This window comes from Pelecanus crispus, chromosome Z (genome assembly GCF_030463565.1).
Source record: "Pelecanus crispus isolate bPelCri1 chromosome Z, bPelCri1.pri, whole genome shotgun sequence".
Classification (NCBI taxonomy): Eukaryota; Metazoa; Chordata; class Aves; order Pelecaniformes; family Pelecanidae; genus Pelecanus; species Pelecanus crispus.
In genome coordinates, this window is record NC_134676.1 from 35884207 (window position 1) to 36028385 (window position 144179).

General features: G+C 40.2%; 1 protein-coding gene across 1 annotated transcript; it reads right to left on the reverse strand.

Annotated features, from left to right (window-relative positions):
- Nucleotides 1–21050: 21050 nt before the first annotated feature.
- Nucleotides 21051–112619, reverse strand: MPDZ (multiple PDZ domain crumbs cell polarity complex component). The gene is made up of 45 exons (XM_075726462.1): nucleotides 112604–112619; nucleotides 111842–112008; nucleotides 101430–101651; nucleotides 100341–100480; nucleotides 98095–98308; nucleotides 96039–96167; nucleotides 94601–94804; nucleotides 91510–91624; nucleotides 88395–88483; nucleotides 86533–86728; nucleotides 85113–85202; nucleotides 83037–83116; nucleotides 81652–81798; nucleotides 80861–81028; nucleotides 79715–79900; nucleotides 76744–76953; nucleotides 75011–75127; nucleotides 72375–72533; nucleotides 69152–69439; nucleotides 68090–68213; nucleotides 63649–63847; nucleotides 56398–56502; nucleotides 55581–55673; nucleotides 54914–55091; nucleotides 52095–52205; nucleotides 44470–44632; nucleotides 43663–43859; nucleotides 40790–40881; nucleotides 40395–40485; nucleotides 39968–40048; nucleotides 37291–37383; nucleotides 37123–37197; nucleotides 35491–35668; nucleotides 32903–33048; nucleotides 32482–32565; nucleotides 32181–32374; nucleotides 31774–31921; nucleotides 28526–28612; nucleotides 27011–27107; nucleotides 26294–26337; nucleotides 25088–25210; nucleotides 23471–23575; nucleotides 23241–23353; nucleotides 22045–22168; nucleotides 21051–21197 (listed from the first exon to the last, which is right to left on the reverse strand). Exons 1-45 carry the CDS (start codon nucleotides 112617–112619, stop codon nucleotides 21051–21053), a joined length of 6129 nt encoding a protein of 2042 aa, XP_075582577.1.
- Between the last annotated feature and the right edge of the window lie 31560 nt (nucleotides 112620–144179).

Below are 144179 nucleotides of genomic sequence, written 5' to 3' on the forward strand. Positions count from 1 at the left end.
TCTCAGCTGAAGAGGTTTTATTTTCCTCTTGCTGAGATTCTGCAGTGTCTGACACTAGGGAATAGACTGCTCAGGTGAAATACTGCCTTTCTTAAAACCACTCAGACTGTTGTAATCAGGTTCAGTGTGGTCAGGATTTATTCTGCAGAGCTTGGGACTTCCTATTCAAGTGTGTGCAGAGCAATAGGCACTGTTGCATATCCCAGAGCTGAAGGACCTAGAATAAGGGGGTTTTTCAGCCTTTCAGAAGGCCCTTGCCAGGTTTGGGGCACCTGTGCAGGCTGCATGGATAATCCCGGCTTAAGCCTAGGTCTGTGAGCTGACAGAACAAAATGGTTGACTGACATGTTTTGGATGATGTCCTGACAGTCATTTCCTACCACCTCCTTCCTAACCTTGAAGTCCTGACAAACTGGAGCTACCCCTTGGGCTGACAGTTTGACCACACCGGTGAAGTGTAACACATGAAAAATTCCCAAATAAATAGAAAGATTAGAGCTCCTCCCACCACTCAAATTTGTGTGTTTACTTGAAGCAGAAGGCTATGGGATTCAAGCTCAAGAACAGTTGCAATGGAATTTTTAGTCTATATCTGTGATCCATTTTCTATGCCAGCCGTATCAAAACCAAATCCTATCTCAGTTTGTCATGCAGCTGTCCCAAAGTCTTTGAGGACCCCAGATATGACCATCAATTTTTAAATCGTGCTTCAAGTTTACTTGACTGTTTTGACATTTCTCTTGTGATGATATTTTCAAGACCAAATATAACTTCCCTGGTCAACTCTGTATCAGATCCAATAAGTTACAAATTTTTGTATAGTCCCACTTGAACACTTTTATTGAATCACATTGGCTCTGGTATTACAGCCCTTCCAGCCCTATTTACTATTAGTTTACTATTAATTTACCCCTAAGGGGGGAGAACTGCATCCCCTTCCTCCACTGAACATCTTACAATAGCTCATACAATTTAGATCCACTAAATATGTTATAGAGCTTCGTAATTCCCTCTTTTACATTAAGTGATGCACTTAGCGAGCAACACAGGCAGTCTCACACTCTACAAGGTGCCAGCCCAAAGAAAGTTTGTGCAGTACTTTGTGCAGAGCAGGACATAATTTCCTTTGTCATTAAGGCAGCTGTGAGCTGGTACCTCCCCTGGTAAGTATTCCAGTGGCACTGCTGGTAAATTGCTTAAGCTCAGCCCTTTTCCTTACTGTGCTGGGACGTAACGTGTTCTTGAATGAAAAGTATTACATGCCTACCCTGAGGAAAATATTCAAGATTTTGGATCCTGGAAGGACTGAGGTTCATAGTCTAAATGGGGTGAAGGGTGAGGTGAGGGGTAAGACCTAAGCAAGCAATTCAGTTAACTAGTGTAGGTGACTAATTAATCTGAGAACTGTTTGTAAGTGGTCTACTTGTGGGTGTTTGATTTTTCCTATATTTTTGTACAGAGACATTTGGTAATCTCAGTGGACGTACAGATAGCAAAATACTTAGACCCTTGTAAGCCAGAGCTCTTCCAAGTTAAGAAAGTGCCATTTTGAATAAATTTCCTCTTCTAAAACATTCTAAAAAATATATATATCTGTATCTCCAAGAAATCTCTCAGGGAACCTCTATACTATGATGGTTTCAGAGTTTCTTTGTTCACTTTGGCTGAACTAATTTTATCATCTGTATTCTCTAGTGGTCACTGCCGTGTGGAAAGGATCTGATTCTGTTGTCATCTTCCTGCACATCAAACACAACAAATGGCATGTTATCCCTTGTCCATGATATGTGTTTTGTTGTCACTGTTGTTCTGAGGGGGCAACAGGAGTAGGGCCTGGGGGCTAAGATCATCTGTAACCAAGTGCAGGTCATTCACAGGTCACTGGCCATTTCCAGAATGCCAGCAGTCACTGCATGGTGCTCTTCCAAGTCCGATGTCTCTGCTCAAAATTCCTCTCTGGATGAGCTGTCCCACAAGGTGGGAACCCCATAACACAGTGCAAGCTGCTTCTCATCTATCCTGGTGCACCTGATCCAGCCCTGCGTAGTCCAGCAGCCTGCTGGCATTTGACCTGCCTTTGCTCTGCTGCGCCATGTGATATGGAGCACCTCAGGATGGGATCACTGCTGACACCGAAAAACAATGCTGCTGATGGCAAGCGTGCACCAGCTTACTGGCTAGACCAGTCCTGTTTCTCCAATCCAAGCTGTAATGCCTTTTGAACAGAAGCAAGTGGCCCACACATTGTACCTGGCAAGCAGAGGTCTGGTCTTTTTCATTCCCCTAAAGCAAAAAGTAGATATAATATAGGTCCTAGATTTTACATTATCATTATAATTTTTGAGTTGTTACAGTATGTTAAAATGCAACATTTGTATGCAGTAGAGTAAATAATGATTATGTAATAAGACAAGATGGAGAATAGCTTTAATAACGTGCAAATATGGCAGTGAACGTACCCATGGCAGTGAAAAGGAACCTATTAAAATACCTCCTGAAAGCAAACACTTTGAAGGTAGCTGGAGTTAGGATAAATTATCGGGAGGTTTGTAACAAGTAAGTGTGTGAGGACCATTTGACTGTAGAGCATTGTGAGAGCTAACTCACTCATTTTGTGCTCAAGAGAGTTTATAATGAGACATTGCAATCTCCTTTATATGGCTCCAAGGTTCTAAATATTCACATCCAACAGCAACAGGTAAGGGTAAATACAATTAAAACAGTGTGTGTGTGTGTATATATATATACACACACGTTTATATAAAATAGTATATATATATAGCATATATATACTAGTATATATTCTATGTACACTACAGTATAGTGCACAGTATAGTATACTATATTGTACATACAGTATATATGTATACTACATGTATACTACATGCACACTAAATACACACTATATAGCACATATTTACCGTTCCTCCCTATTTGCTATATATTTAGTGTACATGTAGTATACATATACATATATATGTATACTGCATTGTCATGGTTTAGCCCCAGCCAGCAACTAAGCACTACGCAGCCGCTTGCTCACCTCCCCTACCCCGATGGGATGGGGGAGAGAATCGAAGAGTAGGAGTGAGAAACACTCCTGGGTTGAGATAAGAACAGTTTAATAATTGAAATAAAGTAAAATAGTAATGATAATAATAACAATATAATAATGATAATAATAATAATAACAACAATATACAAAGCAAGTGATGCGCAATGCAATTGCTCACCACCCACTGACTGATACCCAGACAGTCCCTGAGCAGCGATTGCTGCTCCCCGGCCAACACCCCCCAGTTTCTATACTGAGCATGATGTCATGTGGTATGGAATAGCCCTCTGGTCAGTTTGGATCAACTATTCTGGCTGTGCCCCCTCCCAGTTTCTTGTGTACCTGGAAGAGCATTGGAAGCTGAAAAGTCCTGGACTAGCATAAGCAGTACTCAGCAACAAATAAAACATCAGTGTCTTATCAACATTCTTCTCATCCTAAATCCAAAACACAGCACTATGCCAGCTACTAGGAAGAAAATTAACTCTATCCCAGCCGAAACCAGGACGTACATGTACACTAAATATACACTAAATACTATATAATAGCGTATACTTATACTATATATTTATATGTCTCATACCTCTCACTCAAAAACTTAATTCAGGATTTGTATCTTACTACCTTAGAAATACTGAAGTGAAAACACAAAGAGTAACCTGTGGATTTGTAACCACTCACAGAAACACAGCAGAGAGAAAAAATAAAATCTCTCCTCTTCCTACGATGTCTCCATTAAATAAATGAAGCATAAGATGCAACATCAGAAGCTACTGATCACAAAGGCCGCAATCTAGTGAAGACTGTTCCACTTCACTAGATCCTCCCTAAACTGATCCAGCAGTGTCTCAGTAGTATCTTCACAGCTAATCAGGGCGAAGTGAAACACAGAGCTAACAATGCTTGAAAAACTATTGCTGCCATTTTCAGCAGCTGTTGAAAAGCACAGAAAAGAAGGGAAGGGTAAGAAAGCCAAAATTTGCATTAACCTAACGGAGCCCACCGGCCCCCGTCCCATGTATCTGCAGTTCTGATCTGTGAAATGCTGCCCCGCATCAGGGTGCAAATCCCATAGTTTGAGCAGGACATGAAACCAGCGCATGGCAGGGACAAGCTGGAGCACAGTGCTTAGAAAGTGCTCTCACCTGAGAGCAGCACAGCAGCATTCCCTCCCAGAGAAATACACTGAGTTTCAGTCTTTGGCAGCATTGATAGCTGCACTACTTCTACCCACTGCGGGTGAAATGCCGCTGCTCACTTCATTTGCCTGAACCCTCTTGCTCATTCCTTCACCACCTTTGACTTTCTGGCTAGAGCAGATGGTATTGACTTCAACCCACAAAGCTGTAAATAAAAGTCAGGCTTTGCCAGTTTTCCAATTGCTCCTCCCTTTAGCACTGCAGCTTTCCTGGATACAGAAAACAAGCAAATGTGCCTTCTCAGAAGTTCTACATCAGAATCTTACAGGTAAACCTCAATCCCTGTATAGTCCTTAAATAAGCTAGAATTGTTGATGGACTCAGTGTTAACTAGTAATAAGTATAGGTCCTAGCTCCAATTCAAAGGGAAGGTGACTAATCTTTGGCAAAGAGCCAGAAATGTACTTCCCAGATGCTGTTTATGATTCATCATAGTGGCTTAATACATTAAGCTGAGGACTGATTTGTGAAACTGCAGTGGCCAAGTAGGAACTTGGAGAGACAGACTCTACGTGTTGTGGAGATGTATGTTTCAATGGTATTTCCTGAATGCCACTAATATTTCCTCCCTAAAACATGTGCAAAGACAAAGGATAAATTTGTTTTTTATGGCCGTAAAACATGGAAGCATCTATGTTGGGGACAAGACTAAAGCACATACATGAATCCCATCACTCAGATGCTGTTCTGTGTAAGAATGCACAAGCTGTATCTAAGCCACAGCCCAGTTCCTCCCTATTTGCACGCAGCCTCTTACATGCAAATGCATTCATTATGTCCTTCATGTGAAACAGGTTAGACTTGGACCTCAAGTGAACGCTACCTCTTTTCATCAAGGCACAGATATCATAATAACAAATCTGTTGGTTAAAATTGTTTCTAAAAATTATCAATAATTTTGATTGCTAAGAACACCTACCTTGTATATGTATTTTTGTCTGGATTTCCCTGCACTAGCACTTCAGTCTGGATCAGGAGCTTATTCCTAAACTACGTCTTTGATCATACTAATTTATCTCATGTAGTGGATCACCCAAACTGGACACCTTTTGGACAAGACTAAAGCTGAAGCTGTGCCACAAAAGCAGTCAGCTGAAGGAGCCACATGAGAATTAGTCCAAAGTAACTACACTAAAAAATAAGTAAAATTAATATCAGGTCTTCAGAAACAACAGTTACACCCTACAAATTAATTTATTTGAAAACATGCACCTTGTAAATGCAGTGTCCAGTTGTCGTGGTTTAGCCCCAGCCAGCAACTAAGCACCACGCAACCGCTCGCTCACTGGCCAGAAGGCAAAAACTTCAGAGTATCACCAGAGGAGGAGGTGACACGTGCTGAAGAGGCCCCACTGTATAACCAGAAAATGAGAAGCAATATGCCCTGTTCACTGATGGGTCCTGTCATCTTGTGGGAAAGCATCGGAGGTGGAAAGCTGCTGTATGGAGTCCTATACGACAAGTTGCAGAAACTGCTGAAGGAGAAGGGGAGTCAAGTCAGTTTGCAGAGGTGAAAGCCATCCAGCTGGCTTTATATACTGCTGAAAGAGAAAAGTGGCCAGTCCAGTTTACCTGCATCTTCTGTTGGAGTGCCTCTCCAAATCTCCTGGAATAATCAAGTCATAACTGAACAGTGTTACGGCAGGTAGATCTTAGCAAAGTCAAGCTATTGGAATAACCTGAACTGGTAGCTGTGCCTATATTTAACTGTATGACTTCCTCAGGATGATACCTGAAGCCTCTATTAAAAGTGAAATTAACTTGTGAATTCCATCATATAGTCTGGAACAGCAGACAGTCCTTAAGATATGGTAAGATTTTTCCAGCAATTTACATCCTATTTGTCCCAGATAAATAAAAGTATGTAGTAAGGATTTTCTTTATATTCTATTGGGGTATTTGAACAAGTTTCTTCATAAAGTTAATGAATTTATACTTTTAATGGGTGGAATCATGTAGCTGGATTTGCATCACAACTACACTTTGGCTTAAAAACGTATGTTTGGATGCAAAACGGGCACTTGCTCTGACCCCTTGAAGGCCAGGGAGTCCTGATGCCACCCACTGGACTGATCATCCCTTAAAGCATTTGGACCATTTGTCAGTTATTTGTCCATAACAGTAGTTCCAGATGATGTTTGCAGCATGACTGCTGGAAACTTTCATTGAGGAGATGTTGTTAACAGGTGTGTTACTTTTAGTTGATTTGGCTACAATTTATGCTTTACCAATCTGATTCAGATCTGCCCTGCTCGATTTAATCATTAATGCAAAGACAGTTGTTTACTATAGTTTCCTGAACTCCAGTTACAGGTTTTGTCTGCTAATGTAGTAATTACTGGTCTTTGGAAAAAGCAAGGAAGGAAACAATAATTATACAGATGGAGAGGGAAGACTTTCCACCTGAAATTCAGATTTATTTTCCCCCATCACCTAGCTTAGGAGCCTATCAATAAAGCATACAATACATACACTACTTGTCTCTAGAACTGAGCTTGGCTTTAAACATTAGCCATCTTTCAGACTGCCTGCTGCTTGCTTTCAGGTTGCCTCATCTCTCGTGTGAATGCCACAGCACAACCTGAAGACCGTTTCTGGAAGCAGTTGCACTTTGCAGAAGACACCTCCTTTTGTTTTATATCGGTGGTGCCCTTCCTTAATGTTAACTGGGCTTTAAGGGTCAAAATGCACAAATCTGAATCTCTGGTGTCTCTGTAAGATGCGTGGAAGACAAAGTTTGCTGTTCGAGGAAAACAGAAAGGAGATTGCGTAGCAGATCTCCCCACTGATTCTTAAGTGATAGAGCACAACTTTCCCAGACTACCTGTTGTCAGCAGAAATACCTGGGCAGGAAATTTCTCGACCTCTCTGAGCCATGCCTTACAGGTGCACTGTAAGCACTAGAAGAGAGATTATACAGCACCAGAAAGGCAATGCCAACTCTTCCTGCACCTCTCCAGAGACAGAACAGCACAGCATGTGGCTCCTAAGTTTTCAGTCAGATACCTTTGCTCATCCTTACTTTCTGGGTTGTCAGCAACCACACATACCACCACCTATGCAATGTTTTATCATCTGTCTTTCACACACCTTCACCCAGCTTTATTGGGAACCACAAGGGTTGTTGACAAGGATTCTGTCTTTTCCAGCTTCCATCTACCTCCTGCCAAGCACATTTTCCTAATTAAATAATGCTGGGCAGTGTACACAAGTGAACAATTACCCACACAATTTTGGTGCAGTTTAAGACCACATCCACAGCGGAGAGGAAGTCGGGTTTAATCATCACTACTATAATGTGTGAAGTGTGTGTTTGACAAATGTTTTTGGTCAACAAACCATACGATTTTATTATGTGGTTGGCTTTCCTGGGCCAGGGCTTGAGCCTAGCTCAAACTTTAATAAAAGGCACAGCTTTTGCGACAAAATGGAGGGCCGTCTCCCTGTTTCTGAGCCTTCTTCCCTGCTCTGATCCTTTCTCACAGATTAAGACTGCATTACCCGCAATTTTGAGACTTCACTGCATTGAAGACACAGCCTCAAAGACAGCCTTAGCTGTCTTTGGGGGCTGAATACAATTAACAAGGAGGATGTGTGACTTCCCAAAGACTCAGCAGCAAATAGGTTAAGGAAAGTAAGTTTGGCCCTCCAGCTCTTGAGGTTGTTTTGTATTCTGTTGCTTCTGATGCTTGCACATGTATCATTCTTACGTGGCCTTACCACTTCACCCAGCAGCTGGCCATTGCGACCTGCCTGACTAAACTTTTAGCTACAGCAGTGTTCCTGGGATTTTGATTAATACTTAATTCCCGTGGCAAAAAGAGAATCAAGGAAAAATTTCCCCATGGCTATTAAAGAAGCAGACCTGCATGTAAGTGAAGTCATACCCAATGCTAATGGAACAGCATTTTAAACCAAAGGGGGAATCAAATGCCTCAGGCCATTTTATCATCTGAGGTACACAGGTGTAAATATGAAAGGTCTCTGATGTAGATTAATAGGTACCACAGGTATGCAAATGACCTCTGAGTTTGGCACATTCTAGAACTTACTTGTTCTTAGATCTTAAAATATCCTATAGTGTGACTTTACAGCACAGAAAAAAACCTGTTCTTAATTCACTACAAAACCTCCATGTCCTTTTAAAATAAAGTTAATTAGAAGAGAAACCTTGTAAATATTTTAAAATGAATATTAAAGAGCAGAAGTTACTTACTTGTAAAAATTCTTCCTTCAAGTTTCACTACAGACAAGAAATACTATCAGAAATCCAAAAAATGAACTAAAGCACCAGACTGTCTTCTCATTTTTCTTAGGCTGCGCTGGTGCAATCCTCTTGCAGTAATTGCAGGTCCTTCACAAAGAATAGCATCCAACACCACATAGTTTTAGAAACAACTGGCTAGAATTGGACACGGACAACTCAACTAAATTTTACCACTTCTAATAAGCTAAATGTATTCTCTGTTTTGCCCACGTTTATGTGCTGTATCCCTTTGCCTTTACCAAGGAATCTTCCCAGCTCAGGCCACACGTGGGCTTCTGGGCACAACCTCAAGACTCCTCTAAACTTACATGAAAAAGATCCTCAGTGCATTGACAGCAGGTGCTCAAAACAAGGACTCTTCCCCCAAAAGAGCTATTGAATTACATAACTCCTAGTGTGCAAGGCATCATCCCCCTATCCCACCCCACAAGGAAAAAACAAAACACCAAACAGCCAAGATACTGCAGAAAGGTTTCTGTGATACTACCATAACCTATCTAAAAGTTGTTTAAACACACACGCACACACACAGAGGTTTTACATATCTCTTCACCTTTTCACTTTACAGCTGCAAGTTAATGGGTGTAAGAACAATGTCAATATGTGCCACTTTGAGAACAATCTTTTATGTAACCCAGATTAAAATTTAACTGGCCTGTTTCACTCTTCAGTATGTGCAGCCTTTTAAATGGGATCTGATAAAGATCAGTTTTGCTGGAACTTGTTTTCAAAGCACTTACAAAAACAGCTTCCCTGCCACCGGCACTTGGAGCAAAACAAATCACAGAACAAACTGTAAAATCTGCTGCATTTGAGATTGAAGTACAGTAATAGTCTGGACATGCTTACTATAGTTTTATATGTGCAATAAATAAGTAAGGCCAAAAAGCATCTGGAAGGATTTCTGGTACAGTATCAGTCACTAATCTTGCTTTAGCTGCATTATAATGCTGGTTCACCTTCCAGTCCTGTAAGTAACCGCTTCACGGGCCTGCCAACTGCAAATAGCTGTCCACTAGTAAAGGATGCCTGAAGCAGGCTGGAAGTGTGTTTGACAAATCTTACTCAGCTCTATGTTCACGTAACTGACTCTTAATCACCAAGAAACTTCAGCCCTCCAAGCTGCGGCTGAGGGACTGGTGTGGGAGGGAAAAGAAGTGCTGCAAAATCTTCATTTAAATTGTGGAGAAACAGATCAACCTTCAGTGCTGTTAAATCTCTTATCTTGTTTAAACATACACCTCTCACGTACTGATGGGAAAAGGTGAATTTCTACAGAAAGCTGGTAGGTAATGATATTCTGGATGTACTGTATATGTAAGCAAGCCTCAAAGATAGCCCATGCATCTCTTGATAACAGGCTGTCATTTCTGCAGAAAACAGCTTACCGGCTGAAAGAGTTCACACATGCATCAGCCCAGTCCGCTGGGAGTTTCTGCAAGCTTCTATCAGTGACAGCCAAGACTGCGGTCCTTGAAGTCCCCGCACGTAAGATGAAGCACGCCTACAGCAAACAGGCTGCAGTACAGTTGCATATTTTGATAGCAGTCTGTTTAATGTACTTTAGAAGCAAGCCACAAGATCCAGATGCCCTGAGCTGATTATGAATCTGTCCTTCAACGCAAGCATTTAGGAGACATTACCCTTGGAGATCAAGACCTTCAAACTTCAAATTTTAGATCCTTACCAAAAACTCTTGAGACATGTTATCAAAGTAGGATGTGGCATTTTGGTGTATACAAACCCTGTTAATTACAAGTAATAGAGAAATTTGTTATCACCTACACAGTATTTTGAAACCAAAGTCAGGAATGCAGTTTTCAGAGGAGATTATCAAGTTTATTACTTTGCACAGCACCATGCCATTCCTCAGGATTGCCAGAAAAGCTGTTTATGGATGTGCAGATCAGAAGTGCTTATGTGCATTAATTATATCGTTTGCAAGAGGAGTACAAAACCTATGGAAATGCACAGGACAAGCAGGCAGTACGCCATGCCTTTCTCTTATAACCTTTTTGTGTTTCCTAACCCCTTAGAAAAAACTTCACACGGGGCTTCTTGAAATGCTATCTGTAAGCAATCAGAAGTTGTACCTTTATTGCTTTTCATAGCACAGATTAAAAACATCCATTCTTGGCTTCCCATAGAAATGGTCAGTAATGATTTCTTCATTATCTTAAATTCTTCTTGGAAAGCTAAAAATGCCAAATAATTTTGCAAGAGATAGAAAAACTTTCAGAAAGTGACAGGCGCAAACAACTTTTTAACCCTCTCTGCAAATCAGTTCTGTTGAGGATATGTTTTTGGAGACATAATTTTGGAAAGCATATATCCCTATGGATATTTTTGGCGTATTTTTACTTCAATTTTAATGTGTTCATTTTGTGATGGCTAATATGAGCCATTTTGGATTTAATGCACATTTCGTTGAAGCTTGTGGCCTTCAATAAAGATCAAAAGTATTAAAAAGAGGGCTGGAGTGGGGTAACTGTTCATGCTACTTCTATGGTTTTTTTTGCTTGGGAATACATCAGTTTAGACATTTTAAATACAGCAAAAGATAAAATAACTTTCTCCTGATTGAACAATTTACATTAGGCTGCCGATCAGAGCTGAACACCAACCACAGACTCCACCAGCTGTTAGTTTTGGAGTGCTCGAGTTCATTTAAATCTTTGCATCCTACGCTGTTTGAGACTTAACTTGATTCTCTAGTGCTATCTAGTGGCTAGTACTGAAAATGATTAATGCATAGAAATGCAGCTAGACAAAAGTCAGCATCTACGGACAAATCTAGGTCCCTCTTCCATGGCTAGTCTGACTTAAAGGTGTACGTGTGGGGCTGGGTACTATAGACAAAGAGCCTCTCCCACAAAGCTTCAGCGCCCCCAAGTTCCCAGGCTAAGAGCCCAAGCTGAAACCAGCAGCTGACTGCATAAACACTTTTTTCAGTCTTGAAATACCAAAGAAACACTCATGCAGGCAGTGTTACTTTGATTGCTGCTGGCCACCTCCAGGCCTATTTGTGCCTAACTGGGTAAGCACTTCCCTTCTCCTGTTCCCATTCACTTTTGAACTGGAAGTTCAGACTAGGGAAGTTCTAGACATGTTTTGCTACCGATAAAAACAAACAGGCTGCCAGGCATCATCAAATACCTTTGTCTCCTTGCTGCTTGTTGCCCAGGATTTTTTCTTGGTTCATCTTCTCCTTGACATTGAGAAGGAAACCAATCTAATTAGGGTTGCCACTTTTGGGCTTGGTCAAAGAGGTGTGCTAGCGTGGCCAACAGATTTAAGATTTAAGCTCAAATCTGAGTGTCAATAATAGATACAAGTACACGATTTCAAACTATCAACTGAGTAAAATTAAGTACAGATCCTATATCTAAAAGGAACAGTCCCATGAACGTGAGATCTTCGACAAGGCCCTAAATAAAAAGCTTTTAGCAGTGAGGATGTCTGGAGTGTATCCATACTTCATGAGGTGCTCTCAGCCCCACAAACACTGCATCAGTATCCTAGACCCAAACATTTCTCAACTTCCAATAGGATTTCATTGCCTTGAAAGCACAAACTCCATTCTTAAACATACCAGGCTAATAGAAAGATGTACACTCACATTATAAAAAGGTTCATTGGGAATCACAATAATCACAATCTAATGGAGAAGGAACAGATAATCCCTCTGCTTTAGTTTCCTGACATTGGAATACATCAAATATTTACCCCCTTTTTTAAAATCCTTTGAGACCTAAAGGTAAAAAGGGTTAGAGTGCCTATTATAATTTCTTCCATGAAAAAAGCCTGGAAGGTAATATCTACAGGCTCGTAATTAACACTTATATAGCACTATTCCCCAAACTACACATATATACGCATATACACGTGTTCACACACACACACACAAAGACTCTGACATCCTCTCCTCACACATAACAGCCCTCCCCCCAACACACACACAATTCAAAAGAAATGTGAGCGGGGGAAGTGCAGACAGGAGTGGTTTGGGTGCTGGCAAAATAAATTGCTTTTAAGAGTCTCTTACTTCTTAGGGTGGAAAGAAGAGGATGCCACATGATAGCAAAGTGTTAATGAGTAATTTCTACTGAATGCTAATATTCCATAAATCTGCGCTTAAAGACAAAGGTCCAGTTATATTTTTTCTTCCAGATCTAGTGACTGCAATAGGAAAAGTAAAGACCTTTTTCCAGGGCACAAGAGACTATATACACAGAATTCTGACGGTCAGCTGCCATTTGACATGAACAAAAGTCAAGCTGTTCCTAGGGAGATAAGGCACAGACTGAAAACAGAGCATGCTTAGTCATAACAGGAAGCTCAGCTCAGTCCAGGAGGTTCTCACCTTGTCTCAAGCGATTCACTTTCCTGGCCAGGACAGATTTATACTTACTGCACAGGCTTTGTTAGCCATGCAATTTAACACAAAGGCAATCACTGCTGTTGCTCAGTGTTGTTAAAGGGGCTGTAAAAGCTTCACCAGGAGACTGTGCCCACAAACATTTTTGTGAAGTAATTGGCGCACATATTTGGTTAGAACAACCTCTGACTCTGCATTAACAATAAATTTGAGTGGATAACTTCTGCTTATGTATATACTTAGAAAGGGAAGTATATGACAGAACTGGAGACAAAGGTAGAACAAATGCAGGTCCTCCGCATAATCTTTAAATTAAAACGAAGACGTTCAAGGCTAGATCTTAAAAAACCCCACAAGCAACCAACCAAAAAACTCCTGACTTCTAGGAGTGCAAGTGAAGTTTGTCAGGTTTGTGGTATACACCTGTATGCTGACTGAGGAGAGCCAAATACGCATCTGTTCAATCAGGGAGCCCTGGTGCCTGCTGCACCCAGGTGCGGGTTTCTAACCACCACATCTCTCAGAGAGCAAGCCCATCAGGAACAGCATCAGACCTTTTGTATGCCTGGGACCTAAAACTCAGAATTTCTCACACAGACAGACACCTACACTTATTCTGCCAAAACACAGATGGACCTTATCTTTCATTAAAGCATGACGTGCAAGGGAAACACTGGAGCCTATGCCTTCTCTTTACAGGAACTTTTCCATGACATGGGCATTCAAGCAGTGAACCCCTTAGGTGTATGCAAAAAGAATCAGCTGCACATGCAGCTGGCATTATCTATGGTTTAAGATCACCATGTAACAACACTAATTTAATAGATTAAATGTGTCACTTGCCCTATTTAAATCCCCAACTACCAAAAATAAAGCCTCTGGCCCAGACACTAGGTTTGGAGTTGTCTGGATTCCCTAAGAGAATTCTAACATTAACAGCGACATTTTCCTTCACTACCTGTATTTGTATATATTCATCAAAACTAAGAAAAATGACATATCTGAAACAATGACTGAGTCGTCTTTTTCATTCCAAGCGTATCAGAAGAATAACACCTTATTAGCTCTTTGCAGGCACTTTACACTTGGGAAAAAGTATAAAATCTGGGAAAAAGAGTTGGTGTGGGAAAAAGTATAAAATCTGGGAAAAGGAGTTGGTGTAGACTTACTAAAAAAGCATGATAAAAATATGACCACTATCACTTCTAACCATCTTCTGGTCTTGATGACAGTAGCAAAGGTTAATGATTTCCCCATATGACAATCTTTATTATCATCTGTCCTCAGTGGTTCCTGTCACAAACAGGAGCATTTGCTGCTTTAACCATTAGGATTACATTGATATTTATATAACTCATCTGCAACACTGGTCTTTCTACTCCTATCAGGCATATTAACATTTAACACTGAGTAAAGACTATATTTTTTCAAGCCAAAACAAAGCGTGTACACGTTTGACAGTTTCAGCCAAAGATTCTCCCAAAACAGAGAGTAACTCATTTCCTATTAACTACCCAAGGTACTGCTCCCATTGCTTCTTGTCAAATCCCCAGTAATGTGAAACTCTGAAGTGTCGGACATGGTGGCTATGGCATCCCTGGGATGAGAAGGTACTTGGAAGTTACAACCTGCAAAGGCCTTTAACATGCCTCAGCCTAAGCGCTCGTGTGAGGTGCCCAACAGGAAACCCAGGCTCCCTTATCTTCCTCTTGTGTGCAGTAGTGGAAACCTCATAAAGCATCCTGAAAACGTACCCTGGGGTCTGAGTCCTCCCAAGTCCTGGTATTGTGCACTCTTCTATAACTATGAACAGTGAGGAGCATAAATAAATGCTACGAAAACACACTGAACCATGACACTCGGTTGTTGACCAGTGCTGAGACTCTCCAAAAGGTATCCCACAGAAATACTCATGAAGAACATTCACTCCCTTTCAGCTATAATGCCTACCTTGCTCAGTCAGAGTGTACTGTTAACTAAACTGAACTACACTTAACAAAGTGTAATCTTAACTAATTAACTGCCAAAAGCTGAAATACCAGAAAACATTAACAAGTGCTAACAACTTCGAAGCCTCCTATCTTCGACAAAAACCTTTCATTTATCTATCTATGGGTACACTGGACATCTAACTGCAAGTGCTTAAAATATCCAGCATAGCACTCCCAGCTGAGAACACAGACAAGATTTATGGTACATGATTCAAACACTCCCTTTATGTAATAATAAAAAAAAAGTTATGTATCTAAACTACCTATCTGTAGATCAAAAAAATGGACTGATCAGAAAGTAGTTTGATGAGAAAGACTAAGTGAAAGCCTGCTTAGTTCACTTTCTAAAAAGAATTTGCTGCTGCAACTTAACAAAAAACTCAGTTAAAAATTGAAAATCCAGTTTGGATAATTTAGTTATCTTCAACTGAGATAGTTCAACTGAGATGTTATCTTCAACTGAGATAGTAACAGCCAGACCGGTCATCCCCAGGGTACTCAAGCCCCTGAGCTAGAGGATAGGGATGGGGACCAGAATGGAGCCCTCATAGTCCAAGAGGAAGCAGTTAATGACCTGCTATGCCACCTGGATGCTCACAAGTCTATGGGACAGGATGGGATCCACCCGAGAGTACTGAGGGAGGTGGCAGAGGAGCTTGCCAAGCCACTTTCCATCATCTATCAGCAGTCCTGGTTAACAGGGGAGGTCGCTGATGACTGGAGGCTTGCCAATGTGACGCCCATCTACAAGAAGGGCTGGAAGGAGGACCCGGGGAACCACAGGCCTGTCAGCCTAACCTCGGTGCCGGGAAAGATTATGGAGAGGTTCATATTGAGTGAACTCAACAGGCAAGTGCAGGTCAACCAGGGGATCAGGCCCAGCCAGCATGGGTTCATGAAAGGCAGGTCCTGCTTGACCAACCTGATCTCCTTTTATGACCTGGTGACCTGCCTGGTAGATGAAGGAAAGGCTGTGGACGTTATTTATCTGGACTTTAGCAAAGCCTTTGACACCGTCTCCCACAATATTCTCCTTGGAAAGCTGGAAGCTCATGGCTTGGACGGGCATAGTCTTCGCTGGGTAAAAAACTGGTTGGGTGGCCGAGCCCAGAGAGTAGTGGTGAATGGAGTTAAGTCCAGTTGGCAGCCGGTCACGAGCGGTGTTCCCCAGGCCTCTGTTTTGGGGCCAGCCTTCTTTAATATCTTTATCAATGATCTGGATGAGGGGATTGAGTGTGCCCTCAGTAAGTTTGCAAACAACACCAAACTGGGTGGGAGTGTCGATCTGCTTGAGGGTAGGATGGCCCTGCAGAGGGACCTGGACAGGCTGGATTGATGGGCTGAGGCCAACTGGATGAGGTTCAACAAGGCCAAGTGCCGGGTCCTGCACTTCGGTCACAACAACCCCATACAACGCTACAGGCTTCGGGAAGAGCAGCCGGAAAGCTGGCTGGCTGAAAAGGACCTGGGGGTGTTGGTAGACAGCCGGCTGAACATGAGCCAGCAGTGTGCCCAGGTGGCCAAGAAGGCCAACAGCATCCTGGCTTGTATCAGGAATAGTGTGGCCAGCAGGAGCAGGGAGGTGATTGTCCCCCTGTACTCGGCACTGGTGAGGCCGCACCTGGAATACTGTGTCCAGTTTTGGGCCCCTCAGTACAAGAAAGACATTGAGGTGCTGGAGTGTGTTCAGAGAAGGGCAAAGAAGCTGGAGCACAGGCCTTATGAGGAGGGGCTGAGAGAACTGAGGTTGTTTAGTCTGGAGAAGAGGAGTCTGAGGGGAGACCTTCTTGCTCTCTACAACTACCTGAAAGGAGGTTGTAGTGAGGTGGGTGTTGGTCTCTTCTCCCAAGTAGTTAGCGATAAGACGAGAGGAAATGGGCTCAAGCTGCACCAGGGGAGGTTTATGTTGGAAATTAGGAAAAATTTCTTTACGGAAAGGGTGGTCAAGCATTGGAACAGGCTGCCCAGAGAGGTGGTGGAGTCCCCATCCCTGGAAGTGTTCAAAAAACGGGTAGATGTGGCACTTCGGGACATGGTTTAGTCTAGTCTACCCTTGATTGGTTTAGTGTGGACTTGGTAGTGTAGGCTAATGGTTGGAGTGGATGATCTTAAAGGTCTTTTCCAACCTAAACGATTCTATGATTCTATATATGCAGTTTTCAGGATTAATAGTTTCTCAGAAATTATTCTCCTTTCTACTGAAGTAAGACAAGCAATACCCATTTTTTTTCTGCCTGTCATAACAAACATGATCATTTTCACTTGGAGTAGAAAGTTCAATAATATTGTGCAAGACTTTACCACAAGAAAACGAAAACATATGGCAGAAAGTTAGGAACCTCGATCTACTTTAGGCATCATGTTCTATTAGTAGGTATACTGTTCTAAAGTGTTTGAAACGGGTAAGTCTAACCTGGCACTGTTAGCATTTTCCCAAATATCAGCAGTGCAACTTCACAGGCTAAACACATAACCCTGCAACAGTGGCTACGAACTAAAATGAATTAAAATCAAGATCTACACAGCTGTTGAGGAAGATGCACAATCTCCAATTCAGAAAGAAATAAAAGCAGCTTGTATGTACACTCCAGGTGTTGAATGTGCTAAGGACAACAGTGTTCACAGTTTTAATAGCATCTGTAAAGGAAGTAAAAATTTTTATCTATTCTTAGTAGTTTCAAGTGGTGCCTAAGACATAAGCGTTCCCTACATGAGTATTTCAGATGCTGCAAATAATCTGTTTTTAAAAAGCAAGAAAAAGGTGTATGTGGGAAACCACTACCAGCCTCTTTCCAATGTCACTCTCACTCTGAGATAAGGCTTTCTTTGCAAAACACTATTAAAAGTACCAAGTTCCCCCACATTATTTCTAAGTCTCTGTCAGTAAAACAAAACATCTTTTTGCCACTTAAGAACAAGACAACGTTTTTCTTCTCGTAGGTTTGGGGTTTTTTTTTTTAGGGAAGACCATGTCTACATCTACAGAATATACAGCTTCATTTTTTCATTTAAAAGGAGGCTGGATAGGGTGCAGGGAAGGGGATCCTCATTGGCTACTAAATTCCACCCTCTCTCTGAACTGAGAATTACCAGTACCATATGCTTCCATAAAGCTAACCTAGAAATAAAATCCAGCAGAGGAATGAACAGGAAAGCAGCCATGATACCTGCTTACTGCCAAGGAATGAAATATATGCATTCCCCATGAGCCAGCTGTCCTTTGCCCAGACCCATGCTTAAAAAAAGTGACAGCCTCTTTCATTAATACCACTCTAAGATTACTAGCATTGAATAGGTGAGAAGTAAGCAGAGTTAAAAAAAAGGACTGGGTATCTGAACAGACAATGGGCTAGAGCCTTTAAGATGCCAGGACCTTCAGCTCCAACCCTGTCAAGTCCCATAGTTACACAGTCACATGGAAAAAATGTAACCAAAAATGGATGATTTGGTAGAACTGAGGCCATAGTACCTAGCACCTTACAGGACTAACCCCTGTGATATGAAAGTTGTGTTGAATACCAAATGATAAAGAAAACCAAACATCCTAAGCCTGCAAAGTTTATTACACCTCATGGTCCAGTGCATGGCATTCACTAAGCAGTGGTCATGCAACAGCTTTTCCTGTGCTCTGAAGCAGCAACACGGGTCACAGGTAAAAGCAAAGTCCCAGGCTCCATGGTTCATTGTTTTGATCCCTCATTGCAAGTCCCAGGCTCCATGGCTCACTGTTTTGATCCCTCACGGCAAGTCCCATGTCTGAAGGAATGCTTTTTAAACAGACTGAACAATGATTAATACTGCCTGTTTCAAAAAACCAATGCAGCTTCATATTAATTCCTAGATAGTTTTGGTATTTGGTCTCATGGATTTGCTAAGAGTTTGCAAGTGAAGATAAAACTTAAAATCCAAACAAAGCAATTTTTAGCAGATGCTTTTAAGGTTCACGTAAAGAGTAATGCCATTTTGTTTGTTATTCAAGTTTTTTGAATTAATCGTTCACAACAGAATGAACAACGCAAGCATGCCATTGTAAAGCCACCAGAAACACACCTGCAACTTTATTTCTTCATCATGACAGTTTAGAATTTATTCACTTAAATCCTCCAGTTTAGACACAACAGCAGTAAACAACTGTACACTACTTCTGTTACAAATACAGATACTACTTAAAGTGACTTTACGTACTCTAATATAGGCATTTCTCACTCTAACCAAGGAATAAGTATAGAAGAGCAATTCAGTAACAACAGCATCCAGTGACAGTACCATCTGTTTTCTTTCATCTGAGGCTATCACAGTCTAGAACAGTTAAAGAGACAGAGAGGGAGGGTTTTTTAGTTAATTCAGTTAGACCTAGCTATCAATTTGTTAATAATACTTCACAGACATTCCTAATACTGGTTTTGTGTCCCACTAAAACTAAAAAATGATCGTCTTTTGTACTTCTCCTAATAATGGCCTGACCACTGCCTGCATTTTCAGTTCAGGTTTCTCTTAAATGACAACTGACATGGTGGCCTTCTTGCTACAATTTTTTTTTGTTACTTAATACAAAGGGTCTTGCTGCTAATTAGCATGCTAACTAGCTAGGCATCTTTCTCCCTCAAAAAACCTGGTGAAATTTTTCTGCCGGAAGGTAAATCATGGGCAAAGTGTGCTTATCTGCCAGATTCCTAAGATCCAGTTTGAAGGAGCAGAGGCAAAGGCAGGCTACAATCAGCTACGGGTGTCAGTGAGCATGGTTTCTGGATAAAGTTTTAGTGAGGATCCCAACTTAGGAAACTGAGGATGTTGATAAATTTATTGACCACACTGCTGCCCCAAGAACAGCTCCATGGTTGCATTGTACTTACTAGACACTGTCTTGTGTTTGTGCCTCTAAAATTAATAACCCCAGAAGAGTATTTGTGGCCCTCAAATCTCCTCTTCTGCTTAATGCTGATGCAGAAAGACCTTCACTGCTGTCTTACTACTGACTTCCACTGGGAGGGATTTTCAGCCTTTTACCCACCCTCTAGTCCTGGGTTTAGGCCTCCTCAGTCCAAGGAGGACTCTACCTTTGCTGCTACTGATAATGGCAGCAACACCATAGCATCAACTTCTTCCACCCTGGCTTAACCAATATCCACAAGTCTCTGTCTGCAGCTAAGTAAACCTACCCTAAGCGGTTTGTTCGCGGCTGATTCAAGCAGCTCGCGGAAACATCTGCACTGAACCTACAGTTAACCTCGCATGTCGGACAAGGACAACCTTCGCTTATACACATTTCATATTGGGAAGGTTGCTTTCACACCCATATATGCTAGAAAACACTACTATTATAAAAGAAAAGTCTAGTTCTTCTAATACTGCAGTTGTGGGGCACTCTCATTCACCAGGAGTAGTTCCCACTAGCAAATGGATTTTTCAGCCCTGGACACAAGTCCTCTCCTTTCGAAACAAACACATATGCTCCCCTGCCTCAAAAAAAAAAAAAAAAAAAATCCCCCCAAACCTAAGCCAAACTAAAACACAGGGTTGTGTTTTTTTTTTTTTCTGATACACCATGACTTAGGAAATTTAAACGCACAGACAAGCAAAAAAACCCACCCAAGTCACCCTCCCAGCTCCTTCTACTTGGGCATTGTGAAATAATACAAATAACCATCTAAGTCCATTAATCATCTGCCTCCAGGTTACATATTTTCTTCCTTTTCCCAAAATTCCATATTTTGTCAATATGTTCTTTACACAATAACCTTATTTCTGTTTTCTGACTACTGCTGCCCATGCCACGCCCTTGTTGACTTCATGACTTTATCATTTTTCCAACATATTTCAAATATCCAAAGCCTCTTAGCAAAACATTCCAGTTTTGTTGTGTGGTTATTAATGCAAACAATTCCTTGTTTTGATGGCTTACAAGCATTCATTATAATACTAATGGCAAAAATATCCATGTCTTTCCATGGTTGACGTAACTCCATCCCAGTCATCTGACAGTGAGAGAAACACTTCTATTGTATACAAAAATATGGTTAAATGTTATTTTTCTTCAGTGTTGTAACACAGCCCTGTGAAGCTGGAAGAGCAAGAAGGCTATATAAACATTTCCATTCTCTTTGCTATGCGGAATGTAAGTAATATAGTCTTAGTGACCCTACCCCTTTGGGCAGCCAGTTCATGACAAAACAGTCAAAGTGACTGTTCCTTTTGTTCTTTTCAGAATAGCAACCGCTTCCTCATGGGTCACCCCTTCTAAACTCTGCCCATTCACAGCAATGATTTGATCCCCCCTCTTCAGGCGTCCATCTTCTGCTGCTGCACCCTGAAATGATACAATATGTAACTGCAGACTCATGCATTTCTTTTTCTCCCTGCCACACTGTCTTTAAGGTCTGAATAAGATGGGTTTGGTGCACAAAACCGCTTAAAACTTTTTTGATTTTCAGTGATTCAACTACAGTCAATTGTAATGCAGTTTGCTACTCCTGCAGTATACCCTTCCCTGTCTAAGTTTCACAACATCTAGAAATCAGATCTACAGGATTTTTATATTCCCTTAACCCTGTTCATCCAGCTAGTATAACATTCTATTATCATACAAGTAAGATTTTCCAGGTCTGAAGAAGTTTTCAACAATAGATGTAAGAAATTCAGTAATCAAAACCCAGCTCTGTACACTGAGTTACCATAAAAGTTTGGGATTCTTGATTCCGTTTTTTCCTGACTCAGGGCTGTTTCCTAGGGTAATCCAAACCATCAAATCCAGGTCAGCACCTGAACTTCTCCGAAGGTCCAGACTGAGTTAAATTATTTTATCTTGGTCTACCTTTCAGACTTGCAGTCAAAATAAGTAAAACAGTCCCTTCTAGAAGAAAATACACTCTAAACATAAGGCAAGGGGCCTGTTCTTCTAAGCGTGCGCACAGTTCCAGTTTTGAGAGTTGAAGAAGACTCTGCCATATGCAGTCACATGCATTTGGAAATTCTTAATCTTCCCAATACTACAGCCTTCAAATGCTGCAAGCACATTTTGACCAGCACTTGCACTAAGGCAGAAAAGCTGTGAGAAACTGTAACAATCCTTTGGCATCAAACTCAGGCCATGATTTAAGATAGGAGCTGCTGCGAACTAACTAATAAATGGATTGGCTGAACAAATTTACACTTACCTTTGCAAACACTGTCTTCACATAAATGGGTAAGTCTCCATGGGGACTGCCATAACCACCCACAATACTGAAGCCTAGGCCATCTGGTCCTCTATCCAGAGTAATGGTCTTGTACTGAGGAGGTCTAAGAAAAGGCAAAAAGGAGTACTGTGATGTTGTCTGAACTTACGATTTAACATATAGAATATTCAACAAAAAACATTTCTCCTTTCAAGCTAAGCAATACATTTTCCTTTCCATTATAACTACAAATCCTTTTATTACAATGAATTGGCTATTTTAGTTCATGTAAAACACTGTAACTGCCTAATGCCCTTGTTACTACTTAAAGGTAGATATTTCAAATACCTCTTCCACCCAGCTCAGGTCACAGTTACAGCTGCAACGTGCTTACTAGCAAAGTAGTGATGCAATACTAGTACCTCAAATCTCTGTAACAAACATCTACTTTAAAAATCCCGTAATCCATTACACCTCCTAAAAAATGTCTAAAATTAGCCCCAATAGTTTATGTTGTAAGTTTTAATTGCTTCTCTCCTCCTCCAATATATGACTGTGTATTTGTATGTATGCATTTATACAGACCATTTATAGGTCTATTTCCCCACATATACTTGGACTATAAGAAATTTTGGAGTTCTATCTTTTGAAGTAGATCTGTGTGGCTAAAGAACCCCATTCTCTCTTTCCCTGTTCCTAGAAGAAAAATGCCTCAGATTTATGTCAGAGTTTGAGGCAAAATTTGTTTACATAGCTGTACCTTGTAGGATACCAGTATACCTTGCATACCAGAAAAGTTCCATGCTCCTGATAGCCCAGTGGTAGAAAGCACATTATGGAAACACAGGTATCACTGTGGAAAGGGCTGTGCTATTTAAGTCTGAGAAAAAATATTTTGGGTGTATCAATTAATCGCAGCTACCACAGCTCAGTGAAAAAAAGGAGACTGTATTTACAGAGAAGAAATCAAATCACATCATAACTCCACAGAGGGGCAAAATAAAGCAGCACAGCAAATTACATCATGAAAAATGCTGAAGAGGACCTATGGCCTACAGGCCCCATGTGTACCAAATGTGCAAGTCATGATTAAGTCAAACAATTCATCCATTATTTACTAGAATTTTTAAGTTTTTTAGGTTGAGTTCCACCTAAAGTAGCAGGCTACAGAGGTTGTATATTCTACAGTTACTGACCCTAAATCATCCTGAAAAATGCTGGTTGAAGTTAGTCCCGCAAACGAAAGATTGGATGTAGGTGGATCTTGCTGCTGACCAGTTATGACACTTACTTCTCCTCCAGCAACAACCTAGGAACAGAGTTCATAAACCAGTAAAATGATAATGCTGACACTAAAATAATGCATTGTAGCAGCTGGCAAAACAGCATTCAGAAAATACTCCAAATGTCACTGAACATTTTTTACCTGCAATTCAACAGTGCCTGAAGCATTTTTTAAGAGACTAACAGCTTGGGAGTGAGTCATGCCCTCAGTAGATGTTCCACAGATGCTAACAATCCTGTCCCCAACCTGCAGAAGGAAATGTAGAAAATCTAACAATAAGTTTAGTTACATAGATTTGCCACTTTCTTTCAACAATAGCAGATCTGTGTATTTGCATTTAGCTAGATTTTATCAGTGATACGGCGCAGGAAGAAAGAAATTAGCAACTGTTCACAGTACATTTTCTCTCAAAGGCAAATTGTCTTTGAACTACATGATGACCGATACAAAGGCAGAAAATTCAACATCACAATTACGAAATTACACTGGTTTAGTGTATTCAGTGTAAGAAAGTAATGAGGCTTTACAGAATTGATCCTAACACTCTAGAAATATGCAGCATGTAAAAAAAGAGACGCATTTTGCATGTCACCTGAAGATAGGCAGACTGAAGTAGTAAATTATCATCAGAGACTGTGTGTTTGAATTCATCCTGAAATCACACTGTCCATTTCCCAAGAGGTACGAGTCAAATTCAACCACCTCTGGTACCAACTGGATACAGTGGGCATGTAAGTGCTGTATCAGATAAGACCTCCCACTTTAACTCAGAACCTAAAAAGTACTATCTCTATCCTAAGACAGATAAGCATAGAAAACATGAGTGAGAAAACACATGGCATACATACAGTTGCAGGAATGACGACAATGCTCATCAGTGGAGCTCACTTACAGAATCCATCATTCTGAACCACTCTCTCTACTTTTATTTTTCACAATCTGACTACCTCTGTGATCCAAGATTGCTTTAGGACTTCCTTCTGAAAGTTAGTATCTTTCAGCAATTACCTTTTACCATGTGTCCTGGTTTTGGCTGGGATAGAGTTAATTTTCTTCCTAGTAGCAGGCATAGTGCTGTGGTTTGGATTTAGTATGAGAATAATGTTGATAGCACACTGATGTTTTTAGTTGTCACTAAGTACTGCTTATGCTAGTCGAGGACTTTTCAGCTTCCCGTGCTCTGCCAGGTACACAAGAAACTGGGAGGGGGCACAGCCAGAACAGTTGATCCAAACTGACCAAAGGGCTATTCCATACCATAGGACGTCATGCTCAGTATATAAACTGAGGGGGGTTGGCCAGGGAGCAGGGATCGCTGCTCGGGAGCTGTCCAGGTATCGGTCGGTGGGTGGTGAGCAATTGCATTGTGCATCACCTGCTTTGTATATTGTTATTATTATTATCATTATTATCTTGTTATTATTATCATTACTATTTTACTTTATTTCAATTATTAAACTGTTCTTATCCCAACCCAGGAGTATTTCTCACTCTTACTCCTCCAATTCTCTCCCCCATCCCATCGGGGTAGGGGAAGTGAGCGAGCAGCTATGTGGTGTTTAGTTGCTGGCTGGGGCTAAACCATGACACCATGCTACCAATGTGAGTTACCATTTCATCAATCCAAACAGCAAAAATTCTTGTCACAGCTAGAAGCACTGACCACTGTAACATTAAACTGCTAATTTATTCCCTGCCTAGAGTAATTACTGTGCATTACCCATGCAATCTTTACAACCTTCTTAACAATTAACTTACTCTGAGTTTCTGAGTCTGAGCTGCAACTCCATTCGGATGCATCATGGCAATAAATATAGGAACATCTCCAAGAGGACTTCCTACACCTCCAGCAATGCTCACTCCTAGTGAATCTGCAGGGCCCTGTTATTGTTATGAAAAAAGATTAGATTTTTCTGGAAAGAAAAACACATACAGAGAATTGCAGGCTTATTTCAAAAAACTGCTGAAGCCCCTATCTTATGAAAATCAGAATTCCTACATCTCAAGCCATTTTTTAAGCTAATACACTTTGCATCATTTTGAGAAAGCGCAAAGAGGACAGTACATGTTTCCTCCTATCAGTACTAAGTGACAATTTGCTGACTTAGTTGTATGTTTTATCTTAACCAAACTAAATACTTACAGAATTCAGCGTCAGACCCTTAACATCAGCACAGAAAGGAAAACTGGACAGATGGGATTGCTTGTTCTTAATATTGTCTATATCAGTCTCCTATTATCAACCTCCCATAGACTAGAATTAGTCTTTATGCTCCCCCTAGTGTCCTATAAGAACGGAACTAGCTGTTCACTACTGTACAACACCCTACTACCTAACTGCAAAAACTGCTATTGTAAACTGGTATTGTCAGATTCTACTGTAAAAAAAGAATGGCTAAATACAATCCATGTAATCAAGTGAACTAGATGTCAGGCAGAGTCAAATAAATATAAATATTTTGGGCAATCAAAAGCAGTCTGTGACTCAGATCTCATGCTCTTATAAAGGAAGTTGACTGAATTTCACAGTTGAGAACCTCGCAGCTGTCATCTAAAAGCCTACCCATTAAAAATATGTGTGAAGAAAAATATGAAATACAAAACAATGGGCTTGCAACTTTAGTACAGTTCCTTTCACTTCACTAAAACAGTGTCTGGATTTAACTCAGTCTGATAACAGTGAAACTAGGTCCCATTATCTCTTACTAATCCTTCCTCCTTTTGCTTTCAGAACAGGTCACAAAATATGATAGCATAAATCGCACTGATTTTACAAAAAAATATAGGCAGTGGAGATCATACAGTCTTGATTTGAAAAGATAGGCAAATTAACTAGCTATTGCCATATCAATTCCTTTCTCAAAATGATTAGCAGGGCCAGACTTCTTCCCTTCTGTAAACACACCTACTGACAACATCTACAAAACCTGTTCCTGATACATACCACTTCATGCTGTAACTTACCTTTTTTATTTCAACTGTTCTTAGTCCCTGTATTTCAGAAGCTGCTGTCAAATGAATTTAAAAAAAGAAAAGTTAAACTAGCATTTTTAGGTAACTTTTCCATTAAAGTTATCCAAACCACTATAATAATTCTAACTTCCTGCTGGTTTATTATAGACATATGTTTTAAGCAGATTTTGAAAGTGGCTGTCATTAAATTAATAGGATTGAAATACTTCTAGAATTGGGTGAAAAAGTAATTCATTCTCTCTATTTAAATAACTTTTGGAATAAGACTGCTAAGCATGCTCAAATAGAACAGAAAAAAATATTACTTGGTAGCAATACTGTGGTCAGAAGTAACTTTGTTCTACATTTGAGCATGAGACAGCTATTCCACATCTATTCTAATTTAATTACACAGTACCTGGATTTCCATGAATGAGACAGCTTTATTTAGATATATTTATATATTTAGACATATATAGATTAAATAGAAAATTATGGCTCAACTTAGATTCTCAACATCTAAACTGCTGGTATAACAAGCTGCTAGTTTCTTTTATAAAAAGCTATTCAAAGATCTATATGATGTACTGTACAATAACCAGCCCTGCAGCATTTTAATGACTAAAGAATCACTTTCAGGCCTACCGCACCTAATGACAACATTTTAGAGAAAGATCTCAGCTACCAGTTCACATGTATAAAATACTGAAAGCACCAAAAAAACCTTACTGGTATTCTTCTTGAGACCACTTTCAAAGACCTCAGGTACACTGGACCCAGAAATGGGGACACTGAACGATGAGAGACTGCCACTTCCTTCACTGACCTAAATACAGTGTTAGATGGGGATTAGAGATTAGAGAGCAGCTTCAGACACCAAATTGATAAAAGTAAAATTGTAACCCACTGTATTCAGTGGATTTTGCTGTATTTAACTTTTCCTGTGTGCAGTTAAAGCTGACACAGTGAACCACCACATATTTCTTAGTCACTCTAGCGGGGTCCTTGCACAACTTCCAGAAAGATTTTCACTATACCCGCATGGCAACGTAAAGGAAAAACATGGCTCCCAGTGAGACTAGTTTGCTGACTGTTACAGACTCTTGAAAACATTCAACATTGTGAGCTGCTTGTTACTTAGATTAAGTCTGCCCAGACCCTGAACGTTTTCATCTTGTTTGGCATTACCTGTTTTGAAGAGAGCCTAACATTTCAGTCTTATTTCTTATTCAGTCTTAACCGGCTCACCTGAAACTGTTTAATTATGATTTGTCTTAAAACTATTTATCTTCAGTACTTGATGATCTGCACTAAACAGAGAAAGTTCTAAAGTAACTTGTGAGCTCAGAAATATAGCTCCTACTGGAGAGAATCACAGAATCATAGAATCGTTTAGGTTGGAAAAGACCTTTACGATCATCCAGTCCAACCATTAACCTTACATTACCAAGTCCACACTAAACCAATTAAGGGTAGACTAGACTAAACCATGTCCCAAAGTGCCACGTCTACCCATTTTCTGAACGCTACCAGGGATGGGGACTCCACCACCTCTCTGGGCAGCCTGTTCCAAGGCTTGACTACCCTTTCCGTAAAGAAATTGTTCCTAATATCCAACCTAAACCTCCCCTGGCGCAGCTTGAGCCCATTTCCTTTTGTCCTAATCACGATGTGAACTGCTACCACATGAAGGATGCATTCAAATACAGAAACTGATCCGAGTTTGTAACGCTCCACCATTAGACCAACAATAAAATAAACTTCAGAGAAGCTTCATGGAAGGGTGCAGGTTTCCTGCTTCTGACGACCCAGATTAGGGTAAGAATATGCAAAGAGTGGAGAAATTCACTAAGTTTACTGAAACAATACTCCATTGCATGCCAAGCACTCCTAAAGTAACAAAGAGGTTTAAAGTCCACTCCGACTTCTTCTGGTATCAATGAGAATCAGAACTCTCTCTGCTTCCCAGGCTGAAGCCATAAAAAGCAGACTAGGAAACACAGCAAAGCTGTTACTGGAATACATTTTTGGCTGGGCCATCTCTTTAACAGATACAATATGCTAAAGTGAACATATAAAATGGTTACCAAAAGGCTGCAAAGTACATAAAACCTCCTACTTTTCTTCATCTTGGATCAGATACATGGAAAATCATTGTCATCATAAAACCAATTCTTTTTATTTGCTTTCATTATTTAACCACATTTTACTTCTTCCAAATTAAACAGTTTTACAGTTACACACCTGGCTGCTTTGGGATGTCCTCCTCTCGGAGTGGAATGGACCAGCTTTTATTCTTCCAACTTCTAGTCTTACCGTACCTAATGAACACTAAAGAACCAGGCATTTATAACACACCTCTTCTGTCTACAACATTAAAGCCTATGACAATATTTAAGTCATTTTTTAGACTTAAGGTCTAAGAAATGTAGAAGAAAAAAAAATATGGACAGAGGGGAAAATAATGGGCTAACAACACTGCAATGAGCACCGAGCAGACAGAGCTCATGACAGGATCAGAGTCACACAAACTAAGTACACCATGATACTCAATACTGAACAGGGTACTTTTTGGATTAACCAGTATTACAATACAGATGTGAAAATTACACAAGACGACTAATTCTTGTTACCTTTCACTTAACAGGGAGTAGTTCTGGCTTCTCAATTGTAATGTCAACATTTATTTTCAAGATGGCATTTTTCAAGGAATAGTGAAATTGACTCTTTTCACAATAAGCACTAAAAACAGTACAACACCTCAAAGTATTAATCATTATTTCTGTTCATATGACTGAGAACATGGTATTTAAACTGCTAGTTAGTCATCTCTCTCCCGCTCTTGAAATCATCTGTTGCTCTGGATCCATAACAACATAACTAAAGAAATTTTGGGCCGGAGGTTTTCCAAACTTCTATCTATGGTTTAAGTGACCTTTCTGCATCTGATTCCCAACAGGAAGCTGGGTGATATGGACTGTTTGCAGACTGGAAAATCCTTACACTACTGTTTAAGCTTTTAATTATACTATTAAGTATTTACAAGTCTGCATAAAATGCACATCTCAGAAGAAAATTCACCCTGCAATCAATTATTTAGAAACCAGGACATTACGCTGATTTTGGAAACAAATAGGTAAGTTATTATCACAAACAACATTTACAAAACTGGACTTCAAAAATAATACAAGTAGCATCAAAAGATGACCACCTATCTGCAACATAATCAAATACAGAAATTTCAAAGTTTTGTTGCTATTTTGCTTTTTCTTCTTTCTCCCACAGGTAGTTGTTAGTATGACCTCCTGTATCCAAAGAACTTAATATTCCTAAGTTTCCCTTTATTTATCATGCTTTAGCTGTATTACCCTAAGAAAGGTTCACGTATTTGTCAGAAAATTCACAGTAAGAAATAGACCAATATATCAAAACCAGTAAATGGGACATACCCATTCAAATAGGGTTTCCATACCTCATATCCTGTTGCTATTCTCTTAGGGGTGACACTGAAAGAGGTTTATTATTAAACTGCTTTTTATTTTTTAAATAATGTTGACTTCTCTGTGTCCTGGGAAAGATTTGATCAGGGCTCAGGCAAACCCGTTCTTTCCTGCTTGTATGAATTGACTCACATTAAACCACATGGACAACTCTTAACCAAAATGGAAAATGAGGAAGTAATCTATGTACCTAAAATTACCACATCCTCACATAAAATGCAACCCCACAAATGAGATTTAAAAGTCATAATGTGTCAAAGTGGGAGGTAATTCTTTTCAGCTGAATTTGTGAATAAATCAATTCACATTTAGTTTTATTACAGCTTTCTCTCTGTTCCTGAAATATCCCATTTGATAAATCCATAAGTCAAATGAGGGGAAAAAATTATCAGCTTTTCACACGTTTTACGGATACTTGAAATACTGCAAGAACAGGCAGAATTCTCAGCCTAACAACACATTCTAGTAATCTCATGCTACTTAAAATACATTGGGATTTTCCAAAGTTTATAAATAATTTTCTAGCAAAATACATTTCAGGGAATTCAAGCCAATTCGCTCCTAAATCTTACTCTCATGAATGAAAACAGAACTGATACCTGAACTAAAAATGGTGACTGCCTGCATGCGAGTGATTGTGCTTTATTCCATTTATACTGCATGAACAAACCAGAATCATTAACAATAATATATCTGAGGTATTTTAAAAGCCTCATTTCTCAGGGCTAAGACAATTAATTACAAGTACTAGTGAGTGGGATGAAGTATTTAAATCACGAATATACAAATGATAAGTAGGAACTAAGACTTCAATTAGATGCTCCAAAATGCTTGCCAAAATGAAAAGAAACTTTCCACATAAATTGGCATTTTAATTTAAAGGAAATGTAAAAGTGCAGCATATGAAGAAGAAACATGCTGTTCTTAGATAAAGTATCAGGTAAGAATGGAAATGTATTATTACCCCAGAAGAGTATATTAATGAGTTCACTGACAGACACAGACCCAGTTCTGGCATTCTGACTTATGGGCATATGCTGAAAATACAGAAAAAGTGCTCCTATGTCCCCTTTCTATGCCCCCCACCCCAAAAGAAAGGGGGCGGGGGGAAAAGCTCAAGGAACTGGTCAAGACCTGGAAAAACAGACCTTTGAATGTCAGTGCAAAGAAGCATGATCATGTGTCTAAGTATTCAGGAGGCAGCTATGAGTAGTGGCTGTTAAATTTTTTCCAGTGCAACAGTTTTCCATTGGAAAATGCTGACTCGATGGAATCCTTACCATAGCAGCAGGAATGTCTCAAAACCCTGGACGGAAAACAGAGAAGCTGGCTGACCAGCTGGACTTCCTGCCAGACCACAAGAAATGTTGTGTATCTGACTTCATTCTGATTTGGAAACAGGGGGAGGACATCAGCACAAAATTTATTGAGAACATAAAGTCTGGTTCCAAGAGCTGCAGATAGGAGTTTACTTCAGTTATCTTTGTGAGAAAGCAATTTCTTATACTAGATGCCTTGGTCACTGGAAAATGCATTATAGTATTTAATGGATGTATGGTGACACTAGATATACACAGGAAAAAAAAAAAAAAAAGATTAGTATTATCAACTGTGAAAGTAATCACTTTTTGGCACAACTACTCTGATGAATTCTCCATCGTTTCAAGTCAGATCTGCATATCTTTCTAAAAATGTGAGATAGTTAACCAGTTACCAGTTTGTTGCAGAAAAGACAATGATAAGTTTCAGGTTGTTCTAGGTAATGGTCTTCTACTGCCCTATAAACATATGGCACTCTGCACCACCACTACTCCCATTTTCAAAGGCAAAGCATCAAAATCTGAATGCTCTAGACTTCAGGAAGCTTACATTTGGATCCACAGCTCATTCTCTGAATGAGAGCAAGTCTGAACTCTGTCTGAATAAAACTAAAGCCTTCAAAAAATCTGGATCTCAATTCTTTGCTTTTATCCACCTTCTCTTTCCCAATACCTTTAGCAAAGCTGCAACAGCCTCCTGGTTAGCATTTCGAACATCTTCTCCATTCACTGTCAATATCTGGTCTCCTTGCATCAATCTCCCATCTGTATCGGCTATTCCTCCTTTGACGATGTCTGACACAAAAACCCCTGTATCATTTCTGCAAATACACACATGGATTTTGCATTACAGTATTGTTTGAGGGACATTTTTATGGCCTGCTGTGGGAACACAATGAACAATGTCTCATTTTTCTGTTGAGTAATGTTGGGCTAGTTCCTCTAGGAATGGCCAATTAGCTTAGGCACAAAAATGACATGTACAGCCTTCAAGCCCACAGGATCTAAGCACTAGACCCCAACAGAAATATGAGCATGCCCAGCAAGTCCCAGACATTGATTCTCCAGGTACATTCACACCTTTTCCCAACAATACTCAGCCCAAGGCCTTTGCCAGGCTTCTTTTGGAGCTCTATATTGAGTACATCATACATGTCTTCCTCCTTGTACTGCGCCTCATCTCTGTACACAGTCAGACGAACTTTTTGGGGAGTCTGTCGGAGGACATTTATCGCTTCATCGTGTGTAGCGTTCCTGAGGTCAATCCCATTCACCTGCAATGAAAGCACACAATGATAAAGTGTGCAGGACTTTCCAGCGGACAAACAGAAGATGCCTAGCTAGCAAATGACAATAAAAGTGACCAAAGAAACCACCACACCTCTAATATCTGATCCCCAGCCCACAGTCTCCCATCTTTAGATGCTGCTCCTTCTTCATATACTTCATGGATAATGATTGCTCCCTGTGGATACATAAAACAGAAATAAATTGCATGTTGAAAGAACATGCCCCTGCTTTGAACAAAGAGCAATTGGAAGTTCCTACTATAATTCATCAGTGATAAAACAGTCAGATGCATAATGGACAAATTACCAAAATATTTAAGAAGTTCATTTATACTTTCAATTTTAAAAGTGCTTCCTCACCACCCCCCTCCCTTTTTTTTTTCTGAACTGCTATCATCAGTGTTTCTATAAATGCTACAGGAACAAATGAAGAAAAAAAAATCTCTTCTATTAGACATTTTAATTACACTATTGTTATTTCATTTGAGTGACACACATATTTTTCCAACCAACCAGCAAAGTGTCTGCTCCTCCAACAATGCTCAGACCAAGACCAGTCCGCCCTTTGGAGATATCAATGGTTGTTTCACATCCAGGAATGATGGGACAAGTAGCTGGGTCAGAGGCTAATGTGGCTGGAGTTGAAGATCTGCTTGTATCTAAAACAACAATTAAACATCCTGGTTACAATAAGAGGGCTCTACAGCAACAGCTGAACAGCTGACCTACAGAGAATGATGCTGTCAAATCTCCCTTTCCCTCAGACAAGTACTGTCCCTGTAGTTTTAATGGCAGTTGTCCTGTTTTTACACCATCAAGTACCTGGATCACAGTTTTGAGTTTACTGATAAAATATTACACATAATGTGCTGTATTTGTACTATCAAAATCACTCCTACAGTCTGGATAGCCAAAGAAGCTATTGTACCCAACAGATTCTATTTAGGATAGAATTTAATTTAAACATCTGTACCAGCAACTATGCAATGTAGATCAGAGATAAATGAAGTACATAATATGTATTAAATACATGGATTCAAGGATAACAGCCCTGCACATTTGCAATGGGTCAAGTCAAGGTCCATCGAACTAAATATTCCATCCCAGACTCAGATCTGTACCATGAGAAAGAATGTTAAGTATGAATCAAATATAGTGGTATTTCACAATTCTAGCAATCCATGGTCAAGTCAAAGGTTTTATACACACCATTATATTAAGTGGCCCTCAAAAAGAACTTTTTTACACCAGTCCAACTTTTAACTAGTCACTGACACAGCTTTTGGAAGCAGTAAGTTTTGTGGTGTAAATTATATTCTCATAGTGCAAATGTACATGGCATCCTTATGCAGCAATTTATCTGTAAATTCAGTATCTCTGGTATGTCACAAACAGATCTTTGCTTCAGTATTTTAGTCAGTCCTGTATCCTTCAAAGGAAAAAAAAGCTAAAAATACTACGAGGGGGTATGGTGTAGCAACTAAAGGAAAGAATCGGCAACCAAAACGTCTGGGATGTTCAGATTATCCCTATCACTGATGTCCTCTGTGCTTTTAAGAAACACCAAAATTACATTTTTTCCAAAAAGTAAAAACAGGTATCTAAATCCTCTTAAGGCTCTTTAAAAGGGCACTGATTAAAAGAAGTTTCACTGAAACTAACAGAGGACTTGCCCATTCAGAAATATTTATGTTAGACAAATACTTAGGTATTGTGTGAGCAATAGGTCCTACAGGAGCAGTAAGCCTCAAAACTAAGAGGCTTCGCCTGTGAAGGGAGCCAGAAGGCCTATTAAGACTTTTTAAGGGTAAAGCTTCTGTGTGAGTACAGAACAGATCGCTCTACTGCTCTGTTATGCAAGTTCTTCATGTGTATGATCAGGAGCTGCTCATGCTTAGTTCAAGTTAAGTAGGGGAATCACGGCTTAAGTACAGTAATTCTGTCCAGAAGGCATGAAATGTACACAGAACACATGAACTAAAGAACTGGAAGAGAGTCTTGATATGTAAGGTTGACCTCATCTAAATAGCTGCATCAGTACTGGGACAAAAACTGCCTACATAGCACTGCTGGAAACACCAAAGTTGGGTAGAGACGTAGTAGAAATCAGACCAATAGGGAAAAAGTAATTAGGGATGGGTTGCTGAATTGGAAGGAGTCTGTGAAGAGAAAACAAAGTGCAAGGGCAGCAAAACGGTAGGCTTGGTAAAAGAAAGCTGGGGAATAAATGATAAAATCAGGTGGAGAACCAAGACAAGGGAGATCTCCCAGTTGGATTGTGGATGCCTGTAAATGGCAGTAAAGCCACACTGCAATCACAAATCCCCAGGATGCTGGAGGGAGAGCTGTTGAAATCTCCATCAGACTTTTATCCCTAAGACTTGGTGTGGCAAGGTGGAGAGGGAAGGGATAGACTTGGACAAAGTAATAGACTTTACCCTAAAACTTAATGCAGAAGGGAAGACAACAGACTTATTACCTAGTATGTCTCCCATGTCTTTCTTAAGATTTTGTTATGGTATAATTGTATATCAATACTACTGCTAGTAACAAGCAACAGAAAAGTGACTCAGTAATATTTGCAGTGATGTACATATAAATTAACTGTGATGTGCACATTACTCAATTAAGTTAATACTAGCTTCTTAGTAGTGTGTTGCTTAACCAATAACCATCATCAATCAGTCGCATCTCAACTCTCCACTCTGAACGGGGAGAGTCAAATGTAGCTAGTCATAAATGGCACACAGTCTCAACCATTTCCCTGTTATAGGAAAGATGGCATGACTTTTCTCCCTCATTTAAAGGAATGCCTCCCACTTAGTTCTAGACAACCATGACAGAAGCACCTGCTGCACAGCCTTTTTGGGGGAGGAGGGATTCCCTCCATCCTTGTGCCTCTACGACAGGCCAGTACGAAGGCAAAAATTAGGTCTTCAGTGTGGAGCCTCACTGCTTTATTTGCATGGATCTGTAATCCATAAGTACTAGAAAGTGCAACTCAGCTGAATGCATACAAAAAGAGAAAACTTGTTTACAAGCTGAGTCTTCATTTTTATGTCACAACCCCAGTGAAGATAGACAGACAAGGAGAACCTTACTTTTGACTGCTTCTGGTTCTGGTGAGCTGTTAGAGGGCACTGTGGCTGGCAGCTGCATATTCCTCCTCTCTGCTGGGGCAGTGCTGGAAGGGACTAGTGCTGCAGTCAGGCTATCCGTCTCTCCTGTGTTGATAGTAAGCCTCACCATAGTTTTGGATGTCTTCAGGAGACTAATAAACTGAATGATAAAGAGAAAAGCTGGTGAAGAGTGTAACTGGACTGTTCAGTTGTAAAACAAAAATAAAGCAGAAGAACTGTTCTGCAAACTGGAGCTACAAGTCACAATTCTGCAGGTTTTCTTGGTAATGAACACAGACAAATATTGATAATTTTTATAAGAAACAGTAACAGAGTTAACCGTGGGCCAGACCTGGCTGCTGTTAATCAAGTAGCTTCCACGAAACTTTGCCAAACTATACCAGACAAGAATGTGTCGGTCTTTTGATGGCTTCTCTGGACGAAATACTATGTTTATAGCAATTACTAGAAAAATCGGAAAACTAGTATTGTCTTTTAATGCTTGGGTGGAGCCCAATTCTGATCCCACAGAAGTCAATGCCAAAATGTCTACTGATTTAAATAAATGCGCTACTGCCATCCTAGCTCCTTAATCAGATGCACAGCTGGAAGGAAAACCTGAAACTATGAACCTGAACTATGGGAGGGAGGGAAGGACAGTAGGGTATAATGTAAAATCTAGTTTAAGGGGATACTGAAAAAACTTCAAAATTAATTGCCATCTCACAGAAAAGACACCAAATCCTCCTGGAACTTTACATTTCAGTAGAATCAGAAGTATTTTCAGAAATTACTTATTCAACCTCTCCATCTCTTCTTCCAAAGCCTACCTACTTCCCAGCAGACAGCTTTACTACCTCTTACTCATTTACTGCTTCAGAGATAGCAGTGCATCAAAGAGAAAGATGGATGCTCTCCTAATTGCCCTTTAACAAACAGAAAGTGATCTTCTCATGCCTAAAGAATCACTTTCCTTGGTAGCAAGGCAGGTGCTACAAAAAAGCCCTCCTTGATTCATTACAGAACCCAAATTGAGTTTGCAGAGCTAGAAGTTAGAAATAAATCTTGTTATTTAGGAATGGAGATAGTTTTCTCCAAAGGGCTGAAATATCAGGCTTGGAATATAACAAGGCTGTTATTTCAGACACTCCCCATGCATAAGCACAGTTCATGACTTGATTACCACTGATGTAACTCACCCATGTAAATTTACACATATTAATTTTACTGGTTCTAATACTTTTAAAGTGGAGTAGCTATGAAGAGTCATTACTGAGTGATAGTTCATGGCTTTTATCCCACAACTAAGTAGCCCTCAGTCATCAGATCTGAACCACAGGGGGGGAAAAAAAAAAAAATCACATCTGTAGCACAGAGATAGACGATACATGTAGTGCATTAATGTAAAATAGCAGCCAAGCTTTAAATTCAGGCTTTAGCTTTTTCTGCAATAGTTTCCTTATCCTGCAATGTCTGTGGATCTTTTGTTCTTTAGCTAGCTTTGAAAATGGAGTCAGAATATAGTCACAAAAATCTCACTGGTTTGTTTAAGACACAATCACCTCCTACATTAAGTGGTGCAATTTCTGCAATATTCCTGACATTTCAGAGCACCTTTTCTACTGGATATCCCACAACAATTTCATCATCCACTGCCAGGATCTGATCTCCGACTTTGATTCGTCCATCCTGGAAACAACATAGAATAAAAAAATATGAGCTCTGGATGCTACTCCAAAAATCATTTTTCATTCCCTATTTGGATTTTAATTGTTTTCAAACCTTTGCTGCTGCACCATGATCTGTTAAGCTCTTAATAACTACTCCATTAATTGTGTCGTCTTCACTAATGGCAATTCCCAAGCCTCCTTGATCCTGGGGCAAACAGAAAAACGCAAATAGTTAGGTACTGTGTTTATCAAAATGTTAGAATACATTCACTAAAGACTAGTGAAGCCTGCAGACATAACAAAAGTTTGGGTTTTCACAATGCATCAGTATTTTTGTTTTAAACTAATCTCTTTCTGGAATAGATTTTGCCAATCTACATACAGTATATACCAAGATAAATCTGAAACACTTCTAAATTCAAAACCACTGCTTTGAAACTTAAAAGGTCAACTGTGATTCAGTTGTTAAATTCATAAATAGGAGTAAGAAACACAAAATATTTGGAAACTACCAACTGAGGTAAATAAAACTTCATGATATAGCTTAAATTCATTATTTGAAACCACAGAAAAAATACACACAGGAGTGGAAAATACAGAGGATGGAAAAATGTATGCTCTTCCCATGAAATTAGTAAATGTTTGTGCCAAAGTTAAATTTCCCTAATGCTTTCACCTAGAATTAAATCATCTGGATACCATCATCTGTAAGATATTCTCCTGGTTAATAATGGAAGGCCAGATGCCTTCAAGGAGAAAAACTTACAAACAGTCCACAAGTCTCTATCCTTATGTCCACTGAATGCAACTGTCTCCTCCATGTCAATAAGCAGGAGCAGCAATTTTTCCACCCTCCTCTGGCAGCTTCATAGTGGCAGAACACCCAGCCTTTTTTTCCCAGCTACACAATTTCCGCTAAATATGCACGTTGTTTGGGGGATTTGGTGCTTATAATCTGCTCATTCATTTACTTTGAACAACTAAGGCAATGATTTTACCTGAAGCACCACCAGCAGCTGGTTACCAAAAGTTTTGCAAATAGGACAAGTGGTGACTTCTTCCAGAGACACAGAGCAATTAGCAAATTCATGTGAAGTTAAAAAGACTCATGAGTTTGTCTGTCCTGGTTTCAGCTGGGATAAAGTTTCTTCCTAGTAGTTGGCATAGTGCTGTGGTTTGGATTTAGTATGAGGATAATGCTGATAACACGCTGATGTTTTAGTTGTTGCTAAGTACTGCTTGGGCTAGTCAAGGACTTTTCAGCTTCCCGTGCTCTGCCAGGCGTACAAGAAACTGGGAGGGGGCACAGCCAGGGATATTCAACTGGCCAAAGGGATATTCCATACCATATGACGTCATGCTCAGTATATAAACTGGGGGGAGTTGGCCAGGGGGCAGAGATCACTGCTCCGGGACCAGCTGGGCATCGGTCAGCAGGTGTGATGTCAGCAACTGAAAGAGTTAATGCCTCAAACACTGTGGTGAGGCAAGTGAAGGTCTGCAAAAGACAAGTTAAGGTCTCCATAGTGATAAATTGGGGTCTGCACAGCACCACAGGTGAGAAGCCGATTGGTGCAGAGGTGGCATGAATTTGGCACGGAGCAGGGAGGCTGTCAGAGGACTCGCAGTTCTGCCCTCTTCATAGCCAAAGGTTATGCAGAGTTCATTTGAGGAAGGGGCTCATGACCACCAGACAGACCCCTTGCAATCCCACCCCTGCAGTGGCGCCTGCACAGAAGATGGAGAACATTCTGGAACAAACCTCCAGGGGGGGCAAGACTAGCAGCAGGGACTGGCCTATAAAAGACACAACTTCAAGGAGCCACGGGGTGCACCCCACCATTGGAGGACCCCACGCTGCTGCCGCCCCTGCTCCAAGCCGGCCTCCCCTGCCCGCTGCCAGCACAGCAGCGCGCCCGCCGCTGGAGCACTGCCGTGTTTGATAGCACGGGAGCCAAGGGTGGTGGTATCTCCCTCTCTCCTCTTTCTTCCTTTTCCTTCACTCTTATAAGTATTAGGATTAGAACCCACGTTGCTTATTGTGGTGCCTTCCTGGTTTGGGTTGCCTCCTTATTCACATAAACCATTGACCAAGTCTGAGACTAAGATTAGACCTAGGCGCACCTAGACTCCTCTCTGGAAAGGAGTTTAGAAAGCAAGGGGGTCTGTTCTGAACCTCATGACTCAACAGGAGGGTCCCCTTTATCCCCTGAATATTGTGGTGCTTTCCAAGTTCAGGTTGGTGTTTACTGTCAGTAAAGTGTTTAACTGATCATTTGGTGTCGTTTCGCCTTAATTTAGCCCAAGGATTCACAAAACCTCAACGATCCTCACTGGACAGTCCAGTTTGGGTCGTGACAGGTGAGCAGTTGCATTGTGCACCACTTGTTCTGTATATTCTTTTATCGTTGTTATTATTATTTATTACTTTCTCTTCCTCTGCTGTCCTATTAAACTGCCTTTATCTCAACCCATGGGTCCATGGGCTTTACTTTTTTTTTTAATGATTCTCTCCCCCATCCCCCAGCGGGGGGGAGGGGGTGAGCGAGCAGCTGTGTGGTGCTTAGTTGCCGACTGGGGTTAAACCACGACCCTGCCAAAAACAGTCATTATGTCAGGAAAACTTCGGAGTTCCTTCAAAAATATTAAGAGAAGACCCACAGAAATCTCTATTCTGACTTCCAGTGAGTAAGGGACAAAGTTTGTTTGCCGTAAGAGGGACTCCATTACAAAAAAGCAAGCTAGTAAATACAAATGTGGCTGATGAAAATTTAATTTTCAGCACCTACCTTAGGGAGTTCCACATACTGAATGTTTTTACATGAACTGAAGTCAGAACAAGCACTGGAGTTTGCAGCACTGATATCAATCTAATAGAAAATGAAAACATAACTATGAGCAACAATATTCAACATTTTGCATCAAAATAAAGTAGTAAACAAAATTTTAAAGTGGGTCTTTTCATTTTCTGGATTCATTTAAACTGCTATAACCCTCTTCACGGGCATGTTAGATTTACTTCATAGTTTAGATGAACATAAAGTAGAACAGAATTGAGCACAGCTGTACTAAATTTAGAAGCTTTATTAAAATCTCATTTGTTTTTTCCTTGGATGACTTTCTCTTTTGTATTATTTGCTAAGCAGATAGGACAATTCTCTATCCAGAACAATGTTAGTATCTCAGTCAAATGAGAAAAACAGAAATTTACTTTACCTCTTGATGTTGAAGTGTGCCTGAAGTGCACTGTGAAGCCTCTACTGACTTTGCAGGGCAAACAGCCATGTGATTTACTGCATCTTTATTTCTACAACAGATTCAGTTAAAGAATATAGTAAGAATGTAGTAATACAGGACCATATTTCTTAGAACAAGTTTAAGTCTAGCCCTTTCTTTTACTTTATTTCTGGCACTCACAATGCAAATATCAAACCAGAAAACTCAAGATATATTTAACAACTACTAAGAACTGGGTTCAAAAGCACATCTACCTTACCAAAATTAAAAACAGAAACACTCTGCAAAACTTGGGCATATTAAAAATAAACCTTTTTAGCCAAATCTTTTATTAAAAATAAACCTTTTTAGCCAAATCTTTAACCAGAACTTACCTGATAAAGATGATTTTTACTTTAGATGGTGCACATTTGATTATCGAGGAAGCATTCTGATGAGTCCTTCCATAGAGTATTTGCCCATTTATCTATACAAAGGAAGACAGCAATTACTTCTCAAAATATTTAAATTCCCTTATACTTAAACTAATTTTTAGGTCTTAAAAAAAATCCATTATCCAACATCACTGGCTAAAGCAGAAATTGTACTAAAGTAACAGAGTATGTAGTGTCCTGATTTCACTCCCTTCTTCCAGTAGGAAATTCCTTACAGTTTGATTTCAGACTAACACTGTCACAGTGCTAAAAATGTCATTCTCTGAGTTATACTAGGTTGACTTGGCACATCATCTATTTCCACTTGCCATTGATCACCTCATGACTGATGTGGTGTTAAAGCAGGGCCATGGGAAATTCTAACCATAACAAATAAATGAATTGCTTATACCCAGCAACAAGACTGCTATTATTTATCACATCTCAGCTCTGAGCCAGGCACTTTATACACCAGAGTCTGAACACTGGTGCATTTACAATCTGAAAATTTGACCTGACGTTATCTTTGTGTGGCAGAGTAGACTCACTGAAATCCCTTGAAGCTCCTATGGCTCAGGTATGATTGCAGGTATCAGCATGAATTTGCAGAATAAGGGCATTATTTGCTCACATTTTATTAGTTGCATTTGTTCTTGGAAATGGAAAACTGCAGTGCAGAAGTCAACTCTAAGAAAGGGGAAATGACTGGAAAAGGACATCTTGGACCTACACAAAGGGAAAATAATGCAACACACACCGAGGTAGTACTAATAGAAGCAGAGAAACAGCCAGCAGTGAGCAACAGATGCAAGACACTGAACTGGGGGTTGAGCATAACAGCAACCCCTCAGCTCCCACACAGGTTGTGTCCACCAGGCATGGTCACAGAGACACTGAGCCCTGCCATTTATACTGCGAGTGACAATCTAGATGCAGCGCTGCTTCAAGTGTTTGCCATGGCCTCTGAAGAACCATGGTCAGGCTGTCAGCTGGAGGATGTGGCATGACCACCACAGCTAATGGACAGCTACTTGGTAACATAAGGAGAAAGCTCAGATGTCTCCTCTCAGAAGGGGCTGAGACAATCTCTTAGCTTCAGTTTGCAGGTTTACAGCATGGATAGTAAGCAAGGAATCACATGAGAGCAGACTCAGCCAGATTTGTTTCAATGTGTTCTGAGGATACTCAGCATCCCTTTGGCCCAGGTGGCCAAGAAGGCCAACAGCATCCTGGCTTGTATCAGGAATAGTGTGGCCAGCAGGAGCAGGGAGGTGATTGTCCCCCTGTACTCGGCACTGGTGAGACCGCACCTGAAATACTGTGTCCAGTTTTGGGCCCTTCAATACAAGAAAGACATTGAGGTGCTGGAGCGTGTCCAGAGAAGGGCAACAAAGCTGGTGAAGGGTCTGGAGCACAGGCCTTATGAGGAGCAGCTGAGGGAACTGGGGTTGTTTAGCCTGGAGAAGAGGAGGCTGAGAGGAGACCTTCTTGCTCTCTACAGCTACCTGAAAGGAGGTTGTAGTGAGGTGGGTGTTGGTCTCTTCTCCCATGTAGTTAGCGATAGGACGAGAGGAAATGGGCTCAAGCTGCGCCAGGGGAGGTTTAGGTTGGAAATTAGGAACAATTTCTTCACGGAAAGGGTGGTCAAGCATTGGAACAGGGTGCCCAGAGAGGTGGTGGAGTCACCATCCCTGGAAGTGTTCAAAAATCGGGTAGATGTGGCACTTTGGGACATGGTTTAGTCTAGTCTATCCTTGATTGGTTTAGAGTAGACTTGGTAGTGTAGGCTAATGGTTGGACTGGATGATCTTAAAGGTCTTTTCCAAACTAAATGATTCTATGATTCTATGATTCTATCTGCAACATCGAGGTTTTAAAAGCAGACATTTTAAGTGATTCAAGAGAACCATCTAGCAGGTAACATTGGACTCTGCAACTAACAGGTCCCTCCACAAGACTAGCTCCACAGTGCCACAAATCTCTTAGTTTCTCTCCTAGCCTGCAACTGACAGCCGACATCATGTACTCTCTGTGTCTCCCTAAAGCTTAGTTCAGTCTCACCATTCCCTCCCTGTACCATCTCCCCAGTGTATCCTCAAACACCTCCACATACAGTTTTGAAGTTACACAAAGCATTTCTGTGAGGGTAATGTTACCTACTGCTATCAGAAAGAATGGGAAAAGCTATAGCAGAGAATATATCTGCAAGTATCGTCAACTGAACTGTGGAAATATAAAAATACACCTTATGCTCATATACATACTGGGAATGTTAGCTGCATATTCAGCAGTTGGGTCCCTCCACAAAGCCACTAGAAAACAGCCTGAATATGTCATGAAATAAAAGTCCATGTTACAAATGATCTGTTCCTGTTTCCCCAATTTAATTTCTATTTTATGTTACACAACATAAAAATTCTGAAATAATGGAATCATTCTGATATTATCACATTTCCAGTAGACAGAGAATTAATTAGAAAGTCTGGCACACTCCACAGATGGATGGACTAAAGGACTTCAATATTTTCCATGGCCTGCAATGCATTGCCCTTCCATATATCTCTATAATGCAGAAACCGCTGTCATCCTCCATTTTTAGCCGTTCTAAATATACACACATCTTTACTTAGTACTACTATAACAGGAAAAAAAATCCCAGCTGCAACTATCTGGCATACACCAGAATGAAAATCTGGTAGCATAGTGATATCAACTTGGATAACTTGGGGATTTCAAAGTCCACTGAAGAACGTCTATATTGCAGCAAGAATCTAATGTTTTAGCATGTTTTAAGTCAGTATGTTTGGGTTTCAGTATAAATTGCAAAAACTCACCTCTAGTAACTCATCTGCAATCTGTAGCCTGCCATCTTTGCCAGCTGCTCCATTTGGATCAATTCCCACTATAAAGACACTCATCCTGGATCGGTCTTTGTTACCAGCAAGACTAAGTCCCAGACCTGTCCTTCCTTTTTCCAGCTCAATCATGTGTAGTTCCCCTGGTAGATTTCCATAGCGCTGCACAATCTTTTCTAAATGTAAAAGTGTGGGCAGCAGAAGTTGGATTTACATTAGAAAGTTTCACAAGTCACCTACAGAGTGAAGATCAGTGTCCAGTGGGCAGTATCTGACAGAAAAATCCCAAACTGGATGAGAAAATTTTAAGTGTAGACCACGCTTTCTTTCAAGCTAAGCGTTAGGTGATTTATAATAATACTTCTAGTTCCTTGTTTTCCTTCTAACTTCGGAAAACATTAAAACTTCTCTTAAAAAAAGACTTTTCACACATAAAAGCAATAATCTTCCCTCCAGTAACACCTTCAGGTAACAGAAGCTATCACATCAATCACTGCCATCAGTTACCCAGAGTACACTGAAATTCTTCAAGTAGTCCTATGTGTGCAACAGTGAATATGGATGACAGAGGAAAACAGAGATGGGAATGCAATGAAGAATAACACATTAATTTTATATTTCACCATGTGCATCTGACCAAGCACAACTGAAAGCTGACAGAGACACTTAACACCCAAACCACGAAGCACACAAGAACAAAGTAGTTCAAACTGCCCCCCCCATCTTCTGCTACACTGCTATTTCAACACTGGGTATTTCAAACATTTTCACAAAGGATGAACTTACTCCAGCTGTAACCGAACTCATCCTCCTTCTCCACATCCTCTGGGCCTCTGCTAGAAGATGACTGTGCAACATCACAGCTCATTCCTGAAAATGCTGAAGGAGGGGGCAGAGGCAAGTTACAAAGCGAAGTCTTTTCTGGCTCTAAATCGAACTGACCAAATGCCTGTGGAGAATAAGAAAAATGCAGTGGCTAAGCAGATGCAGATTCTGTGTAGGGCAAACTAGTATACAAAAATGTCAAAACAGCAATGACTATGGCTTTGAAGTTTAAATACCAAGCAGCTGGAATTCTAAATGAATAACACGACACAGAAAGGCTGCAACAGATCAATGATACAAACAAACACCAGGCAAGGTAAGAGATAACATCACTCCAAGATGTATTCGGAAGCAAACAGAACTAACAATAAAAGCCCAATTCAGTAAAGTTTTATGTGCCACTTTACATTTCAGAAAAAGTCTCTTATGAAGACTCAAAAATGTTTTTTTTTTTTTTTAGTGCCATATCTGTAAAAGACTTCATTTTAGTTTTAAAAGCCACCACATACAATTTCCTCCTATGATATGCTTTGGAAGTCAAATAGGAGGAAAGGGAAAGGAAACAAAGAACTTGGTGCTTTCAAAAATGCCTCCACAAAAAAGAAAATAACTGGCGTATTAACTGAAAGGACAATTTAAAAACAAAACGAAAGAGATGATAACTAAAGGAATCCACAGTTACTAACTGTACTTTTTCAGTCTTATTTACTGGTTTCCTATAAGCTGCACAGGGGAGATCCGGTAAAGGAGGATACAGATTAAATCAAAAAGGAGAAAAACACTTTTCGTCTTGATGTATGTGGCCTATTCATATCTGCAAAAAGTTAAAAGTATAAACACACAACTACTGCAATATAATGGTTAAACGCCCAAATCCACAAACTGGCAAGCCTCCATTCAAGTTAGTTTCCCTGAGGAATATGGACTCTGATCAGGTATTTGGCTAAGTGTTTGTAATTTATATCATTTTGGCTTGCTCAGAGTAAACATGTAGGCAAGAAACTTGTGTCTGAATATCATCATTCTGAAACTTATGCATGCCCAAGAGACTTTGATACTTGGCAGATCAGCTGTTGGTGTAAACAACAAAAACTTTAGATGAAAACCAAGTAATTTTCCAACACTAGGATTTTCAGGTGTTGCCCTAGCTTCACAGCCCTGTTCTCATCATTTCAGCTTTCATTACCTCCATTAGCAAAAGTTTAAACACAGTAACTCAGATGGTGTCTCTGGGTGCCAAAAGCACTGAGACAATTTCATTGGAGGCAACAGTGAAATTCATAACAACATACACCTTCAAAGACTTCAATCTGCTTTAAATGGAACGTGTTGAAAAAACTAGAAAGTTACCAATTTAGTCACACTGAGATTTAAGGAAGGTCCCATCTCTCAGGGAAAATGAGTTACCTCCATTCTCCGTATACTCCAAAGAGAACACAAATGCCCTATTTCAGTTCCCTCATTCTGCTTCTGCTTGAAGAAGATCTTCCTTTCATTCAGGAACTTATTCTAGCAGCTTAACTAATAAGTCATTAAATGTCAAAAGTGTGGGAAGTTTTAATATGGCACCCACGCCAATCATTTATATAAAAAAGTCATATAAATTTTTTGTATCCGTCTATCACTCACACTGATCTGTGCTTAATCTAAGACAATGCCATCCTGCTGAGATGATACCTTGCATTGCTGAACTTCATGTGGGAATTATCTACAGTTTATGCAAACTATATTCTAAAACATGCTAATAGTTACAGAGCAGACACAAACCTTAACTGAAGCAGCAAAATTCTAGCGAAGATATTGTTACCCATCAGAATCACAGTAGGGTGGGTGGAAACACTACTTAAAAACATTCAAAGCAATTTCTCATAATCAAAAATTCATGTATCCACTATGGAGAAAAGTTGGTGACAGACCTCTACCTCAAGGAGGGGCGAAGGGGGGAGTAGTTCTAGAAACATTAATTTTTCAGAATGCTTCCTAGAATTTTAACTAGAAAGCTACATAACATACCGAAAAAATGAGGAAATACAGTGTGAGAGCAGACCAGATCAGCAAACCTTAAGTAGTCTCTGTGTTTTAAAACCAAAATTAACATACCACTTTAGTGGTACCCTTGGTAAATGACAGTGTCCAAGAACTTTGCAAAATTAAAGAAAACATGACAAACGCCCTCCTCCCCAAAACTGCTGTCAAGAACCTCTGGAAGATCTACAAGGTGTGGATGTATGGCTACATCCTGCCAGATTAGCACTTACGAACTGCAGCCACCATAATCTGATTGACAGAAAATGCTTCTTTCTGTACCTCTGTGCACGCATACATAAATCTGAACATATTTGATGTTTAAGGAAATGCTAAAACGGAAGTAACAGCAAGGCTCCTTTGTGAGAAGGGTAAAAAGGGTGTTACAATGCCCTCTGGGCATAGAGGATGACCTCCTGCCTCCAGAACGCAGCCTGCCACACATGCACCGCCAGCAGCAGAAGCCGGCCCCCACAGTTCACACACACATAAGACTTTTGCTCCCTGAATCGGGCCACACACAAAAAACCTAAAATGCTTTAACTCATGAAATACTTTGCGTGCCATGGCACAGTATTTCATTTAAAATGCAAAGCGTCGGACAGTGCATGAACCCATTTGGCTACTAGTCACTCTGATCACAGCCAAGCAAATATTAAAAATGGCAGCAAGTTTGGAGCAGTATCACTTAAAACAAAGGAGGCACACGCAGAGGAAGCAGCAGTACTCCCGAAGGTATCACAGGCCATGTACAAACGTACAGCACACATACAGTAGCACCCACTCACTGGAACCAAGACAAACCTTGAATGGTGTGGGAGCAAAAGGGTTAGTTGGGATACAACGGAAGGTAACCCTAATTGGATTCGATACCTCCTACAGTAACAGAAAACAGCAATCCACGTGTTACAGCACCTTTAGCAATACACAGCATTATTAATGAATAACTCATTTTCAATTACGGATTCATTTTACTAACTGCAGCAACTTGATTAACTCCATTTATAAACGGACAAAGTATTTAAGGGGTTATTAAGGACCCTGATTCAGTAAAGTTTCTTACTGTACATGAATCTTAGTTCAGCAGAAGCGGACAGAGATGACAAGAGGCCATTCTTATCTCAATGTTAAAAAAAAGGAATTATGCAGAAAATGCAAAAACATTAGCTTTTCTCTAAAAATATGTGCAATTTTTTTTCAGAAATACTTTTGAAAATACAGAAAATATAAGCCATCATTTATGTTACACTTCTACTCCCTTTCCTCAGAACAGATTTCAAAACCACACATTTAATTACACACCACATATCATATCATAAATGTTCATTGTACATTCAATTTATTTGACAACATGTGAAAATAGACAGAGGGCACAATCACTCCCAAGACATATAACCAGCTAGAAAATATTTTATTAAATCAGAAATGCATGCAGATAAGAATTAAGCCTTTATTTATTATTGTGTTAGAGGTAAACTCTGTCCCCAATATGAGTAACATGCAGTAAGCACTATCCACAAAAAAGAGAATCTAAGATTTTTCGTATTTCCAAATACGTCAACATCCTGTTCATAGTGCATTAAGAGAATTTTCAAGAAGCAGAGGGAAAATATTTTCAGCATCATAAAATGAAAGCTGCCAATGTTTTTTTCCATGCAAAAAGAAAAAAGAAATATCAAAGCTGGAAAGTCCTAACCACATAAAAAGAAAATAAAGCACATAGCAGCAAAACACCTCACGTTGATGAGAGAGTTACACTCAGATGGATATTTTAACATATACCACAGGGACGGATTTTGTAATTGAGAACCTATTCCTTTGGTAGCTCTGATTAGATCAGATTTAGTGGTTGTGATTAATGGAGCTGGCATTTTTTAACTTCTTCAAAACTTTTCTATGTGCACGTGTGTCTGTATCGTTTTAATTCACTACATAGAATTTCCACTCTCATCAGCACAATATTTTACCAAAATTGGTATAAAAGAATTTAAATGCAGAGAGACAGTAATGGCAAGGAAGCACAGATACAATGGCTGGTGAGTCAAAAGCAGACAGTGTGTCATCATCCAACCTTGTTAGTGTTGAACTGAGAAGGATCAACAAATGGGTTAGTGCTGCTGAAGACAGCTGGCCTACAGAAAAGACTGTTCTGCGGGAAATGCAGGGAAGGGTTCTAAAAGGAAAACATAATAGAAACTAAGCAAAAACATTTTTAAATTAATCCTTTGTGACTCATGAAACAAAACATTTATTTAGCAGTTTGTGCTAACCAAACAAGGTCCACTTCCTGCACTTCACTACAGACATGTGAAGGTAAGCAAAACTGTATTTGCCCTGTTTTGTATCACCTATGTTTAGCAGAGCATAGAGGAAAAGCACGGATCCTCATACCTGTTCTGGCCCACAAACTGCATAAAGTGCAGAATTCAGCAGCATGAACAAGAGAAAATTTACTTGCTGTGCTATTTGTACAATTTTGTCCAAGCACCTCAGCATATGGGATACTCACACATTAGTTAACTATAAAATTGTGGATCTCTGGATTAGAATAAACACAATTCTTTGTAATAATGCAGTAGGTTTAGTTTTATTTTGAAAACCACAGATTAATTCTCATAATTTTATTTACCTCTTGTGGTAACACACTCACTGTGTATTTTGCAAAAGAGAAGGTTTAGTAATATTAGGCATCTCTAAACAGCCTTCATATCTAATAATAACTTTTACAGATCACTTTGTATGTATGCCCATGCATCTATAATTTTCTGAATTTCTAGTTTAATGAAATTAAAATCTCTGGTCTTCTCCTTAAACAATACAAGGTGGTATTTTATTATTATTTAATACAAAAAGAATTTTCATACTTAGACAAAATTAAAGGATGTAATTTGACCATTTATATTCCTTACGCAGTTTTTGTACTGTACTGTATTTTGAGATCAGAACCTGTTTAATAAAGAGGGGACAGCTCTGATTTTGCTTAGTATGTTGGAAATACTGTGCAACGTATACTTAAAAGTAACTTCTACACTGGGTGTATCCATTTGGCAACTGCCTAAATGTCTTAGGGCTGTAAGTTTAACACTGCTGGAAAATAAGAAGCATAATAAGCGGAAAGGAATGTGAAAGGCTTGCAGCATCAACTGATACATTTATATCATGGTAATTTAATCCAGATATATGTTGCTGTTTAAAAATTTCCTTAAAGCTTTTTTGTTTTTTACAGGCTCCTGAAAATAGAAAATGCATCCCTAAACATTTATTCTCAAATATCATTTTGCAAAACAAAAAGTAATGTAATTTGGTAAGACAACATATGTCTTGGTTCTACAGTATCTTCAGCAATGAGAAAGTAAAACTCTGCATGAACAAGGTTTCTTCACTGGCAAGTCAATCAGAAGTCAACAGGCAGTTTCCCTATAGTACAAGATTTTCTGCTTACACCTGCGATTCACATTTGATTTTGTCTTTCATAAAGAGAAGTTTGGGAAAAGTAATTTGCCAGTGTAATAATCCTATTACTTTAACCATTACATTTGTCATCTGCATAAAATTTTAAATTGTATTCTTGATGAAATTTAAGGAACTAAAATAAGCATCACAAGCATTTTGTATATAAACAGTGAAATCCTAACAAAAGGGAAAACAAAAGATCAGCCACAGTAATTCAAAATCTTGCCTTTCATATTTTGTCATGATGTCATAGCACCTAAAATACTACTGCTAGCTCAAATTCTAATCCATGCAACAGCATTGCATTAATATGGACTGACTACCGTGATAAACTATGGAGCATTTGTGTTTGCCTAAACAGTTAGGTTTTAAAACTTTCTTGCACAGTCTAGGACAAGAAAAGCAAATGCTAAAATAAAGGCTAGTTTTCCTTTTACTGTTTTTTTGCAAAATAAAACCTAAAGTAACAGGATTTATTTTACCTTTTTTTTTTTCCTTTCTTTTTTCAACTAACTTGTGTTCAGTATTTTATTAATGTGTATGGGATGCTAAGGTATCAGACTAGCTAGCATTTCATATAGCATAATGCTGTAACCCTACAAATTACATGGGTTCATAACCATGGTGATAGATTAATTCTTACTCAGAAACATCCAGAGCAGTGTCAGTACCAAACAGATTTGATGGGTAAGCGCTTACTAGGAAGACTATCAACATCTTTTCACAGCCCATTTGCATTATTTGGGTTATTCTGGAGTTCATAACCATGGTGATAGATTAATTCTTACTCAGAAACATCCAGAGCAGTGTCAGTACCAAACAGATTTGATGGGTAAGCGCTTACTAGGAAGACTATCAACATCTTTTCACAGCCCATTTGCATTATTTGGGTTATTCTGGAGTCCACTTAGCATCTCGTTAACTACTACAGCAGCCCAAATCAAGAAAACAAAGGGGAAGAAACTGACTCATTAGCAACATCACTTGAAACTACCTTTGTACATACATAGCTACCATATTAAATATGGCTACTGCGTGCAGGCAGCTAGCTATCTGGGTGACTGCGTGTGAATGAAGGCAGGAAATTGCCTTATAAGATCTTATTATAAAGTACAGATATAAGTTTCAGAAGATGAAGACAATAAATATAATGCCATTTATAAAGACCACAACACAAAACATGGGTACAGTAAGAGCATTTGCAATGTTTCCGCTTACAGAGAAACAAGGGTTTGTTAATAAACAGTCAAGAAATAACCAACAAGCTTAATAACTGGAAAATAAAGAGAACAAAGAACTACAATTAAAAATAGCAAAGGATCTTTCACTAAATAGAAGTAAGTTGTGATGAAGTAATGGCATCATTCCTGTCACAAACTGGCCTAAACATTCAGCAGTGGCAATTGCGCTCACATCACAGCAAATGTAAAAGCTTTACTTCAGTAGCTTGAGTATCAACAACCAACATTCAATAAAGCTTTTTCATGCAACTTTACCTTAGATGACTGATGATAAAATGGGTTAGTAGTTTTCTGCCCACAGGGAGCAGAAGCTGAAGAAGGGCTATAAAGAGACTCTGGCTGGGGAACAAGAGTTATGAGACAACTAGTAAATAAACATGCAGCTTATACAGACTCTACAATGAGGAAGTTTAGTTTCTAGTGATGCAAGCAACTTATATTAAAGCTTAGTAGCTTCTGTCTGCAATGTCCATGCAGCTTAGTGACGGAAAACTTTCGTGTACTTCTAGGTCCTTTCATTAATGTCCAATGAATTTTTTAACAAGTGCTGTATTTCTGCATGCGCTCCTCAGACACGCTGTCAATCTCTAAGAGTTGGTTTTAGTTAAGACTCCTACTCTGCCCCCCAACAAATTATCTTTCTTGAGGCTTTTCAAAATAGTTTGAGGACGGCGTGCTGGAGGGCAATTCCAAATCCAAATCGCTTTCATTCTAAATGGAAATAATACTTAAATCAAATCTTTGTTCCTAAAATAGTTGAGATGGAACTTTCAGGATTAAATACCCCATTCCCAAACACCACCACCTTGAACATTTGTTTCATCTATTGCTACGTATTACATCTATTTTCATATTCTTTATGCTTACCCTTGGTCTGCTTATAATGCTCTGTACCATAAAGACTACAGGATTCCCTGCCTTCCGTATGGCTTCCACAGCTTGTTCGTGGCTGGCATCTCTGAGGTCAATTCCATCCACCTGTAATTGGAAGGCCTCATCTTAACATTGCAAGAAGCTACAAGAAATCATGAGTCAGCTTTGGGTTTTGGGGATGGGAACTTTGCCTAAAACCTAAGCTCAAACCTCTGTTACTGGTGGAAAGGTTTCTACTGACTTGGCCTGAGGTCCCTCACACACAGGTTTGAGATTTCCAAGAGCACTGAAAGGACATCAAATAAATATTCTCCATGGTTTTAAAAAGAGGTTTTTCAGAATTCTTGGTTCACACTCCATAGGTTTTCCCACAGGCAACATCATAGAAGATATATGATAATAAGAAGAGATAAAGTAATCCAAAGAGAGTGGTAGTGTTTGCCAAATACTGCTTCCTGTAAATCCTGTCTTGGAATAACCTGCCTCCGAGGACTTCATGAGATTTACAAACTGAAACTTGCTAGGTGCTGGAGGGTCTTTTATTATGGGGTATTATGTCAGTACAGTGTACTTTTTTCCCCTTTCCTTTTTTTTTTTTTTTTAAAGCAACGTAAGACCAATTTTAGCTACTAGACAATTTCCCCAAGAAGATAACTTTTTAGGTCAGAGCTGAAGAGCTTTCTCTCTTGTACAAGAAATCATTTACAAAGGATGGCTAAGGACAAATTTTTTCCTGGTTGCTTTTCTTCATGCCTTCGTAAGTATTGGTGGGTAAAACAGTTTGTCTTGCGATCCCGGTAAGAACCATGTTATGGTGAGGTTAGCAGCAGTAAAGCATTCTTACAATGACCACAATAAAAGCTAGAAGCTAACACAGAAAGGTTATTTGTTAGTGGCAATTCCTGCACACAAAGTTATAGAACAAGGATTACCCCTACCTTTTTGTCTAACTCTATCTTAAACTTAACCATCCAATGTAAATAAAGAGAGAATAAAAACAATCTGAGAGCGGAAATTCTAAACCTATGAGGAATTGAACAGTAACACTAAGGCTTTCTGACTCCCCATGTCTGAAATACTGTATGCACTAGTAGAGAGAAAAGCCTACATATGCCACAACTTGAGAAACTGAAATAATCCATTCAGAAACAGTCACATTAACACAGCATTAGTTACTTAATTTCACTCACCCACTTCAACTTCTGCAACCATCATTGCCAGAAACAATCGCTGCATTCATAAAAATCCAGGTATTGAGATATAATGAATGCTTTTTAACTTTGTGGCCATCAAGCAAAATTCCACCTCCCAACCTGTTGTTTAATGGAAACTCTTCCATCCTGTTGTAGAAAGGGCTACCTATATTAAGGTATTAATTTGGATCATGTAGCAGACTGCAAACTGCAGTATAGGTATCACCATGTAAAGCAAGCCCAGTCTGATCCAGGGGAAGCTTCACCTGTACTCGGCACTGGTGAGGCTGCACCTGGAATACTGTGTCCAGTTTTGGGCCCCTCAATACAAGAAAGACATTGAGGTGCTGGAGCGTGTCCAGAGAAGGGCAACAAAGCTGGTGAAGGGTCTAGAGCACAGGCCTTATGAGGAGCAGCTGAGGGAACTGGGATTATTTAGCCTAGAGAAGAGGAGGCTGAGGGGAGACCTTCTTGCTCTCTACAACTACCTGAAAGGACGTTGTAGTGAGGTGGGTGTTGGTCTCTTCTCCCATGTAGTTAGTGATAGGATGAGAGGAAATGGGCTCAAGCTGCGCCAGGGGAGGTTTAGGTTGGAAACTAGGAGAAATTTCTTCATGGAAAGGGTGGTCAAGCATTGGAACAGGGTGCCCAGAGAGGTGGTGGAGTCACCATCCCTGGAAGTGTTCAAAAAACGGGTAGATGTGGCACTTTGGGACATGGTTTAGTCTAGTCTACCCTTGATTGGTTTAGTGTGGACTTGGTAGTGTAGGTTAATGGTTGGACTGGATGATCGTAAAGGTCTTTTCCAACTTAAACGATTCTATGCTTCTATGACCATCTCCATCACCCTGCTTGTTATATTCTTCGTGACGGACAGTCAGCTAAAGACATCTAGCAGGGTGAAGAGGTGTGCAGTTTCTAATGACCTGACACTGGAGATGGGGTAATGCCTGACTTACTGATAACCATCACAGGAAAGACACATTACTTTCAGTGTGTTCAGTATCTTTAAGCAAGAAAGCAGAAGTAGCTGCATGAACACAGGATTGGCTAAGCAGAAGAGCAATCTACATTAAATTCCTCCCTGCAACACCACTGACTACCCTGTCCTCTGGCATGGACACAATGTTCTTAACTTTCTCTGTATCAAATCCAGCTTTCTTCATGTCAGCAAGAAAAAAATTGTGCCTCCCTTAATTCCTGCACAAGATGCATAATAATGATGTGATCTCACTAAGATTTAAGAGGGAAATAAGCTTGATATTTTTTTGCATGATATGCTATTCACTGGCCATTTCTGTTGCTATCCAATATACAAAGATAAAACCTTTTGTCTTCACCAATCTTAAGCTTTTTCCCACACATGCTGGCATTAAAACAGGCAGGTAGAACTGCTGGCTTTGTAGACGCTTGCTCACACAGTCAGTCATCTATACTTTAGGTTGTATATTCAACTTAAAGCTGTCAGCACACAAACATCAGCAGATGGTACTACACTCTGTATGGCTCAAGTGGTGCCAGCTGGAGCAATTACACAGCTGTCAGCCCAGGACCACATATCCATCTCAGCAGCTCCTGAAATGCTGGGAGTATTGCAAGCAAAAGGCACTTGGCTGGTACCTCCACGATCCGATCTCCAGTTTTCAATGTTCCATTTTTGCCAGCTGGGCTGTCTTCCAGGATGTGTTTGATAAAGATCCCTCTCATCACTTCTCCATTACTCAGGCGGCTCCCCATCCCTCGTCCTCCAACAATGCTGATCCCCAGTGACTTGCTAGGCTCTCTCCAGAGTTCAACCCTATTGAGGCAAAACAAGGACCAAAATAAATGAAAATCTGTTGTGATTATGACAATGCTGCACACTGAAGACACCTGCATTTGCACAATGGTTTAAAAACATTCAGAAATAACTCCTCCTTGGAAAGTTTTGTCTTTCAGTGGGAGGTACCTACTGAATTGTTCAGCAACTCTGTAATTGTGTCTGCTGTTGTTCACTTTATTTTGGATTCTAATCAAAACTTTGAATCCTTCTCTTCACCTCTTCTTACTGGCTCCCAGAGAGTCAGCCTATAAAGATAAATTACTAAAGCAATCAAGAAACTGCTAGATTGCAGGGATTTAGTCCAATGGCAGTAAAAATCAACAGCAAATTACTCCTGCAATGCACAATTATACATAAGTGCAGCAATTCTGTTGTTTTCTTATTCCTCTTAAAATATATTTAGAGGTTTCAAAATTTTTGGATTTCAGATGAGATTTTATACTGTGCAACTAGATCCACACTTACTTTCTGGGCTGGTTCCAGTTACTGAAAGCTGCATTTTGAAGTTCACTTTCTTCTCCCTCCCCCTCTTCACGTTCTGGAAGCTCTGGGAGTTCCCTGCTGATGAACAGGAAGATGCAATTCATTTTTAAAGAACCCACATAATCCCTAGGTTTCACTGCAAAATTTCATGTATTGATCACCCTGCCAGTATTAGGATTTGTACACAGGATTCGTGTAAGGAACTTCTTTTTCAGACGCCTGTTAGAATACATATTGTGTTTTGGGATTCCCTGTCCACTTGTCTCTGCAGTTAAGTTGCTATCAACTGACAACCACAGAATAGAAGACTCTGCATTTTGGAACTAGAACCAAATCAAAGTTGAAGGTAGTTACTTATTGTTTCCAAAATGGAAGAAATTACAACAGCAGCATTCAGACACAGTTACTACTTGTGGAGATCAATTTCAAGAAAACAAAAATTATTAGGCACTACATTTTGGTCTGTAACTGTAATAATTTTTTGAAACTCAAGGAAAAGGACAGCACAATTCATTCCTTCCAGTATAAGTTCTGGAAAGACCATCAATGCCAAAGTCTCCTGTTGGAAGCAGTGAGTATTTGTGGTGATACCTAAATCAAATTGCAAGGTATTTAAGAGGAGTTTAAGATGAGGCGGTATTCAATCTCCTTTTTGGGTAGATCAAAAGATTTTCTGAAGAAAATCATCCATCTTTCAGCTCTTCTGAAATAAAACTTACCTTCCTGAATCATGCAAAGTGTATGGAAAGAGTTACACCTGACAGCCCCATGGGAGAAAACAGTAAATCTTTTGACTCACCTGACAGTATGTGAAGGAAAAAGGTCAAGTGGCACAGTTCCCTCTGTCTGTTGTCCCAAACTGGCCCTGTACTCGTCTAAATTTTCTCCTGGCACATACGTAATACTGCAATAAAATGGGACATGATTAAAGTAGCATGAGGACTGATGGTCCTGCCTTTGGTGGGGGTGAGGAATGGATACAAGGAAGCCACTCAAGACTACTTCGTACAGTCATTGACTTCAAAGCCACAATGCTGGTATGTGGGGAATAAGGAGTTATATGAATCCTTTGACTTTGCCACAAATATGCATCTACGGTCAAATTAGGTAGCTGAACAGCACATAATTTCCTGAGGGCTAGCCACTCCATTTTAAGTAAATGGTGCTTGAACAGCAACAAGCGTGTAACAGAGGCAATCCAGCTTCAGTCAAAACAGAGATTCTTCGTGCAATGACAAACACTGAAGGATCTATGAGGTGTGAAGCACCATTACCATCCTAAATGCTCGCTGAAAATACTTCTGGAAGTTGGCTTGTGGGAGGCTTTGGGCTTTCCTGGGTGGTTTTGTATCTGGTTTAGGTATCTATGCTTTTGGTGAAAAATACTGCATGGGTTTGGACATACAAACATGTTACAGCACACCACCTACACCACAGGGACCAATCCCTTGCTCAACTCCTTCCTCCACCCCTTCATGCACTTCCAGCCAGCTTGGGACAGTCAGACAGTCATGTTTCACCAGCCAGATGACGTGCAGACTCCTGAAGCCCTGGTGTAATTCAATCATGTTTGAATGCCAGAAACAGAAATGGCCCAATAGACTGGGGAGGGGGAAATGAGAAGGAAAAAAGATGAAGGCATGAAGAACATTTCATAAAAAACTTCCCTCTACAGGGAAAAGGACACCATGATCTAAACAGGACTACTTAGATGGCCCTCCTCTAACGATGCTTTGTCTTCTTAAAAACCTTCAGTCATTCAATAAGCAGCTTAGCTATCAGATCCAAGTCTGCCAAGAAGTAAGGCTGATGGAAAAAGAACACACAAAAAAATGGCTGTCCTCCCATCCATCACATGGTTGAAAGAAATATTAACATATTTCCCCACAGAACAGACGGGGAGAATTAAAAAAAACCCTCTCGGCCACTTCACAAGGACATGTGAGCTGCTGAGGAGAGACACCTTCAGCTCTGAGTCTATCACTTACTTGGAGCCCTCTCCTGTCCATCACTCCCTGATTGGAGTCTTCTGTCTGTCACTCCCTGACTGCCACTGATTCCCCCTCTCGTTGGTTTTCTGCGGAATACAGCAAGCAGCAGAAGACAGAGCAAATAAACTTTTACCTGACTAATGCTGTCTGTCAAAACACTCTACCCAAATGATCTTTCTTTGTCTTCTTCATCTGTGCCCAAGCACGTTCCCTACCCCCTCTCACAATTGCCATATCTAGAGAAGTGCAGAAGATGGTCATTAAGGAGGTGCCGAGGGTGCTGAACAGGAGGAACTCTCCAGTCCTTTTAACAGAAATTTCTAAATCATCCATTTTATCACTAGCTGCTTCTCCTTAAATCTCCTCCCTCTTCTGCTTTGGCCTTTTTTCAAACACACAAGTGTTATGTGCTTGACACAAAGTGTTTTCATTCTGAAGCTCTAGGGAGTTAACATACACTAGGGAACAAACACTCAGCAGAAGGTCACTGACTCTTATCTGTCCTTCCTGAGGGCATTCCACCACTGGGAAACAAGCAAGACTCAGCAGTTATTCTGCAAAACCCTAGCAGTGAAACAGAGAGAAGCAAGAGGGAAAAGAGTTTTTGAAAATAATCACTACTACTTCTCAGCCACTTCCAGCTACAAATACGTTGAACTACAGCAAAGTGCTAGTATTGTGCTCACAAAACTCCCATGGGGCAAATGGTGCTGCAGAAGCACCACCCAGTAAGCCCACCTTGCCTCTACAAAAGCTACAAGATGTGCAAGGTGCATTTCAATGAAAGGAAATGTACCATTTATCCAGTTATATTCACCTGTTTTATCTCAATCAAATTCATCAATTTTCACCCTGTAAAAGTAAGTAGGAAATAATGTATTTTCCCTTGAAAGACAGCAGCAGTAAAGCAACCAGAAATGCAAGCAACATTTCTGCTGGCTAGAAGGCTTGGACAATCTCCTTTATGCTAAACTGCAGCTGGAAGATATTGTTCAAAGTATGGAAAGCAGAATGGCAGGCCCCTAAAAAGGAAACAGGTATGTCCAGATTCAGCCTGGATGTAGACAGTAGAATGTGATCACTGATAGTAGAGCATCCAGCATCTTTCAACTCTTGTCCAGTCCTTCTGGCCAAGGAGCACATGGCAAACAATTATGCAGGGTCCCAAGGCCCAAGGGTAGTAGTCCTTAGCTCATACTTCTGTGCAACATCAGTGTTAGAGATCAGCTAAGGGGGAGGCAAACCATATGCACTCCAACTTCTGGGATATCCTGTCATTTTTCATTATATGAATGAATAACTGACATGATGCTGTGACATTCAAAAGGTATGGCTCAATGGATGCTCTCACACAGCCTTATATGCTACCTACAAACATCTCTCAAAAGCTCTCTTAGGTAGGTAAGCTTCCCTTTCTGTGCACAGCACAGGAACTGAGAAGAAAAGAGGCTCACTCCACCATTTTAAAAAATGCATCTAAAATTGTGCAACTGAATTACCTAATTGATTTCCACAGATGGAGTCAAATTTAGATAGTATCACTGGGAGCTTTTACACTTCAGCTCTTTGGAAAATTACATTATTTCTATTCTAGTGCCTAACTACAGTTCTAATTGCCTAATTTTAAACACTCAAAGGAACATTCAATATGTTTTTAACTGTTCATTCTTATCTACAACTGAACTTCAATAATGCTTCAGCTACTTCATAAATATAAACCAGAACACTTACTTGCATTTTGCAAAAAAAGCATAGAAAAGAAAACTAAATTACATGGATCAAATGCATGAAAAGGTACATGCTGTGTAGGAGCTCACCTTTGTTTCTTGCTCACAATTTCCAAAATTCAGTTAACTGCAAAGATTTCCCTAGCTGCTCTTATTAGCTAAGCTGTATTACTGATGTGACTATCCTCCTCCCCTCTCTCCTTTGCATATTATTATTGAAATGAAGTTATACAAAAAACCTAGCTGGGCTAAAAATTAAGAGTTTTAAGAAATATGTATACCAGAAAGTTGTCTTTGCTAAGTGGCTGTCTGTCCTGCTCCTGCTTTCTGTGACACACAGAAAGGTCACAATGTACTAAAGACCTTGAATTTATATCTGCCAAGATTTTTTTCCCTGTTTAGTACTTCATGGACAGACACCCCACAGTTATCAAATCCATCAAGTGCTCAATCACTACTGTAGGTCACTTCTTGGAAGTCACAGTGACGTCTGAAGATGTCCAGCACCACCCTGAACAGCTCAGTGTGTGACTGGGGTGATGAGGGCCCCAGAACAAGAAGGGTGTTGAGCTCCTCTGGTCAACTCTGTTGATCCTTGTACTGTAAAGTGGAAATAAAAATCCAACCAGGCACCTGAATGGTTCATCTGCAAAAGGGACTGCTAATTGCCTTTATATGGTCACAGGGAAGAGAGTAAGAAAAACAAGTGCCAGGAAATAGGGATGAAGACACAGAAAACCATGAACAAGTACATGACTGCTCTACTATTGTGTTGCATTTCTTATCCGCAAGAGAAGTTGAAGTTCAATAATTTCAAGGGAAAGTATATGCAGGGTTTAGTCATTTCCTCTGTTTCATAGTTGTACAGCTAGAAGGAGAAAGGGTTCTGGTTTCCTTTCTTGAGAGCTACAACCACCCTCCTCCCCCTCAGAGATAGGCACTAGCAATGAAAGCAGTAACAATGGAAACACCAGAGGGTGTACATACGAAAATATCTTGCAAACACAACACCGCATGCAGTACAGAAGAACATTTATCACATGCTTGACTGAACAGCCACACAAAACCTTGAAACACCGACAGACCAAATAACAAAGTATGGAAAATGTTCAGGACAAATTACTGTCATTAACACTTACAGTCTAATTTGAACCTTTTTATACATGAAGGAAGTAAAATGTTAAGTGCCACAGAAAATATGACACTGAGATTAATCCAGATATCAGTACATCGTACTCATGCCAATTCTAGCAGTGAACCATGTACACACACACACACACACGTGCTCTGAGCACGTCTGGGGTGGCTATCATAGATGAAATTTAAAAATATTAGCAATAATTTTTTAGAATACAGGTGTTTTTCATTCCAGTCTTAAGAAGTATACTCCAATCTTCAAGTTTAAAGCCATATTTATACATATATATGTACACACACACTCATACCTTTTTTTAAAAATATATATATATACACATCCGCATGTGCATGCACACACACGCAAAAAGAGAGAGAGAGAGTATGTACCTGTATCTGGATACATCCCTGACATTACTATGGATGTCATAAAAGCATGGAATGATTTTACAGACAAGTTGCAACACAGAGCCATAATGAGTTTCTGAATCACCAATACTCACACATAAAAGAGGGCCTGATCATCAGCAGGTGCTGGAGAAGATCTAGAATGTGAAGCATACGATGCAGCATCTTTTTACAATGGTGTTAACAAATGTCAATGTCTCATGCTGAATGCGAGAGGCATACTTATGTAGTTAAAAGTATGAGCTGCTTTTTTTTTTCTTTCTCCTTTTTCTTTTCTTTTTTTGCCCCTTTCCACCTCTGCTTCATCTACACCTCCCCCAGAGAAAGCATCTGCTCTTTATTATTGTCTATAGCAGTGATTATTAACAAGTATGGAAAATAGAATTGCAATCTATCTTTTATTTCTTGATCAGGAATTCATCCCCACATTTTACGCAGGTGAATTCTGATTCAGCTCTGTAATTATCTGACAGATGTTACAAGCAGCTGCTGCTGAGCACAAAACCCTGGCTACAGAAATATAAGAGCTCCTGGCAAGGTGGAGTGAGAAGTGAAACAGAATGCATTCTGTTAAGGCTACACATCTGGTTTTCCACACACAATGGGGGAAAAAAATTAAATACAGAAGTCTGAAACTCAGATTGCTGGTTCTTGAACTATTCAAAATCAAATTTCCTTTAATAAAATAAAACAAAGCCTTTATGCGGCAAGGAACAACAACTTTATGTTTTCTCAGCAAATAAAGTTTGCCACTGAAACACAGCTTTGAAATGAAAATAATTCTGCTTAATCCCTTCTTGGGGGCACCCTGCTACCCAAAAAAAGCTCAGTCTGAAAGTTAAGGTGCCAACTTTGCAGCCCTGTATGGATAAAGAGGAATGACATCAAGACGGCCACACCTGAGTGCTTTTGCACCCTTGTTTCCTGAGGAAGACACCAAAGAGATTCAATTTGCTTATTTGAAATGCTGGTCCTTAAATCACAAATCCTGCATGGTGGTGCACTGCATTAACTCTGAAATGCCATCTATATAGCTGTCTATCCCTCTCAGCAAACAGGAAGAACTATCATGAACTAGCGTTCCATATCTCCAAATTTCTGATTTGGGACATTACCCACATGTTTGTATCATAATATTTTTCTGGGATCCTGTACTGCTCCTGAAAGTACAGATTACAGGAAAGTTTAATTATGTTGAATAGTTTTGTATCAAAACTATATAGGCCCAAAGTATTGTCCTTATTCTTTCAAGACTGTTAGAAGCTACCAAAGGATTTGGTCTTTCAGTTCTCTGAAGTGCAGAAGCCGGCTTCACTTTAAACCCTTATCATGGGAATGCACAGAAGGACTTAAATATAAAATGAAAGACAAAAATCTTAAGTAAGCATATGAACAGCAACTGCCCCTTTTCTGTGAGATCTTTCAGGAAGGGGATGCACTTTTCTCTGGAAAATCTGAATATTCACATCTAAGACAAGATTTTGATATTTCTGATGTATCTGCAAAAGACTAAGACTACAAAACAAAACTTACAGTCACATAGTGTAAAATGCAGCACCTATAAAAGGATAAGCACAAATAATGAATGCATCTATGTTTGATCACATAACTATGGCACTAATAAAAGACTCTTCACAGAAGAATGGTGCTGTAGCATTTGTGTATCTAAGCAGAGGTACACACACATGCATGCATGCACACATACCAACTGACTGCAGTCATGGTAGCTGGAATTATAATACAGTTTGAAAGCCTACAATAATAATCAATGCCACATTTTATCAATGCTGACTCGCACATTCACGACAGCACTGACAATATTTCAATTCATTATATGAGCATATCCCATTATTTAAACAAGCTTGCTTTAAATCATAATCCTAAACGCATGACAGCTATGGGGCAGACAATTAAACCTACCACCCACAGTGAAGACACTTTGCCTATCTGTTCCCAAAATGCCGGGTCTGTTCAAAGCTAGAATACTTCTGGGGAAGAACAGAATGCCCTGCAGTCCACTTTGAACTGACAGAAACCACACAGTTACCTGCAACCACACTGGGCCAGAACTGATCCCTTTCAAGGCGACCCTCTTAAATAAGTAGAGGCTTCTATTACCAATAGCTCCATTAATCCCATTTGTAGATCTGACCCAATCCATGTTACCATGGGTTTGAGAAAAACATCTACCAGATTTTTGGAGCTGTAAATCCAGCACTGGTGTCTCTAGAGCACCATCCACAAGCTTAGGAACAATCTCATTTCTAGATGGTGCATGTGGATAAAGTTAACTCCACAACCATGACAGCTAGAAAGAACTGTACTTTAAGGGAAAGGTAAAATTCTGTAAATTGAGTGAACTTGAGAAGAAGACAGTTCTTCATAGAGCAAGTGGATTTTTCAAAACTTGTATTAATTACTGCAAGTTTAAAGTAGTACTCCCCAAGAGCAGATATTTATGCACTAGAGCAACAGCTCCTTCGTACGTACTAATAAAAACGTGAAAGTGACTTCACAAAACAGACCATTTCTGCTGTTTGTCACAGATGTACTGAAAATGTTTTAAGTATTACTTTTCTAAGAACATCCAAAGCTTCTCACACAAGTGACTTTATCTTTCAAACCCATGACGCTGTAACCTGAAGGTGAATTATCCATCTGAAGCTGTAACTTAAAGGTAAATTCATGCTGTAAAAACAAACAAAATTTTAATTTAGAATACTTGCATAAATAATCAGATTTTGATTATTAGCCTCTTCCTACCACAATTCACCATCTAGCTTTACCTACTTTATATCTGGTCCAATGAGCGAATGCCTCCTCAGCATAGCCCGGGCTTGTGCATTGGTTAAGTTAGTGGTTGACTCTTCATTAATGGACAGGATGCAGTCCCCCACACCAATCCGTCCATCGCGACTTATTGAGCCTCCATGGATGACGCTGCGGACTATCATTCCTGAGCCATCTTTATTGGAACTTACTGTCATCCCTATAGTGAAAACCGCATGAAACAGTTAATAACACCTTTGAGCCCCAGCTCTGAGTGCCAAGAAAAAGAAATGTAACCTGAGGCAGGGAAGGTAAACCTGCCAATGTCAGCAAGCCTGTAAATACTGTTCTTATTCTCCCTTTCATTTCCTTCTTTCCAATAGGAGACAGTAGTTACAAACCACAATCACAGTATCTTCACTTTACCTTGTGTCATTTCACATACCAGGCTTTATATAAAAAAAAAACTAAGACAGTGGAAAATTTCAGCAGAAAATAAAAACAAAAGGTAATGTAATTGCTTCTAAAACAGTCAAATTTACCACTCTTCTGGATGCTTCACTGAGTTTATACACCACACTTCAGTTTAGTTTATGATGGTTCTCTTTGGAAAGGAGGTGAAACAATGAAACAGTTAATTAGGTGCACAGAGCAAATACAACCACACACTTGAAAATTTTCAACAGAAAGCCTGAATCAGATCCCACTGAGATAGTGGCTGGCATCCCACTCTCCTAGGTGGGCCATCGCTTAGGCCCAGAAGAGCATCCTGACTTCTGCGAGAGTCCGCACGCTACTGATGGATACAGTCCACTCACTACTTGAGTTACACCACAATCCCACCTGTGGCACAGCAGGATACTACTTCTCAATGTTTATACACACCATTTAACTCCGCTTTCTTTTCACCAATGGGAAATGAGACAGAGATGCTTCTCCCCCTCCTCCCCATGGGGACTTACTTGTGGTGCTGGGCTTCACATGATTTTGTGATTGTTCTCACATGCATGAGTTGTCACTGTTATTTTCAGGGCAGTTGGTGCTCATGAAATCAACCTTGATGACAGTTCCAGGAAAAACTGTTCTTCACTAAGGCAATGAAAAGGTAGCTGAAGGGCCAGCACCCTGGAAGTCCATGCAGTTGACATCCACTGTCTTTTAATACTGCCAAATTCTTTTTTATTCTTTTTTGTGCACTAACATGAAAGTTTTCCTTTACTAACAAGATGAAGCCACTGAAGACAGACCACCTTATAGAGGACAATCTACTGGAGAAGGAGGCAGTGACTACCCCACTATGTGTTCTTCTGGTTTTGCACGTAAACATCAGGCTAGCAAGCACTGCAAGTGCAGTTCTGTGTCTGCAAGCCCTTACTTTATTGTCCAGACTGTGAGTGGAAGGAAGATGAGAGCTACCCAGAGCAAAACCTCCAAGGATACTGACTATGAAAAAATTATAACCATTTATATACAAACATGGCTACAGAAGACAGAGACTAAATACTTTGCTCTGTGACCCTAAGACCTTGGGAGACAGACTGGCTGAACAGAGTCTAGAAGGCAGTTACAAGCCCCAGGCTACCCAGACTCAGCCAACCATACGAGCATCTGCCTATTACTTGTCTCAGAGAAAAAAAATAAAATACTGTAACCATTTAAAGAACATCACTATCTGGATATTTGTTTGTACTTCTTAGGACTCCTTCCAGTAAATAAAAATCTCTTAGCAGTGTTAGCTCCTCATACCCACTTGTAGTTGAGATCAACACAGCCGTCTAAAATACGAGAAGGTAGCCCTGAATAACAAGGAACTGCCCAATAAGCTTCTTAGACACAGGAATACATGTACCTCTCTACTTTGGTATGCAGAAATGAAGGTTTATCTTTTGGAAAAGCTGCAAAACCCATCTTCATGATGGCACTTTACATTAAACTGATGGAAGACTATGGTGTTACCATGGACTGGAGATTTATATTTGTGATTTGCCAGGTAATTGTATCAGCTGTGGTCAGGTGTAATTTCAACATGGGTGTTTCAGACTTGTGATACAGACACACAATGCCACTGATTTATTGCCATGCTATTAGAAAAAGTAGATGTAAACTGCCTGTCACCTACCCCTCAGATTAGTAATTTGACAATGTTGAGCACATCACAGATGTCATTTACCCATCCTTGTGTGGACGCCCCAGCATTTAGACTCACATACTCCTTCCAACAACCATCTCTTGACAGATCTGCTCACACAGGTTACTCAGATGTGAATGTAAACACAACTACGCAACAGAGTGGTCTCCACCAAAATAGACGCAGTTTCCACAGAAGAGCTAACTGCCAAGGAAACAGCTGAAATGTGGTTTAAAATTCTGAACCTAACTTTGCTGCTTGGTTAAGCCAGCAACAAACAACAGCATTACTGATGCTAGTGTATAGCACTTTAGAAAAACATCACCCCCCCATTTCTACGCTGACATCCTCATTACAACAGATCTGCAAGGCTGATGTCACACTTTGGACAGCTACAGTTTCAGGTTAAAAATGCAAATGCCGCTGTTGAGTTGCCAAACGAATCACACAGGACAATGGCATTTCAGCTCTTCTTGCATGTGGGTGCTCCATCCTCTTACCTTTTAAAAATCACAACCAAAAGGTTAGAGCTCCAGCTGTGGCTGGATTTGAAGGGCCATTGCAAGCTATGGCTGACACCATTTAAAAGGGAAAAAAAAAAGTACCAGTTCTGAACTGAAATAATTGATGCAGCTGCAGCTTTCAACATCATTCACAGCTCTTGATTTAGCTCCTTTTGTAAAAATGAAAGTTAAAAGCAGTGCAGCTATGTGTGTAAATTGGTCACTGTGCCCAGGCAGCTTCCCAGGCCAGAGCACACACAGACTGGAAGAAAAAGACTACAGTTGAAAGCCAGGAGAAAGCATTATTCACATTCATACTATGTATATGTGAGAGGCCAGTTTTGTTTTTCATGAATGTAAAGTTTGTATTTTTACAAAAGCCCCGAGTTTGTATTTTTATGCTGTATTACACTTGACATGAAATTTGCTTTGTATGTTCACTGCACTTAAAATACTCACAGACATCCATGAAAAACACTGCTCCATTTAGTTAAGAGGTTATGGCAAACAAAACCTTTTTAACAAAATCCAAATGCCTGGAATTGCACTATGACCTGCACTTCACACAGCCTGGCCATGAGGCCAGTAAAGGCAGTAGTTACCCAAGCACTTCATACTAATGAAAGTCAAAACTTATACCCACATCAGCCTTGCCTACAGCTTTGTACTTTGGGGAGGCTGATTTTAAGCCAGATGAGTTCCAGCCCAGTTCAGAGGCTGGCTGTATCATGAAAGAGAAGGTGATACAGAGCAGACTGTGCATCCAGCCATCAGAAGGCAGTTTATTCCAGATGGAAGTGCCCACTGAATTACAGCATCACAATGCACCACCCACCTCTGCACAGCAAAGGAGTCCTGAGCGGTAACTGTTTATGAACAAGGGGCCCATGGGCTGCTTTCAGGGTGCTTTCTGCGGACAACCCATCTCAAAGCATTTGTGGAGTCACTGCAAACAGCCAGTGCCCACACATACTCCTGCCCTACCAACACCAGAGTCTTCAAGGACGTGCAATTGGCCAGAAAAAATGGCACCAGGAACCTAAGCCAAAGCAAATGAACACACTGGCCATGAACAGGAGGGGAGCACACACTGCCTCCCACCACAAAGCCTCCCCTGCACCTGCTCTGGCAACTGGACTGGGAGGATGCTATCCCCGTGCTCCTTCCCCCTCACACTGCCCAGGGCCACATCAGAGACCAGGAGAGGACACTGAAAAACGCTTCCGTGTGTTGTGCCTGTTCACTCCAAAATGTGCCTCTAGTGAGTGTGCTCAGGAAGTTGCAGGTATTTAAAACTCTGAAATTCTTGGCAAAATGATAGTACCATTGAGCTAAAACCACTACCTATGAAATGCATCAATGATCTGATTTTCAGAAATACTGAGGCATTTAAGATACAAGTACAAATATGTAGCATGGAACTGAACAGCTTGTTTAGGCCCTTTTGACCATCCTCAGAAAGCAAGACCATTTTGTGTTTACATACATTTGAAAGTCTAGTCTGCAGCTCTTTGACCAAAGTGTTCTTCTACAGCATTCCTTGGCTACATCTCGTTTTTCCACTACATTATATAAATGCATAGACATGAAAAACAATGTATTATAATTGTTCTGTTAACATTTAGGAATGACTAAACTCTTTTATGGGAAAAAAAATTCTCAGTGAGACTGGACACTTTACTTCTGTGTTCACGGTGACCAGAAACAGATCCTGTTATGCTCTTCCCACTAGAAGGAAAATGTTTAGTCTTTACTAATAAAACAGGAAATATATGCGAAAAACAGAAAGCCATGTTCCTGAACAGGTTACAAAAAATGTTAGCTACCTTACCTAGACTTGAATTGCCTTTTGCAATAGTGATAGTCTTCTCATACATGTTTTTGACCGAATTTGGGATTGTGGAACTTCCCTCCAAAGATACCGGGCATCTCTTTTCCATTAAAAGCACTTGATCCTAACACAAGGGAACATAACATCAGTTCAGAATACCAAAATAAAAATACAATCGGACATACTGATCTCAACTCACATTACCTTACACAAAAGCTAGGCACATAATTAATACAGATTCCTCATACTGACACTGGAAAAATGAATCCATCTAAGATCAAACTGACATACATGAGGTCTCTGTTTTCATTCAGGTAATACAGCAAATCTACCACGAAGTATGCTTTTAATTTAGGGACATGAGTTACACTTTTAAAATTAGTGGGATGAATTCAAGGGCTCTCAGGCTTGTTCACCACAAATGTCCAACAATCATGGAGTGCTAAAGTAATGAATCTTGTAATAAACTGCAGCTGTTTTAAGAATTTCTTAACAAATCACTGAATGGAAGAAAAAAAAAAACCCACATGTCACAGTGACTGTCATATAAAGGAATATTATGTTTGCACACTGTGGCATCACAGGCCAGTTTGTGAGGTGAACTGCACAGGCTTGTGTGAACACCAGGATGCAAGTCTTTCACACCACTCCCACTTGGCTTCCCAGGTCTGTCTTCCAGCTGTGCACCTCCTCCTGGCGCCCATGCCTCTGTAGGGGTTAAAAGGGGATAAGAAAACCCCTTGGCCTGCCCAACGGGTACGCTGTGGTCCAGCAATGTCTACTACTGTCAGGTACGAGCAGACTTTTATATACCCCTCTATCACCAGTCACTGGAAGATGACTATCTTGACACCATAAATTATCTCCTGTTTTGGATAGGTCTAAAACCCTAAGTTTTGATGTGAGCTACCACATCTGACAGACATTTATAATCAAACAACCATACATGGCTGTTGGCCAGTGTCAATTTCTGTAGGAGATTCTATGGTTTAATATGGCCTTTCCATAGTTTTTTTAATTATTATTTTAAAAAAAAGAAAAAAAAAAACCCAACAACTTTACTTTTCCAGTGGGATCAAGCTGCATGGTAGTAGCAAGGCTTGTAGTTAGTGCAATTTCTGCTGCTGTCTGAGATCCAGTCCATGTTGCTGTGTTTTCACTTTCGTTTTGGTTGATATCTGAAGCATCCAGAGGCAGAAGATCCTTTTCAGTAAAACTAGGTGCAGTTTCTAGACTATTGTCCACTACAGACCTTTGCTCCCTCGCTCTCTGATTCAGATCCATGTTGTACAGGCTCTTGTCAGATACACAGAAATCAGTTGCAGCATTTGAACATTCCTCTCCAACAGACTGTTAAACACAGGAGACAATGAACAATCAACATTCTTTCGTAGTATAATTAAAAAGTACATTTCATGCTAAAATCTTGAACAGAAACTAATCTCACAGAATTTAAGCATATTTGTGGTAACATCAGGGTCTTCAGTAGATCCCTACAGGCATTTTACTATAAAATTTACTTGATTCCTCTGACAATTTCTTCTGTTTCAAAGCACCAGAAGTCAATAAAAATAAAGTTACTGCTGAAGGCCAAATTCTAATTTGGCACTCATCAATAAATCTCCACTAACTTCAGCAAAGTAACATCCACTTACACATTCTCAAACTAGACATAAGTGCAGCAAGTTATTAAAATTAAAGCATCTGATTGTCTTTCTCAGGTAGGAGAACTTTGAAAGATCAAGGTCTTTACTTTCAAAACACTTAACAAGCAAAGAGTAATTTCAAGCAGCTCAGACAATAAGCATGCAATCTAATCATCCACTTAACTGAGTAGAAACATGCTTAGATATCCCTTCCATACAAAAAGATAAAAGTAAAAACTCGGTCAAATCTCAGCAAAAACTGAACATGGAGGTTTTGAACTGTGACAACAATGAAAAAAAATGATGCAGTTACAGAAGCTTAGCAGTTAGTACTTATTGCAAGTGTACCACTTATGGCTGCAGTACTAGGATTAAGTTCTCTACACAAAATTTGTTCAGACTTTCGAGATTCCAAGGTCCTGCATTTCAAATATTTTAAGGGATTTCAATAATCATAACCTTCTGAAAAAAAAGATCTTCAAATATTCTCTAGCTCAGCTTTCAAAATAAGTAATTTTGAAATCATGTAGGCCATTAGATATTAGAAAGATATATCAAGGACTTAGAGGCTCTGTATCAGCATCAGGGATTTTTCTCTTACGTGTAGTAAATGTAGTCACAAGAACGTCTACCTCTATCTGTCTTAGTTGTTATTCACTGGTCCTACTAGTTCTTCTATTCCCTTTCCAAAAAGTAGGAAAAACAGGTTTCCCAGGATTTTGGGATTTTTGCAACATTTTGTATCAAGGGCCTTAGAATTAGTTTTTCTAATCTTTCATGAAGTGCATACATGCATGGTCTGTCCCCAGACAATCATCAAAAAGGTTCACCTATAAATAACTTGTTTAAGTAACATCTGAGAAGATAATTGAGAAAAGCCTAAATGTAACTACTCTGCATGATGTAATCAATGAAACAATTTCCTACCTTTTGGAGGACACACCACCAGGACTATAATCTATTTAAATTATTTCATTAGGTTTCAAAGAAAGGTGGGACATCTACTTTTAAGACTGTTGTATCCATTTCCAAATCAGTGAAAACAAGACCCAGATCATACTCAACATTTATTCCATATGCCATATATACATATTAGAGTTGCAGCATATGGCCATTTTTATTTTTGTTTCACTTAAAAAAAGCCAATGCTGTAATTTTTGAAGACAAACATAATTTCAGGCATTTGTAACTACAGCAACATGTGGCCTCATTAGAGCATTCGCACTTTGACTTTAAGTAGGATTTTTTCATCCCCTATTTTAAAAGCAACACCAAAGGCATTCGGAACCTGTCAACTGCCCTAGAGTCAGAAACAGCTGAAATACTTCTGCATTCTTCATAGCATCTAACAGAATTTTTTTCATTTTTACTGCTTTTCACTTGCTTCAAAAGTCATCTTTTATCAACAGTTTTTTTTGCTATGTTTACTTTGTGAAGTCACTCATAACTGCAGAGCATAAAATGTTACTTGATGAGAACTTACTACTCACTTCATGCTGGTGCACAGAGAGGAACACTTAAAAGTCAGGACCATTATCTTTAAAAAAACCTTGTAAACTGAAGTTATCTTTAAGTCAAGGCTGAAAATAACTTAAGAATTCTAAAGCCTCAATGTGATATGTAATGTAAATCCAGCCTCTATCTCATAAAATGCTTCTCAGCATGCAAAATGCATAATCCGTTTAAGTAACAATTACAGAGTTAAACAACGCAATCTGTCCCACGGGCACAGCAGAGATGTGCTATTCTGTGGATTAGGAGAAACCATTAGAAGATGAATTTAGCTTTCCAACCAGTGCCTCACAAGGGCTGAACATATTCCAGAAGGGATAAAGGGAGCTACTGCAGCTCAGGTGTGGAGGAAAAAGCAGCAGCTACTCTATTCAAGACCACAGACTGCAAACCCTGGAAGAAATCCCTACAATGTTGTTTTCAAAGATGACTGCAAGGAGAAATTACTTGGAAGACTCTGGATTAGCGAAATAAATCTATAGATTACCAAGAAAAAGGAGCATGAAAAACCATGGAGAGAAACAAAACACCGACTCAGATACAAACAATCAAGTAATTATGGGTATGTGATGAGCAAGAAGATAGATACTGATCTTTGTAATACTCTTAAAGAGCTTATCGTCATTTACTGACTTTAAATTATTAGTAATCAGAGGTTTGATATATACAGATTTAATTACAATATCATTAAGAATATTTCATTCAAGAACACAGAAAATGAATTAACAAACATACTAACTATGAAGCATAAAAGCAAAGCTTAGGATGAAAACTTTCTCTTGCTTTTCATACCTAAAATACTGTAGACTAACACAGTTATTTTGCATTGCCACTCTTCACTATGCTCTGGAGTAATAACAATTAAGTTTTTGTAGCAGAATTCTCACCACAGCTTTAACACTACAAACTTCTCACCATACTTTATCTGGCTATACAATTCTAGGCTGCCTCTCTCTTCAACACGGACGTCTGAAAGACACCAGCACTACCCTAAACAAAACTGCACTTTAACCTGGTAACAAATAGTGCAGTTCAAACCAGGATGACATAGAACATTTATAACTAATACAGCCTTTTCACACTTCTAATAAAAGTTTGTCATCAATAAAACCATCCTCTTTTTTTACCTTGGGAGTTGACAATGGAAGAGAGAAGCTGTAGTTCAGCTCACCGCTACAGGCACTGCTACGCAGAGCTATTATGGAATCCTGGAAGACGTCACTCTCTAGCGAATACTGTGATTCAAAGGTGGACTCATCCACTAGATCTGCCTCGCCGGAGTCCACCTAACAACAAAAGCAATTCAATCAGCCAGGCTATCTGCTACCTTCACACCACATAAGCCCCGAACACATGCACCTCAGCTGCTACATACTGACTGACACCTTCCTTCTTTTTTTTTCCCGTTCTATGTTTTACATTGAAGTTACATTTGCACAGCACAGTAAGAAGAATCTTACTGCATCTTCAGAGGTTGCAAAGAATATCTGAAGCGAGAGTCTCAACTGGAATGAGTGGCAGGGCTGAGACAGGCTGACACCTGTTAATAGAAGTATAAGGTGTTTGGAGAATTTTGCTGTACTCCCTGGTTTCAAAATTTTGATTTGTTTAGGGCTCTTTTTTTTACTTTTTAATTTTAATTTAGAAGAATTAGCACTGAAAATACAATGAGCTTCACTTAGTGCCACCTATCAGGAATGTTCCCTCCACCCAACTTCCTAAGTTCTGTTGGTTTTAAAAGGTACAAAAATAATCTTCTGGAAACAGCAATGTTTTCCAATACATCTACAAGAAATATTTATGACACGATTTTATGATTTCAAAAATATTTTACAACTGACAACAGGATTAATATGGATAATTCTCCTGTCTTACATGAGAAATAAAATTTTAAAAAGACTTCCAGTTATGGACACGGGCAGTATGTTTTGCTTTTTTCCCCTCAAATGAAATACGTTTTTTTTTTTAAGACTCATATACTTTCAAATACTAGAATAAAATTAAGTCCTAAAAGACTTAATTTATGGTGCTTCACATACTACACTTTGACTACAATTTCTTCTCCCCTGGCAGAGCTCAGGAAAGCAGTGCACACTAACAGAAATGATCAGCAAGTTCAGAGCCATGACCATACTGTGTATGAAGCAGCCAAGTGCACCCAACTGCAGAGATGGGATCTAAGTGTTGTTTTTCAGCCTCTGTGGTTAATCATACTATGAATTCATTATGTCAGATTCACAACAGCAGTCTGCAGTGATTCAACATCTTGATTCCTTTTTGGGGTACCTTGTCTCAACCCTAAAGACTTAACAGCTAATTCAAACTGCTCCTTGAGTGTAACTTACTCTCAGCCCACCTTCTGGAAAATGCAGACTAGTGTTACTGAAGCTATGCCCTAAAAAAAGCGATTGTGAAAAACAGGGACAGACCTGTAGAATCCAAGTGTAGATTTATCTATGAAAAACAGTATCTCATGAGTGCACTCTGCAAACACATCTTCAGCTGGGTGGCTGCATGTTCAATTTCATATTTTACACATTTAATTAGACAGTTGACAGAGTTGACAATTTAACCATATTACTATCTGCCATATGTTTTCATTGTTCTTTCACAGTTTTCATTTTTTGTATGAATCACACATAGAAATCAAATTTTTAAATACTTAAGTTTTAATCTGATCTTTTCAACACATCTTTAATTAAAGTATATTTACAATATATAACCTGGCTTCTTCATACTTCTTCTCAATTACCAGAATAAGGCAAATCCTATTATCTAACTACTGTACCAAGGTAAACAAACTGCAGACAAAAAAACAGGCAGTCTTGTTTAAAAGCAAGTTATTAAAATTAGCTTGTCATTTGCAAATGTGAAAAAATAGCAAACATACTGGAATCAGTAATTCAGAGATTGCTGCCTTGGAAGAATCCATTTCAGGTTTTTGTTTGGTTTTGGTTTTTTCTAATGAATTAATTTCTGGGGTTTAGTAGGAACTGCTTCCCTACTCATGTCCCCAGAAAATGACGGCCAAATAACTTCACTATCAGTACAAATAACCATCAGAAGACATACTCAGAATATATTTATATTCCGGTTTGGGGTGGGGGTTGGTTTGTTTTTTGTAGAGTACTATTTCCTTTGTCTTTTTTATGCGAGTTCTTATTAGTAACTTCTGGGCTCTGTAAGGCACTGAATGCTCAGGTAAGATGCATTGTTTGTACAAGTGAATACCTTTTGACATTGCAAATCTCATAATCACTGATTGATGCTGAAGTCTAAAGAACACTATTAGGAGGAAGCGTTGGCAGATTTTGAAGACAGACAGCATTCCTTTTAAGGCTGGCTTACATGCAAAAAGAGAGTTCCAAAAACTTTTCAAGGCAGAGAAGTGATGTATTATGATATACAGGCAAAAAGATTTATTTACAAAATAAACACATGAACATTTCTCTACATAAGGTAAGATTTTCAAAGGGATACTCAGTGCATGCAAGAAGTGGGTTGCCATGTACTTTTGAAAATCTCAGCAAAATACTTCCTTTTTTCCCAGCAACTAATATATCATAGGCCATATTCACAGCTCATGCAAACAGCCAAAATCTCCAGATGCCAGTCTCTACCATGTGGGGATCCGTCCCTACTATGGTGGATCAGTAATGTGGTGACAGTGAACGCTAAAAAATAAGCATGAACAGTGACAAAGCAACCCTTTCATTACAAAATGCAAAGACTTAAGAAATCTTTGGCAAGTTGGGCCACTAACCAGAGCCAGCTCAGCATGGAAGAGGGCTGCATCAGCTGGCCCCTCCTCCTCAAGTGACTGGGCAGTGTAGAAAAAGCAATCTTCCTTAGCAGACACATAGCCCTCCTCTGGTGAAAGCTGCAGAAAGAACGAAGCTCTGAGTTGGATGAGCGGCCAGGACACAGGGTGTGCAGAGTGCATTATGTGTGGGGGTTCAGAGAGGCAAATGAATTCCAAATGCAGTGAAGAGTTCATTGCAATCACAGTCACAGTGTTGGGCAGGTAAAGAGACAATTATTTTCTTTTCAAATTTACCTGAATTGATTCAGCTTCACATCTCATTTTACATCCCCAAGTAATGAAAAAGGCCTATCCATCTATACCACAGAGCCCACAGCTGAGCCTAAACTCCTTTTCAATTTCTGCTCTTACTAAATACATACTAAAACTGCCATCAGAGCTGCCACCAGGGAAAGAGCCTAACAGCAGAGGCCTTTACAACCTTGCTAGCTGCAGAGTAATCTTGTTAGCAGGTGGGAAGACTGCAACCGCTGTCTCTGTTTTAAGATTCTGTCTGCCAGGTGGAACAGCCTCAAGAGGACAAAACATAGTCCTGACTATAAACCAGTAGCTTTTTCCAACAGAATTTGATGCTAGGTGCGTTGATTCAGTACTGCAAAGAAGCCAGTGATTATTCACAATGTTTAATTAATTGTCAAGCATAATATGTGAAATATGAAAGTGCAAATGCTGAATGTTTACAAAATGCTGGGAACAGAAACAAAACCCCCGTGCATTTTCTCATTTAGAGTGACATCTTCTTAAGTATGAAAACGTTGATCTGCAAGACACATTAGTGTGTAACACAAAGTCTCCACTACAAAAAACAAATTTAACGAAGCAAGTTTAAAAAGTACCTTCTTACTATGGAAAGGAAAGTTTCTAGTAACTAAGTATCAGCCATTCACTCCCACCCTCTCCACAAAGATCCACTAAGAATGAAAATTTGCTATCTGCAACCACAAGGATTACAAGACTGTCATTTCATGAAAAACAAAAATGAAACCCAAAGACTCTACTTGGACTTACAAATATAGTGAAAGGTATCTTCTTTGTATGTATAAACTGACGCCATTCTACTGATTTGAATTTAACACACCAGGGACACTAGTCCACTAGCATACTTACTGAAACATTATCTCAGTAAGCCTAGGTCTCCTTCAACTTCATTCTTCTAATTGTTACAGACTACCTTCTAAAATGTAACCTGAACAACCAGTTTGAGGTATATGAACTGAAGACTACTCACCGTTCTTTAAACATAAAGTGTGCAGTCCAAATACAATGACTGCATATGTACTATAACTTGCAAAGCAAAGGAATAGGCAAATTATAGGCAAACCACAAAAAACTGACGTTATGTCACCATCTCACACATGCAGAGAATCTTGTAAAGTGAACAAAATTATGCCTGGCAACTTGCAGCCTTGAAAGACTGTGCTGGTCGCAAGACGCTTCGCTGTTTTCTCAGCTGCAAGACAGGTGTGCCAGGTCCTGCAATCACTACACCAGTCATACACTACAAAGGCCACTCCTACATGCAAGGAGATACAGGAATTTGTTAAAGACAGTTTCTGGATGTTTTGAGCCACCCAGCTGTACCCTAAAGCACACAACATGTATGCAGAAGTCAGGATCATCATGTATCAGCTTAAATGACATGAAAAGTATCCATCGAATTCCCAAATCCTTACAGGCAGTGGTTTGGCAACTCCTATTTTAACTGTTCCTGCTGGGGCTCCTTTTAGTGCTTGTACTGCTTCCTCCAGACTGCCATTTTCCAAGTTGATATCGTTGACAAACATAAGCCGATCTCCAGGAAGAAGTCTGCCATCTTGCTCAGCCACACCCCCAGGAACTAATGAGCGAATCACAATTACAGTGTTTGCTGGATCAACAGGATCCTAATTAAGTAAAAGGAAGAAAAACATTTATTTTTCTTTACTCTTTGATGTCTTGAGAGGCTATTTTTTTATGCAGAGTTGGGTTATTAAAAAAGTTGAAGTTCTGCTCCAGATGAACCCTCAGCAGGAACATACCCTCTTGTCCATACTGCCCATAGGTTTAGACTTTCACCTATTTTAAATTCTTAAATGTAAAAATTATTACTCCTTTCTAGGTGATGTCCCATCACATCTCTCCAGCATAAAATACTGCTAAACTGCAGAGTGCTGTTCATACTTTAATGAGTAATTACACACCAGAAATTCAAACACTTCCTACTGCAATGAGAGTGTTGCAGACTTCATCCTCCCTTACATTCAGTGGTTTGGGAATACAGCTGGGCAGTGCAGCCTGGGGCAAAGTTAACACACGCACTCTGGAAGAACAAAGGGCTTATTTTTAATAACTCTCTTATACCTCATGGCACCAGATCTTGCTCAGCTGAGAACACACTTTTTAAAAGGCAAGTCCTTGTGCATGCCTAATTAAACACTTTATGGGAGATAGGAACATACCACTACAGCACTCTAATCAACACGAGACAAAAAAGTGGTGTTTGCTTTTAAAAAAGAAAGCTGCTTTGAAGTCCGCATCCTTCAGTGCACTGGTTTTTATAAAAAAGCTAGCATCAAATCCTAAGAGCAGGAACATATGATTCTGTTATAACAATTATCACAGGTGCACACATTTGCATGATTCTTATAGAATTACATTCACAAGGAACATCATTACATGATAGTTCTTCCAACACATGGCAACTGACTTGAGTGCATGCACAGAAAAAAAAGCGAAATGTAATAATGTACCAGCTTACTGGTAGCAAAAGGAAGAGAAAGGCAAACATCTGCAAAGTGGCATGCAACTGTAACAAGTTTCCATGACAAGATGTACATCTGAAAGGATGCACACCTTCAAGGCAGCGCCCAAAACGTCAGGACTTGGAGACTGATGAAAACTAGTGTGAGAGAGAAGCATTGCGAGAGGGAGGGAGAGAAGGACACCAAGACGACCCTTAACTCTTTATGGCAGTTAATGAAGCAAGAAGAGTGCCATGGAGCAATAAAACACTTCACAAGTGGAAATACAACTAGCATTGCTGGAGATAGTGCTTAACCCTGAACACTGACACCTTCCTCGCTAATTTAACAACAAGCATTTACACTGTCACTTTAGATGACACTGCATGACACATTTTTTGAAAAAAATCACCTACTCTAGTGTATGTGATAGTCTTCCCTAGGGTAAGAAATTATGTAGACTTTCCTACAGGCCTGCCATTGTACAAAACATGAGGAATGTATTAGTGAACAAAACTGTCCTTAATTTTAGTCACTGTTCATTGAAAATTAATGGAAAATTTGATGGAAACAGCAAATACGAAAACACATCTCACTGGAAACTTACTGTTCAAAGTCTTATATGAAAGCAGAAACTTTGTGACAAAATGTTTTAACAGATCTCAAAGGAGGAGCATAGGACAAATCACAAATATTGTAACATCAAAAAAAAGGTATGTTTCAGAAATCTGACTACAGATGTAGGATATAATCAAACTCACCTTTGCAAAATACATAAAACAATTTAAGGTGCTTCCCACAACCCTTCAATATTACCATCCATAAACAAAATTCACTAACTAACCACACAGGCAACCACCATTCCTGTCAATGCTTCAGAAGAGGCTGAATCAAAAATGTTCTTTACTTTGTGCTGATATGGACTCCAAATACTCAGGCTGAGCTATGGTGTCTCACTCCAGAGCATCATGAGTAACATATTAAAGATTAATTACTGCTTCATAAAACAGATACTTGACTATGCCTTTATCCTTCAGATTATTAAACTACACTGCTCTTCACCTTTATCAGTGTGCAAATGCAAAATACTACTGAGGCACAGATTAATTCTAAGCAGTGCCCTGTGGGCATAATTTCCACCTGGAAGTGACCTCCAGATGCAAATGCATAGACTCTTAGGGACAAAATCCAGCAGAGATCTGGGAGGAGACCAGCTCCTGCAGCACCACCAAACAGCTGGGGAAAAGCCTACGCTGACCGCAGGGAGAAATTACTTGACTTGGAACAGATTAAAAATCATCCACTGTGACAACTGGGAACAGGAGGAACATTTTTTCTGGGATCCTGACCAAGTGCAGGCAGCAGACAGGCACTGAGCTGTTCACTGGGACACACCAAGAATCACAGCTTGAGATACCCAGGAATTTTGAAGTCAAACACAGAATGAATGGGGGTCTTTAGGCACGTCCTGGACAGACAGCAGCTAATCAAGGGATTTCAGAATTGCAGTTCTGGATTTTAGTAAATCCTGCTTTAAGCACCTAAGTCCTTTATTGGATTTTACCCTAAGCACCTCACTGCAGGTGCACAATACAGAGCTAAATGCCTGAATATACCGACTACATCATTCATTGCCCCAGGGCACTAGCAGATGAGCTTTCTGAAGACCTTAGTATGTTACAGATTATCTGTTTTTCTGGACCAGTATGACCATTATCATTAGAACCTGTAGTCTTAATACAGTAAGAGGAGTAAGTAATATAGCTAGTGGGATGCCTACCAGTAGTGACATCCATTTAGCTTTACTGTATTGCTTGGCTTCCATTAAAACTTACCCTTAAAATATGTATTTAGATCATATTGCGAGATTCAAACAATACCAAGTATTTTGTCCTCTACTGAAAGAAAGCAGTGCAGAAGTTACCTGGTAGTCCAATATGCTAAATCCAAGTCCCATACTCCCTTTCTCCAGCTCAATGTGCTGCACTTCTGTTTCCCACATCGCCAGAGACGAGCTTTGCACCTCTTCCATACTCTGACCCTCGTTAGCTATTTCCAAAGCTGTTCCCTCTGTGTCCGATGAGCCAATGAATCCAAGTTCTACGTGAGCCTGAAAAAAACAGTGAATGTTCACCAACAAAATGTAAATGTTTGTGAATCTGCAGAGATAAAACTCTGTTCACCAAGAATAAGGTAAAAACTAAGTCATGTTTCTATAAACACAGAGAAAGTGCAAGCACTCAGCAGTTACCAAACAAGTCTGATAAAGCTAGCACAGAATTCACATAACCTTTTAACAAAATAGCTATGCTGCAAGTATATGAAAGTACTCACTGGAAAAAAAATATTTACAAAATGGAATTTCTGTCAAACTAAAAACTTCAGAAAACTTCATTAGTACATGTATTCAAATATACAGGAAATATCTGTTATTAAATGGTGTGTCTAAAAATATTCCTTGATCTAAACATAGTAGCACTGACAGGAGTCAGAACATTTAAGGAAAAAAAAAAAAAGACACACACACATATATATTTCTCTTCCCTTGGTTTCATAGAAAAGCTTAGCAACAATAAGCTGAAGTTGGTGCGTTGCCCAGAACTCAGAATTAACTGTGTCATAGAAATGTCACTGCTTTGTATACTACACGGCAGACCACTCCTACATGTTTAGTATATTAGGCTTCCCAGAGCTTTGCACTTATGAGTGACAGAAGTGCGTCTGCCAGTGGATGCACAAACCCAGAAAGCAAAGTTCAAAAACAGATTAAATATACTCATATTCTAAAGAACACACAGTTCAGTTTGCCTTACCCCCACAGGCCACCTGCAGAAGTTAAGTACTTGGGTAGATAGACCTGCATCGCAGAACATTTCTGCCCATGACCTACCAGGATTGTCATCTTCTCCTTGGCCTAAGTACGGTTAATGAACATAATTTGCCTTTTCCTATGTATCTGGTTCCAAGTCCTAAAATGTTAAAACATATTTTCTAATCTTGTACAAGAACTTTGTATGTTTTGTCTCCAGGAAACAGTCATTTTCTCAGTGATTTTTTTAAGACAAAATACCTTTTCAGTGAGCTGAACCTCAGATAGACTTAGACTCTCCAGTACTTCTGGGTGAGCGATGGGTGGAGCTACCGGACGACAGCACACCATTGTCACCTTAACAGGCAGTTCTTTCAAGATATTGACCACATCCTTGTGGTTTTCTCCAAGCAGAGAGATCTCATTCACCTCAATAAATAAAGAACACACAGTGTTTAGAAGTACAATGAACAAAAATGGGTAAAAAAAAAAAAAACCAACCCACTAATCACCGGATTTAAAAAAACCAAACCAAAACAAAACAAAAACCACATGCTAATGGACATTGTCGACCCTTAATTTCTACTCAGAATCAGCACCAAGGTAAGTTTTGAACTGAATGGATAGTCTCATAAACTGTGTGACACCACCCTACAAACACCACATACTCTGTCACTTCGTCTTTCTTGCATTCATGAGAACCAAATTCACATTTTAGTTCTAAGAAAATTATTTAGAAAAGCTAATAGGTGTTTAGCCCCTTCACTGTGTAGGGATATTCCTATCAAATCTTAATGCTTCTGCTAGGTATTCTTTTTTGGTGACCCTGAACTGTACTTGAAAAATCAGCTGTCAGCTGAGAAATTCATGTAAGCATATGCATTCACATAAATATGACTAAGTACCAATGAAATGACTGCTCAAGCACTTCTAGTTATGGTTGGTATGCAGTCAGATATGCCACATTCCCAAAGTCACAACCTGTGAGAAGCAAGTCACTGCTCAAAAATCTTACTGAATGCAGACTAAGACAAAGTAGTATTTTTTCTTACTTCCAGCAGCTCATCTCCACTGAACAGCTTGCTATTCCGTCCAACTGGCCCCTCTGGTAAGATAGATCTGATGAAATGATGTCCCACTGTAGCTTCAAGGCTTATCCCTAACCCACTGCTTTCGCTAAATTTGTTAACTACAGCCACCTAAAAGACGATTAAGAAATGGTTAGTTTTGATTTATTTACAGCTGTACCTGTTACTTTCCATTTCAACTTACATACAATGAGGTGAATATTCCAGAAGTGAGAAACCAGAAATATTGTCATGTGTAATGCAGACTTTTAGCCTGCAAAAACATCCAAAATGACTAACTTGGGTTTTTCAACAACACTGAGGGAAATAACAACTGCAGCTTAAAAGAAAGAATCCAACTTCCCAATAAGATGAAAAGCATTGAGAGGGAAAAACAAATGCCAGATGAAAACGAAAACCTGTAGACTACCTTTAGTGAAAGTTACACAATCGCAAAATAGTAGACTATTCTGGAAAGGAAAATACTGTTACAGATTCCCAGTGTGTTATCCAGGAACCACAACAGACCAAAACACCCTGTCTAGAGTAACATGACTACATCGCCCCATGCATGTGCATAGGAAGTCAGCATCACAGACCTGCTCTGTTACTTGTCTTTATACAGTGCTTCAGACTCTTATGCAAGAACAAGAAGAAAAGCCCCTTAAGCACAGAAACTGAAACACAGCCCAATCCAATATGATCTACGCCAGATGGGTAAGAGGCTTTGCAATGCATTTGTGCGAAAATGTGACAAATGCTTGCATCAGGGGACAGTCAGGTAAAAACTGAAACTTTGATCACATACCACTTCAGTGTAAACAAGTGGGAACTGTGTATGACAACAAATATCTAATAGCATATACTTTTGCAGAGAATACAGCTCTGGCATATAATTTTGAAATAAAGTCCTAAACTGAAGTACTGCTTTTCAACTGTATCTACAGCAAATGTCCTATGCATTATTTAGATCATTACATCAAACAATTCATTCAGTATGCAGAATGGGTAGGATGTTTCAAGCACTAGCTTCAAATCCAGGCTAATGAAGGGAACTTTGAAGTTCACCTTAAATATTACTTTTTCCTCTAATACAGATTCATCCTCTTGAAGCTAGGAAATCTGCGAAACAATACTCATAGGCACAGTAACCTAAGAAGCCTGTGATTATTTTGCTAAAATCAATACAGAAAAATACATATCTATACTCAAAATTTAAAATAAAAATAAAATAATCTCAACAGATTAAGGAGCATATGTATGATATTTATAAACAAATTCAATACAACCATATTTGTTGTATCTGTATGTTAGCAACATAATAGGACAGATCAAAGGGCATTTAGTAATAGTAGTCAAAGTTTACCTACCACTATTTCATAATTCGAACCCATAATCCTCTGCCACTTTGCCTTCGTAGCTGCTTCTTCTGTAGTAGTTAGCTGGAAATCTAAAAGTTATGTCTGAGATTACTGTGACAAAAAGTAAAATGTCCTGTCTATTCCTGTAACTGATAAAGTATATGGACCATGCAGGACTACACAATTATTCCCATGGTGCCAGAGCTCTCCTAACTACGACTAAAAACTTGACCTGTTTTGCCTCACCAGGCTTGGGTTTACCAGAAAAAAAACCTGCAAAATAGTATTAGTTCCCATGCCTGCAAAACTAACTGTGTATTTTGAAAGACATGAAGTTCAGTCAAAAAGTTTGGTGTGAATGGCCATGAAGGAAGGACACATATTTAAACTACCCTCAGTGTTGAGCAACTTTACAAGATAATGGGCACAATGCAAATGAAAAAGTTACATGTATGCCCCGCGGAACTTGTTAAACCATACTGTATGTAGGCTGATCAGACTGATTCAGGGGGATGGCCAAAATACTTACACATGTGATACTGCATACTCATCCTTTTGGACAGACCCTGCATTTTACAAAGAGTGTCCAAAAAACGTTTTCAAACAAAAACCGGAGATTTTGTACTTCCAAAACTATAAGCACAACTCTAAAAGATTTTCTGAAACTGTAGGCCCTAGAGGGCAGTGAGAGACCTCAAGTGCTAGCTATTTTTCTTTTTTTTTTGTTAGATTAATGTATGTGCACACATACAATGAGAAATAATTCTAATAGCTAAAGAGCAGAAATGAAATTGGAAGGGAAGCAGGGGAGAAAAGTAACGATGCTGTGAAAAATGCAATGACAGGCCAGGCAGCAAACTGCAGCAACTCTTAACTTGACTGAAAGTTTATCTGCAGGTTGGAAAAGCAGAGAAATGCTTTCCTCCTGCTTATTTGCCCCTCATTCACACTGTTTAGATTCTAGGGCAGGAAACAATAAAAAGCAGTATTTAGATACAACAGCCAGCAAACACAGCAGATTTAACAGGACCCTACATATTGAAGGACCATGGCCTGTGCTGTGCCTACAGTAAGTATCAAAATAAACTCTCCAGATCTGAAAGCTCATTACAGGCAGAGACTAGAATCTTCATTACAAGATTTAAGTTCTCAACTCTCACTGACCTGTAGTAAGAATTTAAAGTGACTAACAGCCTCAGACACTATTTTAAATCTAGTCATTGCTCAGAAACATTACTAAAAATAAAGCCAGGTGTTATGTGGCATTCAAGTATGACAGTATTTTCCCCAAAGCAGAGACCTTGCAATATCTGAAGGAAAGGCATTAAAAAGAAATTCTTCAGTTCTCCAGGATAATGGAAAGCACGAGTTATGAACAGATACATATTACAGAACTCATATGGGTGATGCTTTTCAGTTTCCCTCTAGCTCTGGAAGCAGGAAAATGTTAGAAAACACACCAAGTGCCTTCTCAATCCGGAAAATATATCATCACATGGGACTTCTGAAATGCAGCACAGTGCACTAACAGCTCAAGAGGGAAAGGAAAATACGCATTAGAAAGTAAGGATTTCACAGAGCATAGCAAATGTCAGAGCATATCACTGCACCAGAACTGACTGAATTTCAAATATTATCAGAGAACACAGATTGAAATGAATGCAAGCTCAGGAATTTGTGAAAAGGAAGTTTATCAGAAGAGGCAGAAGTCCTGGAACTGCAGCTGGGCAGCTACAGACAGCTAGAAAGATAAGGCATGTTGGGGAATGAGGAGGGAAGAAGTTTAATATGCAACTAGACTAAAAAGAGTAGAAATACAAAACTAGACTAAAAAGAGGGCTGAGTATGTAGCAAAAGCAGACTGCTTCATGTGACATCTGTGACACGCAACTGTTTTCAGAGACACACAGTAGTTAATGATCTTACAGCACTTGAGTACATGCTTACATGTATGATTACTTTCACTTTCTAGCTGTACCTCAGCTACACAGCACACAGGAGATGGAAAGGCACACAAAACACCTGATCTTTGTGTAAGCACACCCAAATGCATTTTCACAGAATAAAATACGAAACATTGCAAACCTGTTTCCTGTTGTTTCATGTCCTCTCCAGTATTTACCACACTGGCACTGCATGGCAGTGATGGGGATCCCTGTTCTATTTCACTGTTATCTGTAAAAAGAAGCAGCAGCAGCCTTCTCAGCTATTTTATGCACTGCAATATTCATAAAGCTCACAGGAATGCCTCAGGGCACTGACTCTCTCCCACTGGACTTCAGAGAATCCATATTTGGCAAATGGAATCTGGCATGAGGGACCCAGAAGAAATGCCATATTTTAAAGACATTTTGTCTTCTGTTAATGTTTTGCCTTCTCCAGTGAATTTTTCAATGAAACAACAAAAAAAAGCACAACTATCAGTAGCTGCATCTCTACAATTGAAAGAAACATTACTGGAAAACATATAAATATAACATTCCTTAGTGCCCTTGTATTACTTTTTTTTTTTTCTTCCTATTGTTTCCTTTGTGCAATTCAGGAAGCTGACACCAAAAAATGAAAATGCTACCGACTTGGAGACCTGCATACCTGACAGACTTTTCACTTGTAGAAAGCCCCTCCTACCATGGAGTTCTGTTAAGTATGTTGCTGGCTGTCAGTTGTCTTGAACACCTCCAGGCTGGAGAAAGAGCACTTTCTGAGCATTTCCTCTGTAATTTTTGCTAAAGGTGACAACGAGAAGATGCCACAAAGATAACATACTAGTGGGTCTTCCAAAACCTTGTGCAAAGTGGGGATTATGCCTCAGTCTACAAGTTGTGACATATTTCTGCTGACATCAACCTACAACACAAGTAGCTGAAAAAAATCTGTGCATTCGGCCTCTGTGCAGATATTCTGTTCAAACACACTGACTTTCAAGATCTGGCACATATACTTCAACACGTGCACAGTATAAGATTAAGCCTAACTAATCTCATCAGCAGCAAAATTAATATTGGTCATTGGCTTCTGAACTTTGTATACATATGTAGTTAATGCCCTATCAGATTATTAATAAGCTCTAGATATAGGCCACTCGTCTCATACCTCGAGCTTGTGACACTGACACGGAAGAGTGGAAGGACCTGAGACTTGCTTTTGCTCATGGTGGAGGGTATCTCTTTGCTTGCTCTTGAATGCAGCTCTCACCCTTGAGCATGAATAAAACATTTACTGCCTTCTTACCATTTGAAGATGTGCAAGATCAAAGTCTTGAAGCAATGCAGCCAGAAGTGCAATGCAGAGCAGAGCTTTCAACAACTCACTTTGAAAATGTAGCAAACACCACTGTGTCCAGAAGATTAACCAAACTATAGTAGACCAAATCCTCCCCTCACATACAGCAGCTCTGCCATCAGTAATAGCTACCCAGAATCAATCTGGCCCATTTTATTTCCAGTTTGCAATTGAGGAGAAAAATGTTTCAAGCCAACTTTAAAACAAAGCCACTTCTAATTACCTCTGGCTGTGCTACTATCCATTGTTTGGAACAGTAAGTCCTTTTCAATAGCAGCATTGAAGTCCTCCTGTGGCTGAGTATGATTTTCCTGCTTAAGCCCTCTTCTGATCAAAGTGAGCCGAACTGTTTGTCCTGTGTGTCGCAAAACGTCAACTGCTTGCTGGTTAGTAAAACCCTGAAGATTTGTTCCATCCACCTGCAGGATTAAGCAGCTTTTCAGCCCACAAGACACCACTCAGAAAAAAGATGTTCAGGGCAAAAAAAAACATGGTGAGCTCTCAGCATCTGTTAGCCTGAGCAGAAAGGAAGCGGAGGGACCAGAACAAAAACCTGGATGACTTAACGACATTGGACACATTAAGCGCTTTCACTGAAGTGCCCCACAACTAGGTAACAACCAGTACCACAGCAAAGTGGGGAGAAGTGCTTTGGGTGCCCACTACAGTGGGGCCAGGCAGATCTGCTCTGTGAGGTGGGAGAGGAGACAGCACGTGCTGTGCAGGGCACATCATGCAGCCTGCCTGCTCAATCGCTTCAGCCATCCCCACCTCCGAGGAGAAAATACTGAGTGAATAAACCAACACAGCAATGGCTGGGAGAGCTGGGGAGGTGAGGGTGAAGAGAGAAACATCCTTCCATTGTGGTAGAAAGAACTACAGAGCCCAGCCATTCCAAGGCCAAATAACCTCAGACACAGTGAAGTCTACCCCTGAACACCATGAAGTCCAATTCCCAAACACTGTCCCAGCCAGCCCATCATTTTAATATTTTAAAGAACAAGATTTTGGCCTCTTCTGTTTGAAGACACCCCATTATCTCATTAAGTCAGGGTTTTTTCCTGAAACTCAAGACCTTGGCATTGCTCAATTTTTTATCCCTTACTAGGGATACACCCTACTTTTTATTCTCCTTCTCCCTGCAAACTCTGTATTATCCTATTCTTTCTCCATCTCACCTCTCAGCACCTTTAATTTCTGAAATACTTCTAACAATACTATATGCTTTGTCTCCTGTAGTTGTTTCAGTCTATCTATACAACACACATATTCCATTATTTTAATTCCTCCTGCATGAAGAATGACTACCCCTGGACCCTTAATCATTTTATTGCCCTTCTCTGAACTTCTTCCAACTCTTGTGCTCTTCTAAATATAAAGTAATTAAAAATGAGCTGAGATTATTTAATTTTTCCTCCACACTTAAACAAACCATATTTAAAAAATATTTATTGTTCTTTTGTCTGAGGTCACTCAAATCTTTTTCTCCTTCTGCATCTGAAGTAGAAGAAGAAATCAAACTTCGGAATAAACAATTTTAGCCATTTGTACTCAGCATTAAAATAATTAGAAAAACCATATATACTTCCACATATAAACACGCAACCACATTTGTACTTGGAGAGAAACCATAATTTGTTCTTAGTGCAAGGCCAGATCTATGACAGCCACAAAAATGTGGTTCCTGCATTCATGACCTGATTTTCACCACAAAACTAGCATTTATGCATGAAAGTATTTTCTTCCTTCTCTGAGCATCTAAAACTTTAACGACATATTTTTAAAAACTATTTTGAGAAAGTTGCTTAATTTGAATCAAACTTTGAAACTTTGTCTTTACTAAGCAGTCTCAAAGCACCTCCTGGTAAGATACACACATACGACACAGATATTCTTAAGAAACACAAGTTACACAGAGGTAGCATAATCAGAAAGATAATGCAATTGAATACTCAGTCAAAAAAGGACTTACCATTTCAACACCAATCCTAAATGTTTCAAACATGTACTATATGAGCATTTCTTTACAACTTAAAGAAGCAGAGTTTTGCAAACAAGCGACCTCATTTCTTTGTGTTTACTTACAACTATAATTTGATCTCCTACATGGATTCTGCCATCATGTTCAACAGCACTGCCTTTTGTAATGCTTTTCACAAAGATTCCAGAAGGTTCTGGGACAAAGAAATAGCGAAAATTAAATTAACCAATTTATGAAGAAACAATTTAATTAAAGCAACAATCTCCAACTAATGCCACCAGCCAAAGGGAGAAAAAGAAAGAAAACACAATCTCCAGGTAAAATAATCAAGTATACACTTTCAGTAAAAGATACATATTACCATTTTCCTACAGGATGAGCCTGATTAACTTCAGCATTCATTGACCAGATTTCATTCAAAATCTTACAATGCTAAATTCCTAATTCTTGCTGCAAAAGAGGAAATAATCTAACTTATTTTAATCTAAATATTGAAACCAACATCGACAAAAAACATACCTCTGACTCTTGGTCAGATTTAAAACTTCAGGACAGAAAATTCAGCTTGAGTACACTAACCTGGTAAATTCTGTATTTTCTATGTACTTAATAATCGCTTAAGAAAATGCATACTTGGATAACCAAAAGCAGAAAATTATAAGCAAGCAGGACTACAACTTATGTTTGCGCCAGCTTTTAACTACAGCTGTCAGTATTTGATCCAATAAAAAAAAAAGGCACAAAAGAAAAAAAAAAATCCAAACCCCAAAGCAGAACCACTTTAGACAGTTACCTATTTTGAAGCAGCAGGAAAAGTCATATATATGAAACACCTACAGGAGGGACATTTTACAAAAATAAATCCATTTCAGGAAAAACACACTGGAATTTGAAACAACTTCTACAGCTCAGTAACGTGAAAATCTATGGAGTTCCTACAGGCATTTTCTGCATAGCATACATGAAATCAAGAAAAAAACTACCATGAACTGGCATGAAATCAGGTCTGAGGGTCAGAGGCCTGTAACAGATACCAGAATTCTGAACAGAATCTACTTTCTCTCAACAAATGTTCCAGATCTGTTAAATGAATACATTTGATGGGAAGATAATCCACTACAAAATGGGTCTTACCAGCTGTCAAGACACCCTAGTGCCTTTCCAGGCCCGAAACTCATCTTTTACTGGGCCTCAATATGACAAAAGTTAGCAGGAAGCAGGTCTAAATCTGTGTTTTGTTCTAATGACTATATTCAGCTCAGGAAGAATAAGACTAAAAATATATTTAAGTCACATCATTGACAATTCTCTTCTGTTTTTCTTAGTTTGTTGTTTTCCCAGGTGTCATGATTTAACCCCAGCCAGCAACTAAGCACCACACAGCAGCTCACTAACTACCCCCCACAGGGGGATGGGGGAGAGAATTGGAAGGGTAAAAATGAGAAAACTCATGGACTGCAATAAGAACAGTTTAATAACTGAAGTAAAATAATAATAATAATAATAATAATAATAATAATAATAATAATAATAATAATAATAATGTAATAACAAGGAAAATAACAGAGAGAAATAAAACCCAAGAAAGACAAGTGATGCAAATGAAAACAATTGCTCACCACCAACCAACCGATGCCCAGCCAGTCCCCAAGCAACAGCCCCCCCCGCCCACCCGCCAACCTTCCCCCCAACTTTATATGCCGAGCATGACATCATATGGTATGGAATATCCCTTTGATCAGCTGGGGTCAGCTGTCCTGGCTGTGTCCCCTCCCAGCTTCTTGTGCACCCCCAGCCTGCTCACTGGGAGGGTGGGGTGAGAAGCAGAAAAGGCCTCGACTCTGTGTAAGCACTGCTCAACAATAATGAAAACACCCCTGTACTAGCAACACTGTTTCCAGCACAAGTCCAAAGTAAGTCTCATACTAGCTACAAAAGAAAATGAAGTCTACCCCAGCCAAAACCAGCACACCAGGTTTTGTGAATAATTAAATGGCTGCTTTTACTAACTTCCAAGAGTTTTTATATCCTGTAACAGCTGTATGGTAACACGACAAGCTGCTACTTGTCATTCATGAAAGATTCAGCTGCAGATCTTGCTGTCCAGTAGTTTTATTGCTGCTTCTCTGACAGCAAACCTGTTCTGTAACGAAGTGTTAAGTCACCAAATTAAGTGAGATGCCCAATTAGTTCCTAAGGCAAATATATTTTCTAATGCAGTTACATGCAGCACAGTAATTTAAAATAGAAGACTGGTGATATGCCAACACTAAATCAGTTAAAATATGCTATCAGATCTATGATGTGTTCTACAATTTAATTTGCCATTTAAAGATTCAACTGGAAGCTGCTAAAGAGCGGACTTACAAACTGTGACCATCCTGTCCTATGTAACAGATTGTTAAAATTTAGTCCAGCTTCTCAAAGCCAACAAATTATGCCTATAAACTGACAATAACCTGGGATATATCTGTCCATACATTCTTCTAATAATATATACATGGGTAAAAGTCAATGAACAGCTCTTGGGGAACTTTTACAACGCATTCGACAACCATCCCTTCCTAGTAGTATTGCACTTGCCAAATCCCCCCTAGGGAGGCCTAACAGAGTTCTGGATCATTTTTCTGAAAAACATAGTGGAAATTACAAAGTAAAAATACACAACTGTACATGAACACTGTTGCATTTATTTAGTTAAATTAACTTATTTATTGGCTGCAACAGCCCAGAGGTCAACAAACATTTATTATATCCGGAAGCCACAGAACACTTGATCTGCCAGCAGTACTACACGAATTGTTTAAGAAATAACACCACCTCCTAAAACTACTCAGAATACTAATGAATTATCTCGTAAGAGCCTTTTCAAAATGAAAATGTAATTTAAAAAGCCCAGCCAGTTCTAAGAAAAATGGTTCAATCTATTTTAGAATTGGTTTGCAAAAACATATAAGCACAAGCTTTAGCCAAGACTGAATATAAAAATTGATTAAAAAATGCTGAGGTGGGATTTTATAATAAAACTGATTGCTTCTAATCTCAATGTTCTTCTCACAAAAGGAAAACAATTCCTTTTTCTTTACAAATTTTAAAAAGATTTTAGATGGTCAAGGTTTTTCTTAGAGATACTATACCAAAACTAAACTTAAGTCTTCGATGCACAAACACCATAGTATGCAACAGATTGTATAGTAAACTGCAGGAATCGATGATTACCTGACGTTTTGTCTCCAATGTAACCAGCAATAGTTATTCCTAATCCCTGGTTGTTCTTAGTAAGTTCAACATTGAATTTCTCCCCATCACCACAGCTATCAACAGAAGCATCTACCTAATGAGAAAAGCGTGATTAGAAAGGAAGCTTTTTTTCATTTAAAGATCCACCACATTCTTTGATGTCATTAACATGTAAAATTAGACACAAATGTAAAAAGAAAGTACCAAGTTTGCTTCTGCTCTTATTTGGTATTCAGCAAAGAAACTAGACATAGGTAGCATTCCTCACTGTAATGTAATGCAGGTCATGGCCTCCCCATCCCACTGCCCCTGGGATATTACCCTCTAACCTATAAAATCATTATTTGATAACTAAAATGACTGGTGAAATTTGTACAAATTGAACAACGAACCTCTTGTACAGTAAGTTACACAAACCACGCCTGAGCTTGCTGCCCTTCTGGGACCTTCTCAGAACCAGGTTTAGACTGATGTGTTATTTAAAAGAAGAAAAAAAGATCAAAATTATATTTTGTATTCTACTTGTTTAAATTCCTGTTCAATAACTATAGCTATTTTTTCCTATGCATGCCAAGTTTAAAGCATAATAAAAGCTATTTCTACTGAGGCAATTATGTTTCTTGTTTTTGAAAGACTTAAAAATTCTGTTTTGGAAAGTAGCAATTATACTTCCAGCTAGTTAAATAATGACAATCTCCACTAACACCTACTACAACCCTCTGAATTTCAGTAACAAAAAATTCTTGGGGTAATGAATTCATTTATTTATTGTTAATGAAAGTACAATACATATTAAAATCCCATTCCAACAATATAGGTTTCTTATTAAAAAAAAAAAAAAGAATCAACCTATTAACTTAACTTTTAAAAAGTTTTTTTTTTTAAATTTTTCACCTTTCAGCTGTCTAAAACAGATACTTACTAGCCACTTCCATAGCTGATATAAATCAGTATATGATTAGATAGATAAGCCTTCAATTTCATTGTATTTATATGGACATCAATATCTATGCAGGTATTTAAAATGGGAATTCATAAGTATAGTACAAATCTATCAAGATCCTGCTATAGTCCTTTTTTATTCTGTCTCTTCTGCATGACAAATAGCAGCTAATATTTTTTAAAGTTGCCAGTAGAGCAACCAGGCAGATACTAACTAAACCCAGTTTGACTAGATGAGTATGCATGTGCCAAAAAAAGATGACTTCAGGAGAGTTATGATGCTACTTGCCAAAAGAGAATCTGACTTCAGCTCTTTATCTGAACAACTCCACCCAAAACCGCAATCAAACACAAGAAAAATATATTTCTACTGCTTTAATTACCTCTCTGCTTGATAATACAAGATTATTTTGGCCACAGGTAATACCACTAAAAAATTGCTCCAATTTCCATAACCTCATGAATTTTTTACAAGATAGACATCTACAGGGGACATGATGAGAAGTGCCCATTTTGGAAAGCCATTCTGCTCTCACTAACAGCTTTAAAAGCATCATAAACTCTTCACCCACCCTGTATTTGCCAGGAAGAAATAGACAAACAAAGCTGTTTCCATCATCATCTTCACTCCAGACCCGAATTAATGAGGTTTGCAGCACCATTAACCGGGTCCTCTCTCCAAGAACAAGATTTGGTGCAGGAAGAAGCAGTTTAAAAATAGCCTGCCTCCTGCCAGGAGAGATGTACCAGGAACAAGGTATTGAAAAGGATGGAAATGGAGAGAAAGGCAGCAAAAAAGTCAAATTTCGCCACTTAGTGGCTTCGAGCTATCTCCTCGGTACTAGAAATCTCCATACATCCTGCAGCTGTAGATACGGCCTTCAACACTGCATCATACAACCCCAGAAAGGCAAATACTGAAGAAATATACACAGATGAAATTATCAAATTCAGCTTCTCTTTTGAGACTGCTGCTTTTCTGATAAATAACATTCAGGCTAAATATTGATTCCTTTATCTAAAATACAGCCAGGTTTTCAGGCCTCTGAGTGTTGTAGAGACACAGAAGTATCAGTCTGTCTCTCCTCATAGATGCTCAGAAGACTCCATGTTAAGATTAACTTTATCTGCCCTATAGCCACAAAAGGGGGGATGAATATAGTTTGTTTTCCACAGATACCACTACAATGGACAGAGGCAAAATAATGGTAATCGTGCAAAAATTGTTAAGGCTTTTTTCCTTCTGAACTGATCCATCTAAAATGTAATTTGTAATTATGAACAAAATGTCTAGAAAAAGAACAGGAAAAAGTAAAACATTAAAATTCTTTGTAAGGCATAAATTCAACCTAGTTGTAGGCTCAAAAACAACCACCTTTTTTTTCTCTCATTCACTTACTCCACGTATGCACATTTAAATGTATCCGGTCATACCTGTATGTGACAAAACACTACTGTTCCTGGCTCCCATGAAACCAGGCTTTGCTGCAAACATGCAAATGACCTATTTTGTAGAGGTTTGGAGCTGGCAGGACATGATTACACCATTTTTTAAGTGGCTGACGGCTGTAGAGGAGTAACAGCACAAAGAGCACAATCATCAGCAGGGGAATAAGGGTAGCAGCTGGCTGACTTGTTTTGGAAGATGTCTAGTAAATGAGCAATGCCAGGTAATGTAGGAAAGAAGCAGCATCTGTGTGCTGGCTGGCACAGGGAGGAACCGTCTGATGGATGGCTGCAATGATATGGAAATAAGAAATGTTCCTAGAGAGGAAAAGGACAGGTGGACAGAGAAATGCTACACCTTGCTCTGTCTGAAGAAAAGACTGCATTGGCTTCAGTGGTTCCCAATGTCTTACTGCACAATCACTAGCAACCCAGAACCAGAAGTTATCCAGATCATACTTATGGAAGTCCTAAGCCTTGATCCCAAAAGTTTTCAAGCATATAGTTCCTTGCATTGTGGACTCAACATTTAAATTCTCCCAGACCACCAGATGAGAAAGCTGGGAAAGAAAATCCTGGCTTTTGAGAACATAAGCGTGAAAGACATTCAAATAGCAGTTAAAAGAAAAGGAATTTCAAAGTAAAAGTTTGCTATGAGTTAAGTATATTCACTGTTACCTACCTGTTTCTCTGGTGTGGACATGGGTACTGGTGTACCTGGAGGGACTGTTGGTGGAGGCGGCTCCTCAATAGGACCTCTTGCAATTACCAGTTTCACTCGATTTCCACACTGCCTCAGAACTTGTGCTACCTGCTCACTGCTCATTCCAGCCAGGTCCGTATCACCAATTTTCAAGATGTGGTCTCCACTACACAATCTCCCATGCTGGAGATGATGAAAAAAAAAATCTATTAACAACCTGCCATTTCTCCCATATACCATACAATCAGAAAAACACCACATAGTTTTAGTCGCTTTTCAGACATATGAACCAGGTGACTTGTTTTTGGGTGCCAAGTAAACATCCTAATAACATGGAGAAGAAAAATAGGTTGCCTAATAGCACACTAGTTTTACTAGTAATCTCCCCAGAAATATCCAGGACATCCTTTTTCAAGCAGTCAGTCATCCGAGCACAGAAAAAAATGCATATAGATACGGTTACTACCTACTGGTGTTTCACAACTACATGTAGATTAGAGAACTTCTGGTTTTATTTCCAAACACACTTCCAAAAGACAACATAAAAACATATATTCAGCTTTACACTTCTATTTAAAAACTGGTCCTCAGGAGTAACTGTAACTTCAAAACAGAATACATTTCTCCCTTACTGTGATCCAGTTATTTATGCTGCTTTACACTGGTTTACTCTCCTAATGATTTACCTGTAACCAATAAAAAAGCTTCACATAAATTTAGTCCATACGAAAAGTATTAAAGAGACAGCTCTGTAAAAGGAACCCATCTATCTGCTCAGGGAAAGAGTGTGGCAGTAAATCCTGTCCATGCATCTCCAGGCCCTGTTATCCATGCCCAGTTATGCAGCCATTTCTGTGGTTGGAAGACTGACCAGTCTCTGTGCCTACTGAACCCTTGGTCATCATTAACGCTGTCCTAGATACTTGTCCAACGGACAAGCTTGAAACAGGCTGTGATCACCAAGTTCAATTCTCATGAGCCCTTCAGGCAGGAGCAGAGCCCGTGTCCTGAAGCAGACGCACGAAGCCACATGTCCGCTCCAAGCTTCAGCAAGCCTGGCGGAGAGAAGCAGATGCTCTTCTTAGCTGCCCGGCCGGAGCAAGCAAGCGTCTGGTGTCCCCCCCACCCCTGGATTACAACCAGTATATTCATGAAAGAATCAGAAGTCTGAATGTATCTGCACGAAACAGGTATAACATTAACAGGTTTGAAAATGTGATTTAGAGCCTAATCCAGCTGTTACATTCAAATGCACAGATCCCCTGCACTAAAGACACCTTTACTGAGGATAAATTCCGCCACTCACTCTCTTTTACACTTATAAGGAAAAAAGCTACCACTACTTAGTACGATTATAAAAGTAAAGAGTAACTTCACACCTTACTGAATGGTAAACAGAAGGGTAGGTTGAATTTACCTGATCAGCCACCCCTCCTGGGAGGATGGTTTTAACAATCACTCCAGTTGACTTCCCTCCCACTATCCCAAATCCCAGACCTGAGCCATCGTTCACCAACTCAATGGTCTCCACATGCTGCCAGTGAACCTAAAAGGAATAAATATAAGCTTGCAAATTATTAAAACAAGGACATACATATTAAAACTTGCAAAATATTTTCTCTTATTTCTTGGGTATGTTTTTAAATAAAGGAAGGTGGGAGGAAGGTGGAAACATGGGACCTTTCTAACAATTACTATTAGGTATAAGATCACATAATATTTAAGCAATAATTTGCTCATTCCACAACAGCTGGAATTTCTTCGGTACAAACCAAAGCTGGGTAGTGGGTCAGGCCTTTCAAGAACTTGCTGAATGAATTTAAGCAGCAACCTAGGACTGCCCACCTCCATGGTGCATTGGAGTCAGTGAGAAAAATACTGCTGCGATGAAATCTCACAGGATTGGAAATTAAAATCTTCAGGTAAGTGCATGTTCACATCGGCCATTATAATAAAGCATGGGAGAAAGCATAAACCCAATTCAAAGGTTAAGGTTGAAAGCAGCACCAGGTATTGTGAGGTAGGCATTAGCAGAATTGCCCCCTGTGTGATGAACAAAGATTTCTAGGTCTTCTGCTGTCAACAGCACTGGAATGAAGTAGCTCTGATGGCAGGCTTCATGTTCTGACAGCAGCAAAACTGCTCTGAAAGAAACACAAATGCTAGCTCACTCGCGTGGGGCAGTACTGAAGGGACGACTGGAAGCTCCTGGTATTGTTTCTCCTGAAGAACAAACCACACTGTAAACTCATCTGAAATTTAAAACCGCAACTGGTGCTCCACCCGGTAGGGTTTGGAAAATAAGCAGCTATTTTGGAATAATCAAGGTACTGCAAATTCAAAGCCCTGTAGTACCTGTGTGGGAATCCGCAGTCTTAACATAAACCACAAATGTTCAAGCAAAGCCTGAAGGAAAAAGAACGGCTCCAGATAAGCTACTTTCCCCCAGCATTTGAAAGTGAAGGGAACGCAAGGACTGGGAAAGGCATGCATAAAAAACCAGAAAGAGCTATGGCAGGTTTGAAAGGAACATTTTTTCAAACAAGGGAAGCAATCACATAGAGAAAAAAGTGTGTCACAGGAATATTGGAAGAGGGCAGGCCTCTCCTGTGTGCTGACAGGAAAAGTTAGGCCAATCAGCTTTACTCCTGCACACAGAAGAAAAGAGTAATTCTGAAATTTCTTCACTAAAGGTTTTATGCTAATGATTAAAATAACCACTACAATAGCTGCTTTTTCCAGACTGATTGCTCCATATACTTCTGATTATCGACTCCCTTAAAGAAGGGCCACAGATAACTGAAGAGCAAAACCTACAAACCGAAGATAGGCCATTTCATCCTAGGACAAGCCATTACATGAGTAAGATACCAGGAAGAGAAAGCACAGCCAGTATCACTGTATTTCTGAGCTATGTTCTCTATACCCAGATGTGCAAAAGCTTTAAAAAGAAACAAAATGTAGCAGAGCTGGTTTTGGGGGGTCCTAAAGTATGTCCCTACACATGGCATTTTGATGGCTCTCTGTTGTTGCTTTACTTGACCCTCACTGCTAATAGACAACAGAAACAAACAGAGAAGCACCCATCTGGCTGGTTGTGCAGATCAGATTGCAATGCCTCAAAAACTTCTGTTTGCCCAAGCAGAAGGCAAAGAGAAAAAAAGATTCTGTTTACTGCTACCTCAAAATAAAGCTTCATAAAGTAAGCTAAATGTGCTGTATTTGCAGTGGTGGATACAGAGAATTTGGCAGATGGGAAGAAAAAATACGTCCAAGATCAAGATCCCTCCCAGCAAGCCTGAATATTTTCTACTCCTTGCATGGGAAATGTACAACAAGGATAAATAGAAGAAAAACCTCAAGAAGCGTGAAGGAAACGTACGTACAAGTTACAAAAAAAAAAAGGCTCAAAATACTAGATGCAGTGAATACATGCCCAGAACTGAATACACAGATGTTTGGGGTATACTCACCGGGTTGGAATGGGCTGAAACTGTGCTAGCAGCAGATGGAGACCGGGAAACTACAGGACTGATGAGCTGAGGGAAAGTGCCCCTGGCCACAACTAGCTGGACATTATCTTTTGCTTTCTGTAGGATGCTGATAGCCTGTTGATGTGTAATTGTCTGATCAAGGGCTTGTCCGTTAATAGCAAGGATTTGATCTGCTTCCTTCAGCTTTCCATCTCTGTCACGTATGTGTAAACAGGGAAGGGGGATGACAAAATAAACAAACAAGAAAAACCAAAGAAGTGTTGCCACAGAAATGACAATATTTTGACAATTTTCCAGTATTTTTAATAACCTGTTCTCTATTTCCCCTGCTTTTTAATCTCTCCCTGCAGTTTTGCTGAAAGGAGCTGATGCAGCACCCTGGTGATCGCTTCCTTTGAAGCTAATCCCACTGCCACTCTCCCCTGGCTACTACCCCCTAGCTAGCTTTCTTCTCCTTGTACCCCCATGCGAGACTAAGCATATTAGATCTCAGTCGCTCCCAACCATAGCCTGGGAACTTATGCTCATTCTTGACTTTGAGCCTTTTGCTTAACAGACCAAGTGCTCCACTTTGTTCAGTGCGCCTATTCTGAATATTCATCAAACCATGGAGTGGAACGCACTTCCATCAAGATGTTACAGGAACAGATTTTGTTTTGCACAAAACCAAGGGTGGGGGCGGTGGGAAGAGAAGGGGAGGCAGAGAAAGAAACAGAAAATGATAAAACAGATCCCTTTTAAATGAGAGGGGAAAAAAAAAGCCCTCTACAAATTAAAAAGTAACTCTTCACTTTCTGACAAAAGAAGCACTACTGTAAAATTACATACTGAGCCCTTCCCCAGACCTACTGCAAAGGAAGTGTCTGAAGCCTACACAGGTAAGTTACCCCCTGCCTCCTCCACCGCTTCTATTGCTTCTGCAACAAACCAGCAAAAACTCTGAAGTCTTGTCTTCGACATTCTGAAGTGGCAATGCTTTGAAAACAAAGGGCAACAACGAAAACAAGGATCCCCATTACACCAGCTTTCATGAGCACCTACAGTGTAGAAGCCAAGGTACTCAACAGCATTCAGGAAAAACACTATTTAGTTTCAACCCATAATATTTCACTTCTGAATCTCAACTTTTTTTCAGAGTGTTCTCAAAGACTTATTACTGCCAGGGCCTTTGTGATTTACGAGCTCTGTAACAGTCGTTAAACACTTCTCTTCTCAGCAGTGAATTGGGCAGGGCCTGATTCAGTAAAGATAGGTCTCAGCTCCATGGAATAAGAGAAGTAAAAGCAAAGACCTCTTGAAGGGGAAGGAAAAAAAAAAAAGGTAAGTGGAATTTAGGCAGATTAAAAAATATTGTAATGACATAGAGCATGCCACTTTTCGTAACTGAATTAACCTGGTAGGCTATGCTCTGCCCTCTGTTAAAAGGACAGTGTTCAGACCACAAATAATCAGAAAATTTTTCCCTACAGCACAGCGAGAAATAGTACTGAGATGACTCAGCCACCCCACACAACATACAGAGTCGACCGTGAAGCAGCTCTGGCCAAGACCCTCATCAGCAAATCCATACACAGTGATACCCCCCACCAGTCTGCAGTGAAACAGTGCTGGTGTCATTCACCACTGAGTTTGCTCCCTCAGGCTGTTCTTACAGCGGAAACCCATTTCTCTCAACAATCAGGAATCAGGATTAAAGTCTAAAGCATACTTTCAGCAAGGCACTATTATTGCTGAGTTTCCGGTAACATCAGTTGAATATGTCTTTTTAAGAGTCCAAGAACTTTAGGTCAAGCCTTGCTTGACTCAAAAGCTGGGTTTCACGGCTGCTCAGTGGGACCCTACCTAACAACCAACCCCACTAGTTACAAACGATTTTTTTTCACCAAATTGTTTTTCAGTGCATTCAAGGATGGCAAAATCTGTATTTCAGCTTTAAAAACCATAACAGTAACCTCCCTTTTTTCTCTGTCGGAAAGGAGATATTATAAAACAAACCACAGAGAAACTACATCTGTAGTTTCTAGAAATTCAGAACAGATCACACGCTGCCCTGTTCCAACATTACATGAATTGTAGTGGTAAGTAATTTTAAATCTGCTATGATGTATAGCTTAGAATATGAGAGAATATATGCCCTTGTACCACAAAAAGAAGAGCATAACACAACTAAATTGCAGTGTCATGTTAATACTTCGTACAGTATAATATTCCAGTAGTAATCTTACCTATGTGCCACACTTCCCTCCTGGATTTCTTGCACAAATATTCCTAGCTCTCCCCTGTTTTCACTCTTGAGTCCCACTACACTGAAGCCCAGACCACCACTTAAAGGTTTAATGAGCTCAATGGTCTCAACAAGACGACCCTGTTCAGTAGAAGAAAAAAAAAAGGGTTCAAATGTTAAAAATGTTGAAAAGTAGCATTAATGAAAGTGGTAAACAACTTGGAAATGAGTTTCTAATTCAACAGCTACAGCAGGACAAGGCTACACTAGCTAATAACTGAAACATAGTTGTTTGGTTCCAATTTCTCTCTATCATACAGAAAGGTGACAAAGATTTGACAAATAAAGATTATTACAGCCCAGAAGAGGAAATCAGGAAACAGCAGCTAAATATACAGAGTTTAGGCTTAATAGTGACTAAACTAGGATGTATTTGTCTATAAAATTTTAGAGGGTACAACTCTGAAGTGGAACTAGAAAAGGAAGACAAATTTCAGACAGAGGGAAAAAGTAGGACCGTGCAAAAGGCTCCAAGATAACAGCAGGAGACTTCCCTGATCTGGCTCTATTACAGGTTAATTAGAAAAAAGCTACAATATATGCCTGGCCATTCTCAGCTCCAGCCACTGAAGGAACTTGTACACCATTTCTGCCTACCACAGGAAAGCAGCAAGATTACAGAACAACAGGTAACAAGGCCAAAAAGGAATTTTCCATCGTATTTCCAAGCAAGTCACAGAACTAGCTTTCATTAGTTATGCATACAAAAGCATGCTCTGACAAAGCATCTCCCTCATGCACAGAGCAGCAGTCCTACAATGAGCACGGAAAAATAATGGCATGCTGATCTGTGAGAGGCACACTGCCCAGCTAAGGACAGTAACTCAGTGGTGACAATGTCAAGGCTACTTCTCCAACTGTTCTCTCATTTACCAGTTGTTCCTCAAATTAAAACGTTATTTTTGTTTCATATAGCAAGTGAACTCTGGTTTGCTTAATAACTCAACTGCTTTTAAATAAACACACATGTATTTTAATCTTCCAGATAATCAGTGATCCACATTTTGTGATTAACAGATGACATGCTTACCTGGGACATACTTCTGATCAGCTGCTCAAAGTCATCACTAGAGGACTTCCCATTAATCTGAGGAGTAAGGGATCTCATCGATGCTTCTAGCACATTAGCTGGGCTGCCATTCTGCTGAGCCAACAAGTATGACTCATTATGTGGCAAGGACCCCACATTCACACCATGATGGAGAAGCTGGGGGAATTCACCAGTGGAATGTATGGAAGGTGTAATATTTACCTGTAAAAGATTGATGGCAAGACAGGTTTACAGAAACAGCAGAAACCTCCTCCTTATCCAAGGGCATCACAGGCCAATTGCTTGTTAAAAATATTTGAAATCCCGATTCACAATTTTAAAAAGACATTTTAAAAAGAACAATTATCTTAAACATTTATAATCAATGTAAAGTTGTTAATTGTAAGTATAAAACATGAAAGAAATTGATGAAAATAATCTGGAATTATTTTCCATGCTCTGCCTAAAATTCTTTTGTTTGTACCAGTATAGCAGCTTGGAAGTACTCCAACACAATCGTAGAGGTAAACAAGTATGAACAAGCTTTTTCTACAGTACAAGTATTTTTAAAAACAAATTTATCAATTATTTTACAAGAAAATAAAAGTACGTGTATTTTGATGAAAAAAGAAAGAAACCTCACCAGCTATGTAGGGAACAAATTTCGCTGGTCAGGGTTTCTGCATCACTATGCACTACAGATGCCAATGTGACTCTCTACATGAGCTAGAATTAAATACAGAATTAACGAACTGAACAAGTTTAAAATCACCAGGCTGATCTGAAAAAGTGTTGTACCTCTACACACACAGCCTTGACAACACACTTCTCATAAGAAAATTCTCTGCTTTGCCCAGCCACAGTAAATTACCTATTTTCAAGCAGGTCTCTGCCAACCAATCCAATGAATGGCTGCTGGTAGTATAATGCTCAGGTGAAGCAGAAGCGTTCATTTGGCTGTTGTCCCACTTGCCTGTTGACTGTCAACAGGCACTGTTTTACTCCACATTGATCTGTTTCATACTTGCCTGGCATGCTAACCACAATTTAGGACCACAATATTGCAGCCTCAAATACTTTTCATAGTTTTACAGTGCAAATTTTCCAGCATTCTGCACCACAGTACAGAAGACTGGGATTATCCTTCCTTCAAGCCTTATCTTTAAACTTCAAGTATCAACAAAAAATTTCAAAACTGTAAATGTATTCTAAAATATCTATTGCACCAGTCTCAACTGTTTAAGCATGCTACTTCCATTACGCTTATCATATCATTCTCCCAATAGTCCAGTCATTAAAAGGTCAGTATTGTTCTCAATCACACAATTCTTTCTCATTTGGGTGCTTTAGGAAAATGCAGTAGAACAAACATCATCTGTTGAACACCTCATGTGCCTGGGAAGACCCTCAAGTTACAGAAAAAATACCACAAAACAGTACTGGAAAGAAAAGTCCTCAACAGCATTTAGCCTGCTCTGCCATAAAAAAAAAACTGGAAAGAGGAAAACCAGGATGTTTGGAACTCAGTGATTTCCATCACAAAGTGATTATGTTCTGTTGTCCATATTTGTAAGGAATCACTTGGGTTATGTTTCAAACAAATCATAACACTTAAAAAGTGTACACAAGCACCTTCTTTAATCACATACAGTCATTTCAGCAAGCCTGTAAGGCACAGGTAGATAAGTCTTGTTTCACAGTTCACTACCTGTAACAACACCCAGAGACATAATCAAATTCTGCCCTTCTGTGAACGCAAGATTTCCCCTTACATTATATGCATGGATTTGAAACTAACAGAGTCTATGCCATACTGTGTTTCTTATTTGCATGAGTCCATATAATAGGTTAATTCACTTTCCACCTTCCCAATGTCACCCATTTCAATGTATAAATGTGTATCACTGACCTTGGTCAGTTAATGTGCTTCATTTCTTGTTCTCCCCCACTTTCAAACCTTCTTATACATCCTGCTGTCATGCTCCTTCCCACAAAGAATAGTCATGGGTCAAATTATTATTTGTAAGAGTATCTAACACCACTGCAATTAGCCAGTCTTGCACTGCTTCTATTTAAAAACATTTTCACATTTCCATAGCAAGATAAAGCAGCCTAAGAGTATATGAGACGCAAACACAAACTACTTCTCATTTGCACTCAAAGGCCATGGTATATGGGTCTGATACAACAAATGTTAGGAAGTCTTGGATATACATTCATTTTCTAAATTGCAGTTCTCATTGTAAAACATTGCACTGAACTGCCCTTCCTACTGAAGATTACCATCCTCAGAACTTGCTTGGTGAAAGGAGTCACTAGAGAACTCATCACCTGTTCACGCAAAGCCAGCAAGGTTAGCCTAAACAAGCAACAGCATATTATGAGCAAAACCTACTGATTTTGCCCAATGTAGATTAGTGAGAGCTCATATAACCTTTTCAGTGCAGCCTTTGGAGTGGTAACCTCAAACTAAGTAGGCAAGGCTCAGCAGCTGAGAGTGGTAATGACTCCAGTCAACACAATTACACCTCGAGAAAAATACATGAAATGCCTTCAATTTCATTTAGCACCATGCTAAGCACAGCATTACCCTTGTCTTGGGACCCTTTTAAAGCAGCAGGAGCTTCCTGAGGTTTCATCCTTCAGGATGGCAGAAGGGAAAGGGTCACTGGTATTACTGATAGTCCTATAAAAGACAACTGTGCATGAATTCCCCACTTTGAATGGAGTGTGCAGTCATCTTCTAAAAAAAGGGAAAGGAAGGAAAATCCTACAATAATCCTAAGAGCAAAATTTGAGACTATATACAGAAAGCTAGAATACCTTCTGCTTTACAAAGAAAGAGCCATGCCAGCAAAAAAGGACAGAAACAGAATTTTAAGGCACAGAAATTGACTGTAGCTGAGGAACCACTGCTGTGCCCACCCCACTGTCTATTTCCCTTCTGTCTTCCTTCATGAATTTCACCTAGTTTTTTCCATGTTACCACATGGTGTGCAGACTGCTAACATGGAGACAATCCCAGTCTGAAACCTCTCTGGATAAAAAGTCAATGTCTTTCCTATATCTAGAGCATTCCTTTACACAGAAATGCGTAGGGAACACTGGAAAAATCATGCAACACTGGGAAAATCATGCAATGCACAAAAAGTAGATCAAGCAAGCCACAGTAACCTGAAGATATGACATTTTTAGAATAGTACAAATGATACAAATGGTGTTTACATCATGATACTGTTTTTCTTTAATATACAATAAAACATTTCCCCGTATGCACAAGCAGCAAAGAAAAAGAAATGGAGCTACACATAAAAAATAAAAGGTTACTGAGTATGACACATTGCCCTTACGATGAATTGTATTATATACCTTCTGTGAACTAAAATGCTTCTTGTACCACTCAACATCCCATACAGCACAACCTTCAGTATGGCGAGGACCTCTATGCCCATCCTGCACTGTGGTCTATATATGTCCTGCTAGTGCCGCTTAACAGAGGATTGCTTTAGGCAGCTAATTTCACTGTTTGTGATGTTCAAACAGCAGACTAGCCATGACAGGCATGTTAACTTCCACCTGAACATGTGCCTAGTATCACCATTTTCTTCTCTAGGTAAGTTTGAAGGAGTTCTTCACTTAAGATATGACAGTCTCCTTCAGGATTTATGTTTTTCTCTCTGGTAGAAAACTCACACATCCCCATGCTAAAACAGAAGCAGCACCAGGACGATTCGTATTTTAGTTTTACACTTAAATGTTTTCACAGACCAAATCCTGTTCAAACTGGCACTATAGTGCCCACCTTCTCAGTCTGCCACTTCATCCCTGCTGTGTACTTTTAAGAGCTGGGACATAACTGCAAACATATAGGAAGTGACTGACCTCTCCCACTCCTTCTGCCTTCCAAACCAGAAGATGGAAGTTGTTCATGTTTTTCTATGACATTTTCCGTAACTAATTATTAACTCCACTATTCTGAAACCACTGGATGTTTTTTATTCACCTGATGGTTGAAATGCCACTGAAAAGAAGTGCTGAATACTATATATAGCAGGAAAAGGCAAAAATAATGCTCCAATCCACACCAGTTTAACTAGAACTTTAAAAAGCTTCACCTGAAATCTTCAGTACAACTGTGATTACAGCACAGCTACAGCACAGTATCAAACACCACCTCTTCAATAGTAATTCATAGCAACAACAAATACAGCTACACATTCAATGGAGGATGTGCTTAACACCGGAAGCCTGCTTCACATAAAGTGGCCTCTGACATGTGAAACTCCAAGAAAAAAACCAAAACTCTAAGAAAAAAGTGTCAAAATATTAACAGAATAAAGTTTTGTGTGTGTGCAAAAAACTTAGACTTCAGAATGTCTCCTCTCCCGAAACACACACACACACACACTTACACTTTAAAAACATTTCTGTTTTATAATGACATTTATAATGATCCTAAAGGTCGAAGTTCAGAATCCCCAGACAAATTACAACCTGAAACATAACGACCACTCTCTTCCCTGTCCCCCCTCTCCCAAAATACAGGCTTATAGTATGTAAAAGTTGAGAAGAACTGGTGTATGTTCTTGCTAACCACAGAAGTATAGGTCATTCCAGGGGGAGCAATAAACCACAAGTGGAAATCTTAGAAAGACGACACTCCTGTGGTTGCATGAAATATTTTTCATAACATATAAATTGCACTACTTTGCAGTAATAAAATCACCATAATCCCATCAAGAGGTAGCTTTATAGCACTGTGACTGTCTAAGTACCGTATGAAAGAATATTGCTTTGTTTTATAATTTGGCTTATGCTAATTTTCCTTGATTGGCTTTCTCCTTACTGTATGTAACATCTGCAATGTGAACATAATTTGGCAAGACAAAGAAAAAATTCACAAATACCACTGAGTATGATAAAACTATGTTTCAGTCGCGCAGATAGACACTAAATGCAATCAAATAGTGCTTACATGCAGCCACTCAAAATATTTTTTTAACAAAAGAGGAGCTACCCAAGCCATGTCTGCGGTATATCAACATTTAAAGCAATGTAATCAGCATTGCTAGGTCTCAACTTGGACAAGAACAAAATCTCGGTGTTTCTGCACTCCAGCCATTGAGCCACAACCCCTGGAGACCCCAAGAAGCACAGGGCAGTACTTCAGCTGACTGCAAGTGTCTAGAGTAGCAAAAAGGTTGGCTGCAACAGTGACCTTGCCAGAAGCAACGAAGCACAAGCCAGCTGCCATGCAAGCCCTGCAGGGAGGTGGCAGTAAGGACAGCACTGCTGGGCACCCTGCCCTGCCAGGCACTTCCCACAGGCACCCTGCCTGTGCCACAGTGAAAGTCCCCAGGCTCCAGCACTGCTCCAGCACCACCGTGCTGGCTGCTCCTTTATGTCTCTGTCCTCGGGGCGGGTGAAGCAGATCCCAGATTAGCGTTTCAAAACACAGAGCAAACGGCGTTGTTGCAGAAAGAGGTTCAGGATAAGAGCTAAAGGTCTCCTCTAATTGTGCAAACCACAGAGTTAAGTGAGTGTTCACAGGCAATATGAAAAGACACAGTTTCTCCACTTCTTCCCTAAATCTGCTCTAGTGCTGACACCCAGCTATCCCATGCAATCCAGTACGTGCTGCGCTGCAGGGGGACTCCTCTCCACTACTGCACGGTGAATAAAAAACTATGGTCAAACTCACAAGCAAAAAAAATCTGAGGAATGCAGCCCAGCCAAGGGAAAGGCATTTTTTCCTGGCAGAGCCCTGAGTGGAGTAGAGGCAGGACCAGGAGGTGGACAAGGGAGAGGCAAAAAGGAAAGGAAGAGGAACGGGAGAAGACTGTCAGCATGGTCTGAGTATTTCCTTTAAAATATTTTATACAGAAAAGAAAATATTATTGAAAAGTTCAAAACATCACGACCTCTATTTCTCTTTTCTGTCACGCCCTTATCTTCAAACAAGACTGCTCTTTAGCCTGAGAAAACAAGCATTTACTGAAGAATAAGGATACAAAGAGGCAGGAAAAAAAATGGTTACTTCAGCACTCCTCAACTCAAGTGACTAGAGAAGTCAGGACAGTAATTCTCAAAAAACCACCCCTTTGCTGTCCCTAGACTTCTCCCGCTCCAGTTCTTAAGTTCACAATGACAGATTTGCAGTGCAAAAAAATCCTGCCTGCTTGTTTAAGAAAAAGAAAACCACCAAACTTTAAAGCACCTACCAATAAGCACCAAAGCATCAGATTTGCTGACTTTAGCATCATGCCCCACCAACATCCAGATGAAGCAACATACCACCCAGTCCAAACCACTGCATGTAACATGAATGTAAGCTCAAGAGGCTCTTGTTAAGCGCACACCAACACTGAAGGTGATCAATTTCCAATTAACACGCAGAAGCTTTAAGGAAATGGGAGAGCAAATCTTGAACATCTCCATGCATGCAGAAACACACACTTTTTTAAATCTTCTTTTGGTGCTTAAAAGATCACTTATCTGTAGGAAAAAGAAGAAAAGGAAGTCTACTGTTTTAGACCATAAAAATGGTAGTAACTCTCACTGGAATGCAAGGAATATGTCTGCTAAAACTGGACATTTGCATCCTATTTTTTTGCTAGGAAAACATGACAGATGTTTACAAGATCTGCCAGCTCATCTTTCAGGCTCACTGCACAAACAGACGACAGGGCTCTAACTATCATCTCTATGCCTTCCAGACATAGTGCCTCCAGACAGGAATATGTCCTACCCTCAAATTTATTGAGGTCACTACAGGCCCACAAGTAGGTCTCACTTAATGAACTACTTCTGCTGGGATGCTTGCAAAGCATCAGTTTGACTCAGGAAGTAAATTGCCACTATTGCTTCTCTGCTCCCATCCTCTCGTTCAACCTATACTTGCCTAAAAGATGGCCAAGATTCTCCCGAGATCTTTGCAGTAGTCTTGTAGCTCTTTAAAAACTCATAAACAAATTAAAAACACCAGTTTAACAGACTGTCGCTTATACTTCACCTTAAGAAACAGACTCCCATTCAACTTTCAGTACAGCTCATCATGAAATATCAAGAATATTTAGCCATCTTAGTCTTGGGTGGGTAGAGATTGCAACATCTAGACACTGCACAGCTCAGCACAACTTGCCATCCTGTCTAACACACAGCTCTGACTGCAAGTGCTTGGGAAACAACTTGCCTCCTTCCTCAGTCTGGCACAGCTTGGCCGAAAAGCCTGGTCACTATTCACATGCCTTGTATTTTCCACCAACCTGTAGTTCAAGTTTCAAGAGCACTGCCCCTTCCCAGCCACAGAAAGAAAACTAAAGTGTGCCCTTGAACAAAACTGGGCCTTTGAAAATGCCAAGAAATACATTTCTTTTTACCATGACTGCCTATTTCATTATTGCATTCTTTGTCCTGTTTCAATATGCTTTATAAACAATTAAATAAAGCAGAGACAGACAATCTCATGTTATACTGTAGGGAAGAAATGATTCTATAAAGAAAATACAGCTCTTCTGAAGAGCTGACCCAAATCTAAGAATAGCCAGAAACATACATTTGCATGTGCAAGTGTTCATATACACACATATCAAGAAGGGAATTCACATCCAAGTAACTCCCCTGTCAACTAGACTGGATATGTACCATGCAACGTGTGCAGCCTACTCAAGTTACTGCACAGACAAACCTGCAGGGTTAAGGCAGAAGGTAAATGAAAGGCAGGTTCTGCTTGACCAACCTGATCTCCTTCTATGACCTGGTGACCTGCCTGGTGGATGAAGGAAAGGCTGTGGACATCATCTACCTGGACTTCAGCAAAGCCTTTGACACCGCCTCCCACAGCATTCTGCTTAGGAAGCTGGCAGCTCATGGCTTGGACAGGCGTACTCTTCACTGGGTAAAAAACTGGTTGGGTAGCCGAGCCCAGAGAGTTGCGGTGAATGGAGTTAAGTCCAGTTGGCAACCGGTCACGAGTGGTGTTCCCCAGGGCTCTGTTTTGGGGCCAGCCTTGTTCTATATCTTTATCAACGATCTGGATGAAGGGATTGAGTGCGCCCTCAGTAAGTTTGCAGGTGACACCAAGCTGGGTGGGAGTGTTGATCTGCTGGAGGGTAGGATGGCCCTGCAGAGGGACCTGGACAGGCTGGATTGATGGGCTGAGGTCAATTGCATGAGGTTTAACAAGGCCAAGTGCCGGATTCCGCACTTGGGTCACAACAACCCCATGCAACTCTACAGGCTTGGGGAAGAGTGGCTGGAAAGCTGCCTGGCGGAAAAGGACCTGGGGGTGCTGGTTGACAGTCGGCTGAACATGAGCCAGCAGTGTGCCCAGGTGGCCAAGAAGGCCAACAGCATCCTGGCTTGTATCAGGAATAGTGTGGCCAGCAGGAGCAGGGAAGTGATTGTCCCCCTGTACTCGGCACTGGTGAGACCGCACCTGGAATACTGTGTCCAGTTTTGGGCCCCTCAATACAAGAAAGACCTTGAGGTGCTGGAGTGTGTTCAGAGAAGGGCAACAAAGCTGGTGAAGGGTCTGGAGAATAAATCTTATGAGGTGTGGCTGAGGCAAATGGGATTGTTTTGTCTGGAGTAGAAGAGGCTGAGGGGAGATCTTATCGCTCTCTATAACTACCTGAAAGGAGGTTGTAGTGAGATGGGTGTTGGGCTCTTCTCCCATGTAGTTAGTGATAGGACGAGAGGAAATGGGCTCAAGCTGTGCCAGGGGAGGTTTAGGTTGGATATTAGGAAAAATTTCTTCACGGAAAGGATAGTCAGGCATTGGAACAGGCTGCCCAGGGAGGTGGTGGAGTCACCATCCCTGGAAGCATTCAAAAAACAGGTAGACGTGGCACTCTGGGACATGGTTTAGTAGGCATGGTGGTGTTGGGTTGATGATTGGACTGCTGATCTTAGAGGTCCTTTCCAATCTTAATGATTCCTAGTTTTTACTTTCATTATAAATCACCAAGCCAGGAAACATGCAATTGCTACTCTACACTTAATTGGTTTAATGGTGGACTTGATAATGTTAGGTTAATGGTTGGACTGGATGTTCTTAAAGGTCTTTTCCAACCTAAACAATTCTATGATTCTAAAATTATTATTTGCCTTTTAAAAAATACACATCTGAAACTACCCATCTGTAGTATCAGCTGCTTCATTTTACTAACTTAGGTGACTATTTAAGAAGAGAAGCATCCTTTACTTCACAGCTAATGTCTGGAAGTGAAAATTTAATTTGCCTTTTCCCGTTAATGCTTCCAGCACACTTCAATTTCTCACTACATGTTCCCAGAGTCACCACTACATAATTCACATAATTTCTGGGTGTCACTGTTAAATTCTCCTTTTGAAATAGCAGAGCAAACAAACCCTCAGACCAACTTTTTTTCCTAGATTTTTTTTAATCACTCCAATGTCATCAAGTCTCTAAAAACCAAACATGCAAAATCTGAAAAACATGGTCACGTATAGCACTGTAGACAGCACTCTAACATTTCTTGTCTGTGCAAAATAGCATTAAGATGATCCACAAGAAGCAATAAAGGGACAGATTGTGCTCTTCTGCCACACAGTTGAAGTAGCATCCAGATCATGAAGACTCTTTACCAGCTGCAGTCCGGTCAGAGACCAGGTGCAGCTTCATGCTGATGATAAGCTCAGTGTGCAGGGGCTGCATCCTCCCACTTTGGCATTTCTGCACACCTGCCACAGAACTGCCCATCTTGCAGAAGTCAACAGGAACAACTATTTGCAAAGCCAGATACACAGTTTACCAAACTACTTTTATATTCTTCAAGTTCTTATTCTGCTGACAAGGAAATTAAATTTTAGTAGTAAATAATCAAGTCAATATAGCGAAGTTGCTTCCCCTTTTCTCATCCTCACCAAAGACATGCAAAAAAGTCTTACTTGAAACCCTGAGCAAGGAAAAATGCGGTAGGAGCTCTTGGTTCTTTTTATCTGTTTTTCCTATACAAAAAAAAATAGATCTTCATGTCCTTCTGAAGCCAACATTCCACAGCTTCCCTCATACATTCTCATTTTAGCAGGGTAAGACACAAGAGAGCAATAAAAGGCTCCTAGGAAAAAAACCCTAAGACCTCATAGAAAACATGTTCCTTTTGAAGGGCAGAGGCAGAAAGCCTTGTGTTAACTCACCACCCAGTACCGCCATTTCCTTACCATGCACACCACAGAGTAACAAGCATATACCTTAAAAAACGATACACAAACTACAGGCCCCAACAAAGGTCAGAAAAGTCAATGGGTATGTCCCTCTCAGTTCCCTGAAGCTTTGGATCAGACATTTAACGTAGGCTATTTGATTTCACTATTCAACATGCAGAGACACACATTTTTGCACGTTCTTAGCAATTCTTCTCTTGAGCCTGGGAGGCTGCTTTTCCTACCTGATCTCTGAGTTGTTGAACAGAAGTCTGAAGGTTGAGAATTTGGTTAAAAAGAGGACTCTGCAGCACTGATTTTAACAAGCCCAGTTTCTCCTCGTTTGCAATGTCACCTCGATCCCGAAGTTTTGTCTGTAAGCGCTCCATGGCCTGGAGGGCCCGATGTGTATCTGTAGCAATAATCATTCTTAGTCAGTAGCAGTTTAGAAACAGCCACATACAAGCAAGTAACAGGTTTAAATGTATCCCTCTCTACTGTTCAAACTATAGACAACTTGAATGGTTCAGTCCTGAACAAAAATCCCAGCCCAAACATGTCTAATGAATCAGGAAGTCAAAGGCAGAGCACAAAACAGAAGCTAACGAAAATCACATTTTTGTCCATCAAGAACTGGGTTACAAAAGTGAAAGAGCCCTCATTAAAATTCAGTTACAGGAACTGTGGCTACAGAGCACTGTAAATAAGTAGTGACAAAAATAGCCATAATAGCAAACATTTGTCTTTTTCATACAAAGTTTTTAATTCTAGTAGAATGAAACAATGAAATCAAGACAACAGGCTAAAAATTAAATACACTGAACAAATGATGGTACACCTTTTGTTTTCAAATACAAAATACAAAACCCCAAATACATCATATATTTTTAATCACAGCAGATTTTTTTTACAGAACCTCTCTCAGAAGTACATACCAATGTCCTAAATCTATTGTGCACACTTGATTTGGCCACAAAAAAAAGTGATACAAATGAAAAAAATATTACCAATTGTTTCCAACATGTTTTCTGCTTCTCAACTTCTATTCCAATAATGGTAAGAGGCAGCAAATACAGTATTTCCCTGAAAAATAACAGAAAGGGAAAAGGGTCACATTTACAGAAGCACTAAGCTCTGAAGGAGAAGAAAAAAGCCTGACTTCTGAAAACAAGAAACAGCTCCACAAAATAACAATCCACAAAAAACGTATCTCCACAGATAATTAAAATAACCTCAGAGGTGACCATATTCTGAGTCACTCTGGAGCTCAAACCTGCCTGAAAACTGCTTTTAGGAATATACTTTGTAATACTTTTACATTTCCATATCAAAGCTGCTGTCTGCATACTGTTACACAACATGCCCTGCATTGCTTTAATCAGAAGCTATGAATCATAGCTGTCACTGATACTTCACACAGTTTCATTGCTTTCCTTTTCAGTGATTCATAAAAAACATTCCCTGCGGGATCAGTTTGCAAGTTCTATGTTGACAATTTCAGGTGCATGAGCCACAGCACATTTTTAGAAGTCACCTTTTAAAAAGAAAAGTCACATAAGTCACAAAGTCTTCATGCTACACAGACTCTCACACTACAGCCTCTGCTATTAACACCCATCTGGATGACGGCTGTGGGTCCGTGACCCCCCAGTGTGGGTTTCCAGGCAGGAAATTCTACACTGGGAGGAAGAAATTCTGAAATTGCTTGGGTTTTTTTTTTTCCCCTGCTTTTTGGGGGTTGGTTTGTTTTTTTTTTTTTTCCCAACAGTGTGTCTGCAATTGTTTAGAAATTTGTAGTGACAGAATATGTTTGATGGATACGGATGGCTGAGGGGAAGTGAGGAGTTCAAATATCATTGCAGGTGTATGAACTGAGCTGTGCATTTTGATAACAGGAAAGCACTTCAGTACAGCATCCCAACTCGAATCTGGTGAGCTTAGCAATGTGCAGAGAGCTATGATCACTAAGCACTCAGGAAAAATTAAGTTTTCTTGAAGCTTTGGAGAAAAATAGGGAAAGGAATGGTGTTGACAGATCTCTGGGTAAGACAGCCTAACTAAAATTCAACAGTACAATTAGCTGTAGAACCTGAGCAGGACAAGCACGAATCGATCCTCACAATAAAAGTAAGAAAACAGCTGTTAACATAGATTCATTTAGACAGAACACGAGCCAGGACAAACATTTTGACAAGCCTGTATTATTTGCAGTTTGTGCAGAAAACCCAAATCAAGTGGGTTTAAAATGGTTTCAAGTTCCATTGGCAAGTCTTCCCTAGTTTTGATACGCCTGAGGCTTCATATCAGCTTATTTTATTGCATCTGAATTTGCCAATACATTGGTACAGAATTGCTGATCATCCTTTTCAGAGCAATGTACCACTTAGGAATGGACATTCAAATCCTTTGAATCTGACTTTGTCAAAGTAACCTTATTCCATGATCCAAATTATGCATATCAGTAATAAATAAAAACAAGCCTTTATGAATTTGTCTTCTCACTTGGCAAGGCAAATCCCAGCACATGATTACCAGATCTGAAAACCAGACCAAATATCTTGTGTTTTCACCCTGTCACTCTACAAAAACAAGAGGAAAAAAATGTCTATTTTACTTGGGAATGGCTGGATGAGATTATTTAAACATTATAAAGGAAGCTGGCTTCCCCAAACCTTAATCACTCATAGCTTTTCCTTCTAGATTAACAAACTACTGCCACTTCTTCTGTTCAGAGCCCTTATTTACAAATAGAGGCATTTATGTGAGGTTCACAGGTGTTTTTCTCAGTGGCAATGCCAACCAAAGCAGTTCTTTCCTGTTTCACCATTCCAGTTCTTCCTCTTGCGTCTGTGTTGTGGATGCAACCAGAGAACTGCGTAAAAAAAAAAGATGTGAAGTATTTTTCAGTTGTTGCAGTGCCACGATCCTGTTTATCAAAGTACTATGTGCACAAGCACATAGCATCGTATGTTCAACTCTCATCTTCAGAGAAAAGTAATCAGGAAAAATACAGGGTTACTGTTCTTCCACTTTAGCTCCCTGAGAACCTCAAGAAGAGATGCAGCTGTAAAAAGTCTGTATCTTTTGGAGTAGCTGGATATTGCTTTGTATTATGATTCAATTTGCCTAAAATCTCATTCTGGGTGTGCTGTGAAAGGCATGTCTTACAAGTGACAGAACGAACAAGGTCACCACTGTGTTCATACAATCCCCGAGATACAGACTCTAATTATTTATAATGGAAGCTTTCTATAACCAGACACAAATCCTAAACATACTCTATAGATGGAGATGAACCTATCCAATTTGCAATGACAAGAAGTCCTTAGCTCTGCTAAGACACTCATGATATACTTTCTATTTACCTCATGCTTTAGAGGTAGGAATACTGCCCCAGGGCTATCTTAGCGTCAGCAAATCCATTTTTAACTCTCAGTTAAATTCTCCTTATTTTGTGTTTATATTAGCAGGGAATCCCTCCTCAGCTGACCAGCTTAATGCTTTTGTTGATTGCAGCACTAAACAGGAGCAAGACGGAAACAGCTGTCAGGATGTTTTCCTCAGGACACTTCCTCTGACACAAAAGCAATGCATTGAGGCACACCAGCATTTCTACATGTCGCAGTCCAAGATGACCCCTCTTCACTCTGCCCACACTCTGAAATGGCGAAAAACCACGTGACTCTGCTCCTGCTGTGCCACATCCATGCTAACAAATGGGATCTGTCAGCACCAGCTTAGTGGTACAATAACATAGCCCAAGTACAGGGGAAGCAAGCACACATCTGTCCAAAATGCACCACAAAGACATACCCATAACTACCACCACCCACTATAGCTGCAACTCCTCGCCTTTAAGACAGCTCGCTTCTAGGTATTTTAATAATATTGCACTGGGGAGAAGTATACAGCCATGCCTGATTATTTGTTGAAAGGCATAAGTCTATTATTTGCTATAGTGAAAATTTTTATAATGCCACCACAGACTTCTAGATCCACAAATGGGAAGTTTAGTTCCGATTCTCTCACTTTTCACTCTTGGCAGTCTACATCACAGGAGTCTGAAGCCAAAACCAACCCTTCTATACATGAAACAAATACTGTTCACACCTCAAATAGCTTACTAGCTTAGCCCAAAGTAGATTTAACTATTTGTGTATTTCAGTGCTAAAGTTCATTAATCTCTTCACACTACTAAGAACACTGACTGAATGAGACTTTTTTATTGGCAACTTGAAGAAATACTGTTAAACGAATAGCAAGTTAAATTCACTTTCAAGTTTTTAAAGGCACAGGTACCTGAAAGATGTGGCTTTAAACAAACAAACAAAAAAAAGCACCTTCTCTTTTTCCTCCTGCTTTGTAACAGGAAAGTAGAAAACGCAAGTAATTTTAGACAGGTACATGGTGAGAACCATCTTCTACTAAGCATGCACAAAAGTTAAAGACGATCCCTTTCAAAATTGCATTTCTGAAATTTGATTCTTCCCATGCTAACAAACAAAAATGTGTTATATACACATTTCTCCACTCTTTATGCTGCCCTTCTTCTATAAGATCAATTGCCAGAAACAGTTGGCATGCTGCAGCTCTGGTTTCTTTGTGCGCTCTCCTAAAACACTAAAATCCACAGGTGTCAGAATTTTAAAAAACAGACAAGAAATGTGTGTTGATCACCTCCTTTCCACTGCAACCATGCAAGCCAGTTAGCTAAACAGCCAAAAGACTCATGAAAAGTGAAAGATGTCCCATTTCCAATGATTACTCTTTCACACCTGATCATGTAGTTCCTACAAGGAAACTTACTGCTTCATTGACGGATACTCCATCTACTATTTCACAAAGTCATTTCAGATAATACCCTGGAAACTAATGCTCATAGCACTGGATTAGCAAACATGCAATGCTAAAGATAGAAAACACAGTAATAGGCTTTGCCCTGTAGCTCCTGCATTACTTGAAGTGCTCTGAGGATAGAGAGGAAATGCACATCTTTAGAGTGATCTCTAGGCCCAAACTTTGGCTAGGAGCTGCTTGAGATTAAAACTAAATCTGTTTCAATTAATCAGTGCCGTAATCACAACATGCATTTTATACCTGCTAAGAAGAGTATTTCAAAACTTCTAATCTAAATTTCAACACCTGGGCCTGGATTTGGCTGGGCTAGAGATATCCCTTCATACTTGATTTTTATCCCGTGTCGTTTCCCTCCCCTACTTTCTGGCTATCACTCAGGCATATTGTGTTAGCACCGTGTGGCGCAGGAATGGAAACCAAACCGCACAGGAAGATACTAATTACTGCTAAACCTTCTGCTTTGCCTGCAATTTCCAGGAGCTCTTCCATTTTGCCCAGTTACCTCCCACACGCTGGCTACCCAAAACTCCTTGGGGGCAGTCCTGTCAATATAAAGGCAGCAGAAGCCATTCACGGTACATTGAAAGACCTCACGCTTTTCTATGTATTCTTCTACTGTCACAAAGGCAACTTTGCTGTTGTACTTTCTAGGATTATGAGCAATATTACAAGGACTTGACAACTGTAGCCTGACTGGCATAGCCTTCACTACTCATAATGAAAGATATACACATACTTAGCACGCAGCGAAAGGGTGTGGAAGTAAATGCAGGAGAGCAGCAACCAACAGGGAAAGGAGGATAAACAAAAATAAAGCGCAGAAAGGAATAAAGAAGGAGAAAAAAGGCTATCCTACCATGTTACTGACAGGACAATGAGGCTGCCAAATTAACATCAACCATTTGGTTTCATCAGCCATGTGACCCTGGACTGCACACTTCGGGATGACAGAAAAGAGAACTGATTCAAATTAAGGATTTAATACAAGCAAAATAAACATGCAGTGTTCCACAAGGAACAAAGCAGATTTCCACTGACTACCTGGAATCTAACAGGCAAGCATGAGAAGCCTGAAATTTACATTTAAAAGCTACGCTAATGAAAATTGTTCTGAAACATTCAAAGCAGAAATAAAAAGCTAGTTCAGAAACTAATGTACAGCCTATGTTAAGACTGTAAGCATTTTGTTTGAAAAGTGACATTACTAGCCTCTTGAAATTTAGCACAACACTGAATGCATCGAAAAGATCTAAAAAGATGACAGTAGTGTCTCTATGTTAAAGTACTGTGACAGAGCTGAACAGCATTATGTATTTTGAAGCAACTATGAAAATAGAATTTTGAACATTCAACTATTTTTAAGCTTCTGTACACATCACAGTATTATATTGTATTAAGGAATTATTGTATTAAGGAAACTTACAATGCTTTTGGATGAACAAGCAATCTGTTCACTGCATTTAATTAATAATGTTCTGTAACACTGTCAGAAGCCCTACATGAGCGTAATAACCATGTTAGCCGATGTGCAAGTTACAACTGCAACTGGGAAATGGGCCCAAACTAGACTTAATGCTTTCACCCACTGACAAATGTGTGTGATACAGGGTATTCAAAAGTAATTTGTAAAGAGTATTGCAAAAATAACAACACAGTAGCAGAAATTTTTCTGGTGGTATTTTTTTGGTTAAGGAAACCAACAGATCATCTGTTTACAAATAAAAAGATCTTTCAGTAAATATTCTAAATTAACTGCAATCACTTTGTAACTTTTGAAATACAGGATTAGCTTCAGAAACTGAAAAGCAACTGTTTAGTATATGCAGAATATGTGCAACACTACATATACTGAAATATGTATGAAACCCAGGCATGGTTAATATTGCCCCTTTATGTTTTCAGCATAGGCAACTGATTACTATACTCACTAAACTCAGTTAAACCTGATGAAACATAGTTCCTACAACAGCTGCACCTCTTAATGTATACCGGGTTCTTTGCAGAGGTGACAACACCATACATAAATGAATAAATAAGAAGCCCCACTGAACAGCTGTCAGTAAGCTTCAACTAAGAGTCACCATTTTCCTTACAAACTGAAACCACAAACTTCTCATTGTATATTGTGACAATAACAGGCAAGTAATGCAGAAAATCATTACAGCATGTAACAAGACTACTGTGCAAAGTGTCTCAGATGCAAGGACAGGGTCTGAAAAGCCTACAAAAGAAATACTCCAATCCCGTCTAGGCAAAAATGGTGTATTTATATATTGACTTGTTGGGAATGCCAATGGTGAAAGAAAACTGTCCTTACCAATGGTGATACAGTATACTGCCAGCCTGGCATTGTATTGGCTTAAAGTGCTTCAGCAGGGTGCTCAAATATAAAGCCAATTAGGAAGTTTACTGGATAAACTCCACAGAATTTTAAATTTTCTTACATGAAACATGGAGCAGATGATTTAAAAGGTCTTTATAATGGTTCTCAATACACCAATTAAAGTGTTATCTATTAAAACAAAACCATTTACAGCAGTTTGCGTGACTGAGAAGTTGTATGGCTTTCTTCTCTGAAGAATTCAGACACAGAGCCAGATGGAATACAAAGATCATGCATTACTATGTAAGTAGTGCAGTTCTCTCTTCCGTAGTGCTGATGCTGATCTAACTCTCCTAGTGCACTTTTGTGTGAAGAGAGGGGAGAATGTATCCAGTTCCAGATGAAAAAGCTTCTTGAAAGCACAAAGGAAGCCATTCGAAATAACAGTGCTAATAAGTAAATGTTACATGCATATTGCTCTTAACAAGACATGGAGAGATAAAAAATATGTATACTAAAAATGGAAAACAATTTTGGAAAGAAAAGGTAAGGTGATGTCCTCTGTCACAAAAAATGTCTCTAGTTAAGGTGGGTATGTCCTCAGATATTTTCATTCTGCATTCTTTTCTTCTAATGTTACAGTACTTTCCATTTCCACAGCAGCATCAAATAACATTTCCCAAAAATATTTTACCACTTCCCCCTTTTCTGGTTTAGATTCTTCCCTCCCAACAAGTTGCTGTTATCTTGGAAAACAGAGTGCTGACATGGGAACCACAAGGCATTACATATTAGACTTCTGCAAAGGCAGAATTCAGACCCTTCAGCTTGATTACGGGTCACTGCTCTGCTCCAGCAAGAGATTCCTGCTACCCTTTCTGGCACCGAAGTCAGTAAGGACGTTTTCTGTTCAACAGCTTATACTAGCAAAATCTGCTGCATGTGTTAAGAAGCAAAAATATAAAGGGATGAGGCAGTGTTTATAAAAGCAAAAGAAAAGAAAAGAAAAAAAAAAAAGAATACAACATTGTTCAGCCAAATGGCAAATCAAATCTGTTAAATGTGGTACACAGAGTTCAATTCAAATGGTCAGCTTTGTGACAATTTTTATTTTACTTTCTTCCTACTACTCCTTCCAGCAACGTAGGGAGGTAGTGGCAGCCGGGGGGGGGGGGGGGGGGGGGGACGACACCACACGAGAAACAAACCATCCCAAAAGGCAGACCCTTTCCTTTGCACAACCAGACCCATCAAAGGGCACAAGGGAGGCTTGCACCTCGCCCCTCCACTTCCACTCTGCCAAAACGGTCCCGTTTAAAGGCAGACCCGGGGAGATGCTAGAGAGCTACAGCGGGGCCCGGACCTGCGAGAAGCGCCAACACCAGCACGGCAACAGGTACCGCGGCACGGGCAGCCGCGGACCCGCGGTCGCCGCTCCGCCAGGAGCCCGCACCCGCCGCGGAGGAAACCTCCGCTCTGGCTCGGGCCTCTGGGCCGCCTTTGGCTCCCAGCCAGCCTCAACGCCGCCGACCGCAAGCGCCGGGCGAGGGCCGCTGCGCCCGGGACCCCGCCCCGGGCCGCGGCCGCCCGCAGGCCCGCGGCGGCAGCAGGTGAGGAGACCTCCCCCGGCGTGAAACACTGCCGCTGGGGTTAAAAAACAGAAAAGGGGGTGGGGGTGGGCAGAAGTCCCTGCAGCAGCTGGGAGAGGCTCGGCTTTTGTTTACGTGAGGACGACTCCCCGCCAGGCCGCCCGAGCCCACGGACCGCCCGCCTGCCGCAGGCCGGAGCCGCGGCCCGGCCCGGCCCGGCCCCCAGCGCCGCTCCCCGCCGCCCGCCGACAGCTCGGCCCGGGGCGGGGGGGTAGCAACAGGCTCAGCCCCCCCCCCGCGGCTCCACGGCCTCTCTCCTCCTCCAACCGGCCCCCCCGGCGAGCCCGGACGGATCACCAGAACAATAATAAATAAAACTTCGCCAGATAAATACGTTTTAGAAGGCCGCTCAAAACTCCAGCCGCACGGCGGGCCCCTCCCCGCCCGGCCCGCATCCCCGGAGTACGGCACAGCGGGCTCACCCCGCTCCCCGCCGCCCGGCCCGGCGCCCCGCTTACCCCGGCGGCTCGGCGGGCCCCGCGGCCCGGCCCCGCTCTCCGCCCTCGCCCTTCCCGCCCCCAAGTAACGGCGCCGAGCCGCGCCGCGGGGGAAGCGCGCGCAGGCACGCCCCGGCGGCCTGAAACCTAATCCTGCCCCGCCGCCCCCCCGGCCCGGCCCGGCGCAGCCCCCTCCCGCCCGCCGGTCTCCGGGCGCGGCCGCCCCCCGGCACTGGCTCGGGCGGCCGCCCGCAGCGGGGCCGCGGCCGCATCCCGGCAACGGGGGGCGGGGGTACCGAGGGGGTTGGTGGGGCACGGCTGAGGGCTTGCCGCCCGCCGCCTCCCTCGCTGCCGCGCCGCCTCGCAGCCCTTCCAGCACAGTTCGTGTCTCCCCGGCTGCGGGCGAGGCGGCAGACGGGGCCGAGCGGCGGAGCGCACGCCTTGCCGGGGATGGCGCCGCGGAGCTGGGCTGCCCCGATTTTCCCTCCCCGGGCTGAGGGTTCGCTGGCGAAGCGAAGGCGGCGGCGGCGGCACGGTCACCCCTGCCTCTTTCAGGTGGTGCCGTGCCTCCTGGGGGTGGGCCTGGCCCCCCTTGCTGCCCGCTAGCCACCGGCCTTGCCTGGCCCCCCTTGCTGCCCGCTAGCCACCGGCCTTGCCTGGCCCCCCTTGCTGCCCGCTAGCCACCGGCCTTGCCTGGCCCCCCTTGCTGCCCGCTAGCCACCGGCTTTGCCTGGCCCGCCTTGCTGCCCGCTAGCCACCCGCTTTGCCTGGCCCCCCTTGCTGCCCGCTAGCCACCCGCTTTGCCTGGCCCCCCCTTGCTGCCCGCTAGCCACCCGCTTTGCCTGGCCCCCCTTGCTGCCCGCTAGCCACCGGCCTTGCCTGGTCCCCCTTGCTGCCCGCTAGCCACCCGCTTTGCCCCCTCTGGTTCAACAATATGAGCCTGGGCTGGAGTGAAGGAAACGGGGAAATGCTTGGAAACGTTAAAAAGTAAAAAAAAAGACAAAATTATGAATAAGGTCATAGGGCTACTGACAGTTTTCCCTCTAAGCAAGAGCTGGTTAGCATCTTAACTAAAAGACACTTTCTGGAAAAGGTACTGTGTACCTTTCATGCATGTACATACATGTAAGAATAAAGCACATAATGCAGGAGTGTTTGCAATGACCACACACACACACACACACACAAAAAAAAATTCTGCAGAAAGTGGAAGTGTTTTGCTGTCTGTTAACTTTGCTTCACCTAGCAAACGTTATCAGGATCTCCCCTTTTCCTTGCCAGGAGAAATTCTTCGTTGTAGATGCGCTCAGGCAGCTCCGTTGAGATAACGCCCTGCACGGGGAAAGGAATCTGGGGTGTTCCGCTGGGCACCTCGGCCCCAGCTCTGCAGGGGACCTGCGAGCTCTTCATCTGCTTGCCTTCTGGTTTGGTTTGGTTCTTTCTCCAAATGGATTGTAACCGTAGGCATCATCATATTAAAGTGTTCAGGGTGGGGTTTTTTTGACCTACAAACAATCTGAAGAAAGTTATTGTTCTGGAGATAGAATGGAATACTGTCCTGTTTATTTGAGAGAGGATCAATAAACGCAATCCCAGTACAAACACATTCACAAGCGTTCACAAGCAGAACATTTATCATGTAAACTTAAAGAAACGCAGCTCTTTGTACATTGCATGGTTTTGTTTTTTTTTTTTTAATTTGGTAGATTAGCTTCTGGAAAAAGTTGACCCCCCCCAAACAATATTTCTCTTGCTTATTACAGTTGGCAGATTGAAGAATTCCAAATGATTACCTGCCTTTTCCTCTGCTGTATATTAAAATATGCATGTAATTACACCTGTTTAACAATCACTCTTCCATTTCCTAACTAAGAAAAAATAATTTTCAATATTTTATTCACAGGTTACATTGTTCAATCCAGCATGTGCTGATGAGCATATTGCTTTTTTAAATCAAATATAGAGGCTCTGTTTGCTATAGCTAGGGCATTGAATGCTCTATAAACGGTCCCACCGGCTTTCTGTGGTACATGAGCCTTTATTAAATCCAGAATGAAATCTTTAAAATAAGGTACAATTTGTTTGTGTGTATCATTGTTCAATAAATAAGCCACAGTAGATTAGAAAAATGCAAAATCAGACAGCTATTGTTGTTTTTTTCCTGTTGCTCAGGCTTTAACCATGGCATCCCACTGAAATAAAATATAGTGACTCTAGTAAGCTTATTTGGAGCTAAAAACAGGTCAAAATTAGGTGCAATGGTACTTTACTCCTGAGGTATGACATCAGCTGTGTAATAGTTCTTCCCAGTGCAATTTGTGTTTGTATGGGATATACCGTTCAGATGATTTCTTAACATGCAAACTGCTATTTTCAAGGATAATTGCATTTTCAATTACGTTCAGATTTTGTCAAGGCCCTTGAAGTATATATTAAGTAGATTATACCAACAGAAGTTCAAAACATCATTGCTACCTTAGGCCTTGCCTATATGAAGAACATTTGCATGGATACAAGTATGCTAACATAGCTGTATCCACAAACCTAGCCCACTTGGTAAACATACAACACATCTGTAACAGCAATTTGCATCACAGTAACATAATGAGCTCTTATGTACAGTAGCTGATGACTCTGATGAAGAGTCATGCAGACATAGTTCTAGCAAATAGCAAAGCAAGCTATCAGGGTTTGGAGTACACTAGTGGTCATATGGATATACCTGCTAATAGGTTTGGAAAGATAACTGGAAAGACATCAGCAATTAGTATTTACTCATTTCTTCTTTTTGCCAGAAGTGTTATAAAGAGGGACAAAAAGATAGTCGTTTTACTGATTCCACAATGAGGAAACCATGTTACCTCTCCAGCCCTTTCTCAGAAAAAAAGGATCTCAAAGTATTAGTGATTACCTGGGGTGGGTTAGGTGATGTACAGTGGCACATGATGTTTAAATTATGTCATGGCTTCGTTAGTGTAAGTAGTGCGGCCATTAATGTGTAATTTTGAGAGATGCTGTCCTTAAAATGTGAGGAACGAGAATCTACTTTGTATTTTGAGTCTAAACCTGTTTACGACATAAAAAATTTATTGATATATCTACATACATTTATCCACGAGATTTTAAATAAAAACTGCAAGCAGTTTTTTAAAACGTAGGCTTTCTTCAAAAGACTGTTATGACCACAAAATCCGTAATACAATATTCTGTCAGAAAGGACTCTGAAGGAGAAGATGAAGGGGAACTAAAGAAAAAAAAAAAGTTTTATGTTCTCCAGTATTAATCTCCAATAATCTCCATTTCTCAGGCCAATTTATAATATACTTATGGTATAAGTATCAGTATTGGATGAGATGTCTGCCTTCCTGATTTACTTACTGCTGGTAGAATAGCAGCGATTAATATTAATGATGTACTGCTTAGATTTATTAGAAAACATGACAGAGAAGTAAACTCAGAAAAAAAGTCTTTACAAAAATAACAGGGGCACCAAAACCAAGGCAATATGTCCATTAACTTATTCATCAGACCACTGCCGGGAATGCAGTCTTTTAAAATAGTAATGGGAACAGGATCTAGCAAATGAAATGAGATTCTGATCCTGCTCTGAATCACAAACACTGACTGCACTGTGAAAAGGGTATGGCCTATGAAACACATTTGACAACATTTATGGCCCAAGTCAATTTATTGCTTAACAAAAAAGATGCATTCACAACAGTAATTGTTTAGTTTCATCACTCTGGGTATTATATTTTGGTATGGGCATTGGTATTGCATGCCCCACTGCAGAATGGGTAGAATATGTATTTTAGGGACCTAGAAGAATTCTGAGAGGTAGGACTCAGAAATATTTATATATTTTATATTTTTGCTTGAAAAATTCAACCTCTGAACTTAGAACAAAACATAAAAAGAGATCAATAGACCCTTTTCATAAGCCCTACCTTAATTAAAAATTGAATACAGTTCTGCTTTTATAACCTTACTCTCCAATATTGCAGCATCATTTTGTGAATGTATATTCATGTGTACTTATGCATACACAGACACAACATTACACTTTTCAGGAGAGCATTTACTCAGATTTTACGTTAAACACAACTAATAACGATCTTCCTTGTTAGAAAATGGTAATAATTATTATAGATCAAATTTTATTCCCAGATATGTAAACCAAGAGTAATCCATTGCATTAAGTGGAATTAAACTGTAAGAAACCAATCTGAGATGAAAGGTAACTATGATCCTAATTGCTATAGCTGCTAATCTAAATATATTAAGTATGTGGTTATGCATTCTATCTTTATCTATCCAAATAAGGCTGGATCACCATATTTCTTCTTCTTTTTCATGCAGCTCTTTAGAATACAGTACTTTTGTACTACATTTTCCAGAAGTTATACTAGCAGAAGCACACAGTCAAATTAAATATAACCCTCTTCTCCTCCACCACCTCAACATAAAAGTTACGCTTCAAAAGTCAGATGGCAAGAAGTAACTATGCAGTTGGAGGTAACACCACGCATGTGGTTATGCAGAGTTAAAATTAGGAACTTTCTCTTAACTTTGGTGCTTGGAATTTATTCAATTTTTGGATTATTATGCTGGCAAGTAACGAATATTAGTTTCACTTACTGGAGCATAGATGTTGGCAAGAATGGTGCATAGATTTGCATTTTAAAGGTTTTTAGGGAAATTGTCTCCCCTGGGGACATACTTCATAACTGTTATTATTGCTATTGGAGGTTACACATGTGCGTAGAAGAGAAAGTATGCCCCGTAAGGTAAAACAGAGTAAAAAAAATCATAAAAGGTATGTTAATTATTTATAACTACAAAACAAAATACTTGAAATTATGGAAAATTAAAAGGGCATTTATTTACACACAAACAGGATTGTATAAAACCACAGGCCTTGCCCATAGCAGAGAAGTGAAGCCAAATAAGTGACAAAGCATGTTAACCTTATCGTAGATTTTTCAGACACATAATACCTACAAGGAGAGTCTGGTTTCATCAGATTAAGCTTTTTTTTTTTTCAAATGTCGTGTTTTTCCGAAGGTGGCCACATATTTGACAGACCCCACTCTCAGAAAATCTAATTTAAAAGGCTTTTTTCGGAAATGCCTCAAGGGACTCAGTCCAGAGCAACATGTGATCTGGGGTACTTGTCAATGCAACAGTTGTTCCAGTATGTGAAAAGACAAGACAATACCTCATTAATAATTTTTGTGTTAGAAAAATTGGTAGGTCCTACATGAGATTTCCTTAAGTTTTAAAAAATTCAAAATAGGAGGAACTGACCTGATTAGTTCAGGAGTTTATATGCAGCTGATCATGTTAATGTTATGCATTGAAAATGACAGCACCTCTTCCTTAAGTGTTGGGATATCAGAACAGTGATATAAATCTATCTGAAAAAATGCCATGTAATTAACCAGTTTTACAGCCAGGTAAACTACAGTACATTAGATGGAAGGGAGCCATGTTTATAGGAAGAAAAGGAAATATTTTTCTGGCAGGTTGATTTATTTTCAGAATAAATCCTCTTGAAGATGAATTGGTGAAACTAAAGTAAAGCAGAGCAGTATGTATAGATCAATTTGTCATGTGGCTCTGCAGTTTATCACTGTCCAAATACCTTGTATTTTCTTCTGTATGCACTATTTAGCTAATCAGTGTGTCTGAGATCCTGCCCTATACAGTGTATGACGCAGATTAGCTTTAAAAGAACAAGTCATCTTCAGTTCTTTGCTTCTGATCCAAACTGTGAAATTGGAGAAGTATTTCTGTTTCAGTGGTTTTCAGAGTTAAAAGCTTAGGAATAATAGGGCTCTGCATTTGCAGTCTCGAGCCTTGTGTTCCCAGAAACAGTCATGATATTACCCATTTTGGATAAGCAGTTCCCTACCTGTTGGACTATCAAAATGGTATCTCCCAGTCCTGGACAAGGACCAGCATCAGAGTTGTAGTCTGTTTGAGAGGAGAATGAAGATTTACAGATTGCTTTCCCAAGTCATTCTGTGTACAGAGAAACCTTGCAAACAACCCTACTCCATGACCTTCCACAGATGCTTTTCCAAAGGGGCTGTTTCCACATGGCTCCGCATAGTCTCTCTCTCATTTAACTTCATAGAATCATAGAATGCTTTGGGTTGGAAGGGACCTTTAGAGGTCATCTAGCCCAACCCCCTTGCCGTGAGCAGGGACAGCTTTAACCAGATCAGGTTGCTCAGAGCCCCATCCAACCTGACCTGGAATGTTGCCAGGGATGGGGCCTCCACTACCTCTCTGGGCAACCCGTTTCAGTGCTTCACCACCCTCATTGTAAAAATTTTTTTCTTAATAATCTAAATCTAAATCTATTGTTCTTTAGTTTAAAACCATGACTCCTTGTCCTGTCACAACAGGCCTTTATTGCACAAAGGCCGCAATAAGGTCTCCCTGGAGCCTTCTCTTCTCCAGGCTGAACAACCCCAACTCTCTCAGCCTGGCGTCGTAGCAGAGGTGCTCCAGCCCTCGGATCATTTTTGTGGCCCTCCTCTGGACCCGCTCCAGCAGGTCCATGTCCTTCTTGTGCTGAGGGCTCCAGAGCTGGACGCAGTACTCCAGGTGAGGTCTCACCAGAGCAGAGTAGAGGGGCAGAATCACCTCCCTCGACCTGCTGGCCATGCTTCTTTTGATGCAGCCCAGGATATGGTTGGCTTTCTGGGCTGCAAGCGCACATTGTTGGCTCATGTCCAGCTTTTCATCCACCAGTACCCCCAAGTCCTTCTCTGCAGGGCTGCTCTCAGTCCCTTCATCCCCCAGCCTGTACTGATACCGGGGGTTGCCCCGTCCCAGCTGCAGGACCTTGCACTCGGTCTTGTTGAACCTCATGAGGTTCACACAGGCTCACCTCTCCAGCTTGTCCAGGGCCCTCTGGATGACATCTCGTCCTCTTGGCATGTCAGCCACAGCACTCAGCTTGGTGTCATCAGCAAACTTGCTGAGGGTGCACTCAATCCCACTGTCTATGTCATCGATGAAGGTGTTAAACAGCACCAGTCCCAGTACGGATCCCTGAGGGACTCCACTTGTCACCGGTCTCCATGTGGACATTGAGCCACTGACTACTACCCTCTGGGTGCAACCATCCAGCCAATTCCTTATCCACCAAACAGTCCACCCATCAAATCCATATCTCCTATCTCCCCAATTTAGAGAGAAGGGTGTTTTGGGGAACCATGTCAAAGGCTTTATGGAAGTCCAAATAGATAACATCCATTGCTTTTCCCTCGCCCACTGATGCAGTCACTCCTTCATAGAAAGCCACTGAGGATCTGTTCCATGATCTTCCCAGGCACAGAGGTGAGGCTGACAGGTCAATAGTTCCCAGGGTCCTCCTTTCTTCCCTTTTTAAAAATGGGCACAATGTTTCCCTCCTTTCAGTCAGCAGAGACTTCATCTGACTGCCATGACTTTTCAAATATCATGGAGAGTGGCTTGGCAACTCCATCAGCCAATTCCCTCAGGACTCTGGGGTGCATCTCATCTGGTCCCATAGACTTGTGTACATTGGGGTTCCTCAGGTGGTCTCGAACGTGATCTTCCCTTACAGTGGGAGGGTCTTTACCACCCTGCTCCACATCTTGTGGTCCATCGACTCGGGAGGGGTGAGGAGAGAGGTTGCCAGTGAAGACTGGAGCAAAGAAGTTGTTGAGTACCTCAGCCTTCGCCTCGTCTGTTGATACTAGTTTGCCATTCTTGTTCATCAGGGGGGCTATGCTTTCTTTAACCTTCCTTTTCTGGTTGATATACCTGTAGAAGCCCTTCTTGTTATTCTTTACATCCCTTGCCAAATTCAGCTCCAGCTGCGCCTTGCCCTTCCTGACCCCCTTCCTACACAACCGGGCAGCTTCCCTGTACTCTTCCCAGGACACCTGTCCCTGCTTCCACTGCCTGTGCAGTTCCCTCTTGCTCTTTAGTTTGACCAGCAGGTCTCGACTCAGCCATGCTGGTCTCTTCCCTTCCCTGCCTGATTTCTTACACTTGGGGTCTGAGAGCTCTTGCCCTCTATGGAAGGTGTCCTTAAAGATCTGCCAGCTCTGTTCTGTTCCCCTGTCCCTGAGGACCGTCTCCCAGGGGGTCCTTACATGTGGACCTACATGTGGAGGTCGAAATGTACATCTTTGTCCTTCTTTCTCCTTATTTATGATGTAGCTGCACTTTGTTTTAAGACTGAAAGTATTAGTATTCCTAGTATTATTAATTGCACTTAATAGCATTAATATGTAGTTGAATTGAGTATCTGATTATTACAGACGAGGAATTAACCAACACAGTGTTGGTGTTGGTAGATTGGTGTCGGTTGGAGATTTTGAGCCTAAAATCCAAACATGCCAAGTACGTATCCCTCTGCCTAGAAGCTTGAAAACTACATATTGCTGATACGCATCAGCCCAGTCATTTGCGGATGGCAGGTGTCATCTCTGAAGGAAATAGCTCTGATCTCTTGAAGAGGCTACCCAGGAAAAAGGCCTAATTAGCCATTATCCCTGTCATCCTATGCCAATGCTATTTTGTGTAGCAAGATCAGCACCTGTAAAAACAGAAGAGTGGGGGGAATCTTTCCCATATTGACAATATCTTCTATTCAGTGAGCAGGATGAAAGGAGGAAACTTCTGGTGCTTTGTCCTGCAGACTGTTGGCCCAGATGTGAATGAGCATGTCTGTAACTGGCCAAGTTTTTAAGGTCTCAGGCAGGTTCACTGATGTAAAAATCCTTACAATTTGCTTTGATTGGTGCCGGATTTGCCTTCCTCTGTACGTGCTCGGCCGCTGCAAAGGAGTTCACAGTTCCTACATGCAACCAAGAAAGTACTAAGAAAAACTGAAAAAAGCATAGTGAGCAAAGAGGCTTGAACCAAATAAAAGACTTAAAAAGGTTGACATTTCTGGAGTAAGCCCATTTATGCAAGTATCTTACAACTGAAAGATCCATTTTACTTCATTCTTGAACAGGAATTAAGTACTAAGGGAAAACCCCTTTAGCAAATGAAACAAATATAAATTTAGTTCAACTGTACTCTCACCAATATTAAAAAAGCTGTGTTAGAGCAGAAAGCTGATTCAGTAAATCCCTTTTTTCTGTTAAAGTGTGCTTTGGTTTAGGTCAGCTGCTTCTCTTGTAGATAAGGGTTCCTTCTCACAGTGGTACTGACATGAGGAACTCCTAAAGACTTTGATATGAAATGTGAAAATTTTTCCTTGGCCATTCAGTAAGTGCCAGAAACTTCCATCATAGGTAAAAATAAAAATGAATATTCCATATAAAAACACACAACTGTAGTAAGCTGAACCGCTGACTTTCAGCAGTAAAAGGTTGCCCATCTGTACTCACAACTTTGTATGCAGAAAACAGTTCATTTTCTAGCTAGATGGTGTCACCACTGTCATTGGCTAAGTCTCCATTTTTTTTCTCCAACCTTTTAAGGATTCATACAGTGTGCAGAGCACAGGACAAGATCGCAAGTCACTCAAACTTCCTCCAGTTTTCTAGCTTGAGCCAACATCAAGTCTACAACCAGTCAGAATCTCAAAATGTGTTATGCAAAGACAGGCTCAGGTGAGCTGCAATTTTTTTTCATCATATGGTTGCCTTCTAATTTTTGTTGCCAAGGGGACAAACCAAGAGGAAATGGATTTAACAACTGCAAACTGATGAATTTTAAAGCTGCTGTTAATAATATTTGAACTCTGAATCTAATTTGTATGCAGGAGGAATGAAGAATAATAATGTCATTTCAGAAAATAACAAAACCCAACTAAACAAAAATCACCTTTTCCCTCCCGTGCTCTTCTCTTTCATGTCCGTATCATTTGAGAACTTGAGCTTTCAAAAACAGAACTCTAAATGCCCAGGCAACTACAGAAACATGGGAAGGTAAAGGGCACAAAAATACTGAACCTATTATATTTCATAACCCTGTAGTACCTTAATGTACACAGATGTTCTTGAACATGAAGAAGGTCCAAAATGCACATCTGGTTTGTGAAATGCTGCTCTAACAACTGAAAGGAGATGCTGCAGACAGCAAGAGAGACATTTCTACACCTCCATCTCCCACCCAAGTGTTTTTCAATAGGAAAGACTTGACAAGAGAGACAGGAGGGAGGCTGGCAGCAGGAGAAAAACCCTTGTAGTTTTTAGGACTGCTCTTTGCGTAAACTAGCTGGAACTAGCTGTATGCAAACTTAGACCACTAGTCTGCATACAGCCCCCTGCCCTGCAGCACAGAGCCCATCATCCCATTCGTGTGGCTACAAGCAGCCTTTCCCCTTCCCGCTTCTAGGTTACTCTGTGTGTTCTCCTTTTCTGGGACCTAATGCATGACAACTCGCATGGACTTCAGTGCAGACATATTGCTGATGCCTTCAGACATCTGTGCCTGCAAGGTCACCCTCACTGCAGATGTCTTCTGCAGAAGTTTTTTCTAATAATGCTACTGTCCATTCCTCTGTAGTGAAATAAATGTGGGACCTGGGTATTGAAACTATCCTCAGAAAAGTTAGAGAGAAACAGTTCTTACAGAATCTACTCAAGCTGGAGAGATTGAAAAGCCTTTCTCTAGATCTGTGTAAGTACCTAGAGAAGGCTACCAGTATTGTTACACCCAACACTCAGCCCCATCCAAGTCTGCTGCCCAGGTCTTCACACCTTGAGATCCGTCAGCATTATGTTTGTGACATTTTTTTGTGACAATTTACCTAGCTGACTCCATCTTTGCTTCCTGATATACTTTTGATCTACCCTCAGGTAAGCCCTGCTAGAATTCATAAATCAGGCATTTTTCTATCTGATTTTGAGGGCTGTACCCAAACTTCTCTGTTAGAAGATACCTTCCTGCCCAGGTACCACAATGATGAATGGGCATCCTGCTTCTTCACCATTTCTGAGGAAGAAATTGGCACTCAGGCAAATGAATTGAGATCCCTCTTTGAAGGGATTTAAACTCACATTTCTTGTAAAAATAACCTAGACCATCCTAGCTAAGGGTATGCTGAGTTGGGCACAGTCTCTGCATTTGACACTGAGACTGTTCCATCTCGTAGTGCTCATACACGGCATTACGGACATTTAAAAACAGAAGTCTTTAACCTAGCTCACTCCAGGAATGTCATTGTAGTGTCTATGATCAAGAGAGCACTCAGTCCAAACAAAGGGATCAATGAAAATTTAATCAGGTTCTGCTACACTCCAAGTGGAGAGTCTGCCCATCGAGCTATTCTGTGTACTCCACATGAAAAGGAGCAAGCTTTTGTTTCAGGTATCAACTAGCCAGAGAACATCATGATCTGTAAACCTCACATGATAAGAAATGCCTCAGTCCAAGGAGGGAGAAAGATTTGAATACCCTTGTCTGTGTTCTTCTTTGCTAAGGCAGCTTTTGGCCCAGCACCATTCTGTAAGACAACAAATGCCCTCTGCCCATATCTCAGTACTTCCATCAAGGCCCTGAAAACCGTAGCAAGGAGTAGGCATCTCATATATTTGCAAGCATATACCAAGCTGAACTAATGACATTTTCTTTGGATACAGGTCCAGATTCATTACCTTCTACTTTTTATCTCAGGAAAGCATCCAAACAAATCTCTTAATTCATATAATGCTCTCAACTTTGGGAACATCTTTATTTGAATCCTTTTGTATGAATTGTAAAGGAAATGCTCGAAATACTTTGAACAACCAAATTTATCATCCAAATAGTGTAAAAAGACTTACTTTGCCTCTGCAATTTTATTCAGGAACAGTACATTTATACCCAGTTATAAACAGTTTTGAGAAAAAAAAAATATATACCAGTTTTGCCTTCTGACTTTTGGCTGCCTCAAGCTTTCATTAAGCCATAAGAATCAGCAGTCTGGTAGGGGAGTATATACCAAGTACAGCAGTAACAGTCATGCATTGCTTGCAAGGGTATTTTCCTTACAAGTGTGGCAGGGGATAAGTGATTTTTCAACCTTGATGGGAGATTTGAGAAATCAAATTTTCTGTAGGAACGTAAACGCCTTGTAACCCAGAGGTACTGAAGACACTCATTAAGACCAGGGGGGAATTGCAAACTCTAGAAATTAGGGAATTTGAACATCTGTTAAAACTCAATAAGCATTTCTCCAATGGGTGAAATAATAAATCTGATAGACTTTCAGCACAGAACCTTGGAGAGAATCAACAAAAGAGATTTATACTTCAAATTAATTTGGCAGATGGCTCAAAAAAGGGTTTCTTAATTTCTCTTCAAAATTGTAAATAAATCAGTTGAACGCCCAAGAGAAACTAAGAGAAATTTAAGGACTACATTTACCGTGTGTCAGATGAAGAGAGACATATAGAGTAATTGAGTATCCATCACTGCAACTTGCTGAACCTATTACAAGCTCATAAAGCAGGAAAGGTGTCAGTTCCCTAGTAGTTTGTCTCCAAAATTTGTCCCTAGGATGGTTCAAGCTGCTGCTGGGACCAGTCCTCACATCTTGTTGCTACCTAGCACTTCAGATATGCCTACATGGCATGATGCACTGCTCTGCAGAGGTAGGCAACCTAGCTTCAGGTGTTCAGTGCTTAGGAACACTAGATTCACATTAGTGCAGTACCTTGACTTGGCTAATTAGTTCTGGGCAACAGAGCATTTTAGCCCAGGTGGACACTGTGCTAATGTAACCATCCTGCTTCTGGTACTCATGTGGTTGCATCATGTAGACATATGTAGTTATCAAATATACTCTACAGGGAATGAACAATCCACAATGCATGCAGATAATTAACGTACCATCACTGTTTTACAATACAATAAAATACAGGCAATGCTTTTAGTGAAAATGATTGAAATTGAAGATGAACAAATGAGTTGACTGGTGAAACATCAAACATTTTTCCACAACAGATGCCATAATAACTGCTACAGTCTTTGCTTACAGGAAGCCAACACTGATGGAGGGACACTGTAGAGCAGAAAATGGGACGGAGAGGGAAAATGGGAAACAAATGTTCATTGTCGCTTCCACTGCAAGTACTGGGAGACCTCAAATTAAACTGAAAGATACTAATTAAAGCAGAAAGGGATAATTCTTTGTGCAACATGTGGCGCTCCTTGCCACAGGACAGAAATTTACATGGCATCAATACAAGTTTAGAAAAAAATATGGAAGAAAACCTGTTAGAAACTTAAATATGAAAACATGAAAAACAATGAGACAGAGAGAAAATATTAATTACATTTATGATCATAATTTTCTCACACTCTTCATTAGAAACAGACAGATAGTGCCTGGGTACTTTACTGGGTGCCTGGATGCCTTACTGGAAGAAGTGCGGGAGCTAACTAGAAAGTATATTCTATTAAAATAGATACCAATAATCTTCACAAAAGAAGACACTATGTAAAATCATAGAATCGTGGAATGGTTTGGTTTGGAAGGACCTTTGGTGATCATCTAGTCCAACTCCCCTGCCATGGGCAGGGATATCTTTCACTAAATCAGGTTGCTCAAAGCCCTGTCCAGCCTGACCTTGAACGCTTCCAATCATGGGGCATCCACAACTTCTCTGGGCAACCTGTTTCAGGGTGTCACCATCCTCCTTGTAAATAATTACTTCTGTATGTCCAATCTAAACTTAGCCTCTTTCAGTTTAAAACTCTTGGCTCTTGTCCTGTCGCTACAGGCCCTGGTAGGAAGTTTCTCTCCAACTTTCTTATAAACCCCACTTTAAGGACTGGAAGGCTGCAGTAAGAGCCTTCTCTTCTCCAGGCTGAACAATCCCAACTCTCAGCCTTTCTTCACAGGAGAGGTGTTCCAGCCCTCTGATCAATTTTGTGGCCCTCCTCTGGACTGGCTCTAGCATCTAAAATCTGATGTCTCAGACTACAGAGGAAGTCAGGCTGGATTGCATAAGGTTACCTTCATGGTCACAACATCAGTGAATTAACAAGTTCATGCTGGAACCCTTGCTTTGTTTAGTGACAGTCCCTCAAAGGTGGGTGCCAAGTCTATTGTCATAAAGTACGTGGTATATTTGACCATAGGTGGCAAAATTTTACAATACGTATGGCATGTGATGGAAAATCTAGTCATATAGTCATTTAAGTGTGATATCTAATTATATGAAAAGTTTCTAAAAGCATCTGTAACAACTTACCAGTATCCTTGCCTTTGTCTCCTTTTACAAAGAGTGAGCTCTATCACAATATTCTCGCAGCTGGAAAATAAAAAGCAAGCTCTAAACCTGTTTAGGAGTACTGAATTCTCATTTTTAAATATTTAGGTTTTCTCGTTACAGCAGCATTTCCATAATATCTTAAATAAATTCACTATTTGCAGCCCTGAATGTCAGTTTAGATTTTCCGTTACCACAGCCTTAGGGATTATTGAATGATATGCAAGGATTATTTTGTAATTAAAAGTATAAAAAGAATGTAATTCTCATAAATTAACACTGCAAAACAACTATGTTTTTTAACTAATATTTGTGCAATACTCAGTTTGAGGGCTCCAACTAAAAGCTGCTTTTCATATTGTTACTATCTATAGTAACAATAAATTAGTCTTTTAAATACCTTTTCAAATACTATTCTAAATATTTTAAAAATAATAACCATTATTATAAATGAGTTTATATTCCTAATGCCTTGCTCTAATGTCACACTGAGAACATATAATGTCAAGATGGTTAGATTGGGTCAGGTTCCTTATGATTTGTTGTGGTTAGAAAGCTACACATCAGCAAAGGGAAAGCATTTAACATGGTTATTGGTCAGCAGTTTCTCTGAGCAAACTATAGTGAGTCATGTATCCTTATAATGGCTGAAGCATAAAAGGATTTATCTAATGTAATTATGTTTAATTTACAAAGAATATGAGATCTTCACATGTACAAAATATCCTCATGTCCAAAGCTACTGGTAATCAAGACATCTGTCAGTATTTTCACCTCCCAAATTAAGCATTTAATCACTTATCAAGACTACTGCCTACTACAGGCCGCACCTGGAATACTGTGTCCAGTTTTGGGCCCTTCAATACAAGAAGGACATTGAGGTGCTGCAGCATGCCCAGAGAAGGGCAACATGGCTGGTGAAGGGTCTGGAGCACAGGCCTTATGAGGAGTGGCTGAGGGAACTGGGGTTGTTTAGCCTGGAGAAGAGGAGGCTGAGGGGAGACCTTCTTGCTCTCTACAGCTACCTGAAAGGAGGTTGTAGTGAGGTGGGTGTTGGTCTCTTCTCCCAAGTAGTTAGCGATAGGATGAGAGGAAATGGGCTCAAGCTGTGCCAGGGGAGGTTTAGGTTGGATATCAGGAAAAATTTCTTCATGGAAAGGGTGGTCAAGCATGGGAACAGGCTGCCCAGAGAGGTGGTAGAGTCACCATCCCTGGAAGCATTCAAAAAACGGGTAGATGTGTCACTTTGGGACATGGTTTAGTCTAGTCTACCCTTAATTGGTTTAGTGGTGGACTTGGTAATGTTAGGTGAATGGTTGGACTGGATGATCTTAAAGGTCTTTTCCAACCTAAATGATTCTATGATTCTACGATTCTATGATAACCTCCTTTGTGTGTTAAATGGCAGAGGACACATTCCATTGGAAATTTTATTACATTTAAATGTTCTTGTTTGTTTGTCTTTTTGTGTTTTAAAGACATGATTTGTGAAGAGCAATAATTCATATGTACTGTACTGTTCCCTGCCTATCAGGTTTTTAGCATATTCATTTCTAATGGGATTCTGTTCCACTTCATGATGTGCTTAGCCAGCTATAAATTAAAACTCTTCCAAGAAGTGCCAGAAATAACTTCAGTCAGAGGTGATTGCAGGAGATAAATGGGTGTCTTTCTGTCCTCATGCAGACCCTGCGTTGCAGGACGTCTGTACTGTCAGAATGATAAACAGCAGTTCTGAGGTAATACTAGGGCTATTTAAACTCTGACTGAGAAGACCTGTGCCTACCATTAAATTTGTATTTTATTCCTTTTATGTCATTGCAATGACATTTGTTTAGTACTGAATTAGCCTGTGGCATCCCCAGTCCCTTTCAATGCATGAGTAGGGAGTACTAAAAGACCAACAAAAACTGGCTGATACACCAACCAACCAAAATACCAACCAAAATACTCGAATTGCAACCCTGGTGATGGTATATTTGATTACAATGAAAATTCTGTTCCTGAAAATGTATTCCATTATTAGCAAGATGTGAGCACAATAGCATAGTTGGTTGTTTTAATTGAAAAAAAAAAGAGGAAAAGTAAAACAAGTACTTGAAGGGAGTGATGTTTTCTTATACCACAATAACAAGCTTGTAATTTTTTATCTCAAATATTACATATAATAGTTAGAAATATTATTATACCAGTAGATGTCAGTACAATCATTGAACTCAAGTACAATACAGCAGAGTATATTCTTCATATTCACTGCTGCAGGCAAAAGAAAGTATACTGATAAAAATTAGTATATCATGAAACACTTAGTCTGACAGTTTTAGAGAAGATTGAGTCTGTACTTTTTAAATGGATTCATTTATAGCATCAATAGCTTGAAGAGATTTGCAGTGCTAAAAATTTCAAAGATATTTTCTAGGCATCTTCTTTACATGCTGAACAGCAACTCTAATTCTCCATTTTCTTTTCAAAACCATTTGTTTGTGCATTAATGAATTCATAGCATTTACAGAAACAGGTATTGGAACTTGGTTTTTTTCCAACCAGAACCTGGGATTGGAAATTTGTCCAAAGGCATGGCTACAACTTGTCAAAGATAACTGTAGTTTCCTCTGACCTTTCCAGAATGAGTCCAGTGCTTAGAGGACTACAACTCATGTTCCATTAAGCCTGTATTACAAAATTTTCCTCTGACTTTCAAGGGGATGGGGAAGTTTGAATAACAATTGAGGTCATCAGTAGGAAGAGACCCTGGAATTGGTTAACCCTCGAAGTAAAGAGGAGGTAGGAATGGCATGATAATAGCCTTAACAAGTGCAGAACTAGACTGTTTCTACATTATATCTCTTCATAGGGGCAGGGCAAACTCCCATTTATCAGCTCTGATCTGGAAAGATTGTTTTCCCACAGCACTGTCATGCTGTTTTGTCTCCTCTCATTCCCTTTTTTAACGTCTTGCTCCTTGCTTTGAAATCCTGACTAATTCCTATCCTCCAGGAATCCCAAAGAGCTGCAGAATTAACACCATGAGTAGCACCAAAATAACCAAAAATGTATTTGGGGCAATATACCATACTCACCTCACCAGTTCTGATAGTATAATAGCTACAATAGCATATCACACAAAAAAATTGTCGTTTCCCAGGCATATAATGAATACACATTTGATACATGACCCTGCTTTTTAAAACAGGCTGGATCCTGGATACAAACATTTTCAAGTGTCAATATGCTGAACACTGAATCCTTAACACAGCTTGTTTTTTTGCTTATCTTGGACCAAAACAGGCCAGTAGCATCCATCAAAATAAAGAATCAAAAACGAGATGTACCTTCTTAGTCAGCTGCTTTAGCTGCCACAAACAGACAATCCTTTTCCAAGGCCTTCAAATGCTGCCTAGACAAACTGATCACTGATCAGTACAGTAGATATTAATTCACACAGTGTGAAATTCCAGCTTACTTTCATGTCTCTTACATTTTCCTATTACATTTGACATGCTTATCCTCACCGCCCTCCACAGAGATGCTGAAATAAGCCCAAGGAAATGCAAGTCACAGCTAAGCTGACTTCCAGGCACCTGGATGTCCCTTGCTGTGGTTACTTTCCTGCGACCACGCTGACATTTCCTTGCCCTGGAGATAGGGGAGGAAAGATGTGGGGAGATGGGTGAGAACGTGGTGGGTGCCTGGGTCTCTGCAGTACATCATACCAGAGCCTAAGAAAGACAAGAAAGCCAAAGGGGTCACACAGGATCTCATTTCCATGCTGGTGCTATCCTTCCTCCCTACTGGTGAATATTAATTAAGCAGTGTTGTAATGGACCTCTCATTCCTGTGCCGGCTTGACTATTTTTAATGTATATGCTTTTAACTGCTCTGCTGTGGGACTTCTGTATCATTTACATGACTGTTTGCTTTGGGGCACCTTGGAACGACTGTTGAAAAGAGCATTTGCACTTAACATGTCAGTGACTGGTTTCTCGCTCTGTTCCTCCATGTGCAGTGGATGCACTTTTCTTGACTCTTCAACTATCCTTGCATAGATGACAAACTGATACACAAGACATAAGACTGGAAATACAAAGGCCTGGCTTCTGTCTCTGGAATGAACTGCTCTGACAGCTATCTGCCTTCCTGCTACTTTGTCATCTGAGGATAGCAAAGTGTTTTACAAACTGGAGGTAAAAACAAAAAATGCTATAAGAGGCATGGTTAAGCCCTGTTTTGTCTCACAGAGAAATTTGCAATGGAATTTTATTCATGCAAATGATGAGATCCAAGCTAAGCAGAAAGAATTTCCTTTAGTTTGAACTCCATGCACATATTTCACATTCCTGGTATACTTTTATATACACCTATCTTTTTCACAAATATGTGAGTGTATGGTGGCTTATATAGACAGTTAATAAGCTTGGGGAAGAGTGGCTGGAAAGCTGCCTGGCTGAAAAGGACCTGGAGGTGCTGGTTGACAGTCGGCTGAACGTGAGCCAGCAGTGTGCCCAGGTGGCCCAACAGCATCCTGGCTTGTATCAGGAATAGTGTGGCCAGCAGGAGCAGGGAGGTGATTGTCCCCCTGTACTCGGCACTGGTGAGACCGCACCTGAAATAATGTGTCCAGTTTTGGGCCCTTCAATACAAGAAAGACCTTGAGGTGCTGGAGCGTGTCCAGAGAAGGGCAACAAGGCTGGTGAAGGGTCTGGAGCACAGGCCTTATGAGGAGCAGCTGAGGGAACTGGGGTTGTTTAGTCTGGAGAAGAGGAGGCTGAGAGGAGACCTTCTTGCTCTCTACAGCTACCTGAAAGGAGGTTGTAGTGAGGTGGGTGTTGGTCTCTTCTCCCAAGCAGGTAGCGATAGGATGAGAGGAAATGGGCTCAAGCTGCGCCAGGGGAGGTTTAGATTGGACATTAGGAAAAATTTCTTCACGGAAAGAGTGGACAAGCATTGTAACAGGCTGCCCAGAGAGGTGGTGGAGTCACCATCCCTGGAAGTGTTCAAAAAACAGGTAGATGTGGCACTTTGGGACATGGTTTAGTCTAGTCTACCCTTGATTGGTTTAGTGTGGACTTGGTAGTGTAGGTGAATGGTTGGACTGGATGATCGTAAAGGTCTTTTCCAACCTAAATGATTCCATGATTCTATTGTATGATTCTAAGTTCGCGGGACCAGATATGTTGAATTGGTAGATTTATAATCACATTAAAAAGTAAAATAGCTGATAATGCTGTTCTTCCTTATTTTAAGTTTTCATATACCAAGACTGTGATTCTTTATTTTTCCCTGCAATAGCTGATAATAGTCCTGACACCTAAAGCAGAACACAAAATTAAATTCTCCGTGATGATTTAGGTGTTAATGATGTCATTAACTATTGGCAGAGAAACACAAAACTCACTCCAAAACCCAGTCCATAGCCATCACGCAGAATGAAATCTGTTGAGATATTTACCTGAAACCAAAGAAGGATGATCAGAGAGAAGAAAAAATGTCTATTAAATGACCCTTTTTAAAGAAACTCGGACATACTACTATCAAGTTAAACAAAGTCATTATGGGCAAATTGCTCTACTTCTTTAGGGTTTTAGAAACTTATATGAGAACCCTGAAGGTGGAATGCAGATCACAGTGCATTGAAATGGAGGAATTTCACCAAGACACATGCTCCTGTCTCCTCCCTCTGACTCCTGTTATCTGTGTCTTGGCTGTACACAAATATCAGTTTTCTACAATGAGGTGGAATATTTCATGAACCGTTTTGAGAAATACATGTTGTTCTCTAAAGACGCCAGGGTAATCAGCAACAGGTCTATTCTTGACTAATATCCTTCTTGGCTTCATGAATCATAGAAAGTTTAACATCTCTTCGTCAAACTTAACAGACTGTATTATTTACAATCTCCACAGTCAATAATCAGTCCCACATTGCTGATTATTACCAGACAGCTGGCATTAAGATGTATAAAGTACTTCATATCTAGTACAGGAGGATGGTTACAGAGCTTGGGATGAATATGCTTCAGTGACACTAAGTTCTCTGACCAGATACGTTAAAAAGAAAGAAGAGAGATGAAATCAGACACTCAGGAGACTGTAGTTAATATACAGCCTGGGAAATGTGGTTAGGATCAAAGACGGAGAAGAATAGATATTCTGTATTAAGGGATGGGCTAGCCTCTTAAAATTGACAGATCCCTAAAAGCAAATGGAAAGTAATATGTAACACTGCAAAGCCTTTCACCCATTTCTCCAGTACTTCTATCAATCACACGGCAATAGGTGCTGCATGAGAAAGGCTTGTGTCTGTGAAAAAACTTTCCACTTGTTGCTCTCTGAAAAACCAAACATCTAAAATTAGTCATTGATATTTTTACAAAATGCAAGGGGAAACTTGGTCCCTTCAGTAACTAAAGTTGAAAAGACATGAAGGTTTATAACCATCAGAAGATAAACCTCATACAATATAACATAGCAACTACAGACTTTCTGGGAGAGAGGGTTGTATTTAATTAAGAGCTATTGCATTTTACTTAAAATTAAAAATAACTTTAAAAAGTGATAGGAGACTGCCTGTCTTGAATTGCCAGGCTGCATAATCACTCAGACCTTGCTAATATTTCCTGGCTGTATTTTCACTTTGTCATGCCTTCGCCATATGAGTAAGATCTTCATGCTATTGCATGTGCAAGAGCTTTCAGTGCTTTAATAAACCTTAGGTGGCTTGGCCTCACCACTAGGTCACAAAATTCACCCCAGCAGGGAAATCATAAATTCCAAGAGAAACGTAGAGTATACCCAGCTAGGATCTCACTGTCATGCGTCTCCTCTACTCCCTGCTGAAGTGCATGCTTTCCTTCACACACCCCAGCTGACCCTAAGACACCTGTCCTGACCCTGCTCCCTAGAGGGGCATCTGTCCAGACACAGGTGAGCTGAGCTCAAACCACGGCCTTTGAAGTGACTGCTCAGCTGGTGAAGGGTGTCATGACAACGTGTTGTGAAAAATGATAGCTTACCAGATGGTGGCATCACTTAACAACATATGCAGCTTGGCTAAACCCTCCTTCATCCTACTTAACTTATTTCCAGGAACTGAGCAAGTACCGGTTGTGCCCCAACATACTAATTCTGGGCTGCCATGAGTTAGCAAGGTGCTCCAATTTCTATAGCTTTGCAATGAATACTTGACATAACTTGAGGAGATATGCAGCATTGTTAGTGTAGTCCAAGGCTAAGTCGGAGTGGGCAGCCATGTGTTTCCCTACCCTCCATATTTCATGGTAGTGTTGCAAGAAGTAAAGGAAAGGTGAACTGAGTAGCATAAGAAAAGCAGCAGCTCTTCATTCCTTTTTATTCTCCCTTTTGAAGATTGCTAGACCACTCCTTTTACTGAAGGAGATCTTCAATAGTAAAGGTTATGAGAGAGACCCACAAATGGGACATGAAAAGCAGCCTGCCCTAATAAAGCTCTTCACAGGAACAGAAATAAACAAGCCCTCTGGTGCCACCAGTGGTTTTTCAATGGTTTGCCTCAGCGGTAGATTGGCTTATGGCAGAGGCAATACCCTCCTGGTGCCAGGAGGAAGGCATTGAAGTTCAAATCCACAAAGCATTTAGGCACCCACCTCCTAGCCCACAACTCTTTGGAGAATTATGCACCTGGCCTTCAGTCAGGGCAACAGAAAAAAACACATAATCTGAGAAAAGCACAAGGACATGCAAATTAGTAGCAAAAAAAAACCCACAAGGGCATGCAAATTGGTAGCAAATGCAACAAGGATTCTGCCCTGTTGCAGTCTCCCTGAGTCCTTTTTCTAGACAGTACCAGGTGCCCAGCTAATCAAGATTGGCACACACAAGTGTGGGCAAGGTTAGCTTAGTCAAAGTTCAATTTGCTCTCACACTTCTTGGTGGTGCCCTCAGTACTGCACTGACATGGCCCCTACAGCTTGGCATCAACAAAAGCCTCACAGCCCTTCTAAATACTTGGAATCCAGCATACTGAAAGTAGGTGTCATGAAACTAATAGAATTGCATATGAGTGTTCATTGATGGAAGCAATGCGATGAGTTTGCTGATACTTGCCAGACTCATAAGGAAAATTTAAAAGATTAAAAATGAAAAATAATATATCCACATCATCTGACTTGAAACACAGATTACAGAGTTCATGTCCATGGTAGAGCTAACTCAATATTTTAATCCACAAAAGAATGAATAAAATATATCATTTACAGGGGACCAAATTATTCACAGATTAAATTGGTAAAAAATGTACTTTTAAAAGACAGAAGAATCTGCATAGAATTTTGAGGAAAAGGAGTTTTTTTTAAATAGAGAGTGGCTGACTGAAAACCACAGATGCAACTAAATATTGAAGGCATTTGGAAACCTAGCCCAGATGCAAATTTTGTCTTTGTGTCTGCAACATTCTAACCTAAAAGTGAGAAATGAGTATCACAGAGTCTGGAGGTGAGGTAGTAATAGAAATCTGGGTGTGAATTCTGTGATTCAGATGTGTGTCTTCATACACATACTACTTTTCAGGACACCCCCATCTTTATGTAAATGATGGATTCCTAAAATGTGTACCATATGATTTGCAGAATGACAGTGCCCCAGTTTTGCATAAATTAAACAACAGATCCTGATAACTAGGTTTTCCCATTTACATTATGCCTCAGTTCCAAATCCATGGGATATAAATGAGAGCAGCATATGGTCCAGAAATGGGAAAGCTGTGGGACTTTCATGTACGCACCATGGGAGCAAATGGCTGTCCCACAGATGGTGGAGTATTTAGATGCATCTCCTGTATGATGGATGCCAATGCGCAGGAGGATGAAGCCGTGAGCAGCCTCTAGAGGTCTCTGCTGGCTGGTATGCCTAGGACAGATGCTAGATCAACACAAAGGGTTTGCAAGGATAGCTCTTCTTTTTATATCTTGGCTTGTCGTTTTCGGTGCTTGTCTGTATGTGGAAATTTATGGCGTAGCTGAATGATCTTTCCATTAAAGCTGTACTATAGTTAGAACTTGTCCGTGAGAGCACTAGTAATAATTTTATTTCAGATTAATTGCTTCACTTCAGTTTTTTCCGGGAGCAATGCAGGGAGCAAA

Excerpts from the sequence above, each read along its gene's own strand:
- MPDZ (XM_075726462.1), bottom strand. Across the intron at positions 86,729-88,394 it reads TAGGAGATCAAATTATAGTT|GTGGATGGAACAAATCTTCA; the intron begins GTAAGTAAACAC and ends TTAATCCTGCAG. Across the intron at positions 23,354-23,470 it reads CAGGCACTGTTGAATTGCAG|GTTGTTGCTGGAGGAGAAGT; the intron begins GTAAAAAATGTT and ends CTCTGTTCCTAG.